At 45.3% G+C, this 144179-nt stretch overlaps 2 protein-coding genes across 8 annotated transcripts; one reads left to right on the plus strand and one right to left on the minus strand.

Annotated features, from left to right (window-relative positions):
* The first annotated feature begins 6669 nt into the window (after nt 1-6669).
* Nucleotides 6670-66520, plus strand: SLC37A2 (solute carrier family 37 member 2). Of its 4 annotated transcripts, XR_008327720.1 has the most exons (20): nt 6672-7080; nt 27525-27606; nt 29932-30019; nt 32018-32096; nt 34013-34148; nt 39145-39221; nt 40556-40722; nt 42303-42340; nt 44524-44691; nt 45822-45912; nt 46694-46756; nt 47896-47981; nt 49530-49578; nt 52270-52343; nt 54479-54557; nt 56826-56923; nt 58109-58173; nt 60120-60173; nt 63886-63932; nt 66128-66520. XR_008327720.1 is itself a non-coding variant. In XM_053366656.1 (19 exons), the coding sequence occupies exons 1-18, from the start codon at nt 7022-7024 to the stop codon at nt 63905-63907; spliced, it is 1521 nt and encodes a 506-aa protein (XP_053222631.1). In that variant the 5' UTR covers nt 6670-7021; the 3' UTR covers nt 63908-63932; nt 66128-66520. The 4 variants fall into 4 exon arrangements, 3 of the variants coding, with proteins under 3 accessions (XP_053222631.1, XP_053222630.1, XP_053222632.1); XM_053366656.1 differs by lacking the exon at nt 60120-60173 and having other exon boundaries at nt 6670-7080; XM_053366655.1 differs by lacking the exon at nt 63886-63932 and having other exon boundaries at nt 6671-7080.
* Nucleotides 66521-101477: 34957 nt separating this feature from the next.
* Nucleotides 101478-118881, minus strand: TMEM218 (transmembrane protein 218). 4 transcript variants are annotated; one of them, XM_053366737.1, is made up of 5 exons: nt 118633-118881; nt 116774-116846; nt 114423-114533; nt 112049-112151; nt 101478-101748 (listed from the first exon to the last, which is right to left on the minus strand). In XM_053366737.1, the coding sequence occupies exons 3-5, from the start codon at nt 114530-114532 to the stop codon at nt 101596-101598; spliced, it is 366 nt and encodes a 121-aa protein (XP_053222712.1). In that variant the 5' UTR covers nt 114533; nt 116774-116846; nt 118633-118881; the 3' UTR covers nt 101478-101595. The 4 variants fall into 4 exon arrangements, with proteins under 4 accessions (XP_053222712.1, XP_053222713.1, XP_053222710.1 ...); XM_053366738.1 differs by lacking the exon at nt 118633-118881 and adding an exon at nt 117932-118035; XM_053366735.1 differs by lacking the exon at nt 118633-118881 and adding an exon at nt 117767-118029.
* Nucleotides 118882-144179: the final 25298 nt, after the last annotated feature.

The following is a 144179-nucleotide window of genomic DNA, read 5'->3' on the forward strand; positions in this document are numbered from 1 at the left end:
TTGAAGAAATCCACCAACATTCCAGAATGATTCTCTCCTAAGAAACACATTTGTAATGCAATTTTGACAAATATATGTATGGTTGCAAGCAATTTCCCCCAACTGAATGCATTCTCGTACATTAGCTTTGCTAGTATATGCACGGCCCAAAACAGGATTTGCAAAGAGAAAAGTGTACCTCCAATTTCCATTAAAAGTTCCATAAAATCAGCATATGTGTGCAAATTTATAAATAATTACCATAATTCAAATATAAATTCAAAACATCTCCCCATAGCAGGGAAGACAGCATGTGAGGGGTTTCCTGCTCAGTCTGCTGAGCAGGTACTGCTAACAACTGATGAGCCACTTGCAAGGTTTTTGCTTTCCCTTTTTGTGGTTCCTTATTCTTAAACCAGACTTGGTCTAGACAGCCCACAAACACAGGACACCTCCCAGCCTGGGACAGACCTCTGCAAAGCAGGACATGTGTGTGTAAGGATCAGCTGTGCTTAAGGTAAACTAGAGACCATTCACAGCCACAGTACTTGAGTTCCTAACTCTGTTGTGCTGCATTACCTTGCATAGCAATCCCAGTCACAACCAGTTTTCTCTCCCACAGTGCAAAGGTGGGAAATCTCTGTACTTCCATACACCTGAGACCAGCCAAGGCAAAGCTGATTTCAGCATCTGATAGAGCAGGGATGTGCCAAGGAAAAAGAAAAAGAAAGCACCATTTTGCATACAATCTGCACATGCTAATACATGTATGGTGGCAAAGTGAGAAATGCTATAATTTAAACTGGCATTCATATCAACATAGGGGTGAAGACCATGAGCAGGTTGTCTCTGTGCCTTCCCTATCTGCTATCTGCCAGTGAGCAACTTCAGGGCCTCTGCTGATCCTTTCAATGGTTCTGTACAGTGGTACCTCGGGTTAAGTATTTAATTCGTTCCGAAGGCAGCTGTTCAACAACAACAACAATTTATTATTTATACCCCACCCATCTGGCTGGGTTTCCCCAGCCACTCTGGGCAGCTCCCAAGAGAATATTAAAAACACGACAAAACATCAAACATTAAAAACTTCCCTAAACAGGGCTGCCTCCAGATGTCTTTTAAAAGTCAGATAGTTGTTTATTTCCTTGACCTCTGATGGGAAGGCGTTCCAGAGGGTGGGCGCCACGACCGAGAAGGTCCTCTGCCTGGTTCCTTGGTTCCCTCGGAGCTGGACCTCAATGTCTGGGCTGTACGATGGGGCTGGAGACGCTCTTTCAGGTATCCTAGGTCAAGGCCATTTAGGGCTTTAAAGGTCAGCACCAACACTTTGAATTGTGCTCAGAAACATACTGGGAGCCACTGCAGGTCTTTCAGGACCAGTGTTACATGGTCCTGGTGGCCACTCCCAGTCACCAGTCAAGCTGCCGCATTCTAGATTAGTTGTAGTTTCTGGGTCACATTCAAAGGTAGCCCACATAGAGTGCATTGCAGTAGTCCAAGCGGGACCATTCTCCAACACTATTTAAACAATGCTATCTATAAAGCCGGGTGCATGGTCACCCTATCGAGTGCTAACAAATATAAGACATACCAAATCTCCTCCATTGTCTTCACCATTTGATACTGATGATCAAAACGGGGTACCACCATTCAAAATACGGATATGGTGTTTGGTGATCTCTGTGCAGCAGCATAAACTTCTTTCAGCTCCAGCTGCAGGTCCTCCAAGGTGGCCACAGAGCAATACTGTCCTTTATTCCCACCTTCCTACAGAACAGGACAAATATTTGCAGATAGCTTATCAAGAACAGAATGGAGAGCACCCGTTTTATCTTTGGATAATGTTATCAAGATTCAAATGGAGTGTCTATTGGTATAACAGAGAAGATGTCAGGACACTGGAAGAAGCATGTGAATTAAGGATATAAATACTGGAAAAGAAATAGACTACCAAAGCAATTCTTTCCAAAAAAAGGGTTCAAGATGGGTGGTGGCAGCATGGCTATCTCCCAAAGCTGCACATAGATTACAGTAGCTCCAGTGACATTCATTTTCAGGGATATAAAGTTGGATGAACTATTATGGATCTCTGAATCTAGAACAAAGAATTCTTAAATTCATGTCTATCATTTGGGGAGGTAAGGCCAGCAAATAATTACAATATTCTGATATGACAGCATTGTGAATCAGGGATTATTTGCATGAGCGCTTTGCATTGCTTATTATAATAATAAATCAGTAAAATAAGTTCTCACTTGGCATTTGCACAATGCATTATATTTGCAAATATATTTTACTTCTGATTTTATAGTGGTCTTCATATGCATGAACATGCATGCATATATACACTATTTCTGTGACTATAATTTTATATTTCTGAAATCCTGGGTTTGAGGGCTGCCTAGTCCATGAAATCAGGAGGCATTTCTATGCAAGGCTGAAAAGTAGGGAAGGGTCAGAGCTCAATAGTAGTGCCTCTATCTGCCTTGCATGCAGAAGGGTCCCAGGTTGAAATCCTGGCATCTTCTTATTTGGCAATCTCAGAGCTGAGTAAGATTGTCTTCTATGAACACGGTTTTAACAGTGAGCCAAAGCTAATTCTGGATCCACATGTCCTTCCATAGTGGGGACATAGGTTTCCGGGCAGTAGTTGATCACAGTGAGGATTTACCAAGCATGCTTTCCTCTTAGCACGTTTCTCCCTTTCGTCTTGAGTTCAAGCATCTTCAAAGCCCATGACACCTTTGGTAGAGGCTGTTCTCCAATTGGAGCACTCGCAGGCCAGTGTTTCCCAGTTGTCTGTGTTTATACTACATTTTTTTAGATCTGCCTTGGGAGTCTTTAAACCTCTTTTGTTGACCACCAGCATTACACTTTCCATTTTTAAGTTCGGAATAGGGTAGTTGCTTTGGATGATAATCAGGCATCCGAACAACATGACCAGTCCAATGACGTTGATGTTGAAGAATCATTGCTTAGACACTGGTGATCTTTGCTTCTTCCAGTACACTGGCATTAGTTCACCTGTCTTCCCAAGCGACGTGTAAAACTTTTCAGAGACACCATTGATGGAATCTTTTGAGGAGTTGGTTGGTGGCGTTTATAAGTGGTCCATGTTTCACAAGCATACAGTAAGGTTGGTAGTACAATAACTTTGTAAACTTGCATTTTGGTTTCCCTGCGAGTGTCCTGGACCTCAAGCACTCTGCACTTCAATTGGGAGAAAGCTGAACTTGCAGAGCTCAGGCGATGCTGGATTTTGGCATCAGATGCCAAATTCCTGGCATATCCAGGTAGGGATGGGAAACTAAATTGGCCAGTGGGTCTGACTTGGAATAAGGCTGTTTGCTATGTTCTTAGGAATACAAAATACATATATCCCAGAGGGTTGGATGTACGGTATTTAGTCATTTGCAGAAGAAACAAGAAAGAGCCTTGTGTTACCTTAAAATGCATTACAGCCTAAGTTTTTATAGACTAATGCTCAGTTCATCTTGCAGGGAGTATGATCCTCATTTGTCAAGTGAATGGTGTAAAGAGGCAAAGAGGAGGAGATTAGAGTTAAATGGGAATGGAATGCAATTCTGTTGTTGTTGCTGCTGCTGCTGCTTCGTTATCTAATGTTTATTGGATGGTTTCCCCCCCTAAATTGATTTTTTAATTCTGAATTTATTGTTATTTATATTTTATACTGTATTTTATGCTGTTTTTTGTTGCATCAATTAAGTGCTAAGCCCGGTTTTCTGAACCAGGAAGGGCAGGGTATAAATATTATTATTATTATTATTATTATTATTATTATTATTATTATTTATCTTATACCTGAAGGTCTCAAGGTGACTTACTTAACGGACAAGTCAGTATTAACCCCACACATCAACAGTTAACTAAAAACGATCACACATTCAAACCTCAAATGTAAACCTCAAACCTCAACCTAAGCTCGCATGAAAGAAGTGATTGCTATATAAAATAGCAGACTGAACCAGCCACAACAGGAGAGAGAAAAGAAGAGGAGTAGCATTCAGATGCAGAGAAAAATCTTGGTCTGGTGTGGAAAAGACATCAGCATTGGCACCAGGCCTTTGGGAGTAGCCATGGGGAGACCTGGAGGTAGTTACTCTGTACTTGTGGGAAATTTTACCTGCTAGCCTTCTGTTTGTGTTTCTGGGTGAAACAATAAGGATGTGCTCACACTAGAACACAGTAAAGTTGCCCCCCCCCATGTGTTTCACAGCTTTTTCCTAGCTGTTTTCATAAACATGTCTTCAAGGACTGCCTCTCTCCATAGGACCCTGAGATCATCATCTTTGTGTGCCTCCTCCATAAGAGGTCCAGAGGGTGGCAACACGAGAATGGGCCTTTTCTGTGGTGGCTCCATTTGTGGGATGCTCTCCCCAGGGAGGTACACCTGGCGCCTTCATTATACACATTGAGGCTCCAGGCAAAAACGTTCCTCTTTAACCAGGCCTTTGGCTGATTGACATCCGATGCTCTCTTAAATGTGTTGTGGATGGAGAGAGGGGTTATTGGTTTGGTTTTTTGTTCATATTTTTAATTATGTAAAGAACTACGGGTATAGGGCGGTATAAAAATTTAATAAATAAATAAATAAAAATAAAATAAACATTTCAGAATCGTTTCTGTTTGTGTGCACACCAGGGGGTGCTGGCAGGCAAGGATGCTTTTAGCTTGTGCAAAGCTCTTCACCTATTGGCTAGAGATGGGTTGCCATGTGTCCTCTTTCTTGTGGGTGCGGAAAATGAGAGTCATCATAGCGAGCCATGGTTAAAAGTAAAAGTCGCAAAACAACAACAAACCTCTGGTTACGTGAAACATATTCAATAAACACACAAGAGGTAACTGGCTGTGCGTTTGAAAAAATAATATATACTATTCATTGTATTGAATTGTAGATTTCAACAGAAGTAGTTCATAAAGTTGAATGAAAAAAGTAGAAGACTCAGTGGATGAGTTCATTCTCTAATCAGTTTATGCAGAGGGTCCATATATGTGAAAGTGTCTATTCCACCTGCCTGTTCATAGAGTCCAACAATCCACACGAAAGGTTGTTGCAGTTCCACAGAATCCTTTCACAGAGTCTAAGACAAGGATTTCTGGAATATTAGCCTTGTTTCGCCGTCCTAGGCTTCATCAGTAGTACAGACTCATATATGATATCACAGGGCAGTGGATCTTATAGCATAGTAGTCTCACATAGTAGTTTCACATATATGGACCTTATGCATAAACTGATAAACTGATTCAATATAATGAATAGTATATATTATTTTTTCAAGCATACAGCCGGTTATGTCTTGTGTGTTTACTAAAAGTAAAAGTCGCAAATGTGTCCTCTTTTCTGCTCTTCAAAAATGTCAACTCTCCTATGGGTGTGGAGATGGTTTGAAAAACAATGCATCAAACAGTAGCGTTACACTGCTTGACACCTCAAATCACCCAGACCCTGTGCTTGTCACCTGAGGCTCTTCTCTAAGTCCCCATTCCTCAGAGGTTCCAAGTTTGACAACATAAGAACAGGCCTTTTCTGTGGTGGCTTCCCATCTGTGGAATGCTCTCCCCAGAGAGGCTCAGAAAGAGCCATTCCCCAGTGGAATGGGCTCCTTCGGGAAGTGGTGGGTTCTCCTTCATTGGCGGTTGGGTGGCTATCTGCAAAGGTGGATCTAGGGGAGCATAACCAATTCAGTCACCCTGGGTGAAGATCTTCTGTGGTGCTGCAGCAAGCACCGCAACTATGAAGTCCAATGGAACGTGAGAAGGAGGCAGGGACATTTGCATCGCCCAGGGCGCCACTGAAATTTGAGATGCTAAACTTTTGAATTATGGTACTGGAAGAGACTCTTGAGAGTCCCATGTGGGACTGGGATGTAAGAATCTTAAACACCAAATTTCTCTTTAGTTATATCTAGGAGTGCTCTGATATAACTAAAGAAGGCTGATCGGCGAAGAATTGATGCTTTTGAATTATGGTGCTGGAGGAGACTCTTAAGAGTCCCATGGACTGCAAGAAGATCAAACCTATCCATTCTTAAGGATATCAGCCCTGGGTGCTCACTGGAAGGACAGATTGTGAAGCTGAGGCTCCAGTACTTCGGCCACCTCATGAGAAGAGAAGACTCCCTGGAAAAGACCCTGATGTTGGGAAAGATGGAGGGCACAAGGAGAAGGGGACGACAGAGGACGAGATGGTTGGACAGTGTTCTTGAAGCTACCAGCATGAGTTTGACCAAACTGCGAGAGGCAATGGAAGACAGGAGTGCCTGGCGTGCTCTGGTCCAGGGGGTCAAGAAGAGCCGGACACGACTAAACGACGAAAAAACAACAAGGTCTGACACTACCATCTGTCAGGGCTTATTAAGCTGCGTTGCCTGCATTGAAGGGGGTTCGACTTCCTTGGGGGCCGCTTCCAACTCTACAATTCTGTGATCCTATGAACAAATTCCTAAGCAAACAAAACGAGAAAAAGCGTGTTGCGCTGCAGGCAAAATTAGATTGCTTAGCAAATGAAGCAAGAAATAAAAGTTGCCAGCGTCGATTTCTGACGCTGAGGACAACACCAAAAAAGGCTCTCGCTTTTCCGAGGCAAGGCGGCTGGTGGTGCTCAAAAGCATCCGAGCAGCGTGAAAACCTGACAGCCATTCCCGGGGGCGCAGTTGCCGCCTCCCCGCCTTGGCTCTGCGCTCGGGCGCGCAGCATGTGATTCCGGGCCGGCCGGAGCCAGGGGAGGGGCTGCCGGGGCGGCCTCTTCCTTCTCCCGCTTAGCCCTGCCCGCGCCGGGGCGGGGAGGCTGCCTGAATCACGGGCATCATGTGCCCGATGCCCGGGCTCCAGCGGGGCATTTAAATGCCAGCGGGCGCCGGGCCCGGAGCAGCGCCAGCTTCCGCCACCATCTCCGCCACCGGCCCGAAGCAGACGCCCGGCCTGATCCATCTCGCCCGGAGAGAGACGACTGCGCGCTCCTCGCCCGGGTCCTGCTTCGCCTCCGTCGCCGCGCTGTGCGCCCTCGCCGAGACCGCTCGCCATGAGAGCCATCCCCGCGCCCGGGATCCGCTTCCTGCGCTCTTTCTCCAGGGACAGCTGGTAAGAAAGGGCGATCCGGGCCTCGTCTCGCCGGGCCGGGCCGGCTACTGCCTGGGGCACCCTCGGGGCCGGCGACGCGGCGCGGCGCGCCTAGGCTGGGCTTGGAGAGGTCCCCTGTCTGCTCCGGCGAGGGCGCTTTCCCGGATCCTCTCTCGCCTCCCTCGATTGGCTCACCGACGGAGGGTGGAGAGAGAGGGGGCTTTATATTGCAGCTGGGGTGACAACCCCCCCCCCAATGGGTTTGGGGATCTGGCTTTAGGCTTGGAATCGAGCCGGCCTGGAGAGGGGGGAAGTGTATTTGCCGCATCCTCCTCCTGATTCAGGGGTTTGGTTTTTGCTTTCTTTCTTTTCTTTTTCCTTTGTGTGTGTGTGGCGGTGGTGGTAGTTTATCTCTAACTGGTGGGAAAAAGAGCACGCTGACTCAGAGAAACAAAGCCCAGCTGTGTGTAGAGAAATGCCGCAGAGAGGCTTCTGGCTGGCTGCAGCTCAGCGGCGCGCAGCACGTGCCCTGCATGCAAAAAGGCTTCAGGGTTCAGCGCCAGCATCTCCAGGTAGCGTTGGAAAGGACAGGCGGTGCAGACAATAGCGAGCGAGATGGGGCCTGGCTGGGTTCATTTGCAGACACACAAGGCCCTTTGAAGCCTCTCTTTTCCCTCAAAAGAATTCTGGGTGCTGCTGCTTACCCCTCACAGAGTGGCAGTGCACAGGCAGATGCTGGCGATATGGTTTACCTATCTATTTTTATTGTATTTTGTTCATTCCAGAATTTGAACAGCTCTGCAATAAATAAGTGTGTGTGTAGAGAGAGATAGAGAACGCAGTGTAAGAAAATAGAAGATAATGTCAAGAACATTATGTTAAGAACATGAAACTAGCAGGAATTAAAAACTGCAGGAATAAAATGGACTAATAACTTGGAGTGGCTTGAGGGGAAAGAAATGTTTTCAACCAACAGCCTAAACATAATGTTGGGGCTTGCATTCTTTCTAGAAAGAGAATTTTGGAGAACTGGTGCCACAGTGCTGAAAGCAAGATTGCAGTGCACTTGGTGGCAAATTTATTTGTTCTGTAAAGGGAGCTGCTAAAGTGGATGAGTTACAGCCACTAAGGCTCACCTGCCTCGCAAGGTTGTTGAGAGAAGGAACACCCTGTATGCTGCCTTGAGCTCCCTGGGCTATAAATATAAATGATTTGTGGAGAGATAGGAAACCTGTGGCCCCCCAGATGTTGCTGGACTATAACTCCCATCATCCCTGACCACTGGTTGTGCAGGGATGGGAGTTGTAGTCTAGCAAATCCCAGGTTCCCCAAAATGTTTGACTGGCTTTTGTAGGAAAGATCTGCTATCAAGATACTAAAATCTGGAAGACCTCTGCTTGAGGGTTTTCCATTTGCAATCCAAATGGGATTTCCATTCTTCTGCAACATTCTTCCAGATATATTTCTCCACGGGAATTTTTCTAAAGTAGATGCAAAACGTAGCAGTGGAACCAGCCCTGAGTTGTGACAGAGTTAATTTTGGAAGCATTTAGATCTACAATCCTAAATTATTCTTAAAACTGAGCCTTAAAACTGAGCAGTATGCTGCTGTTACGCCATCCATTCACACTTCAAAGTTATCATTTTGCAGATTGGTCCTTGTTGTATCAGCTTCTTGCTGGTTTCAGAAGTACTTTGTCAAAGCCTCTCATTGCTAGTTTATATAGAGTACCCAGGGCTTGCATTTTCACTTTTTCGTAATTTATTTTCCGTATTTATAGATGGCCTTTTGAGGTTCCCCCTCTCACGGTAGCTCCCAGCATGTTAAAAACAATCGAAGTAATAAAAACATAACAATAAAAAACACATCAACAAACCTCAAAGCAAATCCTCAAAGCAATATTATAAAAAACAATTATCAGTAGACTCAAATAATACAAGTGTAAAAGCAAACAGAAAAAATTGGGAACAGAAAAATACCAACATAAAAATGAATTTAAAGCAGTTTTTTTAAAAAATCCTAAGCAGGAGTTCCATGGGCATGGGGCAATCACGAAAAAGGCCCTGTCTTCTGTGGCAGCCATTATAATGCTTCTTGATGTCAAATCAACAAACAGGGCCTCAGAGGCTAAGCCTAAGACTCGGGCAGGTTTATACAAATAGTCCTTCAAGTATTTTAAGGCAGGGTTGGAGAACCTGTGGTTGTCCTGATGTTGTTGGACTACAACTCACTTTCATCACCAACCACTGGTAATGCTGACTGGGGCTAATAGAAGTTAAGAGTCCAGCCACATCTGGAGAGCCACAGGTTCTCTGTTCCTGGTTTAGAGCTTTGAACCATCACCACTTTAAGTTGGGCCCAGAACTGAAGGAGCTGATGCAAAGTAAACTTTGCCTGCTGTGCTTGAGTCAGCTACATTTTATCTCTCTCACGCAGGTGTTGAAAGGAAAATAAGTTCAGGCTGATTGCATGGGACTGGAAGAGGCTCTTGTGTTTACCTGGCTTCACTTAATCTTAAGAGGATATCACATCACCTGCAAGAGACTAAATCTCAGTTTAATTACTCCAAGCTGCAGGGGTTATACTGCCTTCCTTGGGAAGCAGTTGCAGACATTTCCTAACAGAAATTACACTTCGATCTTTTGAGGTCCAATTGCTACACCGTGTGACCCACATGATTCAGTTTTCAGTCGTGTGTTTGCAACACTGAATAGTTCCACCCCCACATGTTTCTGTATGCCATTGTTCAGTAATCAGGTCATCTCACTGCAGCACCGTTTTACAAAATGAATAGAATAAGCTTCCAATGAATATACACAAGCAGAACACTTTGGGACTAGCCAAGGCATTTTGCATCCTTTGGGGTTGTTTGTTTGTTTTATGTAAGTACGTAACTTTCTTCTAATTTCTACGTGGATATTCATTTCTTGATGCTTGCAGGGTCAAAGCAGTAACTTGCATTTGTGAACGAATCTCTGCAGGTTAAACACACCTGACTCCATCCATTCCATACCAGACACTGTTTTTCGGGGGGGGGGGGTTTGCACGCTAATCTACAAAAGAGCAAGTTGCGCTTGTGTTGCTTTCGAATGCTAGCACCCCAGTTGGGGTGGCCCTGTGCCTTACCTTACAGAGGATAGTCCTTTACCTTTATCTGAAGGGCTGTTAGAGGGAAGTCCTCTATTTGAATTTTTCATCAGGTCCTCATCTGGTTTAAAGATAACGCACCGCAAGGAGGACGGGCCCTTTAAATTGCCCATCGACAATCAGCAGCTGGACACCAGACTGAGCAGACAAATGGATCACCTAATCCCAGCCATCCCTGCTTTTCGATTCAGATTATTCCGCTCTAAATTTGCATCTAAAAGGGACGTGGGTGGCACTGTGGTCTAAACCACAGAGCATAGGGCTTGCCAATCAGAAGGTCGGTGGTTCAAATCCCTGCGAAGGGGTGAGTTCCCATTGTTCGGTCCCAGCGCCTGCCAACCTAGCAGTTTGAAAGCATACCAGTGCAAGTAGATAAATAGGAACCATTCTGGCGGGAAGGTAAACGGCGTTTCCGTGCGCTGCTCTGGTTTGCCAGAAGCGGCTTAGTCATGCTGGCCACATGACCCGGAAGCTGTACGCTGGCTCCCTCAGCCAATAAAGCGAGATGAGCGCCGCAACCCCAGAGTCGGCCACGACTAGACCTAATGGTCAGGGGTCCCTTTACCTTTAAATTTGCATCTATATGTATACATTAGCATGTGCAGATTTTATGGAAATCAGCACCCTCTTTCCCCTCTTGTTCAGCAATGTAAAAGCAGCTGCCCATGCCCTGAACTATACTTGTGGTTGATTCCAGCAGTCATCATGTTAGTTAAGAATATAAGAGCTTGTTGGGTCAGGCCAGTGACCCATCTAATCTGGCATTCTTCATCACAGTGGCCAACCAGATGTCTGCAGGATTCAAGCACAAGGGCCCTCTCCCATCTTGTGACTCCCAACAACTGGCATTCGGAAGCATTCCTGCCTCTCTCTGACTGTGGAGACAGAGCAGATTCATCCTGGCTAGTGAGGGGATGCAGGTGGCACTGTGGTCTAAACCACTGAGCCTCTTGGGCTTGTTGATCAGAAGGTCAGTGGTTCAAATCCCCCCCGATGGAATTAGCTCCGGTTGCTTTTCCCCCACCAACACTAAATGATTCTTTTTTTAAAAAGGCATTGGTACAAACAATCAAGTTAAGAGGGAGTATCAGTCAAAGACTCCCTTAAGTAAATTATTCTTTGCTGCTTTTGCAAAAGTAAAGCTATTCCAAATCTTTGGTGCTTCCCCCGCCATGGTTCTGGCAGCAGAGAAATCTTTTGCAGGGCCTCCAATGGCGAGTGAAATTGCCAATCAAGCTTATGTGAAGGAAGGCAACTCTTGAGAAGAAAAGGAAAAAAAATGCAATTCAAGCAAAAATTCTAGAGGGAAGTAAGAAAAACAAAATCCTGAAGAAGACAACTAAAACAAAACTTTATAAGCTAGGCCAAAGGCATATTCAAGTAAAAAATGTCAGAAGAGGCATCTTGCATCAGATGAAAAGCCCATTTAGCTCATGATACTGTTTTCTATAGTGGCCAACCAGACATTTATGCAAAGCCTAGGGGCAGGACATCAGAGCAATAGCTCTGCCCTGCTAGTGCTCCCCAGCAGCTGAGGGCAGTAGCCAAGAAAAGGAGTTCGGCTGGTGCAAGGACTTTTGTCTCTGCAGCAAGACTTCCCTTCCCCTTCCCCTGCACCCCTTAAATCTGTTCTGGGGTTACCCCCTACCCCTCTAGAGCAGATTTGGAGATGGTGTGCAGAGAGGAAGGATAGAGAGAGAGAGGAAGTTCCATTCTCCATCATGCCAGTGGGAATCCTTCTGCTAAGGGAAGTACTTGGAAGTATGCGGGTGGCGCTGTGGTCGAAACCTCTGAGCCTCTTGGGCTTGCCGATCGGAACATCGGCTGTTCGAATCCCCATGATAGGGCGAGCTCCCGTTGCTTTGTCCCTGCTCCTGCCAACCTAGCAGTTCGAAAGCATGCCAGTGCAAGTAGATAAATAGGTACCACTGCGGTGGGAAGGTAAATGGTGCTTCTGTGCGCTCTGGTTTCTGTCACAGTGTTCTGTTGTGCCAGAAGCAGTTTAGTCATGCTGGCCACATGACCTGGAAAGCTGTCTGTGGACAAACGCCAGCTCCCTCGGTGTGAAAGCGAGATGAGCGCCACAACCCCATAGCTTTGACTGGATCTAACCATCCAGGGGTCCTTGACCTTGACCTTTTGGGTGGATTCTACTGTGGTTATTCAGAAGCATGGTTCACCCCCCCAGTCCTGGAAAGAGCACATTGCCATCATGCCCAGTAGCCACTGTTTGCTTTATTCTGATGTCTAAAGGCAGACTGGCAGAGAACTGACAAACACAGAATTCCACAAAGTCCAAATGCATTATTAACACATGCACACAAACGCACACATTCCTCCCCTCAGGTAATGGAGATCATCTTGCAGATGTTTTCTGCCATGACCTCTTCCTTGCCAAGCAGTGCTTTCCAAGACTTTATTTCCTTCCAGCATTCTTTGCCTGTACACATGGCGGCCGGCCACTCTCCTCCTTGTCTGCCGCTCCTTCATTTCAGAATCCTTTAAAGTGATTTGTTAGGACATCCTCCGGATGACCAGTTGGTTCATTTTAAAGCGGTGGTGATGGGATTCAGATCCAGGGACCGAGCAGAGCCTTCAGGCCAAAGCCTTCATTGCATCCCCAATGCGTTGGCCTGGCTGGAATGTCTCCTTAACCTCCCATATTGCCTCTTGCTCTGGACGGAGAACAGGGAGAGGTAGGTGTGTGTGTGTAAACTACACTACTGCACAAAGGTAAAAAATACATGCATTGGTCTGCCAATATTTGCCTCCAGCTCCTCCTGACATTGGCATGTAGCCTTTGGACTGAAATAAGGTTTCCCATCTCTGTTTTGAAGTAGCTGGACAAAGGCTTGCATAGGCAATGGTTGCTCAGAGTTGGGTTCACCACCAGAGGATTTCTCCAATTGTACATGAGAAATAAAGAACTTTAATGTGGAGGAATGAAATGGACCAGTAGCTTTGGTGAGCAACTAAAGGTAAAGGGACCCCTGACCATTAGGTCCAGTCGTGACCGACTCTGGGGTTGCGGCGCTCATCTCGCTTTATTGGCCGAGGGAGCCGGCGTACAGCTTCCAGGTCATGTGGCCAGCATGACTAAGCTGCTTCTGGAGAACCAGAAACTCTGTTTACCTTCCCGCCAGAGTAGTACCTATTTATCTACTTGCACTTTGATATGCTTTCGAACTGCTAGGTTGGCAGGAGCAGGGACCAAGCAATGAGAGCTCACGCCGTCGCGGGGATTTGAACCACCAACCTTCTGATCGGCAAGCCCTAGGCTCTGTGGTTTAACTCACAGCGCCACCCGCGTCCCTTGGTGACCGACTAGCCTGGCTCTATTTCTCTTCTGTTTATCATGTATGGCCACCTTTGCTTTCCCCAGTCCAGATCGTCTCAATTATCCTGGGCTTTGGCTCCTTGGAGACCTGACCTGCTTTGCATCTTCCCATTAACCTACTGCCCTAATTAGAGGGAGGGAAGCCTTGAGTGTGACGCAGTTAGCTTGGTTGCTTAAGGGCCCACTCATCTGCCTAATTATGAGTCTAATTATGCCACTACCTATAAGGAAGCAGGCACAATAGAGGACAGGCCTCCTTCCTTTTAGCAGCTGGGTACACAAGAGGTTTCGTTTTGTACAGGAGAGGGTTTGTGGCTTGGTAGGTGCAACCTGTCATCCGGGGATGACTTTAAAAGGCACCTGCTGATAACAGACCTCTTCACTCAAGGTCCTAAGAACATTGTGCCTAAACTAGACGTGATGTTGGGGTCGGTCCATCATTAGATCTGGAGTGGCTTCTCTTTTCTTTAAAAGCAACCTCCAGGACTTTGAAGAGGGGGCATTGGATATAGGGATTTGCTGCTAGGGGAGTGGAGATTAACTCTCTCCGTGATAGTCCTCACTTTGATTTCCTCCTCCTCTGAAGCTCATATTAGCTGTGAAGGACAAAAAGGCAGCTATCCAGAATGTACCTAGGTTCTTGTTTTACAAACCAACCAACCCCATACTGTGGCTCACAGGAGCTTGGGGAAAGTGTTTCTGTTAGGAAAACTTGTTTATTTTGTTTGTTTAAACCAGGGGTGGTGTAGTGGTTAAGAATGGTAGTCTTGTAATCTGGTGAACTCGGTTCGATTCCCTGCTCCTCCACATGCAGCTGCTGGGTGACCTTGGGCTAGTCACACTTTTCTGAAGTCTCCCAGCCTCACTCACCTCACAATTGTGGGGGAGGAAGGGAAAGGAGAATGTTAGCCGCTTTGAGACTAGTTAAAGGTAAAGGGTAAAGGGACCCCTGACTGTTAGGTCCAGTCACGGACGACTCTCGGTTTGCGGCGCTCATCTTGCTTTACTGGCCGAGGGAGCCGGCGTACAGCTTCCAGGTCGTGTGGCCAGCATGACTAAGCCACTTCTGGCGAACCAGAGTAGCACACAGAAACATTGCTTATCTTCCCGCCGGAGCGGTACCTATTTATCTACTTGCACTTTGATGAGCTTTCGAACTGCTAGGTTGGCAGGAGCAGGGACCGAGCAACGGGAGCTCACCCTATCGCGGGGATTTGAACCGCCGACCTTCTGATTGGCAAGCCCTAGGCTCTGTGTTTTAACCCACAGCGCCACCCATGTCCCTTTTTTGAGACTCCTCAGGGTAGTGATAAAGCGGGATATCAAATCCAAATTCCTCCTCCTCCTCCTCCTCCTCCTCCTCCTCCTCCTCCTCCTCCTCCTCTTCTTCTTCTTCTTCTTCTTCTTCTTCTTCTTCTTCTTCTTCTTCTGCCCTCCAGGCTGCAGCTCCCATCATCCCTGACTACTGACCACCTTGTTGGCTGGGGCTGATGCAAGTTCCCTGACATCTGGAGGTCCGCGGGCCATTTAGATAGGTTACCATTAAAATGTGAACTAAATCAGATTTCCCCCCCACCCCTGCCTGTAACTCAGTGTCTGACGAAGCCGTTTCCATAGATGGCGCCTCACTGAATCACAGGCTTCCAAAGAAATAATCATAGCTGGATAAGTTCCCATGTTCTTACTGAAGCTGGGCTCTTGATGAGTCACAATCAAGAAGCATTTGGGGGGGGTGGAATTATGTTATGCATCATGATTTTTGCAAATGATGCTGGAGGAGAAGAGGAATATTTTGTGAGTGCAGAAGTGAGCTGAGGGCAGGGTGGATAAAAATCAAGGATTTTTTTAAAAAATAAAAAATCATATTTTTTATTTAAATCAGATTTTTTTATTTAAATCAGATTTTTTTATTTAAATTGATTTTTTAAAATTTAAATCAATTTTTTAAATTTAAATCACTTTTTTAATTTAAATTGAATTTTTAAAATAAAATGCTTTTGGAGGAAAATATATTTCTAAAGATAGTTTTCTATTTAAGTTACATTATACTCCAAAGGCCATCAGGAAATAAGGATTTGTTTTAAGTTTTACTTGTGTGCTGAAAATCAGTCTAAGGTTTTTTTTGTTTTTGTTTTTTTAAAAAAATGTTTAACCGCATCAGTTAACAAACATGGATACATATGCTATAATGTTATTGTTTTAGTTAAATAAATTGTTAAAATTGTTATTAAGGAAATGATTATTTTTCTCCTTCCAATAAAGTACAGCAGAAAAGTTATCCAAATATAAACAGTTAACTTATTAAACCTCACACCAATTTCATAATTATCTGTCTATGTATTTCTAATAATATAACCAAATCAGTAATTTTTGTTATAACTGTAAAAACTACTCTGAAAATTTATTATTTCAAAAATGAAACCTTTATCTGGTCGTAAATATTAAGATTATACCAGTAGGAATGCCTTTCTGTAAAAAAAAAGAGCTTTCCCCACGTCACTCCCCTTTGACTATCAGCATCTGTGACGCTTCTTGGTTAAACATCCACAGACTTATTGCTCTGCCTTAATCCCCAGAGATTTGTTGGCCGCTGAATGTGCGGGGAGTCCCTTTCCAAGGAAGGCTCTGACACAGGAACAAGGAACCTGTGTTTCTCCAGATGTTGTGCATCTCCCACTCCCATCAGTCCCAGCCATCATTGGCCAAGGAACTGGAGCCCAGCAACATCTGGAGGACCACAAGTTCTCCATCACTGCTCCAAACTCTGTGTGTGTCTGTCTCCTCCTACTTATTGCTCACATCTGGTTCCCTGTAAGGTCAGCAGTCCAACATGCAGTTGGAGAAAAACAAATACGATGGTTAAGTCTTTATAGTTGGGTGGTGATGGGGGAAAGCAGGTAGGGTGACTGACAAGGATGTGCAGGAATGTTCCTTAGAGCGGATCACACTGTACCTTTTTTCTCCCACGCTTTCAACCATTGGATTAAGCATGCTTTCTTCTGCTTATCTTGCTTGTTCTGGTGCTCCCTGTCTATCTCTATGTAGATGCTTGATAAGCACAGGGAAATGTCAAGTCCTGGTCAGCCTCTAGCATGGAAGGAAGGAAGGAAGGAAGGAAGGAGCACATTGCTCAGTGGCAGAGGGCATGGTTTGCAATGTCCAGGGTCCTTTGTTTAGCCATCGCATCTCCAAGGAGGGAAGAGGAAGACCTAAACACCACGAGAACCGCTGCTGGGCAGGGTAATGTGCTGAGCTACACGAACCAGTGGGCAGAAGCATCTTCCTAGGAAAGCAAGGGGTGTGTAAAGCCACAGTGATCCATGCGACGGTCATCTCCAGGCTAGACTACTGTAATTCGCTCTACACGGGGCTGCCCTTGAAGCTGTCCCAGAAACTCCAGCGGGTGCAGAATGCTGCAGCGAGGCTCCTCACGGGGTCTCTGCCACGGGAGCATATTCACCCAGTGCTTTTCCAGCTGCAGGGGCTCCCGGTGAAGTACAGGGTCAGATTTAAGGTGCTGCTTTTGACCTTTAAAGCCCTTCACAGCCTAGGACCCTCGTACCTACGGGACTGCCTCTCCCGGTATGCCCCACGGAGAGCCTCAAGGCCCATAAATAGCAACACCCTAGTGGTACCGGGCCCTATGGAAGTTAGATTAGCTTCAACCAGAGCCAGGGCCTTTTCAACTCTGGCTCCGGCCTGGTGGAACACTCTGCCTCATGAGACCAGGGCCCTGCAGGATCTGATTTCTTTCCACGGGGCCTGTAAGACAGAGTTGTTCCACCTGGCCTTTGGCTTGGAGCCAATTTGATTCCCCCCCCCTCCCTCCCTCCCTCTCTCCCTCTCTTTTTTCTTTTCCTTCTCCTCCTGCGATGAGGCTACATTTTAATATTTTAATGTTTCATTATTTTAATGTTGTATTTTAATTTTGTTTTTAAGTTGTAATCATTCAACTTGTTTTTATTATTGCTTGTAAGCCGCCCTGAGCCCGGCCTTGGCTGGGGAGGGCGGGGTATTAATAATAATAATAATAATAATAATAATAATAATAATAATAAATTCTAAGTAGACCAATCCAGTGCAGCCCTGCATGGGCTGTTTCAATGCTGAGTTATCATTGGGGATTGGGGGTGTGTGTGCTGCTGAGTCCCAGCTGTATTTCCTGTCCAGCTGTCACTGTAACAGCTTAGAAGAGTGCTGTGAACCTAACTGTAGCTGAGCATGATGCTGTAGCATCATATTGATCGTGAAACATCCCTCCTCACCTTGCCAATGTGCAGTCCTGTTGGGGGTGATGCCAAACAGAGGAGGTTGCTCCCTTTCGGTTTATACTTGCTTAGTTATTTTGCATATTTCCTTCTTTTAAAAAAAATAATCTGTATTGGTTTTTCAGTTACATACTCCACACACACATATTGTATTACATTTTACATTTCTACTTGCTCTTGAGAGCTGACTTCCCTCCTTCCTTCTTCTGGCTTTTTTGTATCGCATCGGACATTTTCACATTGTTTTTATCCATTTTGAATATTATTGTTCTTCTTCCATATTTGTCCATAGAGTATTTGTATACAAATAAATCCTTGTATTTACACAATTCTTGTTGTCTATCTATATTCATTTGCAACTACTATTAGTTACATTAGTTATGTTATACATTTTACTTCTTATTATTTTTATTATCTGGTAAATTTCTTTGTATTTCACATTATGAGGCTTATTTCAGTTCTACTGGTTTCATTATTTCACCTTATCTTTCCTATATACAACATAAATTTTTCCCATTCTTTTTGAAATGTTTCATCGCCCTGTTGTCTAATTTTCACTGTTAATTTAGCTAATTAGAAGAAGCAGTATTTTGCATGTTTCTTGTATGATTGCTGTCCAGAAGAGTTGGATTTTGGGACATTGCCACCACATGTGGAGGTATGTGTCTGTGGAGGTGCATCCTCTCCAACATTTTGGTGAGGTTCTTGGGCATATTAGCGCTGGTGATACCCAGATGCTTTGGCTAACTCACCACCAACTACATGCCCTCCGTTGGGGTTTATGAGGGCAGTTAGCTTTGGATGGGCTAGCAGGCTCCTAGGTGAGAGATTGGGGGTGGGGGGGTACTGATGTGAGTAAATGCGGCTTCCCAACAGGAGACTGAATGCTACAAAGCAGTCTCTGTGTTGTGAGAGCAAGAATGTCATTGTGGGTGTTTGCTGTTTGCGCTGCTTTATGTAATTTTGGCTGGTCATGTTTATTGTACAGTACTTTTTTACTACCCTTTGGTGGTGGGGAGGAGGTGCTTACCTGGGCTCCTGGCAGGTCAGTTGCAGCTGCTTACTGGGAGCAGTGCAAATGCACTAGCAGGAAGCCCAGATGGGCTCCTCTAATGTTTCTAGAGACCAGGCAGGTCTCACGGCCAAATCACCTATCCCTCTCCTGGTTAGCAGCCAGGAGGTCAGGTAAGCAGCTCCAACCCCACCCTGACACCTGCTGCTGCTGCATAGTCTAATGGGGGGGGGGGCTTTATATAAACAAACCACATTATAATTTTTTTAAATTTAATTAATTTAATTTAATTAATTTAATTAATTTAATTTAATTTAATTTAATTTAATTTAATTTAATTTAATTCATATACCGCCCTATACCCGTAGGTTTCATGAAAGTTAACAGGATAAAATCAGAAGATAAAAGCAGAGCATAACAATATTCTCCTGCTCTTCGTTGCTTTGCTTTTTCTGTCTCTTTCAGCTCCTTTCTGCCCGTTTGGCTAATTTTAAAGCAGAAGTGAAACTGGCCGTGAAAAGAAAGGAGGAAAAAAAAGAAGTAGTTTCATTACTTCCTGAGGAGGATGAAATAGCAGCATGCAGGGAGTCTAGCTTTGTCAACAATTGCCACACAGTCTATTGTGTCTAGGATAGACAGGACAGGAACAAGGATACAGTAACAGATCCTCCCGCCTCAGCAGTGACTAAATGGATGTACAGTCATACCTCGGGTTACAGCCGCTTCAGGTTGCGGGTTTTTTTGGGTTACGGACCACCGAAACCCGTAAGTACCAGAACAGGTTTCAGCGGTTGCGCATGCGCAGAAGCACTAAATCACGCTTTGTCCATGTGCAGAAGCGGTGAATCGCAACCCGCGTGTGAACAGACGCAGGTTGCAAACGCTGCGGGTTGCGAATGTTCCTCCCGCACGGATCACATTCACAACCTGAGCATCCACTGTAGTTGACACGTGATCTCTGTGATCCACTGATTCAAAAAAACAAAACATATAGATGGGGAAAGAAAAGAAAAATCATTGGAGGGGGCTTGAGATGTCTATTTGCCTATTACTAAGTGAAAATGCTGAGTAGTGGATGGAAACCACCAAATATGTTTCTTCAAACTCCTTTGGCAACGTGCTGTTACCCCAGAGGTGGGGAAGCTGTAGCCCTTCTGAGATAGACTCCAATTCCCATCAGTCCCAGCTAGCATGGACAGTGGTTAGGGATGAGGGGAGTTGGAGTCCAACAAGGTCTAGAGGGCCTCAGGGTCCCCATCCCTGTGCTATTTATTTATTCATTTATTACTTTTATATACGACCTTTATCTTCCAAGGATCTCAAGGTGGTGTGCCTTGGTTCCCCTCCAGGGCCATCTTACCCATAGGTGTGAGGGGTGCAGGGCACCTGGGTGCCAGGCTCTCAGGGATGCCAGGCCGAGAGTCCAGGGCCTGAGAGTTAAGTCTGGCAGGCTCTTCTGCTGCAGGCAGCTCTGCGCCGCGAGTTCAGGGGTGACCGAGCCAGCGGGCGCCCTCCTGCACGCCTGGGACTGGGCAACCGGGGGAGGGGGGGGAGGCGCTGGGCGGATCTTTGCACCTCAGCGCCACATATGCTTAGGACAGCCCTGTTCTCCTCCTCCCCATTTCATCCCCACAAACAACCCTGTGAGGTAGGTTAGGCTAAGCGAAGGCGACTGACTCCAAATGAGCTTCATAGCTGAGTGGGGATTCGAACCTTGCTCTCCCAGGCCCTAGTCCAGGCTTCCTCAAACTCGGCCCTCCAGATGTTTTTGGCCTACAGCTCCCATGATCCCTAGCTAGCAAGTCCAGTGGTCAGGGATGATGGGAATTGTAGTCTCAAAACATCTGGAGGGCCAAGTCTGAGGAAGCCTGCCCTAGTCCAACACCGTAACCACTTACGCCACACTGGCTCCTAGAATGTTTCTGAGCACAATTCAAAGTTGGTGCTGACCTTTAAAGCCCTAAACGGCCTCGGTCCTGTATACCTGAAGGAGCGTCTCCATCCCCATCATCCAGCCCAGACACTGAGGTCCAGCACCGAGGGCCTTCTGGCGGTTCCATCACTGTGAGAAGCCAAGTTACAGGGAACCAGGCAGAGGGCCTTCTCGGTAGTGGCACCTGCCCTGTGGAACACCCTCCCACCAGATGTCAAGGCCATAAACAACTATTTTACTTTTAAAAGACAACTGAAGGCAGCCCTGTTTTGGGAAGTTTTTAATGTCTGATGCTGTATTGTTTTTAATATTCAGTTGGAAGCCACCCAGAGTGGCTGGGGAAACCCAGCCAGATGGGTGGGGTATAAATAATAAATTATTATTATTATTATTAAGCAGATTATGAAGGTACTGCCTTATTTTGACTTCATGAGAACCTAAGAAGACTCCCACTGGATCATAGCAAGGACCTGTCTGGTCTGGCCTTCTGTTCTCACAATGGCTGGCCAGATATCTATTGGAAGGAAGACCACAAGAAAGACTGGTATTCAGAGTCACACCGCTTTTGATGCCGGAGCTATTATATAGACCTGGAGGTGTTGGAAACCTTGCAGTCCATGAATGTAGCCAACCCACTGCCCAAGTTAGTAGTCATCACTATGTGAAGAAGCCCTTCCTTCTGTCTGATCTGGATCTCCAAACATTCAGCTTCAGTGAATGAATGAAAGCTCCTGTCCTTCTTTCCACTTTGAAGGCATTTGTTACAGAATCTGGCGAAGGACATACCACCTTTGTGCTAACCATTCTCAATCCTGTGTAGTTCTTTGCCTAGCTTCCCTGATCAGGCTGCCTCTCTTGAGCTGAGTTGCTGAGATCCCTCTTTCCTTGAAAGGCAAAATGAGTGAGTCTGTGGCTTCTGCTCCTCACCGCAGGCTGAGTAGAGCTGTCCTCACATGGTTGAGTTTCCACCGCTGATCCCATGTGATTATGAAAACATGCTTTTCCCCATCGCTACTCACTTACTTTGGAGAATGGAAATATGCCGATGTTATTTCCATTAACAAAAAAGGAACCAGCAGTAAGCAGCAGGCTGGCTGACTATGTCTAATATTTTCTTACACCTGAGGCTCAAATTCTTCACTTCCCACCGCATTCCTTTAGCAGCATAACTAGGAACAAATCCAATTGAACTCGGCTACATAGGGAGCTGCCATACGGAGTCAGACCATGAGCCCATCAGTATTGCCTACACGGACTGGCAGCAGCTCTCCAGGATTCCAGGCAGCGGCCTCTCCCATTCCTACTTGGAAATGCTGGGAATTAAAAAACCGGACTTTTTGCATGCACAGCGTATACTTTATCACTGAGCTTTGATTCCTTTCCCGAAAGGAAGATTGTAGTCCTCAAGGTTCTATATAATGATCTGTTTAAATGGGAACATAGGGAGCTTCCTGATACTGATTTGGATCATTGGTCCATCTAGGTCAGTATTTTCTACACTGATTGGCAGCTGGTCTCCAGAGTTTTAGGCAGCTAAATCAAAATTTACTTACATATATATATATATATATATATATATATATATATATATATAGTATATATAGTTTGGGGGGCATGACCTGCCACACTCCTTTGCCATGCAAATATAGGTGATGTGTTGCCATGGGAACTAAATAGTGAGGTCTTTGCTTCTCCATGTAGCACCATTTGGGGGAATATTCTGTACAGTGGTACCTCGGGTTACAGATGCTTCAGGTTACAGACGCATCAGGTTACAGACTCTGCTAACCCAGAAATAGTACCTCGGGTTAAGAACTTTGCTTCAGGATGAGAACAGAAATCGTGCTCCGGTGGCGCAGCGGCAGCAGGAGGCCCCATTGGCTAAAGTGGTGCTTCAGGTTAAGAACAGTTTCAGGTTAAGAACAGACCTCCAGAACAAATTAAGTACGTAACCAGAGGTACCACTGTATAGCAAGAGCCATCAGCAAAGGAGGCAAACACTTTGACTAAGGAAGATATAATCCAAAGAGAGAAAAGGCAGAGAGAGCCAAGGTTTTGGATTTATAGCATATTGGGGCCTCTTTCTAGAGATCTGCTTTGAAAACAGTGGCTTTTGGTTGTTCTTGGGAGTGTCTCAGTTGTGCCTCCACCTACATTTGGCCAATATTCTGTAGGCAACGATTACAGAACACCAGTAAGCCTCTGCTTCCCTTGGTATTTTCCATCCTCAGGGGTGACCTCAATTACTGGGACAGTTCCTGAGCAGTTTTCTTAAGTGCTGCATAAAATGCTTGGAAGCAGCAGTCAAGGAAGTGTTTTGATGCAAAACATTGTCCTGCCCTCTCTCAGGAAACCACAAGACAAAGCAGGGAGGTTCTGCTGGCATGGCTGATACTGGACAGCCCCCGATTCCTACATCCTAAAAGCAGAGGAGAATTTCCCCATGCAGGCGGGGTCCCCAAAGGAAAACACATTTGACCCTTGCAGAACGATGTTAGCAAATCTGCAATGGAACTTCCTGGATCTCAGAAGTCTACCTGTAAGGATGACGTGTCTTGATCACTGAAAAAAAAGGCTGCAGATAAGAGGGGAACACCAAGGAAGATGGAGCAAGCTGTTGTCTAAAAAAATGAACAAGACCTTTGGAATATTTGCTGGGGTTGTTTTCAAGCAGGAATGTTTTGAGTGAAAGTATTTTTTTATTTTTATTTTTGTAAAAGGCTGGAATAGGTTCTTACGTGTCCAGGTGTGGTGGCTAATTCACTGGGGTGATGGCCAGAACCAATCACATGGAATAATAATAATAATAATAATAATAATAATAATAATAATAATAATAATTTATTACTTATACCCCGCCCATCTGGCTGGGTTTCCCCAGCCACCCTGGGCCGCTTCCAGCAAAGTATTAAAATACAGTGGTCTGTTAAACATTAAAAGCTTCCCTAAACAGGGCTGCCTTCAGATGTCTTCTAAAACTCTGGTAGTTGTTCTTCTCTTTGACATCTGGTGGGAGGGTGTTCCACAGGGAGGGCGCCACTACCAAAAAGGCCCTCTGCTTGGTTCCCTGTAACTTGGCTTCTCTCAGTGAGGGAACCGCCAGAAGGCCCTCGGCGCTGGACCTCAGTGTTCGGGCAGAATGATGGGGGTGGAGACGCTCCTTCAGGTATACTGGGCCGAGGCCGTTTAGGGCTTTAAAGGTCAACATCAACACTTTGAATTGTGCTCGGAAACGTACTGGGAGCCAATGTAGATCTTTCAAAACCAGTGTTATGTAGTCTCAGCGGCTGCTCCCAGTCACCAGTCTAGCTGCCACATTCTGAATTAGTTGTAGTTTCTGGGTCACCTTCAAAGGTAGCCCCACGTAGAGTGCATTGCAGTAATCCAAGCGAGAGATAACTAGAGCATGCACCACTCTGGCAAGACAGTCTGTGGGCAGGTAGGGTCTCAGCCTGCGTGCCAGATGGAGCTGGTAAACAGCTGCCCTGGACACAGAATTGACCTGTGCCTCCATGGACAGCTGTGAGTCCAGAATGACTCCCAGGCTGTGCTCCTAGTCCTTCAGGGGCACAGTTACCCCAGGGACCAGGAAGTCCTCCACACCCGCCTGCCCCCTGTCGCCCAAGAACAGTACTTCTGTCTTGTCAGGATTCAACCACAATCTGTTAGCCGCCATCTATCCTCCAACCGCCTCCAGACTCTCACACAGGACCTTCACCACCTTCACTGGTTCTGATTTGAAAGAGAGGTAGAGCTGGGTATCATTCACATATTGCGGATTCAATACAGTTTACTTGGAAATGTCTTAGGAAACTGCTTTGTCCCAGGCCAGCCTCTTTATCCATTTAGCCCTAGTGCTAGGATAGAATCACAGAATTGTAGAGTTGGAAGGAACCCCAAGGGCCATCTAGTCTAACCCCCTGCAATCCAGGAAACTTTTGCCCAGTGCAGAGCTCGAACCTACGACCCTGAAATTAAGAGTCTCATGTTCTACTGACTGAGCCGCTCTAAACATATCTAATACAGGGCTGGTACTGAGCTACAGTGCCATCCCTTAAACCAGGGGTCAGCAAACTTTTTCAGCAGGGGGCCAGTCCACTGTCTCTCAGACTTTGTGGGGGGCCAGACTATATGAACAAATTCCTATGCCCCACAAATAACCCAGAGATGCATTTTGACATTCTACTCATGTAAAAATGCGCAGATTCCCGGGCCGTCTACGGGCCGGATTTAGAAGGCAATTGGGCTGGATCCGGCCCCCAGGCCTTCATTTGCCTATCCATGCCTTACCAGTGGTGTTCAAACTTTTTTCAAAGAGGGCCAGATTTGATGAAGTGAAGGGCTATGAGGCCAACCAAAGTTGTTGACCTTTTTTTTTAGGATTGAAGTTTTTGAGCTTTTTATGATTTATGATTTTACTCCAAAGTTGTTGAGTTTTTTTTAGGATTGATGTTGTTGAGGTATTTTTTGGATTTTACCCCCTGGAAATAAACTACCACAGGGGCTAGATTAAACCAACCAGCGGGCCTGGTTAGGCCCCCAAAATGGATTTTGGACATGTCTTCCTTATACTGAATAGGAACCATTGGTTTACCAGCTCCAGCATTGTCTCTTCTGGGGATGGGGAAGAAACTCCTGTCCTGATGTCAGCCAGAGGTGAAGGTACGGGTACGAACTGGCCTTGGCTTTACACAACAGAAGAGTGAACTGCAACCTGCAATGATAAAAAGGATGCAATGATTTATGCCGCCAGCTCTTCGAGGATGACATAAAAAGGATGAGTCAGGTGACCTTTCTGGCTCTTGCTCAATTTATTCCAGCCTCTGTTTCACCTCTTGAAGGTGAAGAAGATCAGAGGCTGGAGGGACTTTGTGGCATGCAAAGAGCCAGTGTGGTGTAGTGGTTAAGAGCGGTAGACTTGTAATCTGGGGAACCGGGTTCGCGTCTCCGCTCCTCCACATGCAGCTGCTGGGTGACCTTGGGCCAGTCACACTTCTCTGAAGTCTCTCAGCCCCACTCACTTCACAGAGTGTTTGTTGTGGGGGAGGAAGGGAAAGGAGAATGTTAGCCACTTTGAGACTCCTTCAGGTAGTGATAAAGCGGGATATCAAATCCAAACTCCTCCTCCTCCTCCTCCTCCTCCTCTTCTTCTTCTTCTTCTTCTTCTTCTTCTTCTTCTTCTTCTTCTTCTTCTTCCATGGTAACAGATGATGTAAATTCTCTGCACACTTTCTGGCTGGCTTTCACAAACTATGCCTTCCTCGGCATTTACTCAGAAGTAAATTTTGCTGAGTTCGACAGGGCCTATTCCTATGCAAGTGTGTAGGGTTGCAACCCAAGTGGATGATAAACATGCATATAGTCTATATATCAAAAGGAAAAAAAACAATCCCCTGGTTTTTATAAAATGCATTTAGTACTGCTGGTTTAATTGTAAAGGATTAATACTAGTTGCCTGTTTTTGGAAATCTGATTGAACTGCTTGGGAAGAAGGAAACTTACATTTTAACGGAAACCCTTCATATTTTAAAGTTGTCTTCTGGGTAGAAATTGAGCTGTTTCCCCCCTCTGTAGTGCTGGAATTCTGTTACTAATGATATAATAAAATTGTAAGGATGTTGTCACGCTGCAGTTTGGTAAGTTGTAAAGGGGTGAGGAAGGGGATTTGCTAAGGTGTAAAGGGAAGGTGGTAGCTGGGGTTGGCGAGCAAACCAAGCAGAAAAGGTGGCCCTTATTTTTGCAGTAGTAGTAGATCATGTGATCTTTTCCATGTGGTCATGTGATCTTTTTCACGTAGCCTTTGGCTTATATGCCATTAAGCTCTTTGAGTCAAGAGCCTGCCCTATCATACTTAGTAGTGCACCATTCAGTGATGGTTGTAACAACAAAACAACAGGCTTTTTAGGCTTGTAGCATCTGTCCTTTCGAATGCCTTCCCCAGAGTTAGGCACCAGACTTTTCAGTACCTGCTTGAATAACTTTTTCACACAGCCTTTCATTAAGTTGAAATTGTTCTCAGTCTGCATCTGCACTGGAATTGTTTTAAATATGTTTGTATTATTAAAGGTAAAGGGACCCCTGACTATTAGGTCTAGTCATGGCCGACTCTGGGGTTGCTGCGTTCATCTCGCTTTATTGGCTGAGGAAGCCGGCGTACAGCTTCTGGGTCATGTGGCCAGCATGACTAAGCCACTTCTGGCGAACCAGAGCAGCGCACGGAAATGCCGTTTACCTTCCTGCCGGAGCGGTACCTATTTATCTATTGCACTTTGACATGCTTTTGAACTGCTAGGTTGGCAGGAGCAGGGACCAAGCAACAGGAGCTCACCCCGTCGTGGGGATTCGAACTGCCGACCTTCTGATCGGCAAGTCCTAGGCTCTGTGGTTTAACCCACAGCGCCACCCGCGTCCCTGTTTGTATTATCACCACATGCCATTTGCTGCCCTGGGCTCTTTTGGGAAGAAAGGCAGAATATAAATTTAATAATAATGAAATAAGCGGTAGGGTTTTCTTTTGATACATGGTGCCCTTGAATGTAGAGTTAAAGCATACCAGTTTCTGTAGCTTAAACGGGGAGTAAAATGACCTCCCAGCTTTGGTTCTCTTCCACCCAGAGGATGTGGTTGACATTTATTTTTCTGCAGACTGCTCAAGCAAGCTGGTGAGACTTCAGCCGTCAGCCTTCAGAGATAACAGTTAAAGCTTATCACTGTTTTCAATCTTTCTCGCTGTTTGCTCTATCTTTCATGTGCGTCTTCTTTTCTAGGTACCGGGGATTAATTCTTGTGTTGACGTTCCTGTGTTATACCACTTTCCATCTCTCACGGAAGCCCATCAGTATAGTAAAGGTACGTAGCATCGGTCCCCAGGGGTGAGGGGCTATCTTTGGGCACAAGGGGGGGGGCATGCAATCCTATACATGTGTCTGTGGGAAGAAGCCCCATTGAATTTTAGTGAGATCCGCTTCCAAATAAACATTAACTGGCTTCAGCTGTAAGAAGGCATATTTGAACTCTTCCCCTTCCTCCACTTCTCTCCTGTTCCTCTGGTGTATCCCTGTAATGTTTTCTAGATTGTAAGCCCCTCGGGGCAGGGACCTGTTGTCTTGTGCCCTTTAAAATTGCATCCATGCTGATGGTGCTATATGAAACCAGCATGCCTGAGAACCTGGTGTATGGCCTGTCCCTTTTTATATACTTGTTTTTATTAGTTTTCCAAATTTTAACAAGTCAATCCAAACTATTTAAATGTAATACAATTTTTTTAAAAAATAATAATTTGGTTTCCCGCTCCTGTTACAAGCATATGTCCATTGCTTCCTGATGTTGCCACTTCATTCTTCTTCTTCAATTGCCTTCTCATCCTTCTATTAATTTTAATCCGTTTTCATAGCTGGCCTTTCTTGTTTCCTTGCAATCAGCACCTTTGTTGTTTGCCAGGTGTATAAAAATACATTTTCACATGTGTATCCCTTCCGGCACTCTGTGTGTAAAGATAATTTATTGGGTGTGTGACCTGTCCCAAGGGTGCCAAGTTGAATAAAATATTGAGGGGAGGGGAAGCTAAGCCCACCCCACATAATCACAAGATGCGCACATGCTGTTTGAATGGCAATGCCCCCTCAAATATTTTATTGGGGGTCCAAAGGGACCACAGCCCCTAGGAGTTGACTCCCATCTCCTGTCATGAGAGGGGTTTCATTCCCTTTGAAGGAACAGGTTGAGAGTACATTTCCGAGCACAATTCAAAGCATTGGTGCTGACCTTTAAAGCCCCAAATGGTCTCGGCCCTGTATACCTGAAGGAGCGTCTTCACCCCAATCATCCAGCCCAGACACTGAGGTCCAGCACCGAGGGCCTTCTGGCGGTTCCATCACTGCGAGAAGCCAAGTTACAGGGAACCAGGCAGAGGGCCTTCTCGGTAGTGGCACCTGCCCTGTGGAACACCCTCCCACCAGATGTCAAGGCAATAAACAACTGCAAGAAGTGAGGTTACAGGGAACCTTCTTGGTAGTGGCACCCGCCCTGTGGAACGCCCTTCCTTCACATGTGAAGGAAATAAGCAGCTATCCTATCTTTAAAAGACATCTGAAGGCAGCCCTGTTTAGGGAAGTTTTTAATATTTAATGCTGTATTGTTTTTAATACTCGATTGGGAGCTGCCCAGAGTGGCTGGGGAAATTCAGCCAGATGGGTGGGGTATAAATAATAAATAAATTTAAAAGAGAGTCTCTGTGACCTCCTGGATTCCAACTTGCCACTAGAATCTCGAGTAGGTAGGCTTTTGTAGGTAGGAGTACTTAAGCCCAGTTTAGGCTGCTTAGCTAGGGCCATTCCTGGCCTCAATTGTCCGGTGACCTCCCATCTGACTACTGCAATGGGCAGGGCTGCCCTTGAAGACATTCTGGAGGCTACAGCTAGTGCAGCATGGCTTTATGGTGATTTTCAATTGTTCCATTTCCTGCCGATTGTTTCTATGTACGCCTCTTAGAAATGTGAATCGTTAGGCGGTATAGAAATGTCTTAAGTAGGTATGTGACTGCTGGGCTGGTTAGCGGGGCAGCCTGATGGGACCATGTGTCGCTGATCCCAAAACCTCTGCCCTGGCTGTCAGTGAGCTACCAGACCAAATTCAAGGCATTGGTGCTAATCTTTAAAGCCCTTAATGGCCTGGGACCAAGGACCTAAAAGTGTGCCATCCCCACTATTCGCAACCCCTATGTTTGCAAGTGAAACCTTGTTGGCAGTGCCACCACCGGAGGCTGCCCAGTTGGCATTGACCCACGACAGGGCCTTTTCAGTGGTGGCTCCCCATTTCTGGAATGTTCCCCTCGGTGAGGTGCATCTGTCTCCCTCATTATTGACTTCCAGGAGATATTTTAAAACATCCCTATATACCCAGGCATTTGGTGGCTGAAGCATGCCGCTCCTGGCAGCCCCAAAATCACCCGTGGAGAAAATGCTTTGAAACTGTGTTTGTGGTTGTTTAAAATTCATAGAATTGTAGAGTTGGAAGGGACCACAAGTATTGTCAGGTCCAACCCCCCTGCAATGCAGAAATATTTTGCCCAATGTTTTTCTCACCCTGGGCTCTTTGGGGAGGATGTAAATTTAATGAATGAATAAAGAATCTCTGACTCATGCGCCTGTTCTCTGTGTGTGTTTCCCCCCCCAGAGTGAACTGCACTATAACTGTTCTTCACGGGGACCCAATCCGCACAATGAATCAAACAGCACTACGTGGTGTGACTGGAAGCCTTTTGGTAAGGCTGCATTGGTTTTCTGCTGTATCTTTCCCCAGAAGAGCAAACATACACCCTCTCTTGGCCTTCATAAAGTGATGGAGGACAGGGCAAAATTGTGTAGCGCTGTAAGGTAGGGAAGGACCATAGGTCCATGGCAGAGCAATTGCTTTGCAGGTAAAGGGTTGCGGGGTCAGTTTCTGACACCTCCAGGTAGGACTGGCAAAGCTTCGAGAGTCAGTGTAGTACAGACAGTATTCAGCTCAATGGACCAATGGTCTGAGCTTGGTAGAAAACAACTTTCTGTGTTGGTGGATATGGAAAAGCTATTTGTGACTTCCGCAACTTGGACATGTGGCTTTCAGAATTGTCGTCTGGAAAACAGCAGGAGTGTTGTTCCTTCTTTGGCCCTCCTGCTTTCCACAGACGCTTGAGTTGTGGGCTGTATCCAGAGTCCTTTTCCTGGAAACCTCAGGTGACAAGGCAGCCTTTATGGCCAACTTAGGCTCTCTGATCCCAACTGATTCATATGCAATAACCGGAACGGGATGCCTCGAGGGCCAACAGTTTATTCTGATGTGATTAGCAACCTTGGCGTATCTTATCTGCGTTTGTTTGCAATGTCGTTGTGGAGCCTCATTAGCAGATTGGTTGCAGGTTGGTTCCCACTGTGCAGTTAGGCTTTACACAGATATATTTCTACAGTGCAATTTCAGGGTAAACTGTACTTTTACAGAGCTGCTTAGGCAAAAAGACACAGGTCCCCGTCTGCAAGGAGCTTACAGCTTGGAATAGGCAATAGGTGAAACAGCAGTGGGAGGGAGGGAGGGTTGGGAAACTGCCTTAAGCTGTCTTTCACCCTGTGCCCATTTGACCCAGTTCTGTCCATTATTATTATTTCTTAAATTTATATACTGCCCGGCTGACAGTGGGTCTCAGGCCAAGGTCTTTCGCAGCACCGGGAGATTTTCTGGATGCAAAGCATGCGCTCGTAAGTGCAGGCAAATGCAGTCAAGCATGTGTCCAGGTTATACTGAGAATGGGGAATTAAAAAGGCAAACAAACAGCCACATGGACAAGGTGCATTTTGAAGGAGGGAAGAAAGGTGCTGCCGTCCATATGCTTGGAAGAGAAGTTCCATTTAGAGGATGCAGCAAGGAGAATGGGCTGCAAGGGAGGCTCATCTGTACAACAGCCCTCCGAGCGAGGCTCTCCGTGTTCCCATTATGCAGCCGCAACCTTGATGCATGCATGGCTGCATTTGCCTGCACTTAAGAGCACACCCTTTGCATCCAGAAAAGAAATGGAGAGGTGGAACGCACATGTGTTGACGTTTTAAAAAAGCCTGTGCTATAGCCCTGCTGGGGACGCGGGTGGCGCTGTGGGTTAAACCACAGAGCCTAGGACTTGCCGATCAGAAGGTCGGCGGTTCGAATCCCTGCGACGGGGTGAGCTCCCGTTCCTCGGTCCCTGCTCCTGCCAACCTAGCAGTTTGAAAGCACGTCAAAGTGCAAGTAGATAAATAGGTACCATTCCGGCGGGAAGGTAAACGGCGTTTCCGTGCGCTGCTCTGGTTCGCCAGAAGCGGCTTAGTCATGCTGGCCACATGACCTGGAAGCTGTACGCCGGCTCCCTCGGCCAATAAAGCGAGGTGAGCGCTGCAACCCCAGAGTCGGCCACGACTGGACCTAATGGTCAGGGGTCCCTTTACCTTATAGCCCTGCTGGGACTGTACCGCTTCAGAGTGCAGCTAAGAGAACAGTGCACAGGAGTTGACCTGGAAACCTTGAAGGTAGGAAATTCGTAAGACCAAAACAGACAAAAGTGTGATATTCTGCTCCAAAACTTTGTGTGGCTGATCAGCAGCCAGGAACTGCTCTTCCCTCCCCACTGCAAAATGGGGGGGGGAGTGGGGGGAGCCAGCTGCCTCAATACAGGAACCTGCGTGAGCCTGATATTTCTTTTGCCCAGTGGGGTACGGCTGCCCCTAAACGTAACCCATACTGCTGCTTCTTCCAGATCAGGACAACTACAAAGAACTCTTTGGAGCCCTGGACAATGCGTTCCTGGTTGCCTACGCTATAGGAATGTACATCAGGTATGTACTCAGAGTGCAAGAAGGAAAGAAATGACACATTTACTTGTTTATTTCATTTATATACCACCCTGATCTTCCAAGGAGCTCAAGGGGGTGTACATGGGTCTCCTTCTCCCCATTCCATCTTCACAACAACCCTTTGAGGTAGGTAAGGCCAAGAAATGGTGACGGGCCCAAGGTTGCCCAGTGAGATTCATGGCTGAGTGGGGAATTGAACCCTGATCTCCCAACACTCTAACAACCATTACTCCGCCCTTGTATAGATCTACAGTTAAAGTCACAAGCATGCCTGCTTGAAAGGCTCTGTTGGTTCCATGGGACGCATTCCTTAATGCTGCAATCCTGTGCACATTTAATAGGAAGCAACGTATTTTTCGCTCCATAAGACGCACCTAGTTTTTGGAGGAGGAAAACAAGAAAAAAAATATTTTGATTCTCAGAAGCCAGAACAGCAAGAGGGATCGCTGCGCAGCGAAAGCAGCGATCCGTCTTGCTGTTCTGGCTTCTGGGATAGCTGCGCAGCCTGCATTCACTCCATAAGATGCACACACATTTCCCCTTACTTTTTAGGAGGGAAAAAGTGAGTCTTATAGAGCAAAAAATACGGTAATACCCACGGAACACAGTGGGATTCAGGCCCCATCTGCACTCTGAATTTAAAGCAGTATCATGCCGCTGTAAAGAACCATGGATTCCCCCAAAGAATCCTGGGAACTGTAGTTTGTTAAGGGCAATGGGAATTGTTAGGAGACATATGTCCTACCCCCTGGGGGGGGAATAGGAGTCAGATCTAGCAAGGCAATCCTTGTGATCTTCATTTCACCAGCTCCTTCAGTGGCATTTGCAATTTAGATTTGGTCTTGGTTTACCTACACTACAGGTGGGGGACCTTTTTCCTTAGCCCAAGGGGCCACATTCTAGTGGCGGGCAGTGCCAAAGACAAAAGCGTGCTGAGCAATGAACGTTGACCTTTGCTACAGTAGGTTAGTTTTTACAAACATGCAGAGTTCTCTCTCCTCTCTCCTGGCAAGCTGGAAGCATGGTCAGAGTTCAAGGACATAGTCCAGCCAGGCAAAAAAAAAAATAACCACTCAAGGAGAATGCAAAGCAGGGCTAGTGGTTTGGGAGGGGGCGTGGTCTGATGAGATCCCCAAGGGCCAGGCAGAGAGGCCTGAAGGGCCGGATATGGCCCCAGCCTTTTTCTCATCCACAGGCCCTGTGTGTGATCAACCAGTGGCTTATGGACTTCAGTATCCTGGCTGTTGTTAAAAGGTCTCAAACGACCCAAGAGGTGCTCTTAGGACAAATCCATAAGATTTGATTACTTTGGCATGGCATGGCAGGTGCCAGCCGCACCGACAGCAATCAGCTCACCTCTTAAACCACGTAGGAAACCGATCAGAGATATAGAATTCCCATAAACATGGTCATAACTGCAGGCAGATAAGAAATCTGCTAATGGAGGTCTCGAGACGTCAACAGGACTCTTGTCCACATGATGGATCCTGTTTGCTCTCTTGTCTCCTAAGTAGTTATTAAACAGTTCCATGGGGTTATTTCCGGGGCTGTGTATACGCCATTTTTATCACCACGGGCCAGCTTAATTGACCAGGCCAGGGCATTGCAAAATTTGTGTCCTTCCTCAAAGACAAAGGGCACCACAACCACAATGCAGCCACGACGGCTTCGCTTCTGATGCTGCTCCGTCAGTGTGGGAAATGCGACATGGGAAATAGCTGTGTTGTTGACGATGGTTTCCCAGAAGATTGTGGGAAGAAGCAACACCAGCTTCCGTTACCACCGCAGTTACTCCTTTAAGCGGTCTTAAGCTGTTTCCACATTCATTTCTGGTTGGGCACTGATCCTTGAGAAGTGGCTGTTGTGTTTCATGCGCTCTTCCTTCCTGTCTCCCACAGCGGGGTCTTCGGTGAGCGCCTCCCATTGCGCTACTATCTGTCTGGAGGAATGTTGCTGAGCGGGTTGTTCACTGCCTTATTTGGACTGGGCTACTACTGGAACATCCATGAACTGTGGTATTTTGTTCTTGTACAGGTACAGAGATTCATCACGCTTGCCAACTAAGTTCTCTAGAGCTGTTTCCTTTTCCTACTATGGGGTCTCTGAGCAGGTCTTGTATCATCTGTTGTGCTCCAGAGCTGGGTCTCCCAAGGAGCTAGGGTCCAAGGCCCAGCCAGGAGGCCTGCTCTTATTTGCTTCTATCATGGGTTCTTCTAGACCAGCTGTTTTTGAACTACAACTCCCATCAGCCCTAGCTAGCAGGACCAGTGGTCAGGGATGATGGGAACTGTAGTCCCAAAACAGCTGGAGACCCAAGTTTGGGAAACCCTAGGCTAGATGTGATTCTGTGGGTCTTTGCAGTTCACACAGATAGTGAGGAGGGTTTTTGGGGAAATCATCTTTCAGATAATGAGAGGAACATATCCGTAGGGCCAACATAGCTTTCTCTTGAAGCAGGTGGGAGGCAGATGGACCAGGCTGTCAGCCTGATGGATAGCCCATCTCGCAAGGTGGAACAACTCACGACATGAGGATCCATCTTGGTTCTGGGTTCCACATGAGTGGGAAGAGTGTCAGGAGTTCAGCCTACACTCGAGTAGGACCCTGACAGAGACACATGCCCGACTGGCATGTTCCCTCCCTCTTGGTCGATAGTTCGGGAGCTTCATAAGCTTTCTTCAGCCCGAACATCACAGCGACCAATGCCAACCGACACCTGCACACTTAGGGATCCGCAGAGTGTTCGCAGTTTGCGTAACAGACCTCAGCAACTCAGCATTTTGGCTAATCTACTTTATTCACATATAAATACACACGGAGCACTGCAACATGGCTCCCTCTCTCTCTAGCATCAGACAGCAAAGAGAAAAAGAACAAAGGACAATAGTCCCACTTCACGGAACACAGTAACACAAACATCCTGTCTCCGTCACTTCCCACTCTGTGGAGGCAAAACATATACCGTCATGTGATCGACAACAATCCCATGACTGCAATCATGGAGCAGGAATTCTAACAAAGAGAAGCCGGCCACTGCCCCTCTGGCAGCTGTCCCAGATTTCCTGATACACTGGAATGTGTGCACCTTTCTGTATGGGTCCTAGTCTCCAGTTAAAGGACAGTAGGACAGGGACTTGAGTCTTCCTGGGCCACTTCAGAACTCGCTTTGAAACCAATTGCAAAAAAAGAAGAAAGGATTTTTTCTATGGATTTGGAAGCATTGCTAGCCTGATTTAATATAAAGTGGCTTATTGCACACCCTCATTTGGGAAAGGGCCGTAGCTCAAGGACAGAGCTTCTGCTTTGCATCAGAAGGTCGCAGGTTCAATCCCCTGGAAAAGACCCCTGCCTGCAACCCTGGAGAGCAGCTGCCAGTCAGTGCAGGCGATACTAAATACACCAGTGGTTTGATTTCATGTAAGGTGGCTTCTAGGGCTCCTCTCATTAACCTTCTAAGTTAGATTGTGATTATCTTTTGCCTAGGTCAGCTTTCTCTTTTCCTCCTCCTCTTGTCAGCCCTGTTGGCAAAAATAAATTGCAGTCTCCTTGGGGCAGGCACCTCTCTCCACCATAACCATGTGCACTGATGGAGCAGTATAAAGAATCAAGTATCTGTAGCCTTTATGTAGGACCTGGGTACCAGGTTCCCCCCCTCTGACCTTCCTTGCTCAATGAACTTTAGAGTGGGCGGTTTGCCCCTCCTCTGCTCCATTTGCTTCCTCGTGGAAAAACGGTTTCTGATGCTCAGCTTTGTGGATCTCATAGTCACATGCACTGCAGTCTGGGCAAACAGAAACCTGATATATTTAGCCATCGGAATAACTTAGAGAAAGATGCAGTATATTTTCCCATCCCAGCTGAGCCTGTCTGTCTGAATGACACACACGGCAGTCAAATGAGAGGTTATTGTGTTTGATGACGCAGGAACTCCTGGATATGGTGCTTCTGTTTTTGTCTGAACTTCTCAGCCCCACTCTTATGCATATTTCAAAATTGATGATTCAGTAAGTTTCCACCCAACCAGTATTACTTTTGTGGCGGTCCTCACCGACACTTTTTTCAATATCTGAGTACTGGCACTTTATTACCGTACCTTAAAAGCGCTGCACTTAAGTACCCTGGCATTTTTGAGAGATACAGTCATACCTTGGGTTACAGACCCTTCAGGTTGCATTTTTTCTGGTTACCGACCGCCAAAACCAGGAAGTAACAGAACAGGTTACTTCTGGGTTTCGGCGGTCGCGCATGTGCAGAAATGGTGCGGGTTGCGGACGCTGCAGGTTGCGAACGTGCATCCCGCATGGATCACGTTCTCAACCCGAGCGTCCACTTAACTTTGCTTTCTCAGGCAGAGAAACTCATCTGCCTGAGTTTCCCCAGCCACTCTGGGCGGCTCCCAACAGAATATTAAAAACACAATAAAACATCAGACATTAAAAACTTCCCTGTCAATGTATATTTCCCAGAGCAGTGTACTTACAATTAAAAACAACCCACATGCAATATGGGAAACACCAGTAGCACACTTGGAAATTAAAAATAAGAAAGAAACAGGCTGGAATCTGACAAACAGCTGAGCTGAAACAGTTTGTACTGAAGACACAACAGCAAAGAAAGAAATACCTTAACTTACTTCAAAAAGAAAACAGGAATTTTCATTGCTTCTGCTCATTGATCAGACGGTTGTTTGGAAATTATGTGGCAAATTTTCTTGTGAGAAAATACATATAGTGAATTGTCATGGGATGGCTATGCCAAAGAAAGCAGATCAGGTAATTAATAAACAAACAAACAAACAAACAAACAAATAAATAAATTTCTATGGGCCTCTGATGGGAGAGAATTTCAGAGCTTTGGGTACAACAGAGCACTTTCCGTGTGGATGTCACTGCAATTGCCGTGTGAGATAGAATTTTAAGACCAATCATCCCTGGAATATCTTAAATGTCAGGGGATTTACATCTGAAGAGCGTGAGTGCTTTTCAACTGATTGATTGCATACCAAGCATTTTCTTTAAGTTGTTGACCAAAGCATGATATAACATAGAATTTAATAAACGGATCCACACTGTGGTAATCATTTGTATATAAGACCCCCAAACTTCTTCAAACAGTAGCTTTAAAAGTTAAGCTTGCGACTGTCCCCTTCAGTTTTGATCTCTGTCACTAAACTTTGTCCCCACAGCTCAATTAACTAAAGCTGTTGGTTTGACTCGAGCGATTCATTGATTAATTAACTTATGGAAAAATCCAATACAAGCATTAGTAAGCAATTTCTCAGAGTGATACCTGCGTCCTTATATAACTCCAGTGAATCATTCCATAATGAGCTCGTTTACACTGTTTCCTGGGTGTGGTCCTTTCTTTGCTGGCTATTAACATAAAAAGCACAGCTGAAACCTGATCAGGAAATCCATAGTCCATAGCCTGATGTTATTCCTTAAGCATTCCAAAGATTGTTTATGTTTTCAAGGACATCACATGTCTACCTGCTCTCAAATATTTGATTGCCACTTAAAAAAACAAGTTAATTTATACTTTAAAAGCTTGTCTTGAGCAGGCTGTGCCATTGATACCAGGGCCAACAAATCAATGCTGAGCAGCCTTGAGAAGGTTTTGCCATGAAGACTCAGGCCAACCAATCATCTCTGAGCTCTGGTGGTTTTGTGACAGGTCACAGGGGCTGGCCAATCAACATCGTGCACCTGAAAACCAGGATGGGTATCCCCTAAGCTTGAGCCAAGGGAAGAAAGTAGTTTCTTTGAGGGAAGAAAACTTCACTCCTTAGCATCTCCACATAGTGCTCGGGGAGAACTTTTCCTGAAACCCTAGAGAGCCGGTTGGGCAAGGCGTCCCATTGTTCTTCCTTCCCAATTGAAACTGGCTCTGGGACAAGTCATGTTAATCTTCTCCTCCCACTCCTTCATGGATTGAACTTCACAACTGGTTTGGGTGGTAGCCCAGCCAGGTTTTGCTCACCGGGAAGTCTAGAATGAAGAGAGGCGAGATGCATCCCGGAAACACCCCCAAATTCGAGTTGACTCAGAAAATCAGGGTCCCTGGCTTGCTTACTTGGGAATGAGCAGTGAGGAAGACTTTGTTCCTACAGCTCTTTTGGGGATGTGTACAATCAGTTGCCAGGGGACTGAGTTTAGCTATCCTGATGGTCTTGGTGTAGAGCTAAACTAGATGAGGCACTGTAACACAATAATTGTGTGCATGGCTTTTTAAAATACATCACAGGTGGAAGAGGGGGATAGTTTGGAATTGGACCATGGCTTAAGGGTACAGTGGTACCTTGGTTCTCAAACTTAATCCGTTCCAGAAGTCCAATCCAAAGCAGCTCTGTGAGGGGAACAGGAGAACTCTCCTCACATTTCCCAGAATTTTTTGGGAGGAAGCCATTATTATTTAAAGCGGTATGATGCTGCTTTATATGCATAGTGCAGATGGGGCCTAGCATTAGATACAACCCATTAGTTACAACCTGTCAGGGAACTGCCATCGGAGCCAAGAGTGGAGGTAAGGCTCCCCAAAGATGCAGGAGAAGGGACCAGCAGGGAGAGAGAGAACACTTCCTTTGGGGAAGGAAATCGGCGTGACACCAGGAAGAAAGGGGAGCAGGGAAGGACTTCGGAGAGATGGCTCCAAGACTCTTCCACAGAGACCAGCGAGGAGAGCCCAGGACCTCCGCTGGCCACACCCACTCTGCGCAGAAGACTTCCGCGCAGGAAGGCTAGGCGGAGACTTGGCGTCAAAGAGCTTTTATGTTGGAAGAAGTTCAGGAAACGCCCACTGACAGATTCTGCCAGTGACTGACACAGCCACGGAGAAAGGGCTGTCCAGCCAGGGAAAGGTTTAGCCAGACAACGTTGCCTAGAGCAGCAGCCCCCTTACGCACGAGCAACCCCCAATTCCCTTTACACAACCCATTGTTTTTCTTATAATGATAAGGCATTGTGCATAATGCTAACTTTGGCTTAACTAGCTGTGTTTTTCCCCTCTCCTGCTCCTTCCACCCACCCACTAGGTCCTCAATGGCTTGGCGCAAACAACGGGATGGCCGTCCGTAGTGACATGTGTTGGCAACTGGTTTGGAAAGGGGAAGTGAGTCTCGTTTCCTAATACTGTATCTGTCGAACTGTGTCTTGTGGGTGGTTGTTTTGCTTTCAAGTGCCAATTGCTTAATCCTCATCCCAGGAGGAAGTACCAGATTTATTCCCTTGCCAAAATGGAAAATATCACCCTGCGCTGGAAAATGAGGGAGTGACCTGATTATGGCACCATCATGGGGCTTAAAAAAATAATAATCGCACATGCATTCCTGCCTTTTTGTGAAAGGCATTATGTTTGATGGTGTGTGTGTGTGTGTTTTTCAAAATAGCTTTTTGATGTACAGTGGACGCTTGGGTTGCGAATGTGATCCGTGCGGGATGCACGTTCGCAACCCGCAGCATCTGCAACCTGCAGTGGTGTGTCTGCGCACACGTGGGTTGCAGTTTGGCGCTTCTGCACATGAGTGACTGCCGAAACCCGGAAGTAACCCGTTCCAGTATTCTTGGTTTCGGCGGTCTGTAACCCGAAAAAACGCAACCTGAAGCATCTGTAACCAGAGGTATGACTGTACTCCATCCAGAGTAATGGGGCAGCGTGAAAGTACAGTTAATAAACCAGTAATATAAAATCAATGGCTCGGAGTATCTTCACAACAACCTTGTGAGGTAGGCTAGGCTGAGCGATAATGACTTGCATGAAGCCAGCCAGTGAGCTTCATGGCTGGGCAGAGATTTGAACCGGGATTGCCTGAATCCCCAATTTGGCAACCCTCTGCTCATTAAACGATTCTGGTATCAGACCTGAGCTGTGGACACCAGACAGAGGTGAGCCCAGGACCTGAGAAGTGGGAGCTATGGGTCACCCCAGTAGTCAGTACCAAAGGGCAAACGAGCAGGGTTGAGGGAGGAGCAACCATGAATCATGGTTTGCAATCAGTGGTCAAACCAGAATGAGAAACCATGGTTGAAGGTGGGTTTGCAGATCATGATTTGTGAATTCAGACATAATACCAAACCATAGTTTAAGTTTTGGTAAGCATGGTTTGGACAGCATTTCTGAATGGAGCCTGAGGGTTTACAATTAGCGATAACAGTCTGAACAAGAAAGTGTGGTTTAATAGGGGTTGGCAAGCCATGCTTTGTGCTAGCTATGGTTGGGAATGATGTCTTAATGGACAAACCATAGCTAAAGGCACTGTTTCTCAAAAGGTTGCTGTGCCATGGAAGCAAGAGTGAACTTCTGAAGCTAAAAGCTGATAGGAGGGAAACTGTGGTTTGCCAGCTGCAAGCTCAGAAACTCAAGCTGTGGTTTTGGTTCTAAACTATGATCGGTGTAGACTTTGGACTTGCTGTCTGAACTGAACCATGTCTTTTCTATCTTACCAGACGAGGCTTCATCATGGGCATCTGGAATTCACACACATCTGTCGGAAACATTTTAGGATCCCTGATTGCTGGTGCCTGGGTTTCAAATGCCTGGGGCCTGTCATTCATCGTTCCTGGGATCATCATAGCCAGCATGGGCGTCATCTGCTTCTTGTTCCTCATTGAATGTGAGTGTACGCTGAGCCAAAATGTCTCCCTGCACACAAACACACTTGGCAAAATTGGAGGCACGTGGGTACAGGAACTCAAACAGGAATGAAGTCTGGCAGCAGCAGAAAAAAATCACTCCCTTAAAATCCAAGAGAGTTTAGGAAGTGTTGCCCTCTCTCTGATTTGACTTTATGACAATGGCATTATGTGATTATATGTTGTTGTTGTTAAGCCAACTCAGAGTGAGGGCAAATGCTTTCTGCCCTCACTCTGGAGCCTGGTAGGTGAAACAACTGGTGCCTAGCAAGAGCCAGGACTCCCATGGGTGTGATCCCCTGTCACCAGTCTCATAGAAGAGGAGGTGGAGACAGTAGCAGAAAAAGGAGGGGCCAGCTTTGTGAAATCTTTTGTCTCCCCAGCCCCCATCCTGAGCACTCCGTTTTGATGCAAAAAAAGTTCTGAAAATAATTTTTGGCTCGGCCCTATATGCACACCTGCCTACTCTTGCTTTGAGAGTGTTTGGGTGCAAACCCAAGAAAGTAATTTCTGTTCTTATAAAATCCATGATATTTACTTCTGACTAAAGTGGTGGCGCTGCGGGTTAAACCACAGAGCCTAGGACTTGCCGATCAGAAGGTTGGCGGTTCGAATCCTCGCGACGGGGTGAGCTCCTGTTGCTCGGTCCCTGCTCCTGCCAACCTAGCAGTTCGAAATCACGTCAGTGTGCAAGTAGATAAATAGGTACCCCTCTGGTGGGAAGGTAAACGGTGTTTCTGTGTGCTGCTCTGGTTCGCCAGAAGCAGCTTAGTCATGCTGGCCACATGACTGTACGCCGGCTCCCTCGGCCAATAAAGTGAGATGAGCACCGCAACCCCAGAGTCAGCCACGACTGGACCTAATGCTCAGAGGTCCCTTTACCTTTTAAACTCCTTTAGGACCAGGGTGTTAGCCAGAGAGGGGATGCAGTTTATAAGCAATGCGTGCTTAATAAGAGCATATCTGGATAATATAGTTGTGGTAGGAAATAGCAATTCACCAAAGTGAGGGGGGGTGAGAAGCAAAGAGAGGACCTGAATCCAAACAACAGAATTGTCTCAAATAGACACTTAAAAGCCAAAAACAATCAAATGGAATATGCATGTGGCTTATTGGACCATGCAATGTTTAAAAGGCACAATAGAAACCCAGAGAGACTCACTGAGGCGGCAGTGAACTAGTCTGTGTCAAATTGGGGATCATTGCTTTTGACCCACATAGGACTTGAGAAGGAACATCTCTGAGCATCCCTGAATTTCATTTCATCAGCGGTAGACGAGCAGATGTTGCCACCTAGTGGTAGAAAGCACTTATAACTGCTTTCTTCTCTGCCCTGGCAGGGATGTGCTTTTCTTAAGGTGACCTCCTGCAAGAGAGGCTTTCTGTGCCTTCACAGAATAGGATGCTAGATTAGATGGACCACAGGTCTCATCCAGCCAGGCACTAATTACCTGATTTCCAAACTGGAATATATTTGATAAAACACGCACCCCCGTTGCTGATGTCATCTTGCTCCGAATGAAAGGTGTGCTTTTGTAATACAGTCTCCTCTCCACTTCAGATCCCGAAGACGTCGACTGCAGCCCTCCTCTCCATCATGTAAGTTTTGCACATTCCCCCCCCCCCACGTACATTTCAATCCTATGCACATTTACTGGGGAGCAAGCACCATTCAATTTAATGAGACTTAAACTTTCCTCCACTAACAGCAAACAGCTGTTTCTTCTTCCTTTCAGTATATAGAAGAGAGGGAGGGAGAAGGAAGTTGAGAGAGTCGATATCCTTTCTTCACGGCTTACTCACAGTGGACTAGCATCATGCGCAGCTTTTATAATTTCAGATTTCAGCTTCTTGTTCAGTGCTTCGGGGCCCTTTGCTGAAAACTGTAGTAATCTGTGTAATGTTACGGTCCCCTTCTCTGCTTTCGGGTCAAACTCTGTGTTCTTTTTTGCCAAGAAAAAGTTTTTCCTCTCGTCTCTCCCTTTCCCCCCACTTTCGCTTATGGGGGTTGTCAATTACGTTGATTTTTTTCCAGTTTTTAATTTTTTAAGGAGCAGACATCTTGCTTTTAACGGTCTCCTTTTATAGAAGAGTTCAGTGCTGCCTCGTCGGGGTTTGGGGGCATTTGCACCGGAGAGTGGATTAGCCCTTTTGCTCAGAGATCCTCCCTGCGTCTTTTTTTAAAAACATTTTATCTTTGGTTTTTAGTTTTTGGGAGGCCTCTTTTTTGCGCTGCCTTAGGCTCAGCCCTCAGGATCCCCCCCCCCCGAGGTCAGGGTGACTTACGCCTTGCCCCCCGTTTCTCTCTCTGGCGTTGGGTCTGTCTTGAGTTAGCAGGAGCGCAGATCCCCACCCGATCCTTTGGCTCGCTGCTCCGGAAGCCCCTCACTTGGTTTCCAACCCTCAGTATTTTTGCACAGCCCTGCAGTCTCCCCTCCTTACCTCTCTGATCGTTGCTGACGGAGTCTGATGGAGCTGAGGCGCTTCCATCTTCCTTATGAGCAGCTTCCATGCTGCTAGAAGGAAAACCAAAATAAGCCAACTCTCACAGTCCCTTCCAACTCTACAGTGATTCTGTTCATTCATTCATTCCGTTTATACCCCTCCTTTCCTCCCAAAGGGCTCAACTGGACATACCTTCCTCACATAGTTGGCAACTCTCTCCATGATACAGTTGGGTCATTGACGCGTTCTCCCATCCACATGGGAGCTGCTCCTGCGCATCTGAGACGAGACCTAACCGGCTCTCTTCTCCCCAGCTAATGGCTGCACATCGAGCTGCTGTTAAAGGGCTGGGGACTGAGCATGCTCAGTAGCCACTGAATGCTGACTGAGAAGGAATGGCACATCCTGCAAAAGGGCATGGCTGGCTAGAATGCTGGACAGGAGCACCCAACACAGCAACACTCCCCCCCCCCATAAATTTATTTATTTGGTTGTTCAGATTAAAGTTTTACGATCACATATCCAACATACAACATGAAAACAAGATTCCAAAGAATCTCCTGGACTTCCCTCCTCCCCTTTGTGGGTCCTATTGTTAATCATTTCCTCCCGCATCTTTTATGACAATCCAAATCTTTTACATCTCCATTATGTCCAAAATTCACCCATAGACTACAAGTGATATTCCAATCCTACTAACGATTTTAACTGCTTACAGTGGTCTTTAAGATAAGTTAGAAATTTCCCCCATTCCTTGTTAAATTTTTGGTCTTCCTGATTTCTGATACTTCTGGTCAATTTAGCCATTTCAGTATCGTCCATTAACTTCATCTGCCATTCTTCTCTGGCAGGGACTTCATCTTCTACCCACCTCTGGGCCAATAACATCCACACAGCTGTGGTTGCATACATAAATAGGATTTTCTGCTCCCTTGGGATTTCGGCACCTAGAATTCCTAAAAGGAAGGCTTTGGGGTGTTTTTTTAAGAAAAAAAGTTATTTTAAACAAGCTCCCACTTGTGTCAGCCCAATTCCTTGTCATAGCTGGGAAAGGAGAGGCCTGGCTTGGAAGGAACTACCATATCTCAGGGCAGAACATCTGCTATGCACACAGAAGACCACAGGTTCAGTCCTTGTCATCTCTGGGGCAGTAGGGGCTGAGAGAGACCCCCATCTGAAGCCCTGGGGGCCAGCCACTCTAGAGGAAACAGAGCTGCATAGACCAGTGGTCCGACTCAATAAAGAGCAGCTGCTTCTGAGGGAAAGTTCGACAAATAGAAGGGTCATATCTCGATCCAAACTCCTGAGGTGTTTTTATTTGTTTGTGTCTCTCTCAGACCGCCGGTTTGGAAGAGAAAGGTCTTGAGGCGGGCCACTCCATCAGCGACGGGAGCCTAAATATCTCCAGCAACAGCCGAGAAAACATTGTGGACATGTCGGAAGGTAGCAAAGAATCGACAGAAAACCGGGAAGCCATTAGTTTCATTGATGCCCTACGGATACCTGTGAGTACGACCCCACAGGGGAGGGAGGGTGGGGTGAGTTGTAAGAGGCTAGTTGCAGTGGTAGAACTCCCTTTGTTCAGTTTACAGTGGTACCTCGGGTTAAGAACTTAAGTTAAGTCCGTTCTTAACCTGAAACTGTTCTTAACCTGAGGTACCACTTTAGCTAATGGGGCCTCGCGCTGCCCCTGCGCCCCACTGCATGATTTCTGTTCTCATCCTGAAGCAAAGTTCTTAACCTGAGGTAATATTTATGGGTTAGTGGAGTCTGTAACCTGAAGCGTATGTAACCTGAAGTGCATGTAACCCGAGGTACCACTGTACTATATTTATATCCCAGGGTGGGGAGAGAAGACTGGAAAGACGAGAAATTGAAATTGACAGGTGCGCTGTTGTATGGATCAGACTGGCAGCTGCACACCTGTCAGCTACTGTTTAGTAAGAATATATTCATTCATTCATTCATTCATACCCCGCCCATCTGGCTGGGTTTCCCCAGCCACTCTGGGCAGCTCCCAACAGAATATTGAAAACCCAATAGAACACCAAACATTAAAAACTTCCCTAAACATCATTCAGATGTCTTTAAAAAGTCAGATAGTTGTTTATTTCCTTGATATCTGATGGGAGGGCGTTCCACAGGGCGGGCGCCACCACCGAGAAGGCCCTCTCCCTGGTTCCCTGTAGCTTCACTTCTCGCAGTGAGGGAACCGCCAGAAGGCCCTCAGAGCTGGACCTCAGTGTCCGGGCTGGACGATGGGGTGGAGATGCTCCTTCAGGTATACTAGGCTGAGGCTGACAAAAGGAGAAAAGGAGATCAGATCATGAATTGATGCATGGGCGTCCATCGGCATTTATCTAGGGGAGGGTAAAGGCAAGCCCTGAATGGAGCCTGGTTTCTCACAAATATATATTTAAAACAAAACAGGAAGATGAATGCCTGCACATTCCCCCTTGTACCTCAAGTTCTGTGGGAATTGGTGGCTTGTGATTCAGGGGGGCAACATCCCCCTTCCCACCCCCACGGACACCCGTACCTCTGTGTCCTGTCTGTTTGGGGCCTTTGTCTTTGCAAAAACTGCCTTTCATTAGCTGCTAATGGTTTTTTCCCCCTTTCTCTCTCTTCTCTGCAGGGAGTTGTGGAGTTCTCCTTTTGCCTGCTGTTTGCAAAACTAGTCAGCTACACGTTCCTTTACTGGCTTCCCCTCTACATTGTGAATGTGGGTGAGTTGCAAGGAGCTTGTTATGGAGACTCCCAATTTGTGATCTGAGAACCTGCTTCAGGAAGTTTTGCTGGTGGGATTTTCCAACAACTCTGAGCCTCCCAAAGGATGGCTTAGGTCCATGTCCCACATCACACCCAAAGATGGGCCCGTTTTTAAGAAGAAGAAAAACTTTTTTATTTGTTTATAAAGAATTCAGTGGGACCTCGTTTTATTTTATTCTACTTTACTGATTGAGGAAAAAAAATGATTTTATGCTCCCGTTTCAGCCCTAACAAGCGCTTCCAAGAAAAGAAAACAGGACAGAATTAAAACAAAAGAATTAAATAGCAGAGTTAAAACAAAAGCCTAGAAGAGCAGAGCTAAAGGCTTCGTTCTCAAAGTACTGACCCTATTTGGCACAATAATGGCTGCACTGACTGGAAGTGTCTCTTTAGGGTTTCAGATGTAGGAGATGCCAGGGACTTTTGCATGCAAAACTTATCCTCTTCCATTGAGCTACGTCTCCTGCCAACAAGCAGAGAACTGCTTCCAGCCAAGTCAGACCATTGATCTTATCTAACCCAGTTCTGTCGACTCTGACTGGCAGAAGCTGTGCAGAGTCAAATACACAACTGTATTTGAGATCTTCCGCAACTGACATCTCTTCAACTGGAGTTGTTGGTGATGGTGGAATGGAATGTGGATCCCTTTGCATGCAAACCCTGCAGCCCCCATTTAATTCCATCACATTTTGATCTTCTCTGCTCACCCAGCCATTTCTCCTGTTTTTCTTTTTGCAGCTCATTTCACCGCGAAAAAGGCAGGGGATATGTCCACCCTCTTTGACGTCGGCGGCATAGTTGGTTTGTTTCATCAATTTTCTTTTTCTTTTTTAAAAAATAATATTAGTAGTGTAATTATATTTGTGTGCATAGATACCAAAACAAAACAAAACAAGATGAAGTCCGATTATCCAAAGCCAAAGGAAAATAAATATACAGAACTAATAACAGACAAAGCAAATTTAACAAACTTCGCCAAAGACAGATACGGCAACTGAAAATCATTGGGTTTCAAGCACGGCAAATGGGTTTACATTATCCTGGAGCTCATTACTGCAGTAAATTATAAAAAGACTCATTTTTGTCTGCAAATTTATTTGGCTTAACTCTGGAAAAGTGCTTTGACGTTCACAGCGTGTTATTCTTTGAAGGAGAACTACTTGAAAATGATTGACAGGTGGTATTTAACTCCGAGTAGTCTCGCTAAGATGTGTAAGACTGAATCAGATAAGTGCTGGAGATGCAAAGAGGTTGAGGGAATGTTCTTTCATATGTGGTGGTCTTCTAAAAGGGTAAAAGAGTATTGGGAAATGATACATCATGAATTGGGAAAAAAGTTCAAAAGTACTTTCCCCCACAAACCAGAGTCTTTTCTGTTGGGGATAATTCAGACTGAAATTCCCAGGTGTCAAAAAAGGTTATTTATGTATGCCACTACTGCAGCACGTGTTGTTAGCTGAAAAATGGAAAACGAGTGAAGTCCCAACCAAAGAAGAGTAGCAACTTAAGCTTATGGAATATGTGCAGCTTGCACACTTAACATATAGAATAAGAGAACAAGAAGAATATACATTTAGAGAAGATTGGAAAACGTTTATTGAATATATGGGAAATAACTCTACAGCTGAAAACGCTGTCAGCATTAAGATAAATTCAACAGCGTAAATAAATTTTGATGGATTTAATAATGGAATACTGAATGGTATAGTTTTTGTAAAATATGCAGGGGTTTATGATATGCAAAATGAACCATGGGAGGAGAAGAAGGGAAGTCATTGATATTTTAAGGATGTAAAAATGAGTACTTTAAATTGTAAAATAGAAAATCTGATATTTTTTGGCTTGCTAAAGGCCTTTGAGTGAGTTCATGGCTCTCAGACCTGACATTCTCCACCCTTTGCCAACTTCCAAAAGTGAACTGTGACTTTTTCCCCCTGCAGGAGGCATCCTGGCAGGTCTCATCTCTGACTACACAGGTGGCAGGGGCACGACATGCTGTACGATGCTCATTTTGGCTGTTCCCATGGTGAGTTTCCCTATTGCGCACTTCCAGCTTCAGAGGCAGCAAGGTGATAAACACCAGTTTGCATGTCCAGGCACTTTTAGGCAGTCACTATTTTGGGGTCACATACCCGCAGCTTCAGGTTGTGCAATCATAGGCGGCTGGGAGGTCTTGCGCAACAAACCCACTTCCCCAAATGAAAGGACCTTTTTTCAAGAGGTGAAGGAGAAATGCACTGAAAAGGATGGGATAACACTTGCTTTGGCGCGACATCCTCTAACATCCCCGCAAACGAATGCTCATGAAAGAGCCAATGTCATCTAAGTTCCCTGTGAGCAAATTGAGATGAATGTTCAATAAACAAGTCATCTGGGCGTGCCCTTTGCTTACTTTAGTCGCCGTTTTTCTACACCACCTTGTGGTGGCCAGGGCTTAGGGGAGTTGTAGTCCAAAACATCTGAAGGGCACCAGGTTGGCAAAGGCTGAACTGAAAAGTAGAGAGTGCAAGGCCAAATCCCAGTGGATTATAGTTTGATAGCCTCTCATCCTTCCTATGCATGACTTGACCATGCCCAAACGTAATAATGATAATTTATTATTATTTATAATCCGCCCATTTGGCTGGGTGGCTCCCAACAGCCACTCTGGGTGGCTCCCAACAGAGTAATAATAACAATAAAGCGACAAAACATTAAACATTAAAAACTTCCCTAAACAGGGCTGCCTTCAGTTGTCTTTTAAAAGTAAAATAGTTGTTTATTGCCTTGACATCTGATGGGAGGGCGTTCCACAGGGCAGGGACCACTACCAAGAAGGCCCTCTGTCTGGTTCCCTGTAACTTGGCTTCTTGCAAGGAAGGAACCACCAGAAGGCCCTCGGAGCTGGACCTCAATGTCAGGGCTGGACGATGGGGGTGGAGCAGCAGTGTCCCGGAGGCCTCTCTCAGGCCTCTTAAGCTGTGGTGGTGAGTGCAGGCCCCGCCCCCTAGGCCAGATGGAGTTGGCAGGAGAGGGAGCGGTCCTCCCAGATCTCACAAGAGCAGCAGCAGCAACGTCCCAGAGGCCCTGATGGAGGCCCCCAACTTGGCTTCTCGCAGCGAGGGAACTGCCAGAAGGCCCTCGACACTGAACCTCAGTGTCCGGGCAGAATGATGGGGGTGGAGACGCTCCTTCAGGTATACTGGACCGAGGCCATTTAGGGCTTCAAAGGTCAGCACCAACACTCTGAATTGTGCTCGGAAATGTACTGGGAGCCAATGTAGGACCGGTGTTATATGGTCTTGGCAGCCACTCCCAGTCACCAGTCTAGCTGCCGCATTCTGGATTGGTTGTAGTTTCTGGGTCACCTTCAAAGGTAGCCCCACATAGAGCGCATTGCAGTACACCATACATTTAAAGCACCCCTTAAACACTCATGGCTTCCTCAAAAGATTCTGGGAGCTTTTGTTGAGTTCGCTCAGAGCTGTTAGAAGACTCCTATTCCCCTCACAGAGCTGCAATTCCTAGAGTTCCCTGGGAGGGCTTGTTGAACTGCTCTGGAAATGCTCATTCACTGCCTTGCTTTCTCTTCTAGCTCTTTGCCTACAACCATGTTGGCCAGAATGGACTAGCAACGTCAATAGGTAAAGTTGCACTAATTTCTGGAGATTTTCACCACTGGCATACACTGGCTTCCACCAAGAAACCTCTGAGCTAGTTCTCACATTACCACTGGACCCTGATGGTGCCTTTGTTGCTGTTCTTCCGTCAGTTTTGTGCAGGGAAAGAAATGTTCTCTGAATATATCACCAGGCTATCTGGATCTGGCAGTACGATAGTGATTTGAGTGTCACCTTCTACTTTACACGTGAAGGTGTTCCAGCTAGCAAATTGCTTCACAGACTTGGAGAAGGCATATAATCCCCCTCAAGCACCCATCTGCTGCATGAGGGGGCCTAATCCTGCTAGCCCTGCCCAGCTGCACTTGCTACCCATGCCCACTTCCAACACAAGAACCTGCCTTCTGTGGGAATGTTGAGGGAAGTAGGAGAGGATATATTGCTTAGATATTATCCTGCCTCACTCACACTAGTGAGCTAGTAGCAAAGCACATTCCATTGCAAATTGGTAGAAGCAAGTTGGTGGGTTCGCTAGAATTGTTTAAGTTGAGAAGTCTGGCTTCTCCGGAATGGATTGCTCCTGGTAAATTTCCCTTTTCCCCCTCTTAAAAATAATAACAACATGACAGTCTTCTTTAAAAGTAATGGTAAAGTTTACTTGCATTCAGTTTACAGTAGTATCATGAAGGCAGGCTTCAATCCTGTGGTTACATTTGCAGAGAAAAGAAGTCTTTTAAAAAATATATTTTTATTAACGGCTTCAACATAACAAATTATCAAACCATATAATTGCTTACATTAATTTCCCCCCTTCCCCCCTCTCTTCCATCCTCCCCCCCCCCCCGGACTTCCCTCAGCTCCTCTCTCTGATTTCTCAGCACATAGTATTCTCTGCATGTTATAAAATTTTACATATCCTTACATTATTTATCACGTTATCAACCAATAAATTTGTGTATGTTTGTTCAAACCTGCCAAGGAGTCCAGTTCATTTTGTTGTCTTTCTCTATCATTTGTAAAAAGCTCCCATTCTTTCTTACAGTCACAGTTTGTCCTCGTCCCACTATTTATATGTCAATTTAGCCAAATCTGCATACTTCATCAGTTTTTCTTGCCACTGTTCTTTTGTTGGGATGTCCTCATTCTTCCATCCATGTGCTATCAAGACTCTTGCTGCTGTTGTGGCATACATAAATAAATTCTTTGTTTTTCTTGGCAGGTCTTGTCCTACAATCCCTAACACATTTGTAGAGAAAAGAAGTCTGAGATAGGCCCCAGATTTTTTACCTTGTGGCTTCCATCCTCTGTAAGGATGGATGGCTAAGAGCCAGCAAAAGATGGTAAAAGAGCAGCAAATAGCCAAAGAAGAGTCCAAGAAGAAGATGGCTGCATGACCAGCCCTTTTATAGGGTCTGCTAGGGTCATGCCCAGGGATGTGGGTGGCGCTGTGGGTTAAACCACAGAGCCTAGGACTTGCTGATCAGAAGGTCGGGGGTTCAAATCCCCGCGACGGGGTGAGCTCCTGTTGCTTGGTCCCTGCTCCTGCCAACCTACCAGTTCAAAAGCACGAAGTGCAAATAGATAAGTAGGTACCACTCTGGCAGGAAAGTAAACAGCATTTCCGTGCACTGCTCTGGTTCGCCAGAAGCGGCTTAGTCATGCTGGCCACATGACCTGGAAGCTGTACGCCGGCTCCATCAGCCAATAAAGCGAGGTGAGCGCTGCAACCCCAGAGTCGGTCACGATTGGACCTAATGGTCAGGGGTCCCGTTACCTTTACCTTAGGGTCATGCCCATCTACCTGGTCACATACGGGGAGGATGCTCCAGACCAGGTGTGACAGGAAGTCCTCCTGGCTGGAGCAACATTCCCCTGTGTGTCCGCTCTAGGCAGCAGGAAATGTTGTAATTGACTGCTTCAGTGATTACACATCCCACACCTTCTACTGAGTCCAAACATTTGCCCATCTAGCTCAGTACTGTCTACACACTGGCTGGCAGCAGCTCTCCACCTGGAGATGCTGGGGATTGAACCTGGGACCTTGTGCCTGCAGAGCAGGTGCTCCCCCAGGGAGCTACAGCCATTGTTTCCACTGCACTTTTTTCATTGACTTAAAATTGCTTTGGGATTTGTTGTTGTTGTTGTTTAGTCATTTAGTCGTGTCTGACTCTTCGTGACCCCATGGACCAGAGCACGCCAGGCACTTCTGTCTTCCACTGCCTTCCGCAGTTTGGTCAGACTCATGTTCGTAGCTTCGAGAACACTGTCCAACCATCTCGCCCTCTGTTGTCCCCTTCTCCTTGTGCCCTCCATCTTTCCCAACATCAGGGTCTTTTCCAGGGAGTCTTCTCTTCTCATGAGGTGGCCAAAGTATTGGAGCCTCAGCTTCATTATGTGTCCTTCCAGTGAGCACTCAGGGCTGATTTCCTTAAGAATGGATATGTTTGATCTTCTTGCAGTCCATGGGACTCTCAAGAGTCTCCTCCAGCACCATAATTCAAAAGCATCAATTCTTCGGCGATCAGCCTTCTTTATGGTCCAGCTTTCACTTCCATACATCACTACTGGGAAAGCCATAGATTTTACTATACGGACCTTTGTTGGCAAAGTGATGTCTTTGGGATAGTTTGTAGCAAAGTGATTTGTAAATGGAAGCAAATAAATTGAGACGGCAAGGTTACGTGGCTGATGTGTGTTTTTTCTTTCTCTCTGCAGTGATGTTAATTATCTGCGGCGCCCTCGTCAACGGGCCGTACGCTCTCATCACAACTGCGGTGTCAGCGGACTTGGTAAGAATTGTCCCCAGAAGTTCTTGTTATTCACTGGGAAACAAAAATGTTCACTCCAGAGCATAGCTGTCAACTTATAGATTTGAAAATAAGGGACCAGCAGCCGTGAAAATAAGGGACCAGCAGCCAAAATAAGGGATTTTAGTCAACCAGCTGAAATACGAAGTTAAAAGGGACCAGATAATTTTGGAGAGCAGTGCCGGTTTTTAGCCCTTCGTTTCCAGAGGTTGCTGCTCAAGACACCAACCGATGAAACACTGCAATTAAATAACTACAAGCAGCAACCACTTTTCGCGCAAAACGAAGGGAGAGGAGCTGCTTCCTTTGAAACCCGGGAAATTTAAGGGACATCCATCAATAAGGGACAGCAGTGGGACATGGCGCTGGGATAAGGGACTGTCCCTCCAATTAAGGGACGCTTGACAGCTATGCTCCAGAGGCCTTTTGAGCTAACAACCCGGGTTGGCTCCTAGACAATTCAGCGGCCCCACATTTGGACACTAGTCAGGATCCGTGCTTAAACCGAGAAGCCTCCAATTGCCTGTTTCATCCAAACTGGGAAACTATGATTACCAGCTTCCGAATCAGCCAGGATATTAAATTATAGCTGACGAGTACCTTGCTGAGCTATAACCCAGATCCGATTGTCTGAAGCAGTTGATTTTCTTCTCTGAGGCTTGTCCCTTGCAACCATTTCTTATTCATCAATTAAGGGCATTCATGTGACTTGAGCTTTTCTGGCCTTGAATTCATTCCTAGAACAGGATTCAACACGCAGACGCACAGCACAGCAGTTTTCTCCTTTGGGCACTAGAATAGGAAATTCTTTCCACGGAGTGTAAACATGACACCTTGGCTGAGAGAGCCTCCGGAGCAGGAGGAGGAGGAAAGCTCTTGGCTTCCAGCACACAGCCTTCAAAACTTGGAAGAGATCTGAATTAATCTGGCACAGATCAGTTACACATTCTCCAGGTACTCTGGAAAAAAAATATTTTTTTTAATTGGCTGTAAAATTGTCCCTTCGGCAAATCCCTCCTCTCATGGCAGCTGTTAGTGTACAAGAAAGAAAGAAAAAAGATGTAGTCAGGATGGTTTTAGAACAAAGTGGAAAATAGTACAGGCTCAGAGCACTCTTGTTGCAGGGAGTGTTGGCTTGTCTAGGGAAAGCGTTTTCAATGCAATCCCCCCCCCCCAAAAAAGTTCATTGCAATTATATATATTCAACATGTTTCCTTCAATGTGTACAATCTTAAAATGTTTTGAATTGGTTTTAAAAATACTTTTAAAAGCCGTACAATTTAACAAAACTAACTCATTTTGGAATAATCAATTAAAACCTAGATCTCTGGCCCGGCTCACACACATCTTGCTAAAGCAAACCATGACTTAGTGCAAGCGTGCACTAAGTTTAGGGAAGTTTTTAATGTTTGATGTTTTATTGCATTATTAATTATTATTATTATTATTATCATTATCATCATCATCATTATTATATTTTTAAAATAATTTTTATTAAATTTTCCATTTTAAGAACCCAATCAAATCACATTAAATATTCCAAATTATACAAATACATATCATATAGTCCAAATATTCTGCCAAATTATAAATTTTTATTGGGACTTCCCATGCTTCAAGTTCGGGGGGGCTCTGATCATCTTATATCAAAATTCAAAATTCACACAGAAGCACATCATTGCTTACTTCAACTCGCCTGTGGAAACAACTCAGAGGCCATGAAAGAAGGAAGGTTAACAACAGGAAGGAATTATTTAAAGGAATTATTATTATTATTATTATTATTATTATTATTATTATTATTATTCTGTTGGGAGCTGCCCAGAGTGGCTGGGGAAACCCAGCCAGATGGGCGGGGTATGAATTATTATTATTATTATTATTATTATTCTCCAGTCATTTTGCTGCTCTGCTGAACTAAGCTATGGTTTCACTTACCACACCATCTAAACCTCCTAATAGCTAACTAAAATCCACTTTCCTGAATTTTCCGTCCACTAACTGGTTCCAGTCCAGCCCTCCAGAGCAACAAGAACCTTGCAATGTTCATTTGTGACATTTTCCTTTAACCTTGTATTCTTTCTTTGCTCCCCCCACCCCTTTCTTTTCCACCCCAGGGCACTCACGAATGTCTCCAAGGAAACGCAAAGGCCCTTGCCACCGTTACAGCCATCATTGATGGAACGGGATCTGTCGGTCAGTAGCTAAGAAGCTTAGGCCAAGTGTGGAAGCTTTGGCCCTCCAGGTGTTGCTGAACTACAACTCCCATCAGCCCCAGCCAGCATGGCCAATGGCCAGGGATGATGGGAGTTGCAGTCCAACAACACCTGGAGGGCCATAGTTTCTCCACACCTGGCCTAAGTGTTAATTTGAGTCTAACCCATGTTTTGTTATACGAAGCCTCAGAGGGCCAGATGTTTTTCCTCTTCCCCAAAGGATACCATTATCCAGGGAGATGTGGTGATAACTGGCTACTTACTAGTTCCACACCTTGGGCCCACTTCTGTCTCAAACCCAGCCAATATCAGCTCTGAATCTGCCCTGAGAAGGGATGGGGCTAATTGCCGCATTGCTCACCCATATGACGCAAATCTGCAATTAAGTGCGTCTGCCCTAAATAGGTTTTTGTGGTTCGTCAAGGCTTCCCAAAATACATTTATGATGATGATGATGATGATGATGATGATGTCATTGCTCCTCTGATGGCAAAATACTTTATTTTCACTTCATTAAAAAAGTAAATACTGATTGCTTCCTTTTCTTTTCTATTTGATAATATTTTTTATTAGTTTTCAATTACAATCCAATAATAGCCTCATTATAACAATGCCAAATTATAACACAATTACTAATACCAATCATTCAGATACCAAATTACACAATTTATGTGGCCCCCCATGTGCTAGAGTTGTTGGTTTGAAGTTTTACTTTATTTAGGCGTTCAAAAATCTTAATAACTTCAATTACACTCTGGTCAAAATAACAATGCCTTATACAACAACTGCAGTATTAACAACTTCCATTTGTATTGACACATTAAATGATTTATAAAACTGCAAGTGAGGCAATCAAACTATATCCTTGTTCTTCCTGTGTGTCCATTACTCTGTCCATGATGTTTCTTCCTGTCCTTATAAAATGTTATGTCTATCTTTTCCCGGTTCTTGCTGTTCTCCATCATGCCTTGGGCGGAGCTATACTGATTGTTTCCTTAGGTCACCCATTGTAATACTGTAATACCAAAAGACTTTTTGTGGCTCCCCAAATCTGCGATTTTTAAAGTAGTATCATCATCATCATCAAAATACCTTCTTAAGCTGACTGCTCCCATAGTTACCCCACTGTGATTCTGCAATGCCAAAGGGTTTGGGTTACCTCCCCCCAAGTAAACTTTTTCTTTTTTAAAAGATGGCCACACCAACTTTGACATGTGCCCCCACCCTGAGAGTTGGGGAAGGGTAGCCCCCTGCTCTTGTGGACCCCACTGAGATGGATGGCCCAATGGCTGGTTCAGCAGAAGTCCGTTTCCTGTGCTCCTATATGTCTTAGACAAATCTGTAGGGCTCTCCAACATCCCTGGTGACACCCCTGCTTCTGTACCCCCTGTAAATTCAGGGGTCAGCAAACTTTTTCAACAGGGGCTGGTCCACTGTCCCTCAGACCTTGTGTGGGGCCGGACTATATTTTGAAGGGGGGGAAATGAACAAATTCCTATGCCCCACAAATAACCCAGAGATGCATTTTAAATAAAACCACACATTCTACTCATGTAAAAACACCAGGCAGGCCCCACAAATAACCCAGAGGTGCCTTTTAAATAAAAGGACACATTCTACTTAGGTAAAAACACGCTGATTCCCGGGCTGTACGTGGGCCGGATTTAGAAGGCAGTTGGGTCGGATCCGGCCCCCGGGCCTTAGTTTGCCTACCCATGCTGTAAATCAGCTTTTCTCAACCTGTGGGTCCCCAGATGTTGTTGAACTACAACTCCCATCACCCCTAGCTAGCAAGGCCAGAGCTCAGGGATGATGGGAGTTGTAGTCCAACAACACCTGGGGACCCACAGGTTGAGAACCACTGCTGTAAATGGTCAATCTGTCAACAGCAGTCAGCCATGTTAGCTACAAACAGAACCCCCACATTCAGAGATCACCAAATGCTTTTGCCACCATGTGCTTCTTGTGAGCTCAGGGTATATGGCTGCCGCCTTCTTAGATGCATAGTTCTGGCTAGAAGAACCTTCGCTGTGATCCAGCACAGCAGGCCTTTTGTTGTTATCCGTGAGTACATGTTGGTCATCTCTAACTTCCTGAGTCTTCCTCCATCACCACCATGTAGGATTTGCAGACATAGGTTTTATGCGCCATCTGTGCTAGAAGGAGCCTGCCTTCCATATTGCCACGAGCTGGACTTCGCTCTTGGCTGCTTGCTAATCCTTTGCATCATTCTTTTTTCATTTTGCAGGTGCTGCCCTTGGACCCCTGCTGGCAGGTTTGATCTCTCGCACTGGCTGGGACAATGTCTTCTACATGTTGATGGCCGCCGATCTCCTGGCTTGCCTAGTGAGTTTCCTTTTGCAGTGCATTCCACATCAATTCCTCTTTTAACCCAACCATTCTGTGAGACTTCCATGTTGCCTTATTGCCCCTGTCTGCACAGACTTTTGCTATGGTGAACTAAGGGATCAGGAACTGGTGGCCCTCCAGATGATGATTGACTGTGGGTTATATCCTGTGCCAATCCTACTCAAGAGTTGTCCTGTGCCACAACTAACTTAGGTCCATTAATTTCAAGGGGTGTCACCTGAGTAGGACTTTTTGGGGACCTGTAACTCCCCTCATCCCTGATGGTTGGCCATTCAAGCTGGTGTTGATGAGAATGGAGATGAACAATGTCCGGAGGTCTCCATCCCTGCTGTTAGCTAAGGGGTAAATCCTACCAAATTAAACCTCAGTTGGGTAAACCCTTGAGAACAGCTGATATTGCTGCACTAATCCTGACCTAAGTTGGGAACCACCTGCAGCTCAGTGGTAGAGCAGACAATTTGCTTGCAGGAGGTCCCAGGTTGCATTCCCCATCATCTCCAGTCAAAAGGATCTCAGTACAGCGACTTGAGAAAGAACCACAAATGAGATTCTGGAAAGCTGCTGACTGTCAAGAGCTGACAGTACTGGTCTAGGTAGACCAATGGAGAAATAGCAGCTCTATATGAAAATCATGGGGTCTTTCCTTTCCAACTGCATTTGTTTGTGTATAATTTTGAAGAAGGATCGTAGCTCAGTGGTAGAGCTTTGCAGAAGGTACGAGGCTCAATCCTTGTCATCTCCAGTTGGGGCTTGGAAAGACACCCATCTGAAACTGGAGAGCTGCTGCCAGTCTGTGTAGACCAGGCATCCCCAAACTCGGCCCTCCAGATGTTTTGGGACTACAACTCCCATCATCCCTAGCTAACAGGACCAGTGGTCAGGGATGATGGGAATTGTAGTCCCAAAACATCTGACTCAGTATAATACAATGGGTATGGACAGCAACTGTGGCTTGGTGGGGCAAGTGGGAGCAGTCCCCTCACGCAGCAGATGAAAGCTTGAGTGGGATTGACCAATGGGTCTGAATAGGTATAAGGCAGCTTCTGGTGCCTTTAGCACAGCAACATCATTGCAGCGTCTTGGACAAACGCTGGGTGGGCTATCTGCATGCACCAAACAGCCACTGCCATCATTAACTCTGAGTATATCTTCCCCTTCCAGTTCCTTTCACGTGTGGTGTTCAAAGAAATACGAGGGTGGTGCGGCTCCTGCGGAAGAAAACGAGGGTAGGTGTTTGCAGAGGCTGAATATTTTGGAATGTATGACTCCAGGGACCTGTGGTTCACTGGTGCTTTAAAAATTTCCACCCCCAGATTCCCTTGAATTTTAAGTTTTACCAGCCTGTCAGTGAAGCCCTGTTGAATTCCCCTGCCAATACATGCTGCCATCTTGGGCCAGTTGAGTGTGCACAAAGCAAAACAAGATGGCGGTGTTCTGTTCTGAAATGTTCTACTGAGACCTGCTACGCTGGAATTGGATGACGTGCGGTCAGATTTACCTGCATATGTGGAGTAAACACTACGGAGCATGCTTGGAAAATCCAGGATAGCGATGCTCCATTCTTGGTGGGGCTTTTATCAGACATGTTTGACAGGGCGTTTTTGACATGCGCCAGCAGCTCATGGGGCAGTCATGCACAGACTGAAAGCATTCTCAAAATTCTCCTTCTCAAAAGAGCGCTTAACCATCTTACACATGTTTTACTTCAGGAATGGCTAACCCCTAGTTTGCGGCCCTGATCTGGCCTCACACACACAAAAATTCTGGTGGCGGCAAAAAGAAAATAAATTTAAGGTAGATACAGAGCTGTGGTTGTGGATCCAGCACTGTAACAGATCTGTAACAGCACTGCAGATCACCCCGTTATCAGATTGATTACTTCCCATCTTCAGTTGATCTGAATGTGTCCGGTACATGGAAAAGTCCTGCTATGCTCAATGGGGTTTATTCCCAGGTAAGCATGCAAAGGACTATAGCTTGAAACACACTGATTTCTCAGAACTTTTCCCAGTTAGTCACCCCCAGCAAATGTTCCACAACCCAAGTGCTCTTGGAACTAAACACTGGAATTAAGCAGTGGAGTTTCTGCTAGGAAGACTACATGTGAAGCCCTTAGGATGCATGCAGGAGCCAGGGATCCTCTGGACTGCAGATGTTCTGACCATGCTCAGACCATGGTATCTCCTCTTTAAAAGCCAAAAAGCTTTCGCCTGCACATGCAAACAACCCAATTGCTCTTCTCTTTGAAAGAGCAAACAAAAGAGAAAGCCACCCATTTAACTGTAGTTTTCTGGATCATCCAAACCAAGCTGTGGTTAGCTGCTTTGGAAAAAAAACAACAACCCAGGACAGCGGTGTCCAAACTTTTTTCAAAGAGGGCCAGATTTGGTGAAGTGAAGGGCCGTGAGGGCTGACCAAAGGGTCAACCAAAGTTGTTATCCTTTTTTTAGGATTGAAGTTGTTGAGGTTTTTTAAGGATTTTACCCAAGGAAATAAACTGCCACAGGGGCCAGATGAAACCGACCTGTGGGCCGGATTAGGCCCCCAAAACAGACTTTGGACATGCCTGCCCCAGGATGTTAAACCATGATTTGAGGTTAGCTTAATATCCTGGCTTGTTTGGAAGGCGTTCGCCATAGTTCCCCAGTTCAGACGAGATGGGAAACTTTAGGTAACAAAAGACTTTGTGGTTTGTTTTCTGCTATCACTTTGCCTGACCGAAAGGCTGGTTTAATATCTTGACTTATCCTGCCAAGATACGAGCATCAAACTCCACCATGAAAGTCATACCTAAAGTCATTGACCTCCGGTCATACCATACTTATGAACCAGGGTCCCAAAGAACCAGGAGCTGTGCTGCCACACACTTGACCTCCCTGCAGTGATGTTGCTGGAGCAGCAGGAAAATTGGCACTGTTTGGGCACATGGGCAGAGCCCATCCAGCACTCCCACTGATGCCCCTTTCCCTCCTGGGAAGCACCAGCGATGTCACTGCCCGGAGACCTCAGTGCGTGGCGTTGCCCCTTCTCACTGGCTGCTCCTGCAAAGAGTCGAGTGGAGCTCTGGTCATGATAGAATGAACCCCAATTTCACTACCACCACCACTCCCAACATGCCCACCAATCCTTAACCAATACTAACAACAACCTTCTCCCTCATGTGCCTTCCTAGCTCTTGTGTGGCATTAACAGAACCAGTAGTGTTGGATATGAAATAGTTTGCAGTGTGAGTATGCCCATTGGTTCTCGCTTCCCATCTAGTGGAGCAGGGTGCGTGTGCAAATTTCAGGGTATGATTTTTCTCTTGATTTCCCTCTTTCCTCAACGGGGCATCTGTGAGGCAAAAACGCAGTAGCAAAACACACAGTTTCTTTGAGATTTAAGTTCACCTAAATAGAGCAAAGGTGTGATGCGTCTAGGATGGCCAATTCACCTGCATTGTCCTAGCTTTCTGGATCAGAAACCCAGTTATAACTTGGGTTGAACATGATTATCTCAACTGGACCAAGTGGGATTCGAACACGTAGATCAGGGTGGGAAACGAAGAAGATGAACAAGTTGCGTGACCTAGAACCATCCCAACGAGGCTGTGTAGAGATCCTGGCCCGATCAAAGAAAGTACTTTTTCGCACAGCTCATAAACTGGAAAGTTCACTACCACAATGATGGTGGCCATCAACATGGATGGCGTTAAAGGGAGATTCGATGAATTCATGGATATGAAGGCTGTCCTAGTTGTGGTGGCCATAGGCTGCCTTCATCATTGAAGACTGCATGCATCTGAATACAGTCAAACCTCAAATCCTGAACGCCTCCATTTTGGAATGTTTCGGCTACCAAACACTGAAAACCCAGAAGTAAATGCTTCAGTTTTTGAACCTTTTTCGGAAGCCGAATGTCCAACACGGCTTTCGCTGGAGGGCAGGAAGCTCCTGCAACCAACTGGAAGCTGTGCCTCAGTTGTCGAACATTTTGGAAGCCAAATGGACTTCCAGAACGGATGGCGTTCGACAACCGAGGTTTGACTGTACCAGTTGTGGGGAACCTAACAGTAGCAGAATGCCACCGCCCTCATGCCCTGCTTGTAGGTTTCCCAGAAATATCTAGTTGGAAGCAGGATGCTAAGCTAGATAGAATTTTGCTATGATCCAGCATGGATCATCTTAGTTTGCTTATGGTCTAGAAAGGGACAGTGTTCTAACAGAGTCCCAAACAGCACCAAAATAACATGGAGATATCAGCCATGATGGCTATGCTTTGCCTTCATGGTCAGAGGCAGTGTGCTTCTGAAGACCATTTTCTGGAAAACTTCCAGATGGGAGAGTGTTGTTGCACTCAGGTCCTGCTTATAGGTTTCCCATAGGCATCTGGTCAGCCACTATGAGATCATCCAGTTCTTATGTTTATATTGTTGGTGAGATGAGCATTTCCCTCCAATAATTTGGCCATTTCCATATGTGCTATTTTTAAAACGAATATTCAAATTTAAGACTGCAGTGCCCTAGCCAAAATTGAACTGAAACATTTGGTGCCTGTTTCTGCAAGCCATTGTCGTGTCATGGGACCCACAGATGCCCCCTCTTGACTTCTTGACTAATGCCCCTGAATGCTATAATCAAAATGAATTTCAAGTTGGGAAAAAATTTAAATCATATCTTGGCTATCATGTCCAGGAAATCATTGGTGCAGCCACGTAATTGCCTTGGTCTTCACAGTTTGTCAATACTCCCATAACCTGTTGTACCTTGTTAACAAATCACAGAGAGTTTTGATTTGGGGGTGTGCGTGATTGAGAAAGAAGAACGGCCGTATTTTAAAGCAGTGGTTCTCAAAGATGAGTTCCCCAAAATGAGGCACAGACAGCCGTCGTGGGAGACATAGGCCACATTCACAGCATACATTTAAAACACTGTGAAACCACTTTAAATGAATTATGTGAGCTGTAGTTTGTCAAGAGTGTTGAGTGAGGTTAGGAGACCCCGGGCACAATTCAAAGTGTTGGTGCTGACCTTTAATTTTATTTTATTTTTTGCAAAAAATTTATTAGTTTTTACAATATCAATGACAAACAAAAACACAAAACAAACAAAACATAACAAACATAAATCATAACCTTATTGAAAATAACAGTTATTTGCTTTGTAAAACGACTTCCTCGTTTCCCCTTAGTTAAATTTCATTGCATATCCTTATAACGGTTTTCCAAATCCCAATTTTGATACCCTTTAAATTAAACATTAACATCTTTAAATCTTCTCCTTCTTGTATTAAACATATTATTTTATCAGTTAACATAAATACAATCCTAAGCCCTTTAAGTATCTGGAAGCTATTTCCAGTTAGTTTAGCTTAACAAATTTAGCTAAATAATCATTAAATTTCTTCCATTCTTCGTGGTGTTCCTCCTCCTTCTGGTCGCGGACTCTTCCGGTTAGATCGGCTAGCTCTATCTAGCCGACCTTTAAAGCCCTAAATGGCCTTGGCCCAGTATGCCTGAAGGAGCATCTCCACCCCCATCGTTCAGCCTGGACACTGAGGGCCTTCTGGCAGTTCCCTCACTGCGAGAAGTGAGGTTACAGGGAACCAGGCAGAGGGCCTTCTTGGTAGTGGCACCTGCCCTGTGGAACGCCCTCCCGTCAGATGTCAAGGAAATAAAGAACTAACTGACTTTCAAAAGACATCTGAAGGCAGCCCTGTTTAGGGAAGTCTTTAGTGCTTAATGAATTATTGCATTTTAATATTTTGCTGGCAGCCGCCCAGAGTGGCTGGGGAAACCCAGCCAGATGGGCGGGAGTATAAATAATAAATTATTAGTTGTATTAGTATTATTCCCCACAACTCCCAAAGTTCCTTGTGAAGAGGGATGGATTATTAAAGAGCTCTGGGAATTATCATTCTGGCAGGGGAAGAAGGATCTCCATCAGCCCCCTTAAAAAGCCTTAGTTCTCAGAGTTCTCTGGAGAAAGCCAGCTCTGTTAAAAAGTGGCATGATACTGCTTTGAATATATGGTGTGAACGTGGCCATAAGTATCCTGAGCCACCTCTCTTCGTTTTGGTAAGTTTACTCTGAGCAGGACTAACATTGGACTCCCCCTCTAGGGAGTGACCAGCCTGATGCCAAAACATTTCCAAACAATTCCTACCCTGCAGTTCCAACATTTGAAGGGGACTTGTGTTTGAATGTTAAAACCAAACCAGGATAAAATCTAAAAAATAGATTTTGAAACAAACAAAAAGCATACCTTATGAGCAAAAGAAAACAAAAGGAGCACAATTAGGCAACCATTAAAAAGAAAGCAATTCCCATATTACAGGTTTAAGCCAGTGCCTGAAGATAGAGCAATACAGTGGTACCTCGGGTTACAAACACTTTGGGTTACACACTCCGCTAACCCAGAAGTAGCACCTCGGGTTAAGAACTTTACCTCAGGATGAGAACAGAAATTGTGCGCCGGTGGCGCAGCAGCAGGAGGAGGCCCCATTAGCTAAAGTGGTACCTCAGGTTAAGAACGGTTTCTGGTTAAGAACGGACCTCCGGAACGAATTAAGTTCGTAACCAGAGGTACCATAGTAAGCACCAGGTGAAAGCATCTGGGGAGAGTGCTCTGTAAATGGGGTGCCACCACAGCAAAGGCCCACTTTCTGGCTTAAAGGTATTCCATAATCAGGAGCCACTACAACAAAGGCCCTATTTCTGGTGGCCATGCGACTAACAGAGGCAGGGGCACCCAGATCAGGGCTTCAGTTGGTAAGCTCATGTGCCACATGGCTGGGGAGATCCCCAGGGGAGATGCTAAATGTCCCTTGGAACATCTAGCTAGGCCCTGATGACCACTGTTTTAAAGTATCAAGCCATGTTACGTAATGAAACCTGCTCTTCCTCTCCCACCTACTCTCTCAAGAACCCCAGTACCACTATATATTGATTGTGTTCACAGGTCAGACATCACTCTTGAGTAGGCATGTTCTGGGGCCATAAGTCATGGTAAGTCTACGTCTCAAGCCCCTGGTGTTACTTAGTAGGTCATCTCCTGCTTTCTGCTGTCGTTGGGACCTCATGGTCAAAGGTTTCATCACTCCTTCCTTGGCCTTCTGCCACCTCTGTTGGAATAAGCGAGGCTGTTGTACTCTGGTGGTGGAGCTGGTGTTCCCGGGAACTTAGAAGGAGCCAAGAGAGCCCTAAGCAATCCACTGAGTTTCCACGGGTTTTCACACTTCTTTCTTGTGAGTCTGCATTTCTGTGGTCACCTCTGAAGATCCTCTGTTCCCAACTTCTTGACTGATTTTCCTCCTGCTTCCTCTTGAATTCTAAACCTGAAACGAAGGAATGGGCTTAGAGGAAGGGGTGCAGTTGGGGACGTCAGGAATGGGCTACCTGGGGGGCAACACTCCTTCTTTGACCTGCAGTTGGTTGCAGCACTTATGTTTACCAGGTTTTTTTTGGGGGGGGATCAAGGCAGCAGCAAAGTCATTGCAGTGCAAATGCACCACTGAAGATTATCTGCTGATGCATTTGCACCTAGCAGCCATTCTCGCCCCTCCAGCAGCAATACGACTGTCTGGAGGCTAGGTGAACATCCATCTGCCGCTGGGTGACATCCAGCTTTGGTCAGAAAGAACAGAAATAGGTTCATATTGCAAGATGAACTTGGTGGATGGGCATTTAAATCCAGTTTTCATCCAAAGGGTGCTTCCAGAATGCAAATTCAGATCTCGCACACAGGACACTGGCAACAGGTGTTTCTTATTTTTTTTATTTAAAAAAACTTAGCATGGAAAATGTAAATCCTGATTAAATGGTGGGGAAATACAGACTGGCATATGGCATCAAACGGCATAAGTGCACAATAGATGCCTGTCCAGAAGCACCTTAAGGGTAACTTTCTCTCTAGGTCAGTGGCTCCCAGTTAGGGGTCTGGGAACCCCTGCGTGTCTGCAGTCCCATCCCCTGCCTCCCCCAACTAAATTTTTGTCATTATTTTGCAGGCTAATATCACAAATTTTATGGTCTGTTTTTAGTATACCTAAAATCATTTGCTTATTAGGAGCTACCCCACATTTTGTTCAGAAAAAATACTTTGTAGAGTTAACTGCCACAGAGTAATCAAAATTGTCAAAAGTAGGGGGTCTGGGTTTGGCTTTTGAAAAATAGGGGGTCCTCAGTAATTAGCTAATTGGGAACCACTGGTCTAGGTCATCATAATAGTAGTAGTAGTAGTAGTATTGCTACTATTAGGAGCTGCAACAAATTGTTGCAGTGTGAGACACACCTGTTCTTCTGCCAGCCATGCCCTTCCCCATTTCACCAGTAGCCTCCAGATTTGTATTATACACACACACACACACCAGATATTTAGCATCCTGCACCCAATGAGGATGCTCAATTCCTATTGGGCCATTTTTTGGTGCCTCACCCTACCCCCTTCTTCAAGTGGGGTTGGTTACATTTATTTTACTACTTGAAATGCTGCAGTTCCCCCAAGTCTTCCAACACTTCCTCTTTTTTTTTGCATTCTGTGACATTTGGGCTATGTAAGGATCACAACTTGCAGAAGCTCACTATTGATGTAAGTGATCTATAATGATAATTTTATAAATTATTTCTCAAAAAAAGCATTTCTAATCCACCCAAAGGCACCAGGGTGGAAATATATGCAGCCTACAACCAAAATGAAACAATAAGATTAAAACAAAGTACAGTGGTACCTCGGAAGTCCATTCGACTTCCAAAGCATTCGGAAACCAAGGCGCAGCTTCCGACTGGCTGCAGGAAGCTCCTGCAGCCAATCGGAAGCCACGTCAAACGTTTGGGTTTCAAAGAACATTCGCAAACCGGAACACTCACTTCCGGGTTTGCGGCGTTTGGGAGCCAAAACGTTCGACTCGCAAGGCGTTCGGGATCCAAGGTACAACTGTGAAGCAAAAACCGCAGACTCCAATTGCCAAATAAATCTAGCAGCTGTAAAAGAAATCCAAATGTCCAATATATCTCACCCAAGGACTGTGCCCAAGCCACAGAGGATGCAACAGGAACTGCTTTAACTTGGAAGCCTTCTGAAAAATCTGTCTCTATTGCTCTCCCTTTGAATCTGTCTGCCCTTGAAAAGGCATCCCCACCCCCCGCCTGCATTGGGGTGTCCACCAGATTGACACTTCTAATGGCTCTCTTTGCCCTTGCAGCTTTAAAGAATTTTGACGGAGACCCACGTGACCGGAGGAAACCATCGAGGCAACAGGGAGAGCCTTGCCGGAGGCGGTTGGTTTTGTTGCCCGCTCCCCTTGTTCACAGCGGGAGGAATAAATGAAGCTGCAACGGGATGTGCTCCAGAAACAAAAGAGAACTCTCTTGCTGAACGCCAGTCAAGCTGATCACCAAGCTTCACACTTTTTTAAAAAAGAAAATAAAATAAGAATAATAACTGACGGAAGGGAACAGGGGAACATGATGCCGTGGAACCAAAGGAGAAAAAGAAAAGCTGGCATATTTGAGATCCGTGCCATATCCAAAGCCTCTGTTTTGTATCGATTGCCCTTTTGTTACTGCGATTTTTTGTTATTAAAAATGGCACGGGACCTGTCGGTGGTCTTTTTCTGTCTCCTGGAATGAAGGGAACATAAGAAGGACCTGCTGGGTCAGGCCAAGGGCCCATCTAGTCCATCGTCCTGTTCTCTCAGTGGCCAGCCAGAGGCCTCTGAGAAGTCTGCAATCAGGACCTGAACTCAACAGCTCTCTTCCAACAGTAGGGATATGGCTAGTAGACTCTGGTAGCTTCATCCTCCGTGAATTTGTCTGATCCACCATCTTGCTTGGTAGCAATCGCTGCCTCTTACAGAAGGTTTTGGTCCTGGGTATTCCAACGTTCAGCTTCATTGGACGTCCCCAAATTCTAGTATCATGAGAGAAGCAGAAAACCTTTTCTGTCTGCTTCCTCTACATCTTAACACACCTCTTACCATGTCGACTAGGTAAAGGTAAAGGGACCCCTGACCATTAGGTCCAGTCGTGACCAACTCTGGGGTTGCGGTGCTCATCTCGCTTTACTGGCCAAGGGAGCCGGCGTACAGCTTCCAGGTCATATGGCCAGTATGACTAAGCCGCTTCTGGCGAACCAGAGCAGCGCATGGGAACGCCGTTTACCTTCCCGCCAGAGCGGTACCTATTTATCTACTTGCACTATGGCGTGCTTTTGAACTGCTAGGTTGGCAGGAGCAGGGACCGAGCAATGGGAGTTCACCCCGTCACGGTGATTCGAACCGCCGACCTTCTGATCGGCAAGTCCTAGGCTTTGTGGTTTAACCCACAGCACCACCTGCGTTCCTACCATGTCAACTAGGTAAAGGTAAAGGTACCCCTGCCCGTAAGGGCCACTCTTGCCAGACTCTAGGGTTGTGCGCTCATCTCACTCTATAGGCCCTGAGCCAGCGCTGTCCGGAGACACTTCCGGGTCACGTGGCCAGCGTGACAAAGCTGCATCTGGTGAGCTAGCGCAGCACACGGAACGCCGTTTACCTTCCCACTGGTAAGCGGTCCCTATTTATCTACTTGCACCCGAAGGTGCTTTCGAACTGCTAGGTTGGCAGGCACTGGGACCGAACGATGGGAGCGCACCCCGCCGCGGGGATTTGAACCGCCGACCATGCGATCGGCAAATCCTAGGCGCTGAGGTTTTACCCACAGCGCCACCCGCGTCCATGTCAACTAGAAAGCCCCATATCTTGTAACCATTCCCCATATGGGAGTTGATGTATCACCCTGTTTGTGGCCCAGTGGGAGCAGCTGTACCCTTCTAACTGTTGTCATTGGGAGTGAGAGTACACCTTACATGTAGTTCTGTAACCCTTCAAAATGGCTACAAATCAACCCACCAGGGCAGTTTTCTGGGTGCTGGACAATGCTCCTGCTAGAAATCAACTGCAATCCTATGCACGCTTACCGGGCAGAAAGTGCTACTGAAAACTCTGGGTTCTGAGTTAAAAGGCATCAGCCTTTTCAGACCCAGGACCCACTTTTAACCCACCAAGAATTTGGAGCCCTATTTCTTAATCTTACATTTGCAGACTGGTCGTGCTCCTGTTGCAACCCACCTTAGATCAGGCCATAACCCACTAGCAGGTCCCGACATACCAGGCAAAGAGCAGTGATCTGTACAACTGCAATCTCGTACAGCTGTGATCTTGTGCATGCTGACTTGGAAATGAGTTGAGCACAGTGTGATTGACATCCCAGTGAGCGTATATATTATACAGTCATACCTCGGGTTACAGATGCTTCAGGTTGCGTTTTTTCGCGTTATGGACGTGCCAAAACCTGGAAGTACCGGAATGGGTTACTTCCAGGTTTCGGTGCTCGCACATGCACATAAACACTAAATCGCGCTTTGCACATGCTTAGAAGCGCCGAATTGCAACCCACACATGTGCAGATGCGGCACTGCGGGTTGCAACTGTGCCTCCCACATGGATCATGTTCGCAACCCAAGTGTCCGCTGTACTATAAGGCTTCAGATTATATTTTAAAGCAGGGGCAAGGAAACTTTTTCAGCATTCCCTTCTAGGCAACCACCGGGGGGAGGGGTTCCACATGCTAGTGTGGGCTGAGCCAGAGACAAAAGTGGGTGGGGCAGCAAATGTAAATCTTGCCTTTAGAAAGTAAGTTAGTTCACACACACAAAAACACATATTCAGACCAAACAAGAGGCAATGTTGGAGTTCGAAGACAAAGTCCAGCCAGGCTTGATGCGAGGCAGGGTGCAAAGCAGAGCTGGCAGGGAGCATGGCCAGAGAGATGTGGAAGGTCACATTTGGCTCCTGGGCCAGAGAGCTACCACCGCAAGTGATGTAGACAATACTCCGGCTGACATACCATTGGTCCAACTTGGGGTAAGGCAGCTTCCTGTTGGAGGAGAGCATTAAGTGGTAGATTAGGCATCAACACATCTTGGCCTTTTGCATCAGTCGAAGGAAACTTCCTGTGACCTGGTGAATTAGCCTTGTGTGGCTGGGCTCCAGCTGGAAGGTGCATTCAACCCCACGGAGTCCTGTAAGGGGACAACACCAGCTTTTCCGGGTCTGGGAGGCTAATGAAAAGACATGAAAGCTCTACGGTCACCTGCTTGCAATTACGGCCCTAGCGATGGGGCTGTCCGTAGCAGAGGTCTAATTCAGGCATGCCACCCACCTTCAAAGAATCAGTGCGCACACACACCTCCTGCAGGCCTGTGCATTGCATCTCTTTACTTCACAGCTCGCAAAACACGGAGCGGAGCAGCTGCTCTCGAAACATGCAGCAGGCCCAACTCATATATTTCACGTTGTGCCCTGCTCACGCCCTCAGTCACCTGGGTGCAAGCAGCTTGTGTGGTGTGGCTTGGATGGGAGGTGGACTCAGGTTCGAGTCTTGAGAGAGGCGCTTGAGCCTGTCCTTGGGGGGCGTTCTGCAGTCACATCCAGCGAAGCTGAATTCTGGAAGATTCCAGACAAAGTACAGTGGTACGTCGGGTTACAGACGCTTCAGGTTACAGACTCCGCTAACCCAGAAATAGTACCTTGGGTTAAGAACTTTGCTTCAGGATGAGAACAGAAATCGTGTGGCGGCAGCGGGAGGCCCCATTAGCTAAAGTGGTACCTCAGGTCAAGAACAGTTTCAGGTTAAGAACGGACCTCCAGAACGAATTAAGTTCTTAACCCAAGGTACCACTGTACTACTTCACATGGCACATCATTAAACTGTGCAATTATGCCCCCCAAGAGGCAGCAAGGGCCACCAACTTGGAAGGTTTCTAAAGAGAACCGGACAAATTCATAGAGGCTATCAATGGCGACTACTAGCCGCAATGGCTATTTTCTGCTTGCGAGGTCGGAGGCACTGTGTTTCTGAATAACGGCTGCTGGAAACTGCAGGCGGGGAGAGTGGTGCTGCTGTGCTCAAGTCCTGCATGTGGGCTTCTAGGAATCTGGTTTGTGACACTGAAAACAAGACAACCAACTTAGGCTGGGTCACCAGCCTGATTCAGCAGGCTATTCTTACGTGCACATCCCAGTGGGTTTCGAGGGGGAAGACTTCAGTCCCTTAGCCATGAATTTATTTATTATAAAAGGTATTTATGTAAACCACCCATTCATAAAATATCAAGGTGGTGTGTGCAATGATAGTCAAACACTTAGAAAAAAAGGCAATATAAAAGCGATGCAGGACAGTCATTAAAATGGCTGCCTACTCAACAAAATTTTGAACAACTACATCAGCCTCCTGGCGTGAAAGAGTCATGTAGCAATACCTGGGAGTGAAAAGCGAGAATGTCTGTTAAATCTCTGCTGGAATAATGTTCTACAGCATGGAGTGGTGCACCCACAAAGCTAAGGGTAGGGTTTATACCTATCAAAGTAACAGAAAACACATTTAAATATCAGTTAAAACAACAGCCAGTGATTGCAATACTACGACGGGAAAGCTGTGTGTTGTTCAATCATACAGCAAAGATCTGGGCAAAAAAGTGTCTAGGGGTTGGGGGTGGAAGTTTTTTCAGTTCACATTAAAAAGACCTGTAATTCCCATTTTCTGAAGCAGTAAACAAACTGAAACACCATAGCTGTCAACCTTCCCCTTTTTTTGTGGGAATTTCCCTTACTCCAGCGCCATTTCCTGCTGCTATCCTGGATTGTTAGATATTCTGTAGACTATCCCCGGGACAGGTAAGGCTGCTGATCCCTTATTTTCGAGGTTGCTGATCCCTTATTTTCAAATCTGAAAGTTGACAGCTATGTGAAACACAGCCGTCCTTTGAAATTTGCACTTCTCTGAATTTTGCAGTTCAGTTCTCCAGGCAAGAAAACTAATGTGAGGGAAAAGTGGAAAAACAAAAGGAAATTGAGAAACAAAAGTTGATCGATTTGTCCGCCCCTAGTCTTAAGCAATTGCACAAAAGCTAAAGCATAGAAGTGCCCTGTGGTGGTGGTGGTGGGGTATTTCATAGCCTTGGAGCTACACCAGATAAGGCCCTGCTGCTTTCTTTGTTTATTAAATTTCTTTAGCGCCCTTCGTCCGAGGATCACAGAGCAGTTTACAATATAAAAACACACAAATATACACCAAAGTAACAAACAATCACCCCTCCCCCAGTTTAAAATGCCCTAGATTATTCAATTAGCCAGAAGCCTGCATACCATAATTCTGCAGACCTCAATGGGTAGTGGCAGTATCAGCAAGGCGTCTCTAGCTGACTTCAACACCAGAGCTTGCCTGCAAGGAAGGAGGTGCCCCATCAGTATTTTGGACCCAAGTTTTCTAGGCCTCTGTATGCCAATGTAATCCTGAATGAGACTCTGAAGCAAATTAGGAACCAGTGCAAACTTTGTAGAACTGGAGTGCTCTGAATCCTAACCTGATCCCAATCCCACCCACTTTTCTATTGGTAATGGTGCTGAAGGTCCTCATGCAAAATGCACTCTGTAAAATTACCCATAGCTGGGAGCCTTAGTGTAGCCAGAGTGTGCAATGGGGACCTTTTCATACTTTTTTTTAAAAAATAAATGTTTATTGGGATTTTACAAAACATAGAAATCAAACAATCACATAAATCAAAACAGAAAACAGAAAATACACACTTGATAAAGAAAAGAAAAAGAAAAAAAATCCACTTTTAAGTTTCAAGGTTCTATATCCCTCTTTCCTGACCTCCTCACATCTCCCTTTTTTTTGTATTCCTCTTTATTCCGTCAAATTCAGCAAATTCTAACCCTCTTTCAAACCTCATTTATAAATATATATTCCCACTTATTATGTCTCTAATTTCCCTTATCTTGGTCCTTTACTCCACCTTATATACTTTGACATAATATTATTCTAGTCATACCCCCCTTCTCTTTTTTAAGATTCTTTTTTCATAGCTCTTTTAACCATATCCCAAATGCCATGTTACCTTCACATCCCACATCATTTTAACATTCAAACTTTTTACAATATTTCTGTAGATAATCCTTGAACTTTTTCCAATCCTCTTCCATCAACTCTTCTCCCAGGTCTCGGATTCTGCCGGTCATTTCTGCCATCTCCATATAGTCAATCACTTGCATCTGCTTTTTCATACTAAGGCTCTTTGACATGCACAGGAGGTGAGTTCTAATCATGAACAGGGCAGGAAGAGATAAGCAAATTCATGCACAAGTACAGCGCCATTTCATGCCTTTCTGTTGTGAAGTAAGCCCCACTGAATTCACCAGAACTTACTCCCAGATAAAGAATCAATTCATTATTCATTTAGCTGGATGAAACCTCAAGCAATTAAAACCAGCTAGGATTTATTTCATCAGGATTGCCCTGGCATAGTTCTAGTGAGTCAAGCTGTATAGTCCCAAAGCATCAAAACCTTCATCATTATGAAGCACATGCATTCAGGCAGAAAGCCCCAAGATAGCTTTGCTGATGAGTGAATAGTGGGATGGGGTGATGGGGGGGGGGGTCAAACAATGTGATTGAAGCAATGGGGCAGGAGGCCAGAGCTGAACTGCCTACACCTCCATTTGCCCCATTGCTTTCTCCTGGGAAAACCCGTGGTTTAGCGCTGAAGGGGGGTGGACAGAAATGGTGTTTTCCATTTGCTCCAATTTAGCTCTAAAGAATGTGTTTTCGGGGGGGGGGGAGCAAAGGCATAACTGCTCAGTCCCAAATCTAGAAAGCACAGGCCAAACGGGAAAACCGCTCGGACCCATGCTTTCTAGAAGAAGAAGAAGAGTTTGGATTTGATATCCCGCTTTATTACTACCCTAAGGAGTCTGGTGCTGCGGGTTAAACCACAGAGCCTAGGACTTGTCGATCAGAAGGTCGGCAGTTCAAATCCCCACGACGGGGTGAGCTCCCATTGCTTGGTCCCTGCTCCTGTCAACCTAGCAGTTCGAAAGCACATCAAAGTGCAAGTAGATAAATAGGTACCGCTCCGGCGGGAAGGTAAACGGCATTTCAGTGTGCTGCTCTGGTTTGCCAGAAGCGGCTTAAGTCATGCTGGCCACATGACCCGGAAGCTGTATGCCGGCTCCCTCGGCCAATAAAGCAAGATGAGCGCCGCAACCCCAGAGTCGGCCACGACTGGGCCTAATGGTCAGGGGTCCCTTTACCTTTAAGGAGTCTCAAAGCAACTCCTTTTCCCTTCCTCCCCCACAACAGTCTGTGAGGTGAGTGGGGCTGAGAGACTTCAGAGAAGTGCGACTAGCCCAAGGTCACCCAGCAGCTGCATGTGGAGGAGCGGGGAATCGAACCCGGTTCAGCAGATTACGAGTCCACCACTCTTAACCACTACCCCACAATGGCTCTAGACACTGGACAAGTGGAAGTGTGGACAAGCCCTCTGTTGGCTCTGCACCCCTGTTCCCAGGAGGTGAAAGCGTTCACCAGGACTCGCCCAAAACGTTTTGCTGCTTGTGGAGAAGAACAAAATGGCACTTGCCCCCCACCCCCACCCCATACAAAAGGCGATGGAACTGACATTCTCCTTCGACACTGACAACAAGACAGAACCCTTCACTGAACCTGAGGGCAGCAAGTTACCATAGGAGGGCCAAGGCAGATTTTGTGGCGCACAGGCCTCCAGCACCGCAGCCTGTCTTCCCAGCATCTGCCAGATTAATAATAATAATAATAATAATAATAATAATAATAATAATAATTTGGATTTATATACCGCCATATACCTGGAAGTCTCAAGGCGGTTCACAAAAAAGATCACAATATATAAAATTAAAATAAAACAATAACCCAATAACCCCCCCCCAAAGAGCCACATTTTGAAAGGCTATAGGATGTCAGGTCAATCAAAGGCCTGCTTAAAAAGGAATGTTTTTGCCCGGCGCTTAATGGTGTATAATGAAGGCACCAGGTGAACTTCCCTGGGGAGAACATTCCACAGACAGGGAGCCACTGCAGAGAAGGCCCGTTCTCGTGATGACGCCCTCCTGACCTCTCAAGGAGGAGGCACATGAAGGGGGGCCTCAGAAGATGATCTCAGGGTCCGGGTGGGTTCATATGAAAAGAGGCATGATGTGGCAACCTGGCTGGCAAAGCTACCCAGCTCCCAGCTTTCTTTCCTGCTGTGCCCTGGGGGAATGGCACACGACAGGGGTCAAGAATTTCCTTGACTCATTTTACAGTGACATGTTTTGTGGCCCCAGAGCACCGTCCTGCTGCTGCAGCTAAAGTGCCTTCCACTTGCCACAGAATGGTTTCCAAAAAGAGACTCTGCTGGGTACTTAAAGAACTTGGGGCACAGGCCCAGGACCCAAATTTGCATCAAATTTGCCTATGCTGATTTCCAAGCATAGGTGCCTCTGAGAAATTAAGACAGTAGATGAACTTACAGTGTACTCAGACAGCACATAAGCATTCTATTTTATTTATTTTTTTAAGTGGGGAAGTGTGCAGGAGGTCTGGGACCACAGGAGCCAACTCCTAGGGGCAGAGGTCCCTTTGCCCCCCCCCCATAAAATATTTGAGGAATCCGGGCCCCGCAAAATTGATGGGCATTGCCATTCAAAAGGTACACATGTACCACACACAGTCGTACCTTGGATTCTGAACACCTTGCGAGTCAAACGTTTTGGCTCCTGAATGCTGCAAACCCAGAAGTGATTATTCCGGTTTGTGAACGTTCTTTTGGAATCTGAACATCCAACGCGGCTTCTGCAACTTCCGCTTGGCTGCAGGGGCTTCCTGCAGCCAATCGGAAGCTGCACCTTGGTTTCTGAACGTTTTGGAAGTCGAACAGACATCTGGAATGGATTCTGTTCGACTTCCGAGGTACCACTGTATTGTGATTGATTATGCAGGGGGGAGATTACTCTCCCCCAAATATTTTATTCTATTTGGCACCCTTGTCTGGGACCCACTGTAAAAAACAAACAAACAGGGACTCCATTGCCCCTTGCTAACAACACCCCTATTTCCACCACTAAGCAGCGTGAGTAGGATATATAAATACGACGCCCCATTTGCAGTACTGTTAGTACTGAAGAACCTCTACTGGATCCAGCCTCTGGGCCACCTGGCTGTGGGTAGAGCCTCTTGATCCATCCAAATAGCAGAATAGCCTGAGATATTTGGCTCTCAGCAAGCCGAGAGCCACCACGACTGTTCATTAAGAGGTACATTGTAACCAGATGTGTAATAACCGACCTGTTCTCCAGATGTGAAGTGCAGTTTTGTGCCTGAGTCCTTTTTTTTTTTTAGGCAATATATGCTGGAAATAAATTAATCTTTTAAAGGGTCCTTTTTGCCGAAGACAGCCTGATCTTTTCTCCGCCGGGGAAAATATGTGCCAAGGTGGCAGTCAGACTAATTACCCAACAGATCTTTCCACTGGTATTATTAAACACACTGGTGCCAAGTGCAGTGTTTATTTACAGTATAAACCTGAAGTCTAATTGACTTCACCTCCTTGGAACTTAACACACTGAGCAACATCTGTGCCTGATGTTATTTTATTAAGTGCTGATTCCTCCAGTAAAGGCGGGGAGGGCGAGAAAAATGCATGCAAAGCAATCCGTAAGGGCAGTTAACTGGGTGCTGCACCAGGTTCTTACAAGGAATCAACGGCAATCCTATACACGCTTACTTGGATGTAAGCCCCATTGGAAACGGTGGGTCTTGCTTCAGAATTAACTTCTGCAAGGCTGCAATTTTCAAAACAAATACAATACCTTGTTATGCAGATGCATTAGTTACAACATATAGAGCGCAACAGGCTGAATGGTAATGCTTGCGTGGACAGGCAGAGTCCCCCCAACCTATGGTTAACAGATGTCCCCATTTCCTGGGGACAGTCCCTGGATTTACAAATCTGTCCCCAGACAAAATCCATCCCCAGATTTCATTTAATGTCCCCGGATATATATTTTAAGTGTTGTAGATTTATTAGTAGGGAATGAATGTTGTGTGATTGGTTCAAAGGCGCAAGACACATCATATGGGGACATCAAGGCAAAATGGCGGGCGCCACAGCAGCGAGCAGCTTCTGAAGCCAGCCAGAGCCAACTGTGCTACTAGGCTGGCTCTGGGCTGCTGAGGCTGCCGCTGCCACTGCCGAGGGAGAGCCGGGGACACCTGGTGTGTCAACTGGGGGAACCGATGACCCCCCCCCCGCGACCCAAATTGAGCCGGGAGAGAGAACGCCCAGCCACCCGGCCAACTGCCCAGTGGCGCTCCGAGGCCAATAAAACCCCGGAGCTGATGCAGGGAGAAGGAGGAGAGGAGAAGGAGAAGGAATAGAGAGAAAGAGAAAAGAGAAAAAAGAGGGGAGCCCTGACCTTGCCATGCTACTGCTGCTGAGGAGGAGAGGTAGGAGAGCACTGGGAGGGCAAGGGCATGTGGCCAAGCCCTGGCCCAACCCAAGCCTACTCCACGGTGGCTAGCGCTCCAAGAGAGCAGGCCCAGAGGAAGGCTGTGAGACAGAGGAGACCACAAAAGAGAAGATACTTCTTAATTTTTAAAAATATTGTTCCCCCCCTTTTTTTAAAGTGTCCCAGGATTCTTTGGAAAAAATCTGGTATCCTTACCCAAACCCCAGGCGACCCCCGAGCAGAATAATGACTCAAGACAACGTGCTATGGGATTAAAATTGGCCACAACTTTATTAAGTTTCAGGTGTATGGAGACCTTGGCTCAGGCATTGGGCGTTTATCCTTCCCAGTCCCCAGCCGGGGATCTGAGAGACATCAGGGTTATCCAGAATGTGTGGGGATTGGGCTGGCTCTGGAGAACATATGTTCAAGCAGAGAGCCCGCCCCCCGTTTCACCGCCGTCGCAGGGGAGAGCAATGACAACCTCTCGGCGTATGGCCAGTGCCTCCCCTCAAGACCCCTTTAACGGGGAACCCTGGGATCACCGCCGCAAGGGGGGAGTGGGTCACCGCTTCACGCACCCCCCCCCCCCATTTAGGAAGACAGACTAAAAGATTCCGCCCAAGGCCTGAAACCGCCAAAGTTGTGACATTTCGCTACGGGGAAGGCAAAACCTTCCAATGCAGGAAAATTCCTTTCGGGCCCTTCAACAGCAACCATGACGTAGCAGCGCCCGCGTACCTGTGGAGAAGAGGTTAACTTGCAAAAGAAAGCTTAACTGAGGGAGGGCAGGGTGGGAGAAGCTCTGGAGCCAAATGACGCTTCGCAGGTAAGATTCACCTTCCGTTGTGTGGGCAGGGCAGTCACTCCCCCTACCCTGGTAACACCTCCCCAGGCGGGAGTGGGCGATTGGCTGAGGTAGGCAGAGACCACCAGGTATCCTGCCTGGGGAGGGCGAAGCCAGCCCGTACTACCGGGAGCCACAGTGGGATCCGGGGGTCTGCATGCAATCACACAAAAGGTGCCCCCCATTTGATGTGGGGAGCAGTCATTGTAATAAATTTATTTACTGGTTACTTTCTAACATATGAATCAAGTCCAGGATGTACACCATATACAATCCTTAAGCAAGCTATATTTAATTAAATCCAATTAATTAATTAAATAGGTTTTAATTAAGGAGTCGGGAATTAGGAGTAAGTCCCATTGACATTCATTGGGGATATGCAATAGGTATTATGAGAGTTCAAGAACAACTCCACCGTGCAGCTGACCATGGGCCGTGTGGCATGGATGGAAGTTGGGGCCCAACAACATCTGCTCGGTCCTTCCCTAATTTCTAGGGTATGTGAGTGGGGGGGGTGCACTGTATTAGTAACTAAGGAAAGTAGCTTAAATATAAGGAAGGTGGGGGGGGGGACCAAGGATAGAGATCCTGCAACTTTAATAGCCACAAAGAAGACTGCTGATGTGAGTTGTAATTCACCAACATCTGGAGAGCCACAGAGCCCCCATCCCTGTTTTTGTGTGTGTAGTTACTGGTAACTTAAGGGAAGTAGCTCAAACATAAAGGTGCAAAAAGAAAGGTCTGACACCTTTAATAGCTATTTAGAAGAGGGAATTTCAGCAGCCCTGACGTCTTTTTCATCTGGTCACCTTACTCAAAATACTTTGCAAAGCAGCTGAAATGAAAGCCTCTCAAACATGCTCCAAAAGGAGGAACACAAAAAGACATTTCATCCTGCTTTATTTATGATGTTTGTGTGTTTAAAGGGGAAGGCAAGGGGATATTTATTTATTTATTTTATGCACAGGGCAAGATAAACACATGCTGTTTGAGGACTCTGTTGGTGCACGTGCTTTGAATTGCAAAACCAGCTCCAGTGTTGTCTCTGGAGAAGGATCACTTGCTGACTTTTAAGAATCTCAAGCATGAAAGAAGATGTGCCAAGGTGGAGGGGCTGGTCCATTTTCTTCTCAGCAAGCATTCGACATCCCTTGCACTTTGTTGGTTGAGCCACTCGTAACAGAAGCTTGCTTTAAAAGGAAGGTTCTCAAATCTTGGCATGAGACAAACCAACATTCAGCACCCAAGTCGCAAAAAGAGGTATCTAAGGCCATATTCACACCATAAGCTTAAAGGTAAAGGTAAAGGGACCCCTGACCATTAGGTCCAGTCGTGACCGACTCTGGGGTTGCGGCGCTCATCTCGCTCCATGGGCCAAGGGAGCTGGTGTTTGTCTGCAGACAGCTTCCGGGTCATGTGGCCAGCATGACTAAGCTGCTTCTGGCGAACCAGAGCAGCACACGGAAACGGCGTTTACCTTCCCGCCGGAGCGGTTCCTATTTATCTACTTGCACTGGCGTGCTTTCGAACTGCTAGGTTGGCAGGAGCAGGGACAGAGCAACGGGAGCTCACCCCGTCGCGGGGATTCGAACCGCCGACCTTCTGATCAGCAAGTCCTAGGCTCAGTGGTTTAACCCACAGCGCCACCCGTGTCCCTTATAAGCTTAAAGCACTACAATAACCATAAGCTTAAAGCACTACAATACCACTTTAAACAGTGATAGCTTGACGCAGGGACTTCTGGGGCCTGTAGTTTGTAAAGGGTGCTGAGAGTTGTTCAGTTGAGAGCCTGCTATTCATGGAACTACAGTTCCCAGAATTCCTTGTGAAGAGGGATTGATTGTCAAACCACTCTGGGAGAGGAATAGGGGTCTCCTAAGCACCTTTGACAAACTACAGCTCCCATAATTCTCTGGGAGAAGCCATGACTGTTTAAAGTGGCAGGATGGTGCTTTGATTCAGCTATTTGCATTTACACCAAACATTTCTTCCCACTTGATGACTCTCAGCTGAATGTGTGAACAGTCAATTGTTAACTGTATTGTGTTTGAGGCGATATTTATTTACCGCTCTTCAAATCTGAGTTATTACTTTGTAATGTGAAAAGAACTGGAAAGGGCCATCTATTCCTCTAGATCTGAGCTTTCCAATTTTTCATGCGGGTGACACACTTTTTAGACATGCATCGTTTCATGACACAGTAATTCGGTTTTACTAGCAAACTGGAGGATAAACTAACCCCTTTCCAGGCCCGGGAAGAGTGCCAGGAGCGTTCGTGGGACACATCTACACACTGCAGCCGACACGCTTAACATATATGTGATACACAGATTGGAAAGCTCTGTCCTAGATGTTTGGGGTTTTTTTAAAGTATTTCTAAATCAGCTCACTAGATGGTGCTACTACTATGTGAAACATCTTGTGATGTTCAAAGATGGTCAAGTGTATAACAGTGTTTTCAAATACAGTGCTACCTCGGGTTACATACGCTTCAGGTTACATACGCTTCAGGTTACACACTCCACTAAGCCAGAAATAGTGCTTCAGGTTAAGAACTTTGCTTCAGGATGAGAACAGAAATCGTGCTCTGGCGGCGCAGCAGCATCAGGAGGCCCCATTAGCTAAAGTGGTGCTTCAGGTTAAGAACAGTTTCAGGTTAAGAACAGACCTCCAGAATGAATTAAGTACTTAACACGAGGTACCACTGTATCTGTTTTTCTTGAATCTGGAGAATCAAAGAGATTGGGTGACCCTCTCCAAGTCCTGATAAGAAAAGAAAGGCGGGGGGGGACCTTATTTCTCTTTCCAGTTACTCCATACCCTGAACCAGGTTATAAAACTTTATTATGTGCCCTCTTGCTTTTTCTTCTAAACTAAAAGAACCAGAACACTTTAGCTTTTCCTTACACCAAAAGTGTGCCAACCTCCAGTTCATTTTGCTTGCCCTTCTCTGAACTTTCCCAAGTGTATGATATCTTCTCTGCGATCCTTTTACAACACAAGCCTGTATGCCGGAAGCAGGCCCCACAAGGTCCAGTGGGACTTGTTCCTGCACAATGGTGTAATAGGATAAACCTAATTATGTTTACTCAAAAGTAAATCCAGTTGAGATCCATGTGGCCTACGCCCTAGTAAGCGAGTTTAGGACTTGATGGGTTACAAGGCCTTGAACTCAATTAGGACTTAGTTTTGAGTAAATGTGCACAGGATTTTGCTCTTAGTGAGCTATCTTGAAAACTACGGACTCAGCTACATTGGCAAAGAAAAACCACTTTATATGCATTGTTTATGCATTCTAACATTGTAACACCAGATGACGCTGTGGAGTTCGGATTTTGCTTACCCAATTTCCCATACAAAGTCTGCAACGCGTTTAACTGAAACATTTCTTTGATGTGTCTAGATCAGGGGTCAGCAAATTTTTTCAGCGGGGGGCCAGTCCACTGTCCCTCAGACCTTGTGGGGGGGGACTATATTTTGAAGGGGGGGAAATGAACTAATTTCTATGCCCCACAAATAACCCAGAAATGCATTTTAAATAAAAGCACACATTCTACTCATGTAAAAACATGCTGATTCCCGGACAGTCTGTGAGCCAAATTTAGAAGGCGATTGGGCCAAATCCGGCCCCTGGGCCTTAGTTTGCCTACCCATGGTCTAGATCCAGCCTATGTACCATATTTATGTGAATCTAATGCGCCATCGCATCTAAAGCACACCTCAACTTTCAAAACCTTGAAACCAAAAAAACTAATGTGCACCCTAATTTTTGTGACGTAATTTGGCAAAAAAAGGTATATAGTGGATAATTGGAATAAAGATGCATTGTGTGTGTGTGTGTGTGTGTGTGTGAATGCAACTTTCATGTTACCTCCACACTGACAGATTTGACTACCCCTAATATATATGCAGGCGGGTAGGCAGATGATAGATCCTCTAGTTGGATTATTTGCACTTGTTTTTTTACATGTATTGCTAGCTGCTGAAAACATGTTTTGCTCATGGGGAAAGGATTTCACAGCTGGACAGGGGGAGATTGGTGAAATTTGTGGTTACTTATCCCGCCCCGCCCCCCGCCACCCCCGCTGCCACCACAGCTCAACCCTGGGTTATAGGTGTGTAATCAAAACCCGTTGCATCATTACAGGGTTGCAGAGTGATAACTGACAAAGAAAAAACAAAAACAAAAGCCTGATGTAGAATTAACGCCATTGCAGGATGGGGGCCTCACATGTTTGCATGCAAAAAATGCTGATGGGATAGAGGAGTGATTAGATTTTATCTGGGTTTTTGTTTTTTTAAATTCCCACTTTATACTTCCAGAGTATGTTGCTCAAGGCAGCTCACTAAAGAAGAAGTTGTGATGTATTTCTTCCTCCACGCCATTCCCAGTGACATGAGAGAGAGAGAGAAGGAGGAAGAGGGAGGGGAGGAGGAAGAGGAGGAACAGGGACAGGAACAGGTGGAGCTGGGATTCTGGCAAGAAAGGGTATTTTCCCTGACTACCTGTTAGTCTCAACCCTGCCCTCTGCTGACTGGAGGCATGCAAGTTTGCTGAAACCCACCACTGTATTTCTATTGAAATTTTAGTTAACTATTTGTGTGTCTTGGGACGCGGGTGGCGCTGTGGGTTAAACCACAGAGCCTAGGGCTTGCCGATCAGAAGGTCGGCGGTTTGAATCCCCACGACGGGGTGAGCACCTGTTGCTTGGTCCCTGCTCCTGCCAACCTAGCAGTTCAAAAGCACATCAAAGTGCAAGTAGATCAATAGGTACCGCTCCAGCGGGAAGGTAAATGGCGTTTCCATGTGCTGTTCTGGTTCGCCAGAAGTGGCTTAGTCATGCTGGCCACATGACCCAGAAGCTGTACACCGGCTCCCTTGGCCAGTAGAGTGAGATGAGCACCGCAACTCCAGAGTCGGCCACGACTGGACCTAATGGTCAGGGGTCCCTTTACCTTTATTTGTCTACACATATAAATTAGCATATGCACATTTGATGCAAATCTTTGTTTTGTTTTTTGTCTCTCTCCCCCCCCCCCTTTTCTTTTCTTTTTGGATGATGCATTTCCTTTCTTCTGGTCATGCATTAAGTGGCCCATTCTCAGCTCTGGTGTGCCTCTGCCTGGTCCTCGGCTCCAGTGCCCTGTCTTGGCTCTCGGTTCACTTCCAACAGCTGCCTGCAGGGCAGCACAAGATAAAACGGATGGCTGGGCGGTGTGGCCTGCATGTGCGTGTTCACCTAGGCGCATCAGCATGGCCTCCTTCAGCAGATGAGAGAGGGACTCTGCCAGACCTCCCACATTCTCGCCTCCCCCCGTCGACCCGTTGCTTTTCGCCAACCGCTATGTCTCCGTAGCTGTGTCTCTTAATTGAATCTGTACTTTTAATTCAGCACCTATAAACGTTAATGGAGTTCTTTAGGGCTCCCTCGCTGGAGATCTCATTGTGCGTGGTAACCAGGGCAATCACGTTTTATTGGTTTGGCCCTTCTGGAAGTACCCATGAAATTTCCAGCGAAAGAGTGGCGCTCTGAGGATTGGCATTAGTGATCGGGGGGCGCTGGCTGAATGAAAGTCGTCGGAGATTCAGCTCTGTTACAAATGCCTGTGTAACTTGAGCTAAGTGGGAACAATTTAATTTAGAGCATGAACACACCCATGCAGGGCAATATCATTTTTGGAAGCAGAACTCCCCTTTGTGACCCCCACAGGGTCATCCTCATGGACACATAGGACTCTACCTTATACCAAGTCAGAACATGCATTGTCTCTGAATTGTCTACACCGATCTTCTTCTTTAGCGATCACTCCTAGCCGAGTAAGATTGTCTTCCATAAACACAGTTTTAACAATGAGTCTGTAAGTGACTGTGGAGGCCAATTCTGGATCCACACGTCCTTCCACAGTGGGGACATTGGTTTCCAGGCAGGAGTTGATCACAGTGTGGATTTGCCAAGCATGCCTTCCTCTTAGCACGTTTCTCCTTTGCATTCTGAGTTCGAGTGTCTTCAAAGCCCATGACACCTTTGGTAAAGGCTGTTCTCCAATTGGAGCGCTCATAGGCAAGTGTTTCCCAGTCGTTGGTGTTTATACTACATTTTTTAAAGATTTGCATTGAGAGAGTCTTTAAACCTCTTTTGTTGACCACCAGCATTACGCTTTCCATTTTTAAGTTCGGAATAGAGTAGTTGCTTTGGAAGACGATCATCAGGCATCCGCACAACATGACCAGTCCAACGAAGTTGATGTTGAAGAATCATTGCTTCAACACTGGTGATCTTTGCTTCTTCCAGTACACTGATATAAGTTCGCCTGTCTTCCCAAGTGATGTGTAAATTTTTTTGGAGACACCATTGATGGAATCTTTCGAGGAGTTGGAGATAGCGAGTAAGACCTGGTAGATCTACACAGATGCTTATTACAAAATAAGGCTTGCTACCTCGTGACCATTCAAAACAGCAGTAACTGATGATAGACCCTCTACCCCACAAGACTCACCAACATTGCCAGCTCTTAGGTGTCAGGCAAAGATATTCTTGCTCTCCCAAACATTTGGGGCTTGATATGGTTCACTTTTCTGGCCATTAAGTTCTTGGTGCCCCTCTTTTGGATAGGTGGGGAAGCATATTTTCCTTGTTAGTTGCTTGTTTTGACTGAGCACTTTCAGTATTAATCATGGCAATGCTTGTTCTTTTCTCTTTTACTGTACTTTAAAATAAGTTGCTTTGTGACTCATCTGTTGTAAAAGAGTCAAATTAATTAATTAAAGCAGTAATCAGTGTGACCTTCCTCGCATCACAGTGCTGAATTTAACACTTACAATGGCAGAAACAGAATGTTGGTTTGTATCTGATGCTAGTTCTACTCAAGAGTAGGTCCATTCAAGATAATGAGTGCCAACTTAGGCTCATTAATTTCAGTGGGACTACACTGAGTATAACTTTGTTGTATTCAAGCCCCAGTCTCCACCGAGCCTTAAAACAGCTAGATTCAGACTTGCTGGTGAAATTCTAGTCCAGCAAATTGGTATCCTCCCTTGGACGGATCGCATCTATTGGGCATCTGCGAAGCTGCCAGAACTCTCAAAGCACCCTTCTGTAGATTCATAGGCTGTTAAATCATTTTAGTGAGTTGCTTTGATTTACAGGGTTTCCTGGCGAGTCTTTACACTCTGAAGCAACTGAAATGGGCGCGTTCATACCCAAGGGAGCTGGATAGTACTCCATGTGTGTTTGTTTTTCCCTAGCAAGAATGTAGTCATCTGCAAAAGGCATCAAGGCCTCTTCTGCCTGCTGTCCTCTCTGGCCGCTTTATGTCAGCTTCTGCACAATCCATTACATTGTTAGCTGCCTCCCGATACCCATTTGCACCTCAGCTTTCTGGTTGGCTGGGTTCTTCCTCTGAGCTGTTTGTTCTGCTCATCTTACTTCAGAAGTGCTTCCTTTGGCTTCCCCAAAGTAGATTTTCAGCTACCTGCATCCCTCCTGTTCAAGGCAGTGATGGGCAAGGAAGGAACTCCCACATCGGCCGCTTCTGTTGCAGAGACTTGCTGGGGGGGGGGAGGAAAGTTGTACCATGATCTCACAGAGATGACTGGGAATAGATCCCCAGAAGCAGCTAAATCTTAACCATAACAACCAGCAGCAAATCTGAAAGGATGTAGGATGCCACTGTTTAAGCTGGAATAATGATGACTCCACTAAGGCCCAATTCTTGTGGTGATTTTAAAATTGAATACGGTTAGTGTTGGAATGTTCAGGGTGGCAGGAGAGGATATATTGTTTATTAATATCCTTCCTAACTTGCGCTAGCAAGTTCCTTTACTTAGCAGAGTTACATTCCCCTTTTTACATGCACAGTTGATGGCTGGTTGCAGGCTCGTGTGAGCTTCCCACTATTATACAATTAAGTCCGTCTCAGATTGAATTGTACGTTCCTGGTAAGTTCACTTGAATCCCTCTTAAAAGAATAAAGACGCCATGATCTTATTCAAAGTCAATAAAAGAAGTTTACTTACATCAGTTCACAGCTGGATTCCTGAAGGCAGACTTAGTTACAAATATGTACATGTGGATCTATCCCATATGGGGGAATAATCTCAGCTAGCAGAAGGAAGTCAAAAAGAGAGAAGGGTGCTGCGTGACTCGTCCTTTTGTTACCTGGACAGGTTAGGTCACACCCACCTTCTATCACATGCAAAGGGAAGGATACTCTAGGCCAGGAGGAACAGGAAGTTTCAACTGGCTGGACCAAACATTCCCTCGCATGTCTTCTCTAGCATTACAAGGAATGTTGTATTTGACTGCCTCTCATGGATCACACCCCACAGTTAGGTGGCATGTCCTCTTGCTCCAGGCTCATCCACACCTCTTTTTGCCCCTGGGAAAATCCAATCTCTAGCGCTAAATTGGAACAAATCGCAATCGTGTTTTTGCAGATTGCCGTTTGCTCCAATTTAGTACTAAGGAGATGGGTTTCTTTTTCCAGGGGAATGTTGCATGGCAAAGGCAAAACTGCTCACACCTGTGTCTAGAAAGTTTTGCTAGGTGTGTCTTTCTTCTGGATGAAGTAGATTAGAAGTAGATTTGGGGTAGTAGTAGATTAGAAGTAGTAGATTAGAAGTAGATTTGGGGTCGCGACTGGCCCCAAAGGACACATGGCCATGTTAGCTGGGAATGACTCCATTTCAAATCTTGAAGGGCTGCAGCACCTGTAAGCCAATGTAGACATTACTGAGCTAGGAGAGCCAATGATCTGAGTTGGCACAAGGTGCCTTCCTCTGTTCCTCTGTTCCTATCATTCTACCCATTTTAAAGATGGGGAAAGAAAGAGTGGCCAGCCTGAGGCTACCAAGGAATCCAAAACCAGGGCATGTCTGTGGCCTCTGATCCAAAGCCACTGGATGCTGCAAATGTGTGAACCACCCCTAAGATCTTCTGATCAATTATTATTTTATTAATTTATTTTATTATTATTTTATTATTTTATTATTTTATTAATGAATTTATATACCGCTCTATCACCAGAGGTCTCAGGTCTGAAAGGTGGTGTATAAATTTAATAAATAAACTCCCCCCCCATAGAATCCTGAGAACTGCAGTTTATCTACCACAGAGCTACAATTCCCAGCGCCCTGAGCAAACTACCGTTCCCCAGATCCTAAGGGAGAAGCCACGTGCTTTAAAGGGATGGTGCAGATTTCCTCTTGCCCGGAAGAACATTCGTTTCTCCTTTGAAAGTTCCCCGCCCTCGATATCCTTTCTGTTATTTTGCTTTATTGCTTCAAATTTTAGCTCCGTTGCTTCATTAAAAAATTTTTTAAAAGAAAGAAAAACTTTCAAATCCTTCCCCGCTTTTTAAAAGACATGAAAAAGAAAAGTGCCTTCCCCCTCCAAATCTGGTTCCCAGCAGCGGGGTTTAAAAATACCCTCAAATATCACGAGAGTTGTGATAGAAATCGTAAGCGTTGCCTGCGCAGGCAGAGACGGAGGCCCCTGCAGGCTTCCTCCTCGCTGGAGTTCTGTATCCTTCTTCAAAGCAAGAGGAAGGGAACCCTCCACACTGTCATTTGCATAAAACCAATTTCTTAAAATCTTTAATTAAAATCTTTGCAGATTAGGTTTGCCAGGTAAATGGGAAGCGCGTCGTTCTCTGCTGCCTGCCAGCTGCTTAGGTCCTTCAGAGTCTAGCTGTTTATATCCTCCTGTCTCCTGACCTTCCCCTTCTCACGCCTTTCCTGACCAGTTGGCATTTCTCTCTCTCATATATATATGTGTGTGTGCATTCTTTGTGTTCTTATCAGCTCCTGCATCCATAGCTTATCTGATGGAATTTCCTGGATGAACAGGAACCTGGGGGGCAACAGCACAGCTCTGAAACACCAACTGTGCATGACTGCCAGCAAATCCTTTCCGGTCCCAGTTTCTGAAAGATACACCACAGTCCCTCTTTTACTTTTATTTATTTAAAATACATGTTTACCACCACTAACAACAAAATATTCCTTCCAGGAGGTTTGCAAAATGTTAACAAGAATCACACAAGATCCAAAACACTGTTTTAAAAAATAAAACGAAAAGCCCTTTAACTAAAACAAACTTTTTTTAAAAAAAAAATTATTGGTTTTCCAACATAAATTAAACACATTACAATTCACAATACATAGACAAACAAACATATAAACACGTATAATTTCATAACCTCTTTTTCATAAACCTTAATTCACTGACTTCCCCATGCCTCCCTTTTCTGCATCCCTATTTTAAAATTTTCTTCAGCAACCCCTCACTTCAGTTAACTTATAACTCACTTTCTTTAATCCTTCTTCTCTTACCCAGTCATTTTCAGCTGTAATTCTGTTTTTTTTTTTACATTACCCTTGACATTTTAGCACTCATTAATTTTATAACAGTTCTTAAGGTAAACTTTGTATTTCTTCCAATCTTCTTCCACCGTCTCTTTTCCTTGGTCACGGATTCTGCCAGTCATCTCAGCCAGTCCCATGTAGTCTATCACCTTCGTCTGCCATTCTTCCAGCGTGGGTAGTTCTTGTGTCTTCCAATACTTTGCTAAAAGAACTCTTGCTGCTGTTGTAGCATACATAAAGAACATCCTATCTTTCCTTGACACCAATTGGCCCACCATGCCCAGGAGAAAGGCTTCTGGTTTCTTATGAAAGGTGCACTTAAGAACCTTCTTAATTTCATTATAGATCATTTCCCAGAAGACCTTAATCCTTGGGCACGTCCACCAAAGGTGGTAGAAAGTACCTTCAGTTTCATTGCATTTCCAGCATTTATTATTGGGCAAATGATAGATTTTTGCAAGCTTGACTGGGGTCATGTACCACCTATAAATCATTTTCATAATATTCTCTCTTAAGGCATTACATGCCATAAACTTTATACCGGTGGTCCATAACTGTTCCCAGTCAGCAAACATAATGTCATGACCAATGTCTTGTGCCCATTTAATCATAGCTGATTTAACCGTTTCATCTTGTGTATTCCATTTCAACAGCAAGTTGTACATTCTTGACAAATTCTTCGTATTGGGTTCTAACAATTCTGTTTTTAATTTTGATCTCTCCACCTGAAAGCCAATTTTCCTAACTAAAACAAACTAGGCCCCAACAAAACTGACCAATTATCAGAAGCTGGGGAGAAGGGAGATATTTTAATTTAGCAGTCAAAGCACAAGAAGGGTGGTGCCTAAGTGTGGGCAGATCTGTCAATTTCAGTTTCTCTGAGTTCAAATTGGAAGTTGGGTTCTCCACATTTCCACGTTGGTTTGCAATTTAAAAATAAAACTACTCGTGCAAATTCACCAGAATTTCAGTGTGAATTTCTCCTTCTCCACACGTTTTTGTATGCAGTTTTTCTTAATATACACATTTCTGAAAAGCAAATTCACACACAAACACACACATTTCTACACACACTTCAGTATATGCATTTTTATATGCACTACTTTGTTGGTGAACTGCATCGCAAAAATGGGAAAAATGCAAATTTCTAAAGGTACCTTCAGTCTGCCTTTAAATGAGAAGTGAATCAAATCCCCTCCCCCATCACTGCTTCTGCCTCATGTCAAGCTGAATATCACTCAAGGCCGATCAAGATGTTTTGGCACCAGAGGATCAAAATCCTACAAGCCTGTTTTCTCATCCCTCGCTACAATACTAAAGTGAATAATCAATAATCTGCAGCCCTTTCATGACACCCAAAATCAGCTACTGTAAGAAAATTTGCCTAATGGTAGGGCCAGCACTGCTTTCCTGTACAGAGTTTAATAGGAGGAACCTGGTGCAGATTGACAGACAAGGACAGCTAGCTCCAGATGGCTGGAATGGTAAACAGGAAACTGATGTTATTGGTTTGTACCGTGGGAACCAGGGACGGTCTATTCAATGCACTGAGCACCGGATGTTAGCTCAGAGTGGCACATGACCCTGTACTGGAAGTACATGGGAGGAGTTATTTTCTCTCTCTGCAGCTGGGAATCAGAGGGTACAGACGTGTTTTCTCTGTACTGGTGAAAGACAGAAATAAAGACATGTAAATATATTTCTGTCTGTCTCATTCCCCCCCCCCTTGAGATGGGAGGGGGAGGAGTGGTGTGTTCTTTTCACGTTTGAAAAGGATCGCCGAAGAGACCTCCCTTGATCTTGCCGGCAGACGCTGGCAGGGGAGGTCAACAAGGATTCAAGACGGGCACCTGGAGGGTGGCCAAATTCCTAAGAGCTGGGACTGGCTCTGCTGGCTTGAAATCCGACATCTGGTAGCAGATCGATGGTCATCTGGTAGCAGAGCCGATGGATTTAAGATCTATGAGAATCTGCATGAGAGGTGAGAGGTCGATGAATCGTTGCCATCCTCTGCACCTAAGGAGATAAAGAAAGCGTCTGCCTGCAGCCAAAAGCTGAACAGACAGCTGGACACCGAGAGGAGTGTGTTTCAAGGCAACGGAGCCCCAAAAAGGTATGCTGAATTTCGGGCTAGAGAGAATGAACGCAGAAAGATTTATTTTCTGGTTCACAAGAGCTGCGTTTGAAAAACAAGCTCTGAAAGAAAGGCTTGCATACCAGGAATTCCTGTGGTGAGATAAGGATTCCCGTCCCGGGGAAGGTTGCTGGGCAACGACCATCAGGGCTTAGAAAGTTACTGACAAATGGGATTGGCTCAGAAAGAGAGTGAGACGTCAAAGAATGTTTTGACTACCTTTTGCAGCTGTGGAAAACAGCGTGCAGATTGCCTGCCTGAGAAAGCAGAAAAACAGCTCAGGAGTTTGCCTGCCTGTAAAAAGCAGTAAACAGCCCAGAAGAGAACTTTTGGAGTTTACTGGCTTGAGAGTGTAAAGCTGACCCTTGGATTCAGCATGGATGCCAGGAAGGGGGGAGCGTTACCTTGTCCACCTCCCCTGAGTGCCGTGGTTCTAGAAGAACACAGCCGGCATGCTGCACTGGGAGTAAAGCACAGGGGGAGGGAGGAACGGAGTTCTAATTCCCCCACCGATGAGGCTACTGGAAAGGAAGCTGTAGCTTTGAACGTTGTCCAGTGTTACAGTTGTGGACAGGCTGGGCATCTTCAGCGGAACTGTAAGAAGCCACGTCAGCCAAAAGGAGCGAAGGGCCGCTCAGCAAAACCTGAGGCGTCAGGCAAAGGTCATACCAAGACTTCGGTGAAACCTGGAAAGGCTTTGATGGCGAAAGGAACCACGCCAGATGTTGGGAACGCGTTTGTAATTGACACTGGATGTACTTTTCATATGTCCCCACACAGAGAACTCTTTTCAACGTTTAAGAAGCAAAGCTTCACTGTGACACAGGCCAACGGTCAGGAGCTGGAAGCGACCGGCAAAGGGACTGTCTATCTTAAGAGTCTGAACTTGACAATAAACAATGTTTACTTGGTTCCTGAACTGAAGTTCAATCTGCTAAGTGTTTCGCAGATTGCAAAGAGAGGACTGAGATTGTCCTACGATGCTGAGAGCTGCAAGATCTACAAAGATGGAGAGTTATTTCTTTCGGCCAGAGAGAAGGATGGACTATATTTGTTGACTTTTGCACAAAGTGATTACATGGAATGTAATTCATCTGTGTCTAACCTAGTTTCTCTTGCAGGTGTGAGCAAGAAGGTGACCGGGGTCAACAGAGCATTTCAGCGGGTGTATGCTGATGTGAATGGTCCTCTAGAACCATCTAGAGGCAATGCAAGATATTATCTTGTGTGTGTGGATCATTTCACTAACTATGTCTGGGTTTATGTGTTGAGAAAGCCACAGGAAGCCTTAGAGAGGTTTCAGGAGTTTTGTGACAAAGTTAAGAGTATGCATGATGCTAACATTGATTGTCTATTCACAGATGAGAAGCAGATTTTTCTTTTACAGGATTTCCAGCGGTTCCTGCAGAAGAAGGGGATCAGACACAAGATTGCTGTTTCAGAGGAAGCGTGGAACAGGGGTGTCTGTGTACGGGTGAACAGAGAATTGCGAAAGGGGATGGAAGCGCAATTGCTTAGTTCACATCTGCCACATGAGTACTGGGCCGAGTCTCTGATGTCGTTTTGTTATACGAAAGTGAGAAAGGTTTCAAAAGAGTTGGGAAGTTCTCCTTTTGAGAAACTGTTCCACAGAAAACCTTCTGTTGCCCATCAAGGTTTTTGGGTCTCATGTGAGAACAGAAGCTCCAGGTGGAGTAAAGAATGCCAGAGGCATTTTTGTGGGGTATGAAAAGGGTCTCTACAGAGTAATTTTGTCTGAATCTGGTCAGGTGATTCTCACAAAATTTCTAGAGAGTGCTCCTGAACAGGAGAGAGTGATAGTACACACATTTCCCACTGAGGACGATTCAGATGATGATGATTTTACTGATTACAGCTGTACTGAAAGTGATGACACTGATAGCTCGGAGAGCTCAGTTGTCACGGTCATTGAGAGGAAGTCTCACACAATGGATAGGCCTTCACAACTGAAGGATGAACCACTGTTTACCATTGGAACTGGTTCTCCAAAGAGTCCTGAGACTGGACCAGTGAGCAGAGAGGATCAGCACCTCATACGTAGGTCTGAGAGAGTTACAAAGGGTCAACCACCCAAGAGGTACTCAAAAGAGTTTGCTAACTTAGCTGTTGCATGTGTTGCTGTTGTAAACAACCGAGGACAGGTTGGAGCTGTGTCTAAGTCAGAGACAAAGACACAACAGAGAGTTGCTAGCCAAGGTAATGCAGATGCACTCATTCCTTGGAAACCAGACAACCAGAGAGGTACACTGGGGAAACCAGTGGCGGGGAGTTCCAAGGGTGGAACTGAAACAACAGGGGAGTGTTATGTGTATAACAACTGTTTGTTTTCTTCTCTGGATCAAGCTTTGCTTGCTGCAACACGCATTGATTCTTTTGGGGGAGGATGTTACGAAAAAGGAGCAATGCAGAAGCTAGCTCCAGATGGCTGGAATGGTAAACAGGAAACTGATGTTATTGGTTTGTACCGTGGGAACCAGGGACGGTCTATTCAATGCACTGAGCACCGGATGTTAGCTCAGAGTGGCACATGACCCTGTACTGGAAGTACATGGGAGGAGTTATTTTCTCTCTCTGCAGCTGGGAATCAGAGGGTACAGACGTGTTTTCTCTGTACTGGTGAAAGACAGAAATAAAGACATGTAAATATATTTCTGTCTGTCTCATTCCCCCCCCCCTTGAGATGGGAGGGGGAGGAGTGGTGTGTTCTTTTCACGTTTGAAAAGGATCGCCGAAGAGACCTCCCTTGATCTTGCCGGCAGACGCTGGCAGGGGAGGTCAACAAGGATTCAAGCCGGGCACCTGGAGGGTGGCCAAATTCCTAAGAGCTGGGACTGGCTCTGCTGGCTTGAAACCCCTGCAAAGCAGGAATATGCAGCTGTCCCATACAGGGATTAAACCTACAACCTTGATGTTATCAGCACCACATTCTAACCAACTGAGCTATCCAGGCACAAATGGTGATGAAAAGCAAAATCTAGCTTGCCCACTCAGACCATCTCCCTACATCTTTATGCAGAGACAGTGTTAGAATTCCTGCTCCATGATTGCAGTCATGGGATTGTTGTCTGTCACATGACGGTGTATGTTTTGACTCCACAGAGTGGGAAGTGATGGAGACAGGATGTTTGTGTTACTGTGTTCCGTGAAGTGGGACTATTGTTCTTTGTTCTTTTTCTCTTTGCTGTCTGATGCTAGAGATAGAGGGAGCCATGTTGCAGTGCTCCGTGTGTGTTTATATGTAAATAAAGTAGATTAGCCAAAATACTGAGTTGCTGAGGTTCTGTTACACATGATACGCAAACTCTGCAGATCCCTAAGTGTGCCGGTGTCGGTTGGCATCGGTCGCTGTGATGTTCGGGCTGAAGAAAGCTTTTGAAGCTCTCGAACGATCGACCAGGAGGGAGAGAACATGCCAGTTGGGCATGTGTCTCTGCCAGGGTCCTACTTGAGTGTAGGCCGAGCTCCTGACAGACAAACCCTTTTGCAGACAGGCATCTTTGGATCAACTCTGCTGATTGTTAACACCTGTGAACTGGGTAATTAAGGGGCAATTCACACCCATGCTCTGTAGTGCTGACACGGGGCAATTCATATGTCCTGCCATGTTCTGTGGTGGTGATAGCAAAGCAACTTATTTGATGTGGGAGTTCAGGTTCAGCATGCATGGTGAGATGAGGAATCTCCACCTCCGGCTGCATTTTAGCTGTTGTTCTTTTTCCTTTCCTGGCAGGTTGCCATGTCAACATTTGTCAGAGAAATAGCCTTTATGCCAAAAAGAGAGAGAGCATACTGCTGGACCAAGAGACACTGAGCAGAACATTGATCCCTGATTTGTTCTGGGGACGGGAACTTGAACACTACTAATATCCCCATCCAGTGAAATACTGGAACAATAAGCGCAGGAAACAGATGCTTGCTTTGTGATATTTGCGAGTGCAGAAAGTGCAAGATCAGCTCTTGCCGGACTCTGGCCCGATTGATCTCAATAACTGCTCTGGAGAAAAGGAGGACAGTGTGAGGAGTCATGCGTGCCAGAATGAAGGAGTGTTATTGCCCAGCTGTTGTTTCCCCACATCTTATAAGAAGGAGCCACAAAGCTGCTTTTAAGGTTAGGTCAGCATCTCCAGTTTTCCTGCCGCTGCATTGATTGGATGGCTCTGCCTTCGCATTCCCCTGGCATCATCGCTGGTGCTATAAGCGGGCACGGTTCCTTGCAGAGGCCGTGGCGAGAAGTTCCTGCCTATATGGTTTAGCCCCCCAGCGCAGCCGTCTTTAATGGAAGGCAAGGTTCCCGAGCAGATTAACACCTTGTCGGGCATTACGGAGTCTGTGGCAGACTTTCGCACTAATGACTGCAGCCGCTTTGTGCTGGTGATGCTAATCCTCAGCTGGCTGGCCTGCTACTTTTCAGCCAGGGTTTCCTGCACATGTTAATCCCTCCCTTTGCTCATGAAGCAAGAGGTTTAGGCTGAAAAGAGAAGGGCCCATTCTTTGATGCAAATCGGGGCATGGCGATGGCTGCCAGCGAAAAGTCTGGCTCTGCAGGTGCGTCTGTTCCAGCGGTGGAAAGGGAAGCAGCAGAATCGGTTCTCTGGTTCTCTTAAGGATGAGAAAAGGCAAATGTATTCTGTAGGGTTGCTGTCTCCCCATCCCGATGTGACTCCTGTGCATTTGGCAGCTGCAGCGCAGACAGGAATGCAACAGGTAAAGCTTTTCGAAGCATGGGGGTAAGTTGATGGTGGAAAGGTGTTAAACTCTGGCTTTCCGCCTGTCACACAGCTGGTAAAGGCAGAGGAGTCCCACTTGAAAAGGTGGCAACCTGATTTTGAAAGCCTCAGGGCTGGGCCACCCATAGCCACAGATTAGAAACCAGTGAATACTGTTATTACCAAGGCAAAGTTCTAGCCTGATCTAGAAGCTGCCACAATTCTTCCAGCTCAGAGAAGTCAAATGTCTGGCCAGGCGCAATTCAACAATTGTAGTCTCTGCACTTAATTGCCTTACATTGCAATGTAGTGAGCTAGCCCTACTGTGTTTAGAGACCCTCCTCATTCTGTTAAATAGGATCCTGGACGTTTGTCCCAAAGACATGTCCCAAGCATCGATAGCTCAGTTGGTTAGAACGTGGTGCTGATAACACCAAGGTTGCAGGTTTGATCCCTGTATGGGACAGCTGCATATTCCTGCACTGCAGGGGGTTGGACTAGATGATCCTCAGAGTCCCTTCCAATTCTGTGATGCCAGAACCCGCAGGAAAAGGAGGCAAAGATGGCGGCAAGAGTGCTGCACTGCAAGCAGCTTAAAGTGAGAAACTTGCTCAACAAATATTGGGAGCAGAATGAGGTTGTTTCAACCTCCCGAGGGACACCTCAGTCGGTAGAACACGAGACTCTTAATCTCAGGGCTATGAAACATGCGTTGCCATATTTCAAAAAGTAGAATCCAAATTGTTGAGCTTCCTTGGGGAAACCTGACATATGGCAAGCCTATTCAAGCCCCACATTGGGCAAAAGATTCCTGCATTACAGGAGAATGGATTCAATCCTCAAGGTCCCTTCCAACTCTATGATTCTATGACAGTAAGGTAAAGGGAACCCTGACAATTAAGTCCAGTTGCAAACGACTCTGGGGTTGGGGTGCTCATCTCGCTTTACAGGCTGAGGGAGGCAGCGTTTGTCCACGTCCGCAGTCAGTTTTTCCAGGTCATGTAACCAGCATGACTAAGCCACTTCTGGCGAACCAGAGCAGCGCACGGAAACACCGTTTACCTTCCCGCCGGAGTGGTACCTATTTATCTACTTGAACTGCGTGCTTTCAAACTGCTAGGTTGGCAGGAGCTGGGACTGAGCAACGGGAGCTCACCCCATCGTGGGGATTCTTAAAAAAACCCCACATACTTTCTGCAGTTAGGAAAGTGATGGGGAAATGCACTGAAAAGTATGGGATGAACCAACTGGTTAAAGGGAAGACATGTAAACGCTGTGCAGGCAAATTGGGACAAATGCTCACTGTCATATAATGTCCCTGCGCATAAATCAGAACAGCTGCTCAATAAAGAACACACATGGCTAACCTCCTAAGCTTTATGTGAGCAAATCAGGAAGACTGCTGAGAAAACTGGTGATCTGGAGGAGCCCTGTATATATCATTCTGCATTTCCCTTTGGATTTGTCACTAGATGGAGCCAGAGTAGGGAAAAACAGAGGACTGGGTCCCTGCTCTACAGTTCTGTTTTCCTTCCCTGCAGGCCTCCCAGCTGCCTGGATTTCTTCCGCCGCCACCCTCATAAAAAAACCCACAGCGTGAACCTTTGGCTTCTTTATGAAAAGCCTGGCAAAATAACCCACTTCAGGAAACCACACTATTTTCTTTTAACCCAGATACAGTGGTACCTCGGGTTACAGACGCTTCAGGTTACAGACTCCGCTAACCCAGAAATATTAGCTCGGGTTAAGAACTTTGCTTCAGGATGAGAACAGAAATCGTGCTCCAGCGGCAGGCCCCATTAGCTAAAGTGGTGCTTCAGGTTAAGAACAGTTTCAGGTTAAGAACGGACCTCCAGAACGAATTAAGTTCTTAACCCAAGGTACCGCTGTATAAGAGGTTGGGAAATGGCAGTCTCTGAGTTGAAACCAGCCCACAGAGGAATGCCACTGGATTAGGCAAGCTTCAGAACGTAAGTAGGGCCTTGTTGGATCATGTCAAAAGCACCTCAAGTCTGGCACTCTGTTCTTACAGTGGCCAAAAAGATACCCACCAGCAGAACCTGTTTGCCTCCCCACCTGCGATTCCCAGGTAAGCACCCAACCCTCAGTTCATTCCTCTCATCCAAGCACCTTCAAACAACCCAGAGCTACAATCCTCAGAGCCATTTAACAGATAATCCTTCTTCCCAGGGAACTATGGAGATGGAAAGAGGTTGAGGGAATGTTCTTTCATATGTGGCGGACTTGTAAAGGGGTAAGAGTATTGGGAAATAATCCACATTGAATTGAAAAAAAAGTTTTAAAGTACTTTCCCGAAAAACCAGAGTCCTTTCTGTTGGGGATAATTCACAAAGAAATTCCCAGGTGTCAAAAAAGGTTATTGATGTATGCAACAACTGCAGCCCGTGTTTCGTTAGCCCCAAAATGGAAAACGAGCGAGGTCCCAACCAAAGAAGAGTGGCAACTTAAGTTGACAGAATATGCGCAGCTTGCAGACTTAACATATATAACAAGAAGAACATACATTTAGAGAAGATTGGAAAATGTATATTGAATATATGGGAAATAACTCTGTACAGCTGAAAAAGCTGGCAGCATCAAGATAAATTCAACAGTGTAAATAAGTTATGATGGATGTAATAATGGAATACTGAATGGTATAGTTTTTGTAAAATATGCAGGGATTTATGATATGTAAAATGAAACATGGAAAGAAGAAGGGAAGTCATTGATATTTTAAGTATGCAAAAATGAGTATTTAAAATAGTAAAACAGAAAATTTAATAAAAATTATATACAAAAAAAGAGAGAATTGTAGCTCGATGAGAATAGGGATTTCTTAACAACTCTCAGCACCCTTAACAAATCAAAGTTCCCAAGATTCTTTGGGGAAAACCACGGCTGTTAAAGTGGTATAATACGGCTTTAAATGTAAGGTGCAGATATGGCCTGTTGTTGGACTCCAACTCCCATCAGCCCCAGGTGGCCTGGCCAGTGGTCAGGGATGATAGGAGCTGGAGTGCAGCAACTTCTGAAGACCCCCAGGTTCCTCATCCCTGAGCTGTGTGATAAGGTAAAGGTAAAGGGACCCCTGACCATTAGGCCCAGTTGTGACCGACTCTGGGGTTGCAGCACTCATCTCGCTTTATTGGCCGAGGGAGCCGCCATACAGCATGTGGCCAGCATGACTAAGACGCTTCTGGCGAACCAGAGCAGCGCACGAAAACGCCGTATACATTCCCGCCGGAGTGGTACCTATTTATCTACTTGCACTTTGATGTGCTTTTGAACTGCTAGGCTGGCAGGAGCAGGGACCGAGCAACGGGAGCTCACCCCGTCGCTGGGATTCGAACCGCCGACCTTCTGATCGGCAAGTCCTAGGCTCTGTGGTTTAACCCACAGTGTCACCCGCGTCCCGAGATGTGTGGTATGAAGCACTAATTCCTATGTATAACTGAGAACACTGTGTACTTTACATTGGTCAAGGAGGCTGGTCCCTCTGTAAGAAAATAAAGACAAACAGATCAGACATTTCAGACAGAAACATGGAGAACTGAAGCAATGGAGCATTTCCGTCTCCCTGGACACTCCATCTCTGACCTTAGGGTTGTGAGACTTAAAACAGACCTACTTGACAAATTACAGCAGGAGGCTGCAGAATTAACACATTTAATTAAGTCTCCCAGGGCCTGGACGAGAACTATATGCGATTCTCTCCGACGGGAAGGAAGCAAGGGGAGTTGACTCTTGGGCTTGGCTGCCATGCAAATAGGCTGCAACTTTTATTAAACTTAGGAAGAACTGGGCCACTTTCAAAAGCAGGGGGCCTGAGGAATGGTAGACCCTTGACCCTTTTCCCTTTTGACATCCTGTGGGCAGAACAGAAGGGATAGTTTCCTCTCGGGAACTAGCCTTGTCTGGCAGCAGTTAGGTTGGCCTGGCACTCTTATGTTTCCCACAATGCCCTCCATGTGCTGCTCTGGGGCATTGTGGGAAATTTAAAATGGTGGCTTGCTTGCGCAGTTGCAACACGTGGGGGGGGGGCTGAATCAATATTCAAAAGCAGGTTAGGTTAGGAGATAGTGCAGGGGTCAGCAAACTTACCACGCCTCGGGCCGGTGTCTCCAGCGCCGATCGCGTGGCAGGCTGGAGGGCGTGTGCCCATACGCGTGTGCACACGCTATTTCCGGCGCACTTCCGGGCCGGAGGAGCACTGGAAATAGCTTGTGTGCATGTGCACGGGCCTCCTCCGCCGCGGAAATAACGCTTGCGCATGCGTGCAAGCTATTTCCGGTGCTCCTCCGATCCGGAAGTGGGCAGCTGCGCAGTGCCAGTAAGAGCGGGCAGCGGCAGCGGGTGTCGCTGCAGGCTGGATATAGTTTGGGGACCCCTGAGATAGTGGCTGCCCAAGTCACCCGGTGAGTTTCCTGAGTACAGATGTGAGCCTGGATCTTACCTAGCCTAGTCCAATGCTCCATGGATTACAAATGTTGTGCCCTCTGGATGCTGTTGGACTATAACTCCCATCATTCCTGAGCCCTGGCCACATTGGTGGGGTGCTGATGGGCACTGGAGTCCAACATTCAGAGGGTACCATATTAGCTTCTCCTGAAATGTCCACAATATGGGCCAACCTATTGCCTATTGATTTACGTACCCCATTTTGAAACCATCTAAGCTAGTAGTTGTCAATGACACCCTGCAATAGTAAATTCTGTACGTTACTTGATCGCCTGCCCAATTAGGCATGTTTAAATATATTGGGTGGTATCCAGTTAGTCATATTCAGAGTGGGTTCACTGAAATCAATGGGCATTGCTTGCTTTGGTTCATTGATTTCAATGGGTGAACTCTGAGCAGAGCTTAGTTGGATACAAACCATGGATTTAAATTAACTTAAATTGCACTTGCCTTGGTACTGAATTAATACTAATGTTCTTTTATTAATATGGGTTATTTGCTGCTTTTCCCCCATTTAGGAGCCAAGCTCTTACTTTTCAGCCTCTTCTCTGCAGAAGTGAAATCACAGCCTTATTACTTTATCATCTTGAGGACTGTGATTTATGCCTATAAGATTCCCCTGCTTCCTGCAAAAGATGAAATCAAGAGAACTGGCAACTTTGTATTTTGCAATTTCTTGCCACCTCCCCAGCTTTTTACGGGTTTCCAAATGGGCTGTTGCCAATTAATATGTGATATGGAAACACTGGCAATCTATTTCAGGAAGCTCTCCCTGCTATTTGCTGGGTTTTAAAGTATTCCTTAGCTGGCCAATTACTTTTCTACTTATTTCTCTTGTTAAAAATGAGGTTCAGCTATTTTAGAATTATTCTAAGGTGTATTAAAAAAATAAAAATCCACTCCCGGGGCAAGCACCTTTAATGAAGTTAGAAAATGTATCTACACTCTTGTTAGAAAGAGCCCTTTGCCATCTCACATAGCTCTTTCGTTAGGAGAAAAAGGGGGCTGTTCTCCCATTTCAAGTTTAATTTTTTAGGCCAAATGAAAATTATTCTGCAGCTAGTGCCAGAAAAAATGGGAAAATTAGAATGGCCTGAGGAAGGTGGTGGAGCAAGAACTAAGACGATAAGTTGAAGCAATGAGTCTGTTTAATATCCAGAAGTTATAGAACTATATAACTACTAGCCTCAAATGTGTGTGTGTGTGTGTGTGTGTGTGTAAAGGATGAGGACCCTACTATGGTTCGCCAGTTCCAAATCTGGGTTACGTGCATTCCACAACATACTTCTGCAATTGCACAAGGCAAATATAAAATATGATACTAGGTGCAGAATTATGGTCCTGGAAGCCTGGTTTCCATTTTGTTTCTTTCCCATCAACTGCTGTCTGAATTTCTATCTGTACTGAAGATGCCAGAGTTTGAACACAGCACCATCTGCCATCTGATTAATTTCATTCACAAAGCTTGATTGTAAAAATCTTCAAAGCAGTTTATACAAAGAATAAACTAATAAAACTATTGATACAAACCTTTTTTTTAAAAAAACCTATTTAAAACATTTAAAAAAATCGATAAGACTAAAAACAGATTAAAACACATGTCAGTATTCTACATATCTGGGCAGGCTTGCCTGAACAAAAATGCATTAAGCGGGCACCAAAAAGAGTACAGTGACAGTACTTGCCTGATGTCAATAGGCAGGGAGTTCCACAGGGGCTGGCACACTAAAAGATCAATTTCATACAAATGCAAACCAAATATTATGTGGTACCTCTAACACAGCCAGTTCCACAGAGCGAAGTTGTCATGAGGGTATATGTTAATATCAGAACCAGAGCTTTTTTCTGGGGGGACACATACCCCTAAACATTTTTGTGAATCTTTGTACTTTTGTCAATTTACTGTATTTATTTTTCCCAATTTGAACTATAAAGTGAGTCAAAATGAGAGTACCCCTACACATTTTTTTAGGGGGAAAAAGCACTGGTCAGAACCAACCATCTATTTGGCAAAGGAGATCTTTGCAAACCGCATGGCATCCAAGGATATCTAGATCAGAGAACCACCACTTAAGAACAGAGAGAATTTATACACAAAATATGATTTGGCACCCTAAGCAGTCCTGGGCATGGATTCTAATTGTAATCCCCATCATGTGTGGGATTTTTAAAAGATGCAAGTAATAAAGAGTAATATAATTATGTGACCCATGAAATCAATTTGAAACTCTGGACTTTGTGTGAGCATAAACAAGATCTCCAACTCATCCATTCAGACATTACGTTTTCCCCTTTCTGTGTGTGCAGGCAGATGTGAAATGACTCCCAGCTCAGGTTGTGTTTTTTTTAAATGCACCATGAGGTTCAGACCCAAGAGAGGCATTAAATCATATATGGGCTTCTCTGTACTTTTTTTTTTAAGGGGTGGACAACAATAATTTGGTGACTAAGAAAAATGATCTGTTTCCTTTTTGTTCTCCTGGAACAACTCAGCCCAGCCACTTCTCAGAGGGACTCATTAGCATCTCTCACCTGTGTCAGGAAGGAGGGGGCAGACAATAAATAAGCCCTTGGGGATCCATTAAATTAAAACCACTAAATACAGAAGTTACCACAAAGAAATACACAGGCATAGTTTCTTTGACTACAGCATAGAGGGAAACAGAAACTGGTTAAAAGTCAAATCGGAATTTTATTGTGAAAAAATGTCTCTTTATTTAATAAGTTGTCCTAGCTAAAGAGCAGCTACTAATACTATAGTTGACATGGACCAGAATCAATACAGCCAACCTATACTCCTTTGCAAACAGAAGGGGTTCTCAAGGGCTTGGCATACACTGGTTGCAGTACATAGTGAACCAAAACCATGAAGAGGCACCCAATGAAGACCACGCAGAGAAGGGACAGCAGGACGAAGCGGCCGATAAAGAAGGTGTCGACAATCTGAGAAGAAAATGCACAAGTGACAGCTGAGCATATCAATGGCAGCAGACTTTCTTGTTTTTCTTCTCCTTTGAATAATAATAATAATAATAATAATAATAATAATAATTTATTTATACCCCACCCATCTAGCTGGGTTTCCCACTCTGAGCAGCTCCCAACAGAATATTAAAAATAGAATCAAATATTAAAAACTTCCCTAAACAGGGCTGTCTTCAGATGTCTTCTAAAAGTCAGACAGTTGTTTATTTCCAACTCTATAATTCTAAGATAATATGGCTGGCTGGAGATCAGATCAAGGCCAGACAGGCTGAAGTTGTTGGTGTATGAAGGCAGTGAAGGATTGCATTAAAGGCACACAAGGCCCAATTTGAAAAATGCTGCATAGATGTGCAATTAGATGGTTCTATTTCATCATCATCATCATCATCATCATCATCATCATCATTTATTTATTTATACCCCACCCATCTGGCTGGGTTTCCCCAGCCACTCTAGACAGCTCCCAACAGAATATTAAAAACAAGATAAAACATCAAGCATTAAAAACTTCCCTAAACAGGGCTGCCTTCAGATGTCTTCTAAAACTCAGATAGTTGTTTATTTTCTTGACATCTGATGGGAGGGTGTTCCACAGGGCGGGCGCCACTACCGAGAAGGCCCTCTTAAATAAATAAAAGGTGTGCTCACAGATTAATAAAAGCAAGACGAATCTCCTGCGCTCAGGGTTACCATGTAAAAAGACACGACACAAAAGGAAAGTGTATTTGGAGCAGGGAAAGCAAACTCGGGAAATAATTATTTGTTACAAAGCTTTTACACTAAGCAACTGGAATGGAAAACAGTTCAACGAGAGGAGCCAAGCATTGAGCGTCTCTCAGCAGCGCCAATGAAGTGTCCCTGCACACTTCTTTCCCTGCCTGCCACACAGCCACTGCCAGATGGAATGGCTGCTGCATCTCATCTCTCACTCCCTCTGCCTGGGTGAGCAAACACCACGGAAAGACTTGAACATCAAACTTTTTGTGCGCCAAGCTCACTGACAGAGTCTCTCCACTAGGAGGCCTTATTGTGAGAGGCGAGGCAGGAAACCGAGGAAAGGGTTTCTTCATTGGTGATGGAGTGTTTCTGCTCATGGAACTCTCTCCCTAAGAAGGCTTGCTTGGCTCCTAATCTGGTATCTTTTCAGGCCCATGCAAAGACCCATCTTTTAAAGTCCTACACTAGTGGACAAAATTGTGGAAACCTTTCGGGGAAAGTGTATTTCTGAGGTTTGATGACTGGCTCTATAATACTCATGCTCATTGGCTACATTCAAATGAAGGAAAATATCAACCTAAGCAAGCTGTGCTTCCTTTTTCTGGTAATTTGGCTATAACTTTTGATAGAATATAGATAATTGAACAAACTTTGTTGTATTACATTCTTCATTAAATTATCTTTCCAGTGATATATAATTTTATGGTATTACTCCAAAACAAACTGGTGTTATAAGCCATCAAACCTCAGAAACACACTTTTCCCAAAAGGTTTCCACAATTTTGGCCATCATTGTATGTATATTTTAAGTACTGCTCAGTTGTTGGCTGTTTTACAGTCAATTTGAATTTTCCTGTCTTGCATTGATTTCATTGTTGATTGTATTTCATTATGAGCTATCCTGAGAGCCATATGCTAAAACTGCAACAACCAAAAGCCAAATATTGCAATGTCTCGCCAACTTCAAGAAGGAGACGATAGGTGAAATTCAACGTCTCAGGATAAAAAAATCAAGAAAGAGTTAAAGAGAGACTACAGCAACAAAAAGAATCAACAGCATATACTGTAGCTTTGGCCTCCGGTCAGAGGACTTATCCCACCAAATTCAACAAATTGTATTTCGTATCAAATATATTCTCACGCAAGAGTGACTTCAATTCTTGTTTACAGTAAAAAAAAAAGCTGCTGGAATGAATAAATGCACAAATTAAAAGTCTCTGAGTTTTCCTTCCATGCTCATTAAGGCTTGAATTATTTGCAAGAAGCCATGGGTCCGGCTGGCTTGTGCTCTGCCTGCCCCACGGTTGCCCCCCTGCCCTTGCAGTGGAAACTGAACTCCGGTAAGTTAAAGCGGACAGTTTGCCCTACAAACATAAGTGGAGATGCATGCTAGGACAAGAGAGGAGGAGTGAGGTTAAAGCTGCCATACAAGGACCCCTGAACAGCCTGGGAAAAAAATATAATAGAAAGAAGAGTTTGGTAGTGAGGCACCCCACCCCATCGGTAAGAGACGGGTTCCCACACCCTCTTCCCAGCTCCTGGGACTGCTCTACACTCTGCTTACAGCAAAGGTGAGTTTCATGAAACAGCATTAACACAAGTTTGACCTCGGCTCCGCTACAGAACAAGTCTCCTGTGGGTGACATGTTTGCTCGCTCAACACACTGCACTTTTTAATTAGCCAATTAGCAGGCTTTGGGTGCCGAAAGCTCAGGGCATGTATTATTGATACCATATTGTGCTGGGCTGCTGCCGAGGTGAGTCCTAGAGATCCTCGGAATGGACTCTTTTGCGGTGCAGGAGTGTCTCTCAGAGAGAGACTGCACTGCTAAGTCCAGCTTCCACAGTTTCTCCTGATCCTGCTGTGATTCTATAGAGGAAAAGAACAATATGGAGGGTAGAGAGTGGTAGCTGAAATATGGCCAGGACTGAAAATTCAGATATACAGGGACAGATTTGCTTTGACACCAGGCTTAACCTAGTAATGGGTTCCAAAACAGAAGGAATACCGTACTGGCCTGAATACAAGCCACACATTTTTTTCCAAACTCTGACCATGAAAAGTTGAAGTGTGGCTTAAATTTGCAACCTTACAAAAATGGGCTTTTACGATATCGCTGCTGAAACAGACATACGGTAAAATGGAACGGGTGTGAGTGCCTGCGGAATTTTAAGGGAGCAGCTTATATTCAGGTGCGGCTTATATTCAGGCCAATACGGTACTACTTTGCAAGACTCTACACTCAGAGCAGCCGACTGGCCCTTGCTGACACCTGCTAGGTATAAATATTTCCATGAAACAGGGCATTAGCTGCTCTGCTTCTTAGGCCATGCAGCCTTCTTTGCTGGATCCACTGCTCTTTCTTCATTGCTTCTCCTTGCCTTTTTGCACCACCTCCATCACCAAGGCCAGAACATACTTGTGATATCACTTGTTGCCAGCTCCATATGTACAGCAGACTCCTGTTCATTTCCAACATAGACTTGTAACTCTACTGCTGCAGCCCCCATTGGCTCCTAGAGGTCTCAAACCCATAGCACCTTTCCCAGCTCTTAAGAAGCTAGGATGTCTCATATTGAACCAGCCTCCAACAGGCACTTCTTGGTGCCTTACTCAGCTCCTATGCCACCAGCAGTCTGGTCCTTCAGGTCACAAGGCAGATCTGCCTTTGTGGATCAAGGGTGCCCTGAGCATCTTGTAGCCACACAAGAACTTGGTGCAGTTTTGCCATTATTATTACTGCAAGAAGCAAAGTTACAGGGAACCAGGCAGAGGGCCTTCTCAGCAGTGGCGCCCTCCCTTGAGATGTCAAGGAGATAAAGAACTACACAACTTTTAGAAGACATCTGAAGGCAGCCCTGTATTGGGAGGTTTTTAACGTTTGGTGTTTTTATTATGTTTTTAGATATGCTGTGAGCCGCCCAGAGTGGCTGGGGGAACCCAGCCAGATGGGCGAGGTATAAAATCATCATCATCATCATCAGTGTTAAGCAAAAGTGCATGTACAGGACTGCAAACTAGCATAGGTAGTGGCTTGCTGGTTCAGACCAAGAGACACCGAGGTCAGCATTCTTTGCAAGAATTCCAAGCAACCAAGTGGACCTACTAGGCATTGTTCAGTGGTCCAAAAAGTGGGCACTGGTCTACCTTCTGCCTACCCTTGAGTGAGAAAATAGCAATTCTACTATCCCTAGTTGCTCTCTGGAATGGAGTGGGGTGGAGGGAAAACTTTGCTGTGTGTATATGAGGAAGCTGGGCAACACTCATTCTGTCTTCCTTTCTTTTGCAAATATCACGCGGCATGCATCCAAGGGCACATCAGGGGGTGGGGGAGCACAATCAAGGCAAAGTCTGGATTTGTCACATTTAGTACCTAGCATAAATCTCCTTGCAGCTAAGGAGATGGGAGAAGTTGTATTCTGTCCTTGTCCTAGAAGCACAGACACTACTTAACAGGTGTCCATGACACTCTTGCTGTGGCAGAGTGGCACATTACATTACATGCTCTGCATGCAGAAAGCCCCAAGTTGAATCTCAGGCATCTCCAGGTAGGACCATCTGGAACCCTGGGGAGCCACTGCCAGTCCATGTTGACAGTAACTCGCTTGAAGGACCAGTGGTCTGACTCAGTACAGGGCAAATCCCTATTTTCCCATGTAATCACATTCTGGGCAGCACTCCAAATTGCAGTGACCCAGTTGGCAAGGGAAGATGCAATTCCACCCCCAACAGATGCTTTGGGGTCCGAGAAATGATGCTTTAATTCTCTGTAACGAGGGCGCATGTGCTATAAACTGAAACTGCAGACAATAAAGTTCTTCAGAAGAAGAAAGATACAGCTGTCCTAAGTAAGTCTAGGTGATTTCCCCTGCTGTTGGAGTGTGGCGGCAGCAGGGCCTTGTAGAGGAATGCAGTCAGGAAGGAGCCTTTGCGCCAGAGAGCTCAAAACATTCCCAGTGTCTCTAGGAGATGAAGACAGGAGAAGGACTATGTAATGAATGTGGAGTTTAAATAATTAGGACCAGGAAACCTTTGGGAAGAGGGAGAATTTCCTCCGAAGCTGATCCATGAGGGAGCCAAACTGCTGGTAATGGAAATTCAGACTGGGGGTGGGGGGAGGTTGTTAATCTTGCAGCAGGGGAAAGCCTTGAGAAGGAACATTTGATTATCGGTGAAATCTGCTGGAGGCAGCAGCTGTGCTAGTCAAAGTGGGGGTTTGGGGGGAAAGCGGGTAGGATTACAGTTGCCTCTGGAGAAAGGGCACCCGGAGGTGGGATAAGCACTCTAATAGCAGCCAAGTGTCAGCACCAAGATAATTAAAAAAGAGCTTCCAGGATCAAAGATGATGTGATCATCACAATTAAAACCCGCATCTTCATTGCCAGCCATTTATACAGCGGTCTTCTTAACAGACTGTCAGTCTGTTAAATCAAAAGATTTAACTCTGAAGCAACAAAAAACTCCACCGTGAATAACTGTTCTCTTTCTCTTTTTAAATTTAGGGCAATGTAGAGAAATGGGTTGAGGGTTCAAGGCTTCTGAAAAAGAGGACATGGAGAAGAATCTAGTAACTCTTTGGATCAAATAGTTTGGCCTTCTGCTTGTAGCATGTAGCAGCACAGATTTATGCATCTCACTGCAGCATTTATCGTTCCACCTTCCAGGCTACAAATCCTTGCAAAGTGACTTACAAGTAACAAAGATTTATACCCTGCTTTTCCCTTTCAATAGAGGTGCTTGAAGGGCTTTCCAAAAATGCAAACACAGGGACAAATTTAACAACAATCCATCATTAAAACACAATTGCCAGGCTGAAATTAACATCAAAGACCTAGCAGACAAAGAGCCAGAACTAACCATCAATACATTAAAATTAAGCAACAACAGAAATCAAAAGTGTCTTGTTGTTACAGGTGGAACAAAAATAGAAGGGGAAAGTAACTTCTTGGGCAGGGGATCACCCCAAGTAAGCTCCACTGGATGCTGGAGACTGTTGGAGGCAAACAGGTAGGACCCAGTAATATCAGAGCACGATAATCAGGCAGAAGAGGTAGGAATACAAGGAATGTGGCATTGGTGACCATGGGGTCACAGTGGAAAGCTTTCAACCTATGCAGGTTTCTTAGTCAGAACATAGGTATTAAGCCAATTTCAGTTAAGAGCAAAGGCAACCATTAATGGAAGCTTGCATAAGCTTTGGTAGGTAGAGAAGAAGCAGCACTAATCCACACATACATGCCCCTAGCTATGTTGATGCAGGATGCCTCTGAATATCAGCTGCTGGGAATCACAAGCTGGGAGCGTACTGTTGTGTTTGTGTCTTCCTTGTGGGCTACCCAAAGGCACCTGGCTGGGTGCTGGGCTAGGTGGGTCTTTGGCCTGACCCAGCTGGGCTCTTTTTATCTTGTGGCAAGGACAACTGGCTTAAATGGCTTTTAAGAGAGGATGAAACAAATCTACATAGGACACATCCATTGATTTAGCCACAATGACTAAATGAAACCCCTGTGTTCAGAGGCCATGTGCCACTGATTACCATTTGGGGTGGGGGGAAACAGTTTGGAGGGCTATTGTCTTTATGCTCTGCTTGTGGGCTTTCCAGAGCCACTGTGGGGAACAGGACACTGGATTAGATGGACCTTTGCTCTAATCTTAGGACTTTTCTCTGCAATGAGATGTGGTGGAGCAGGAGTTAAAACAGTTATGCGAGGAGCTGTCAGGAAAACAAGTTGAACACATAGAGGGAAAGCTGGACCGTGTATAAATGATCAAACCCTTGTTTAATAAGCTGGGATATGCATGAACTCCTTGCAGTCGCATGCAGTCCCTTCCGACAAGCAGGGAAACACACCAGGAAGCCATGGTTAACCATAGTTTCCTGTTACATGCAAACCACGAAAATATGGTCACTGGCTTTCAAAGAAGCCAAGCTACAGAGCCATGGTTTAAAGCTGGCCTCTGTACAAACTGGGATTCGTAAGCCAAGGTATAGTTTAACTGTGGCTTCTGGGCTTGTTTCCTGCTACGTGCAAAGTGACGGGCTGAATATTCAGCCCAAGAACTCTCAGACAGATCCCTTCCATTTCTCTCCCATGTGTGCACATACTTGATTTCCTAATTTAGGAACTAAAAACAGCTTTTTTTGTTTTCTCTATTGTTGACTTCCACTAGGAGTTGGAAGTCCTTACTGATCTGCTGCAAGTTACTCAGAGATCTACCAGTTGATCCTGATGCACCTTCTTCCAACTACTGTTGGATATCAGAAAAATGAAAAAGGAGCAGAAAGAGGTACCAGATAGCTTCCACAATATTTTAACAAGCAGTCACAACCAGAGTTTCCTGCTAATATGCAATAAACCTGGTTACAGGCAAGTATGCCCATGTGCTGATGAACGCAAAGCCAGGCATATTCTATGCATCTTCTAGTGAAGCAACCTATTTCTCTTGCAAATGACCCAGAGTGGAAACAGATTCACTTTGCAAACAGACCTCAGTGTAAAAGCATTTCCCCTCAGGCTGCTATAATGCACCTAATAGGGTGACTTGGGTAAATAATGCAAACATTCCATTCAAGGGTCATCTTCCTAGCTCAAACACTTAAAAAAAAAAGATTTTCTCCACTCCAATGTCTGAAGACAAAATTAGCTTCAGTCAGATCCCTCTCGCCCCCAACCAAGATTCAATTGTGGACTGTCTAGACAAAAAACTCACTCCCTACTTTGGAATTAAGAGTCCTCCGACATCAAGTGGATTGCAGAAACTTAAGGTGCTGCCTTACACCAGATCAGACTATTTGCTCTCCTCTGACTGGTACTCTTCAGGATCTTGGGCAGGGTCCGTCTCATCACCTGCTCATCATCTGCACTGTTTTTACCTAGAGATGCCATGGATTGAACCTAGGTCTGGTCCATGAAACCTCCCCCACCAACTGCTCTCTTCCTTTTGTGCTTCACAGCAAGGAAGGAACTCCTTTTCTCCATGGGCAGATGGCAGCATTCCTATGCTGCATGAAGAGAAAGAAATCGCTCTCTTTCCTTGCAAGCAGACTGCTTTGCTTCTATGCTACACACTGAGAAATGGAGTCCCTTTCTTAATGCATAGCAAAGAAATGCACTCCTGGCTCTCTCCCTCATTCCAGCACCTAGGCCTTGCTTTTTGTGGTTCTGCGTGCACTAAAGGTGTGGGATTGTACAAACTCTTGACTCTTGCCCTGTCCAGTTCTGGAAAGAGTCACTGACAGCTTCCCACTGGAGTAATGTAGTTCTTGGCTTGAATAAGGATCCAAAACCCATTTCTGCATGTGCTTTACTACTAAGTTACCATTCCTTCTCTACACTGGAGATGCCAGCAATTGAACCAGGGACCTTCTGCATGCAAAGGACATGCCCTGCACCTGAACTAGAATCCCTCCCACTATCTAGAGATCTTACTCTTTCAACTGGGTAAAAGGAAGCAGAGTGCAGACAGACAAAAGAAAATGTAAGTAACAGTGGCAATGTGGAGGCGAAATGATCTGATGAGTATTGTAAATTAAGCCATTGATTAATCTCAGGCAACAAACCGCAATGCTTTTTATACAGATTGATTTTTCCGTCTGTGTATCACTATATCACACATAAGACCATTGTCTTTTAGAGGTACATTATGAAGCGCACCCACACTGCAATGTTTTCTATGAAACATTAGTTGAATGCATTTTGATTGTCCTTCATTTATCTCCATTACAACTAATGGTAATTATGGCTCTTATATTGGCACTGCAACCTCCCTCAATCTCCAGCTAATGGGAGATTGCAATGGGAAGCCATCTTTCTTGTTTGGGATATGCAAACCCTGAAGAGGCCCGGTTCACATGTCTCTGGCATGTAGGGGCTTAACATAGTGAACTGCTGAATCAAGGGCACTCCTGCACCCATCTCTAAGGAGGCATCCAAGGCCATGACCGCGTGATCCATACGCACCTGACGTACCTTCCTTGTGCCAGCATGTACCAGGGGCACACACAAATTTCCATGTATGGACAAAGCCTGCAAATAAGCCTGGCTGCATGATGGGGGGGCTGGGGGCTGCATGAACCAACATCTGAAATCGTTTTGTTCTTTCCCCTTCCTACCTACCTAATACCATCAATCAAGAGATCAAGGGGCTCTCCAGAAGTCCTCTTCATTGTGCATTCATGATGATTTGTATTAATGTATCAGTATGGTTATATGTCATTTTGTTTCCAATACAGTATTCTCCTGGCCTGGGGAGTCAGGTAACGCCCAGGCGATACAAAGGCCTTCAAAAAGGCCTGTATTTGAAAGCATGGCACTCAAATTGAAACCTTCCTTGTCTTGAAGAGGAAGGCCCCATTTCAGCTAGTGAGAATACTCAAGTTACACACACACACACAGCCACTTTTCAAATGAAAGGGGTTTTGTTTGTTTGTTGGCTTTGGGAATGGGAAGGGTCAAAGGGACAGAGAACCTGCTGCTAAATCAGGCTGTTTGAGAGATGTAATTAAACACTAACCACCACCACCCCACCCTCAATACTTTCTTTTGTTTTTAATGGTTGACAAGAAAACTGTTTTCACAGGCCCCATCTGTATTGTCTTCTATTTCAGTATTTCACTTTTTTTTACAGTGGGTTTATTGTTTGTCGGGTGGAGTTTGTTTATACTAGACTGTAAGCTGCTCTGGGAAGAAAGTTCCTCAAAAAGCAGGGCTATAAATTGAATGAGTGAATGAACGAATCCTGCTGACTTTGCTCAGTCTGGACAATTAGCTACTAGGGCATGCCAGCTGGTTCTCTTCACTTTCAAACTTACTGGCTCCCACCTGACCTCTAAGCTTGTCTTCAGTCCACTGGCGTTCAAGGTACCTAAAGACACATCATCTGAGGCCCTCGGGTCCCTTTTCTGAGGGATGATTCAGAGCGTGATGAGAAGGGAGAGTCTTTTCAGTCGTGGCTCCTCATCTGTGGAATGCTCTCCCCACTGAGTTCCATCTAGCACCTTCCCTTACATCCTTTCAGTACTAGCGAAAGGCTTCCCCTTCCCTGCCCTCCTATGGCTTGTGGGGTGGTGGGGCTGTTTTTGATTATTGGATGAAAACATTTAATGTTTTATATTATCCCTCCCTTGCTATGGTATAATGCATTTATGTTTATGTATTTAAATGTAAGCTGACTGGAGACCTTCTAGGTAGCATGAGATTAATAAGTCAAATAACTAAACAGGTGCCTGCTCTCAGCCTGAACACCTGACTCCCAACTACCAATCGTAGCCTTAGTCATCTTGCAGCCCTTTCGTGGCAGCATGCTGACTTCTCTTCTCCCTTTCCCAACGATGACTCACTCGACCTGGCGGCATTTGCTTTCCCTTGGGAAATGTTCAATTAGCCAACCCCTTGTACTGATGCAAATTCACTGGGACTATACTTGGTGCTAGAACTTGGCCCTCTTGAAATCTGTGTTGGCTTATAAACAGCACGTATTTGAAACCGTTAGTATGAAATGCTAGAGATTTGTGGAGGGCGAGCTTCTCAATAACTTTACCTTAATTTCTGCAGCCGGTGCAGGCAACTCGCTGGCACGAGGGAAAAGCAACAGAACTAATGTGATGATCACAGCAGCTAAGAAAACCACAATGACAGAGAACCTGGAGAGAGAGGAGAAACCACAGGAATCACTGCTAATCCTAGCCACACTTTCTTAGAAGAAGATTTAAATAAACCTGCATAGAGTTGCTCCATGTCACACCCAGGCACACACTCCTTTAAATGCCCCAATAGGGAAGAGCAGAAAGCAACCAGGGTAGGTCCCACCCTTTACCTTCCTGGTCATAGAATCTGCTCATTCCCTTGTCTGCTACCAGCAAGCAAGAACCCAGGAATCTAGATGGTGAAAGTGGTGAGAACAGGTAGAAGGGAGCCATGGCTGCCTTTTCTCCCACTGACTCAGGAAATATAACAGACTATGCCAGGCATCCAGGTGTGAAGACCTGCACAGAATTTGGCTTCCAGTATGCTAGCATCTTCTGCTGTTTGCAAGCACCTCAGCTCCTCCTTGCATCACAGTGGACAATAGAACCTCCCAGAGCAGCCCCAAATGGATGAATCTGTAGCAAAGAGTGGCATTCAATGCACTCATTTCATTAGTGCAAGGATTTATTGTTTGCACAACAGAACTCCACCCCCCTTCCCTCTCCAAATCTGTCTAGAGGATTGAGGGAACCCCAATAACAGATTTTGGGTTGGGGCGGGCGGGAAGTCCCATTCTGCACAAGTGTAAATCTTTGCTAATGGAATGATGCTACATTGGATACAGCCCAAAGTGTTTAATGCCTGTAACTTTAGGGTGCAATTTTCAAGAATCAATGCAATGATGCCAGTGAAAAGTGCACTATGAATTTACCAGGACTGGATTCTACCTCACTACACTACAGGAAGGATCCTCGGAAGGATATGGCCAGTTCTGGAAAAAGTGTATTCTGCAACCCACATCCTTTTGATGCCAGCTTCCTTTCCTTTTTTATTTAATAGATAGAAAAAGGCTGTGCAATAACTGCCAATATACACCATGTCTTCAGAAGCTAAAAGATGCACTTATTAGATTAAGTAGAGGATATGTGGCTGCCAATTTTCCTTTGACATTGTTTATTACTTATAGACTTTGCCAAATAAGAGCAATACCAAAAAAATTGACAATAATGTCCACTGCAAAGATAAAATCATAAAATGTTGTCTACATTTTTTTAAAAGGGGGGTGGCAGAGACATAAGGTGACAATCATATGGCTTCTGTGAGGGGGGCCATAGGATACAAGATGGTTCTCTCCCTGATATTGGGTCTTCCCAGCTGCTGAAGAAATAGACACCCTAGCCATACCAAAATTTGGGTACCTAGCCAATAGGTGGAGATGAATTAGACAAGCAAAGACTCACTAATTTATCAAATTGTAAGTAAGAAAAGAAAGCAAAATACACAAGCAAAATGATCAGGTAACCCTTCCTCATTAAAAATGCTATGAATATTTGATTTTACAAATGAAACTTTATGCAGTAATAAGGAAGATATTAAATATCCCAAGTCTTCCCTGAGAATAATTGGATAGAACACGGAGAAGTCTTTCATTTTGTTTTGGTGGTGGCAGGGGATTTAATGAGTCTATTATACTTTTCAAATAATTTTACAATCCACATTTTGAATACTTAGGGTTTTGTTTTTTAAAGGCTGCTCTCCAATTAAATAAATCTTGGCTGGTTAATTATACAAGTTTCAGCGGATTAATTGATTAAATAAAACTTGCAACTTCAGAAAAACAAGAGTTCTGAAGGAAAAAAGGATGCTCCTGTTTTACATGATATCATAGCAGGCATCACCCTAGAAAAGGCATTCACTCCTCTGCCAGAAAGATAAGGAAAGTTTCTTCTAAGCTGGTACTTGCTATCTGCAGTTTCCATTAGCACCTGTATTTTTAAAAGATTAGTGGTGACGAATTGGTGCACCTTTTCAGTTGATCAATTTTTATTTTTAAAAACATTGCCTAAACATTGCTGCCCCGGGTTTTTTTATTTATAAAACCCCATTAATCCGCAGTATTCTCCTCCCCTCTAAACATAGTTGCTTCACTTTAAAAAAAACACATGGAGAAAAATAATAATTCAGAATAGATCAGTAGCAGGCTGGTTAGCACCGCTGATATCTTTTCTGTCCCCTCCAAAAATCAATCAAGGGTCTCTTGTGACAAAGCACTAAAAATCACCACACCTTGAGCTCCCTGGAGTGAAAGGTGGGGAAGTAACATGTAATTAATTAAATGATGGAACCCAACCTTCTTCTGAGGAGGAATGGCTGAAATATTTGCCTGAAATCCATGTGGTTAGCAGTTTCCTCTCCAATTACTTTCCCAGCAGGAGACGGCACCTTACCTAGCGAGTCCAGAAGCTCTGGATAACAACACGCAGAGCAGCAAGGTCAGTACCCAGAGCAGCGCTAAGATAAATACTCCTGGCCCAACTCCAAGAATTGTGCCAGGCATCCTGCAAAGAAAGAAGCACTGCTGAACTTTTTGTTAGCATAGCACCACCTTTCCCATTCATTCCTGGGGGTTTGGTATCTGTGGAAGCTGTGCATTTCAGCACCTCTTACAGGGTGGATTTCATTTAAAGCAAATCGATTTAAATCACTAGTCAGACTTGATTTAAATCACTAGTCAGTAAGACTTGATTTAAATCTTTTTTTTTTTACAGAAAGACTCGTTCTTGCTGGTATTATCTTAATATTTACAGCCATATGAAGGTTTCATTTTTGGAATAATAAATTTTCAGAGTAGTTGTTACAGTTATATAAAAAATTATTGATTTGGTTATACTATTAGAAATACATAGATAATTATGAAATTATTGCTTATATTTGGAAAACTTTTCTGCTGTACTTTATTGGAAGGAGAAAAATAATCATTTACTTAATAACAATTTACTTAACTAAAACAATAACATTATAGCATATGTATCCATGTTTGCTAACTGATGTGGTTAAATGATTTTAAAAAACAACAACAGATTAAGTTTTAGCACACATAAAAAACTTAAAACAAATCCTTATTTCCTGATGAATAGCCTTAGGACTATAATGTAACTTAAATAGAAAACTATCTTTAGAAAGATTTTTCCTCCAAAAGCATTTTATTTTAAAAATCCGATTTAAATTAAAAAAAACCATTTTTTTAATTATTTTTTTAAATCATTGATTTTTATCCACCCTGACCTCTTAAGATATTGCAACCCAATATTGCTTGATGGCTCTTGAGATCAGGGGGTAAATATTCATATAAATTTTCATACCATTGAGTGGCTTTTTGAATCAAGATGGCAGAGAGAACCTCTAAGAACTGATTCTTTGGTTTCTTAGAATTCTTGAACAACACCGAGTACAAGGTTGCTAATTTACAATATTTAGAAGCCATCTTTTAAGGGGGAATAACATTGCAAGGCAGTTCCCAAAATAGATTTTAAATACACGTTATGAATCGAAATAAAAAAAGTACAAAAATTATCTTAAGAACAATCAGTGTCCCCTGAAAAAAAATGTAAGGATGGTGTATCATTACAATTACCGTATTTTTCGCCCTATAGGACGCACTTTTTCCCCTCCAAAAATGAAGGGGAAATGTGTGTGCGTCCTATGGGGTGAATGCAGGCTTCAGGAAGCTATCCGCAAGCCTTGGGAGCCCGCGGGAGTTCCCACCGGGCTCCCTAGGCTTGCGGATAGCAGCCTGCATCCCGAAACCCGGGGCGCGCAGCGTCAGTCTCCCACGGCTTGCGGAGAGCTGCCTGCATCCCGAAAATGTTTTTTTCTTTATTCCCACCCCCCAAAAAAAACTAGGTGCGCCCTATGGGCCGAAAAATACGGTACATGCAACAAGATAATACTACCAATGTATCAATGCAGTGTGTCCAAGTGCTGTACATTTTGAATTTCTTTGAATTGTATGATTTTTGAATATATTATATGTAAAATTCTCTTTTAAAAACAACATGAACCATAAGTAACCATAAAAACAGTATCACCCAGCATAATGTAATTTAAAACCAATTAAGGAAAGCCATGAACATGCCATTCAGATACCAGTACGGCCATTCAATTACAGTGGTACCTCGGGTTAAGTACTTAATTCGTTCCGGAGGTCCGTTCTTAACCTGAAACTGTTCTTAACCTGAAGCACCACTTTAGCTAATGGGGCCTTTCACTGCCACCACGCGATTTCTGTTCTCATCCTGAAGCAAAGGTCTTAACACGAGGTACTATTTCTGGGTTAGCGGAGTCTGTAACCTGAAGCGTCTGTAACCTGAAGCGTCTGTAACCCGAGGTACCACTGTACTGGTAAAAAGATCAACAGGAACCCAGGGCTTGTTTAGGAAAAAAAGCAAACTGAAAGAAACAAGTCTTTACTGCCCATCTGGAAGCTTGTAAAAATGTCTAGCAGAAGGGACAAAATTTTAAAAGGAGGAACATATGGCAACCCTAGGCATGGGTTTAAAAAATGATCAAAAATAATGGATATTGAACCAAAAATGTAGGTCACTGGCCACAGTCAAACATGATTGCTGCTCCCTAAAATGTGAAACTCCCTTAAGAGAACTCATGGATGAAAACATCGCATTGTCTTTATGCCCAACTTGTGGTTGGCCCCCGTATGAAACAGGATCCTGGATGAGATGAAGGCCTGATCTTAGGTTCTCAGTTCCCAACTTGCAAAATAGAAATATTACAGACTTACTTCACAGTAAGTGAACGCTGCTTTTTTCTCCTTCTGGTGGGGCCTCTTGCGCCTTTCAAAGCAGCATCACAAACTAGGAGCAGAAATGCAACAGATTAAGCTTTCTCCCTTTTGCTGCGTTATGTTTCCATCCCACCTGATCACTAGAAGAACTTGTAACCAAGAGCATGAACTTTCCCTTTTCCTTTTATATCACATCTGTGATGGCCTAGGATTCGGACTCGGAGGCTGAACTTGAGGAATCCCAGCCTGCACAGGAGTCCCCGCCTCCAGAACCAGCTGAGCCGGGGCTGGGGCTTGAGCCTGAAGGGTCCTCACCTGTGCTGGACCCTCAGGTGCAGGCATCAGCTGAGTCTGCTCTGGCTCCTGAGATGATGGAGGACCCATTGCCTGCAGGTGCTCCACTCTCAGCCCTGTCAGAGGAAGCTGAGGTTGCCTCTGGATCCGGTAACCCTCCAGCCTCTCCTGAGCTACAGAGGCTCAGGACAGAGAGGCGGAGGGAACTAAGTTCCCGCAGGAGGAAGGAGTGCTCAACTCCAGGCCAGGAGAGGCGAGTCACCTGTGGACCGGGGCCGCCCTATGCCTCGGGGCAGATAAAAACCAGCCAGCCCCAGTCCCAGGAGCAACATTGTTCGTAGCCTGTTCCTGCCTGCACCCTGTCCTGCTCTTCTGTTGGAGCTCCTGACCTCACCTGACTCCCTGCCTTGGACCCAGCTTCAGCTTTGACAGACAGCCTCCATACCACACCCTCAACCTTGGACTGGACTCGGACCTCGCCGCACGGTTAACCCTCGGGACCAGCACAACATCTGAGCCTGAGGGCAGGGACTGTCTTGATCCATAAGCTATTCTGGGGGCTTCCAGGGAAGTGGAAGTACAGGGTAAAAGATAAATAAAGTACCCCCCCCCCCAAAGGATCTCCAAGCTCAGGGCAGAACACAATAGTTCACATACCCTCATTTGAGTTATATTTTTATTTATTCCATTCATTACCGCCTTTTATCAGAAGATCCCAGGTCGGTGTACAACATTAAGAACACGCTTTGGCTTATGAACGTCATCCATTCCAGAAGACTGTCCAATTTCCGAAACGTTCGAAAACTGAAAACGCAATACGGAAGCCTCAAAATGGAAAAATTAATACGAAAAACTCAATACGGAAGCCGCCTCGGGAGTTTGACTTCTGAGGTGCGTTCGAAAACGGAAGCAGTTACTTCCGGGTTTTCGGTGTTCCGAGTTCCGAAACGTTCATCAACAGAGATTCCACTGTAATAATAATAAAAAAGCATAAAAATACGATGGAACAGTTATGAATAAAATAATCATTTTAGCAGATAATAAAATAATAAATGATAAAATAAACAATAATAAAATAATCAGTTAGCAGTTAATAAAATAAATGATAAAATAAATAACAATTAATAAAACAATCATTTTAGCAGTTAATAAATAATGATAAAATAAATAATTATAAAATAACAATTAATAAAACAATCATTTTAGCAGTTAAATAAATGATGAAATAACTAATAATAAAACAATAATCACTTTAGCAGTTAATAAAATAATAACAAAAAATAATCATTTTAGCAGTTAATAAAATAAATAATACTGAAAATAAATAATAAAAAATAACAGTTAATAAAATAATCATATTACCATCCCCCCCCAGCTTTAACAGGCCTCACAACAACCCTGCAAAGTAGGTCAGGCCAAGAATTGATGGGGTGGGAGGAGAGAGAGGGAGGAGAGAGTAAAATAAATGCCTATTAAGCGCTTCTATGCTTTTAACAGTTGTGTGAAAGAGGAAAGTTGGGGGGGGGGCGTGTTAGATGCAGGGAGAGGCCATAAAGCTTCACCTGTTGAATTTCTGCCTGGCACAACAAGGTGAGCCCAACCTCGCAGGGCTGTTGTGTGAGAGGAAGTGCGAGATTGAAGACCTTTGGAAACCAAAGCTTTGCCGCTGTAACAGACCCAGGGGTCTCCCCCTCACAGAGCGGAGCCCAAAGCGGCGGCTGCCCCGCGCCCTACCTGCGGGCAAGTCCCGCACAGGCGGTGAAGGCCCCTCCGTGGAAGTTTTCAGTCCTCGCCTCAACCACCTTAACCAATCCCAGAGAAGATTGTAGTCCACCCCGCGCGGCGGGAGCCAATGACCACTTTCGTTTCATCCCTCTTTCCAGGCCGGGTTGGAGGTTACCATGGGCAACCCGAAGCCTTCTGCCAGAGGGCGCCGCGGCTTTTCGGGAACGCGCCGGCTGATTGGCTCAGGGGACGACAGGGAGCGCGCTCTGCACCAATCGGCTTCTCGCCTTCTGCCCGCAGGCCTCACCCATCGGAACGAGAGCCGTCGCTCCTGCCGGGAGTCGCGCAGAATCAGGCTGCCGCTCCGATTAGCGGGGCTGCTCGCTCTGTCCAAGGAACAATGCAATGCATGTTAATTGCATTTAAATAGATGCCGGGTTTTTTTCAAAACTGTCAAATTAGCTAGCGCTGCGGATGAGCTGAAAATAAGGATAACGAGAAGCCCTTCCGCAAGAAAGTGGCAAAGTTATTCCGAATTTGTGACCCATTTTTACTGTATAAACTCAATGAGGGTTTAACTCTGGCTTTCCCCATGGTGCCCAAGATCACTGACAATAAAATGTGTATCTGAAGAAGTGTGCATGCACACGAAAGCTCATACCAAGAACTAACTTAGTTGGTCTTTAAGGTGCTACTGGAAGGAAAAATTTTTGTTTTTAATAAAATGTGTGAGAGCTTGTCTACTTTTAAAATTTTCACTTTTGATCTTTTTCTCCTACTTCTTTATTTTCTCTTTGTTCTTTTTTCTTATATCTTCTCTTCCATTATCTTTCATTTCTCCTCTTTATTGTGAATAGTATTTTATAGAGATAAATAACTGTAAATATGAAAAGAGACAAAATATTTTCTAATTATTTTCTTGGTTATATGTATTTTCTCTTTCTTGTGTGTTTTCTTTTTTTGTATATTTGTTTTCCCCCCCTAATTTGTACTTAATGAAATAAAATAAAATAAATGTGACACTGAAATAGGGGGTTATCATTCTTATTATTTTTTCTATTTTAATGTTCCTATTGTACCAAAGGGCACAGCACAGATCCACAAATATGAAAAGTGAAAAGCATTGAAGCAACTTTGGGTGCCCCCCTCCCAATCTATTAATTCATTTTTTGGGGCAAAGGTGGTGAGTGGTACAGAGATGAAGTAGTGGTGTGTTTCTGCATTTTCTACCTCTGCTAAAACCTTTTTTTTTTACAGAGGAAAACATTCCTATGCTTGTCATGCTTGTGGTATTTTGAACATTAAGAGAAGATCCAAAATAGAAACACTTGTAATATCAACTTGCGACTAATTTACCATCTGTCCTTTTCCTCCCCCCCCCCTTTTTTCCCCTTTTCCCAGATTTGCTAAGGGACTGCAGTATCTGGATTTCTGTTTTGTTTAAAAGTCCAGCAGCGTCAGTAAGAAACGAAGATACTGTCTGTGTGAGCTCAGTCTTGCTTTTGCCTCATGTTGACATATCCCCCAGCAGACAGCTTTAAAAGGGCATTAGACACATTCGTAATGTAGGGCTGGAGGGTGGGGGCGCAAGAGGGCCATTGGGCCCAGCGTGGGTGGGTGTGCAGAATTTTAGACAATTGCTGATTTGTTGGCATTTAATAAGTTTCTCAGCTTATTTATAGGCACAGGAGACCCAAATGTGACATGAGCTCTCAGCTTCGTGCTGCAAATTTAAGCAAATAAAGAGGATACGATTTGGTAAAAGTCATAGCTTTTTTTTTTGTTAGCTGATACAGATTTGGTCATATTAAACCAGGGGTAAGCAACCTAAAGCCCATGGGCTGGATGCGGCCCAAACGCCTTCTCAATCTGGCCCACGGACGGTCTGGGAATCAGCATGTTTTTACAGGAGTAGAATGTGTCCTTTTATTTAAAATGCATCTCTGGATTATTTGTGGGGCATAGGAATTCGTTCATTTTTTTCTTCAAAATATAGTCCGGCCCACCACACGGTCTGAGGGACGGTGGACCGGCCCACGGCTGAAAAAGGTTGCTGACCCCTGTATTAAAGGGTTTTCAAAATGTTTATGATATACAGTCATAGCTCATGTTACGTTCTTTCAGATTACGTCCTGTGGCGACCCAGAAGTACTGGAAAGGGTTACTTCCGGGTTTCGCCGCTCGCACATGCGCAGAAGCGCTAAATTGTGCTTCGCACATGCTCACGAGCGCCAAATCGTGCCGTGCACCTGCGCAGATACGGCACTTCAGGTTGCGCTCTTTTCATGTTGCGAACCTGACTCCGGAACTTATCCCGTTCGCAACCAGAGGTACCACTGTACAGTCATACCTTGGGTTACAGACGCTTTGGGTTGCGTGATTTCGGGTTGCATACCGTGCTGAACCCGGAAGTACCGGAATGGGTTAGTTCCGGGTTTTGGTGCTTGCACATGAACAGAAGCGCTAAATTGTGCTATGCGCAGAAGCACTGAATCGCGACTCGCGCATGTGCAGACGTGGCGCTGCAGGTTGCGAACACTGCAGGTTGTGAACGTGCTTCCTGCACGGATCATGTTCGCAACCCGAGCGTCCACTGTATACAAATATATCAACCCTGATGGCAGAAGATTAGACACAAAATTTAGTGTGTCATCTTTTTAAAAAAATGTTATTATAGCTAGGGGTCTCATAAGCTGGAAGGGGCCCTGGGTCTCTATGAACTACTAAGAGGGCCTGCATTCATATAAGATAAGACTAATAATAATAATAATAATAATAATAATAATAATAATTACTATTACAGTTTGTATACAACAGCAAGAAGGCTATTTATCCTCATGCTTTACTTGTGGACTTCCTGAAGGCATCTGGCTGGTCACTGTGGAAGCTGGAAGGGATATCTATGCTCAACAGAAATCCATGGATATGAAGAGATTCAATAGATGCCCTCAGTGCAAAGAGGTTTTAAAGATTGTCTAGGTTTCCATTATTTTCCAGGAGTGGCTTGTCAGAATTTCTGGACACCCTACCCTCACCCCAAACCATGATCTAGAACCCAGTGTCTCTCCCCGCCACATTCATATTCATACATTTCCACTGTTCTCCATAACACAGGATTTCAGAACACAGGGAATTAAGCTTTTCCAGATTCGAAACAGAGTTGGGAGGTGAAGAGGTGGGTGAGAGGGGGGAAAAGTTGATGGAACTGAACTGGAAAAAGAAGTTAGGGCAAATTACAGCTGCCTGACCTTTCTGAAACACCACTAACTTGGAGGAGAACATGCAGATGGGAAAGGTCATCGCAACCCAGAGACAGAGGGCAGGGAATGTGAATAACACAATCCTTGCTTCTCTTTCCATAAATCAGCATTTGCAGTCCAGATCCAGGTGTGCCACAGCAAGACAGGAATGCAGATTCCATCCCATAGTAAGAAAGGGAATGTAGGAGGGAAAAAATAATACAGTCAGGCTTAGGAACCATGCCTTAGGATGACCTCCCATTAACCCAAATGGTGTGGTTTTTTAAAGCACCTTTGAAAATATTTGACCTTTTAACCAAATGGCAATAAAGGAGGGCACAGGAGAGAAAAGCATCTTAGAAATTTGCGAGGGCGTCTCAGCCATGAACCGTAAATAATCACTAGCTCAAGGTAAGTATGACTTTCCTGACCGATCATTGAGGAGTGGAAATATTCCGTGGAGGAGCTCACCCCAAAATGGACCTTCTCTAATGTATCGCCTGTGTTTCTTTGATCAACATTATTGACATCTCTGTGGATCACGGACTGAGTGACCCTACCCTGGATTTCCAACCCCCCAAAATGTTCCAGGTAGTAGATGAGAGGAAAGACTTCAGGAGAGTGCACCAGTCAGTGTAGCCATTGTGGGGATATATTAATAAATAGCCTGACTTGGTTTTAGGCTGCTTAGATTCCTGGTTGTTGGTGTGGTTTCTTTGTCCTACTCTGAAGAAACCCTCAATTTCAGGGGTGGGGCACCTGATCTGGCTGGCGAACCAGATCATAATCTCTCCTACCCCTCGGGGGACCAAATTTGACAGGTGGGCATGGCTGGACACCTGTCAATCGGCTCACCTCACAATGAAATCACATGATGCTGGGACTTCAAAGCATCGTGCAGGGTCTTGCACGATGCCCTGGATCGCTGCTGAGCAGCAGACTTGAAATCACTGAATGGGTGGTGACTGGTATATATTTATGCAGACATTTGTATTGATGCATTTATTTTGTATGTTTTAGCTTGCTGTGCACATATATGTTTTAGCTTGCTGTGCATATATATATACGACCAGAGTACGCCAGGCATGTCTTCCACTGCCTCCTGCAGTTTGGTCAAACTCATGCTGGTAGCTTCGAGAACACTGTCCAACCATCTCGTCCTCTGTCGTCCCCTTCTCCTTGTGCCCTCCATCTTTCCCAACATCAGGGTCTTTTCCAGGGAGTCTTCTCTTCTCAGGAGGTGGCCAAAGCATTGGAGCCTCAGCTTCACAATCTGTCCTTCCAGTGAGCACTCAAGGCTGATTTCCTTAAGAATGGATGCGTTTGATCTTCTTGCAGTCCATGGGACTCTCAAGAGTCTCCTCCAACCCAGAATTCAAAAGCATCAATTCTTCAGCAATCAGCCTTCTTTATGGTCCAGCTCTCACTTCCATACTTCACTACTGGGAAAACCATAGCTTTAACTATACGGACCTTTTTTGGCAAGGAGATGTCTCTGCTTTTTAAGATGCTGTCTGTATATATGGAAATGGTCTAAGTTAACAAAATAAGAAATATTATTACTTTCATTATGCACCAGGTTTCTGGGTGCTGACCAAACCCACCTTAGGCCTTACCAGGGTTGCTCCATCACATCAAGGATTCTGCACCATTCACTGGCATTGGAGCAGGCTCCTTCCAGCTCTGTGAAATTCATTTCATCTAAAGCTGCTGCCAAACATCCATTAAGCAGGAAACAATTTATAGCCCCTACTGAGTGGATCTGCCAGAACTTCATAAGACGTACCCTTAGGTGCCTTGTTCCCAGTAAATGCTAATATTACGACAGCTTCCAGAATAAGGCTTTACTTTGTGAAAGTGAAAGATTGTTTTGACCTTTTGCAAGTTTACACAGGCAGTGAATTTCTCTGCCGGACATCCAGTTCTTCTTGCAGTTTCTTTCTCTCCCCCCCCCTTTTTTTGTTCTAAGACCTGTTCCAAAATGGAGCATCTCTGATTTCCTAGGCTATGTGCACATTGACATTTACTCTGGCTCCAGTGCGCTTCCACCACTGCTGTTTAAAGCTGCGAACACATGATGCTAGCCACAATCCACCTCTATCCATTCGTTCCTTGAGTAATACTGTTTACTGATGTGTTTTCCTTCAACTTCCATCTGATTTGAAAACTTAAGCTATGGTTAAGCTGTGGTGTACATTTTAGACATATGCTGCACATGTGCAGATGATGTCTTCACTGAGGGTGCCTTCAGTTGTGGGGAACGTGACATTATTTTTCATGATTATAATGCTAGTGCTTTTGTCCCATGCTCTAATGTTCCTTTCATACTCCAGTACCTGTTGAGTTATGGAACTGTGGCTACTTGACGGATATACCAACAGGTTTCACTAAATTTCACTCACACCTCTGGGTGTGACACAACAATGAATGTCGCTGGGCAACACCACTACTCCCCCCAAATTCTGCACATGTGTGCTTCCATTACCACATGATTCTTCCGTGAAAACAGCAGGAAAGAACTATGTGCTGGTGAGATTTCTGAACATGTACCATTTTATTCTATCTTGTGGCCACGACCAAGCGATGGAATCATGAAATACCTGCAGAGCAAAGTAATTACTAAGAAGAATCAACACAGCCATGCATCTTTTCTTGAAATAACAGCAGCTGATGTTGCAACTAAACAGAAGCACTGTGGTGACAGAAAATAGAAAATGATGTTGCCATTTCTAACAAAGCAGAATAAATACAACATTAACACAACTTGTACACATTTGCGTTTTAAAATGGCATTTCACAGCTGTTGCTTGATGCTTTTGCACATGGAAACCTTTCTATCTGATTTATCCCCAGTGTTGAATTCATAATATTCAAGCCCACAGCTCAGCTCTCTTTGTCTTGAACTATGAATCAGTCAGTACAGCACTGATCAATTTTATTTAACAGTTTTAATTTTATTCTTTTCCAGTCTATGCCAAAATCAGGGAGAGTACCCTTATCTGTGGATGGGTGGATCCCATGGAATGTACCGATTACTGTGCAATATGTAAGCTACACTAAGAAGAGATTTGAACCCAGCTTGAGAGCTTAACACCGTCTACTACGCTACACAGACTCTAATATAAACATGAACCCATTTTCAACCCTCAAACAAATCCCAACCAAGGAACCTTGAGAACTATCGCTCTATGAAAAGAAACCTGTGACAACTTAATCTGATTCATAGTGGTCTAAGTTTGCATTATAGATGAGACGCAAAATCACTTTCTTTGCATTTTGTAGGATGAGTGATGTGAATGCAAAATTCAAACCAGCTAGAGGTTTTGCTTTTAATCTCTGTAGCTCTCCCAATCCCAGCCCACCCTACTAGTTTTGTACTCTGCATCAGAAACATCCATTCTTGCAGATAAGAGGGCATCAAAGGTGACTCTGGTGTCATGTGTGAAAACACCCATGGTTTAGTGTGTCCGCCAACTTCAACTTTATGTTCAAGCCAAGAGTACTGAGAGCTGATCCCTGGCTGAGCTCATCAGGTCACAACACTTGGAGATTTTGCATGTCTTCTTTTAACAGCAGGGAAAGATTATGCAGCACATCAAGGATGGCCTTACCACCCAGCAAAGACAGGCTGCAAGGTGCATCAGTGAGCTGTTAGTGGACAGAGCACAGCCTGCCTTACACCCACCAAAATAGCCTGCAACTTCCAGGAGCACTGTCCCCTTCCAACCTGTTTCAATTGCCCATCTGCGGCAATTCTGGTCCAGTCTGCTGGATTCTATCACACAGGGCTCATCCAGGCTTCTTTTTGCATCGCACTTTCCAGACACAGGTCTGTGCTTTAAAGCTCTGTGTCTGAGTGGTTCTTTTTTTGTCCTGATGCTTTCCCCGGGAAAACCAGCGTTTTATCATTGAATCAGAGCAAACGGCAATCTCTGGGAAACCCAGAACTCAGCTACATTAGGAAAGAAACAACGATTTGAATGCACTATAAACACGCAACACCAGATGGCGCCAGAGAGCAGGAAATTTTTAAACACTATTTTCAATACGGATTTTCTTTTCCTTTTGTTATAACGATCTAACTTCTGACTTATTTATAGCATTTCCCCCCTGTGTGTAGATCTACCCTTGATTGCTGTTTGCTCTGATTTAGTGGTAAAATGTGGATTTCCCCAGGAGGAGACGGGGAGACACACTTGGACACAGAGGTTTAAAGCCCAGACCTATGCCACCCAGACACAGCATCTGGCTGAGCCTGTAGATAGGCGCATTCTGGTTGTGCAATGAAACCTGATTTGGAGCTATTGTGCAAGAAACCTGCTTCCCCACAAAGATCAGGCTTTTGCTGAAAGGAAAGTAATGGGGAAATGCACTGGAAGGTGTGGTATAATGCAACGTCATCTAATCCCATCCAGAAACAAATCAAGGTGAGCAGTCACAAAATAGCCAACGTCATCTAGCCTCCCTGCAAACAAATCGGGATGAATCCTCAAATAAGTCATCTGGAAGCAACCGCAGTCATGTTCTGTATGTGGAATTGGGGTCGACTTCATAATAGCAGTTTTACTTGTTTTAGCAGGTGGGAGTGTAAAATGGGGAAGATCCAGGTGGAGACTACATTATCTTTCACCTCTGTGGAGATGTACAATATCCGACTTGCAACCTGGTAAACTACTGTTAGAGGTAGAGAGAGCTAGCTAGGGGGATATTACATTGCTTACCTGAACAAGGTGGCCTTGTGTCTGATTATGTGGAGGACAGCCCTCTATTTGAAAAGCTGTCGGGTGAAAATCCTCTGCTCAAAGCCCTGTCTGGTCCAAGTCTGGTTTAAAAGAAAACGAACCCTAAAAGGAGTGACCAGGAGGAGCCTTGAAGCTGCCTGCTAACAGTTAGTACCTGGGCAGCAGACTGAGAAAGCACCCAGCTGTAGATCTACACACAGGGGGGGAAATGCAATAAGTAAGTCAGAAATTAGATGGTTATAACAAAAGAAAAAAAACCTTATGGAAAATCGTGTTAAAAAAAATTCCTGCTCTCTGGCGCCACCTGGTATTGCATGTTTATATTGCATTCAAATTGTTGTTTCTTTGCTAATGTAGCTGAGTCCCAAATCTCCTGGTCACAGTCTTCTCTGGCAAGGTGCATTCTACATCTGAATTGCTTGGCATGAGCGTAGCCACGATTTATGTTGGGGGGTGGGCAGGCTTTATGTAAGGGGGAGCAAAACCTCAGTTTCTTAAGTATTTTTTAAAAATTGATGTACTTGATTGGGGGGAGGGTGCAGCTGCCCCCCTGCACCCCCGGCTATGCCCATGGCACTCAAGTAGAGAATCTCGACAGCCCGCCCACCTCCTCCATTTTGTTTCTGCTCCCACGCTGCCGAGGCGTTCCAAACACGGACTCTCAATCAGCGCAAGGTGATCAGAAAGCCGCTTGAATACTGTGCGAAGGATGCTTTAATTAACAGGAATTGTATGGGAAGAAAGTGGGCTGGACAAAAATAGCAAATTGCATTGTTATTGCCTAAGCGGCTTCCATTCATTCAGGGGAACTGCTTTTGATGCCCAACAGGAAGATGAGGGTGGGGGAGAGAGAGAAGGGGGGGGGAGAATCCATTGTGCAATGCTAGAAAGCTCTGTTCTGGTTACTTTTTCGTTTTAATAAACCTTTTCCCATAGTCTTGAGTTTTTCCCCGTGATGTGGAGCTGACAAAATGAGGCTGGAGGGCCGGAAATCAAACCAGCGAAGCTTCTCCCGGCTCTCATTGTGTCTGATGAAAGCAATCTTAATATTGGGATGGGGAGGGGCTCCCGGCGAGAGCTCAAAGTCAAGCAAAAGTTCTCTGCTCTTGCTCCGAGCCTTGATTTCTTTGTTCTTGCCAGCTATCTGAAGATCATGAAGAATGAGAAGGCATTAAGCATTTTATTATGGAGGGAGGGAATATTGTGGGGCATCGCATGGCTTCTTTGGCAAGGCTAGGCAGGAGAAAACAGCAGGCCAGGCCAGAATAACAGGCCACATTCCCCCAACCCGGTGCCCTCAAGATATTTTGGACTGCAACTCTCATGTTCCCCAGCTGGGGAGGAAGAGTGCTTTCAGGGAAGGCGAGGCAGCCAGAACCACCATATGGCTGTTTTAATGCAGTTGTTTTAATTTAATGTAGTTTTGTTTTAATTACTGGTAGCTGTATTGTCTGCACTAATGATGGGTAGTTGTCTATTTACAATTGAATTTATCCTTATTATTTTGCTGTTTTATTTGTGAACTGTCTTGGTCTTTCTTCTTAAAATGAAGAGTAGAACAACAACAACAACCACCACCTTGAAGAACTGACTCCATCCAAGTTCCATAATGCTTCCCCCTGCAAAAAAAAGACTCTGATGCAACAGGGACATAGCTGTCAACGTTTCCCCTTTTTTAAGGGAAATTCCCTTATTCCAAATAGGATTCCTCACAAGAAAAGGGAAAAGCTGACAGCTATGTCTGAAGGACCCTCTTGCCCTGAGGGGTGAGGGATGGAGAAGAAGCAGTAAGTTTATTACTAAATGCACAAGTTGTCGTTTCCATTCTTTTGTAACTTTTTTTTTAAAAAAGTGATGCTTCTTAGAATGATCTTATGTAAATTGCTTTGAGAGGTCTGCCTGAAAAGAGGCGTATAAATACTGTAAATAAATAATAGGCATTGGCAGTGCTATTTTTCTAGGAGAAAGAGAGGTATGGAACACCTGCCTCGTTCTCTTAGAATGGCAAGGACGCCCACCTGAGAGTCCTGGATGGAAAAAAAGCCCTAGGCGTTGGTGAGGGAGGACTATAACGCCATCAAGCCATCAGTAAAGGGTAAAGGTAAAGGGATCCCTGACCATTAGGTCCAGTCGTGGCTGACTCTGGGGTTGCGGCGCTCATCTCGCTTTACTGGCCGAGGGAGCCGGCGTACAGCTTCCGGGTCATGTGGCCAGCATGACTAAGCCGCTTCTGGTGAACCAGAGCAGCACTGTTTACCTTCCCACTGGAGCGGTACCTATTTATCTACTTGCACTTTGATGTGCTTTCGAACTGCTAGGTTTGCAGGAGCAGGGACCGAGTAACGGGAGCTCACCCCATCATGGGGATTTGAACCGTCGACCTTCTGATCGGCAAGTCCTAGGCTCTGTGGTTTAACCCACAGCGCCACCCGCGTCCCTACGCTATCAGTACTCAGGCAGAATTACAGGATCTGACTTGTCCTTCTGGCCTGGACACTGTCACCCCCTCTGCTCCTAGATCTGATGGGGGCAGGGGTGGGCAGGCAAGAGCATTTCAGAAGCTCATTTTCAAGGGCAAGACCAGGGGTCAGCAAACTTTTTCAGCATGGGGTCAGTCCACTGTCCCTCAGACCTTGTGGGGGGCCAGACTATATTTTGAAGGGGGGGGAAATGACCAAATTCCTATGCCCCACAAATAACCCAGAGATGCATTTTAAATAAAAGGACACATTCTACTCATGTAAAAACATACTGATTCCCAGACCATCTGCGAGCCAGATTTAGAAGGTGATTGGGCCGGATCTGGCCCCCGGGCCTTAGTTTGCCTTAGTCCATCAGAACTGGCATTGCCATGACTGCAGCTTTAAGGACTGTAACTTTCAAGAACCTTTGCCTGAGCTTCCTTTCGCCTTCTCCCTCCTGTTCCTCTTTTCCTTGTGTGCCATGTATTTTTACATAGTGAGCCTGGGGACAAAGGCTGTATCAGAAATTATTTTTGTAAGCTGCCCTGGGATACTTCTAACTAAAAAGCAGGGTATAAATTGTGGCAATAAATAACAAAATAGGGACAGGGAGGCTGCAATCACTTAAACACTATGGGACTTACTGCACACACACACACACACACACACACACACACACACACACACTGCACCATATATATAACTTGCAAATATTTATAAATAAACACACACACACTCATTCTGCTGTGATTTACCAGCAGCCAGTATCCAAAAATAGGAACTGTTCTCTGGTAAATAGGACCTGGTTTCTGGATTTCAGCTACCGTGAGGGGGAAGAAGTGTCTGGCCCCCGTGGGGATTAATTCTGAACTTTTTTTGCACAGGAATATAACTTGGGAGGTTTTTTTGTGTTTTTTTTACAGTTTTAGCAGAGCTATTCTGGCTTGATCATCAAATATTAGAACTAGAAGAAACAAGCACTGATGCAAATAAAGAAATATTCTGCTGCTGATTTAAAGACTAGTGAATTGCTAAATATTTTTATTAGCTGCTTGCTGGAACTAATTTCACGCCCTGTAGATATAGTGCTTAAGTGGGAAGTAGCGTTAAATTATTCTCCTTTGCAAAGGCAGGGCGATCTCCGTCGCCACAAGACACCACTAGGTGGCAGGCACATGTCTGAAAGGCAGAGCCAGGAACTTTTTGCTTGTGAAGGGATGGACTCTGGTTCGGGGAGAGAGAATATGCTAGATAAGGGGTTGGCAAGGTTTACCTCGGCTGGGCCGGTTCACTCCAGCAGAAATCCCTCCATGGACTGGATCGCGCCCGCGATTTCCGGCGTCTGTGTCTGTGTAGACACGATTTCCGGCGCCACGGAAGCGTGTACTGGTTTAGCGCGGGGACTCGCTGAGCGGTCGGCTCGGGGGCCGGTTAAACGACCCCCGTGGGCCGCTTGTGGCCCATGGGCCTTAGGTTGCCGCCCCCTGTGCTAGATTCATTCTCCCTTCCTGCAAAGGAAGCTTTTAGTCTGACCTGGATCTGAATTCAAATGCAAAAATGCTCAGGAAGGCTATGAAGCATGGCTAGTGTAGGGTGAAGCCCGGAGAAAGAAGATATGACTGGGGAGGAATGTGCATTCTGGGGAGAGTCCTAAGAGCCAGATAAGGAGGTCCAGAGGGCCACTTTTGGCCACCAGGCTCCCCTTTCCTGCTCAAGAGAGCTCAGGATGGAACGCACCAGGTGTTCCTAGTCTACCTTCACAAGAATCCTTTGAGGTAGGACATGGGACTCACCCCATGTCACCCCAGTGACTTTAATGGGCTAGCAGAGATTTGAATCCAGTTCAAGTGTCCCAAGGAAATGTTCATATCAACCTCCTCACACCAGCTATATATTTTGTAAAGTTTTTTGTCTGCTTCGTATACGTTTGGACAGCTCTTGAGAGATCGTAACCAGTTTTTGCATGATGGCTCCTGAGGTGATGAAGCAGTTTTTTCATCATTGCTTGGATTCAGTTGGACGCCATTTTGAATCAAGATGGCAGATTGAAACTTTCAAAACGGCACTGATTTCCAACCTCTGCTTATCATTCCAGGACAACGCTGAATGCCGCACTCTTAGTACGTAATAAATTTGTGGCGGACTAGCGCAAGTGTAGAGAAATTGTAGCTCCCCCCCCCCGGTCTTGCCATACTACAACGTAGCAAGGAAGGCTACATTTTGATGATGATGATAATAATAATAATAATAATAATAATAATAATAATAATAATATAATAATAATAATAATAATAATAATAATAATAATAATAATAATATATTTTTAATTTATACCCCGCCCTCCCCAGGCAAGAGCGGGTTCAGGGAGGCTTACACCGGATATAAAACAATTGATTGAAATACAACTTAAAAAACAGCATTAAAATACAACATTAAAATGCAGCCTAATTTCAGTTTTGGTTCGCATACTGCTTCAGAAAGTGTGAATTAGCTGGATTTGCTTTTAAATGCAAACCTCTTCTTCTTCCCCACTTCCCATCTTGTGCTGTTCTGCTCACTCTTTTCTACAACGGGCTAAATCCCTTCGCTCCACGTTCCTTCCAGCCTAACTCTTAAAGGGGTCTTTACTTTCACACATGTCACCCCAATTTGGGGTCTGTATCGTCACTTGGCATTATTGGGCAGCTACTGGGTCTCCAGCAATATGGAGGCCTGACACCTGCCCTTGTTGTTGTTGTTTAGTCGTGTCCGACTCTTCGTGACCCCATGGACCAGAGCACCCCAGGCAGTCCTGTCTTCCACTGCCTCCCACAGTTTGGTCAAACTCATGCTGGTAGCTTTGAGAACACTGTCCAACCATCTTGTCCTCTGTCGTCCCCTTCTCCTTGTGCCCTCAATCTTTCCCAACATCAGGGGTGGCCAAGTCCATCCACCATTTTAGTTTCCCACAAGGCCTTCAGTGTACTACCATTCTGGGGCATTCTCAGAAATTTAAGTGGCGGTTAGACTCTGCCACAGGGTCCACTGAAGAGGGTACATTGTCTAGTGCCTCCTCAACCCTAAAGCACCAGTCCATTCTTGGGATTGCTATCTATTTTAAATTGTTTTTAAGCTGGTATTTTAAATTGTCGTGGCCCACCCTGGGTGAAGGGCAGCTAATAAATCAAATTATTTTTTATTATCACTGCTACTACTGCCCTGACTTTGTTCCACAGACAGCAAAGAACCAATGGCATAGATATCTATAATGTTCCTTGTGTGGTTTTACAAATAATGCTATCACCTATGACCATCTTACATGTGATACGAAACCAAATATAAAGCTGATTTTTCCATTATTCATTATGATGGACCAAGATATCTCTCTCTCTCTCTCTCTCTCTCTCTCTCTCTCTCTCTCTCTCTCTCTCTCTGTGTGTGTGTGTGTGTGTGTATTCATATTCTGCCATGGAAACAGTGAAGGCCAAGTGCTTCTTGCCAGTTTTCTTGAAATACAAGTTTGTTCTATAATCAGCCAAGGGATAACTTGGCCTTTTCTGGGAAGAACAACGAGAAAAAAGAAAGTTCAAATAATATAAGGGGTTGTAATGGCTCCTGTGGGGATAAAGTGTGTGTGGTGTTTTTTTTTAACCTCTCCTCACAGGAACCCATTTTGTATTATCTTTCTCTTGCTGATGGCGGAAATCAATTTTAATAGAACTGACAGGAAACGAGGATGTAAAACTTCAAATAGAACAAATCCTGCAAGGTTCAGAAATAATAAAATAAGTTATGAAGTCATTTTTAAAGTTTAGAAAAATCTGATATTTTTTTCATGTGAGCAGCCTTTTCGAAAGATACAAACACCACAGCCCTGTCTGGCAAAAGTCTCTCAAATGGCATAGCCAGAAATGTACAGTTAAAACAGTGTACATCTAAAAACATAAATCAAGTTGAATAATATAAATATAAATTGGAGGCATATTTATGTTCCACAGACAATACCGTTGTGGGAAAATATATAAGAAGGAATATCACTCAATCCATTATTCTGCTTTTGAGCCATATTGTCAGTTATAACAAGAGAAATTTACAAGTTCATATTCTTCACCTTAGGCTTGATGCTCGCCCCAAATTGCAACTTGGATTGAATATTGTGGTTCTGTCACTTCCAACCACTACTCCAAAAAAATTAAAAATCTGGCAGATATTCCAAAATCTGTCATGTTTTTGATCAATCTTCTTACAATGAACTATACTTAAGTGAATGCTTGTTATGCATTCCTCAGTGTTCACAGAGATGGTGGGGAAGGGGTACCGTATTTTTTCGCTCCATAAAACACACTTTTTTCTTCCTAAAAAGTAAGGGGAAATATCTGTGCGTCTTATGGAGCAAATGCGTGGTCCCTGGAGCTGAATTGTCCAGGGGTAAAAAGCAGATCATGCGTCTTCTTCTTCTTCTTTTTAAAGAGGGAAGTGGGTGTTGAAACAAAGGCGCTGATTGTTTGCCAGTCGGGGAGAGAGATAAGGGACACTAGAGATAAAGGAGGCTGCCTGGGAGGGAGGAGGTAAAGACAGCAAAGTTGCAAAGGGTGGAAACAGGAAGACTAAAGCAATAAGGAGAGAAATTAGAAGAAAAGGAGGAGCAAGAAACTGCTCCAGCTAAGGAAAAGACACTAAGGCAAACAAGAGGGAAGGGAGTGTTGAAAGGAAGCAGCTGACTGGCATGCGATTGGGAGGGAGATAAGGGATGCAATAAAGGAGGCTGCCTGGGAGGGGGGAGGTAAAAGTCCATAGATCCTCAGGATTTTTGCATTGGGTCACCCCAAATTCACCATCAGATCACATAGCATGTCCATGGCTACAGCCTGCACCAAAAAAATCACACATCCACTGTTGCCTGGGGCCGCAATGGCGCAAAAACATGGTTACAAAGCACGGATCCACATGGATTCTCAGGATTTCTGCATTGGGCTACCCCAAACTCACCGTCAAATCACATGTCTGTGGCCACAGCATGAACCACAAAAATCATACATCCACTGTTTCGTTCAGAATATTTTTTTTCTTGTTTTCCTCCTCTAAAAACTAGGTGAGCCTTATGGTCAGGTGCGTCTTATGGAGCGAAAAATACGGTAAAGGGAAGATTTTGTTTTTTAGCTGGGCCAGTTCAGTTCTAGCCAATGAAAAGAGTGGGACAGCTTTAGAACCACCTGAAAAGGATAAGGATGCTCTTCACACCCCACCCCAATTTGAGCTGTGATCCTTTTCCCATCTCATGTCTGATGTGTTACCAGTTTGGATTCACTTCAAAAGCATATTCGGTTGGGCCATCTACGGTTTGAACATTACCAAGAGACAACCTTTACCACTGGTGCAAGATTCACAGTAACACAGGGGGAAGGAATTCAGTTCAGTTTGCGTCAAAAGGGCAATCTATCTAATCTGCACTTTCTGGAACAAGATGTGGAGTGAAAGACAGCTATCTATTGAAATTTGCACTTCTCTGAATGTAATGTTATATTGGGGGAAGTTGTGGATTAGGCAGAATTGCATACAGAATGTGTGTGTGCATGTGTATATATCCCACCGAAATGCTGATTGATTTTCATCATGAGACCTTTAATTTTTTTAAAAAAGGATATGAAAATCTGAATAACAGAATCCTGTAAAAGTACTGGTAAGATACTTGTCAGGGAACTGCCATCGGAAAGGCAGGAGGTGAAAGGGCTCACAGAGGCTGAGAGAGACTTATCAGCTGAGGAGAGAACCAGCAGGGGGAGAGGAGGAGCTCCAAGGGAAAGTGAGTCGGAGGGATGTCTCAGAGACACTTCTAGCGAAAACAGTGGGGAGGTTTCAGGACCTCCTATAGGGACACCCACTCCTCGCCGGAAACTGTCGCGCCGAGAGTCCAGAAGACGCGTTTCCGTTAAGGAACTTTTATGCTGGAAGAAGTTCCGTAAACGCCCACTGTCCGATTCTACAAGCGACTGACGGAGCCATGCTTAAGGAGCTCTGTCACAGACAGAGGTTTGTGGACTTAGCCAAACTCTGAGGGACTAGGAATTTCACGCACAAGCAGCTCATCATCCCATCACAATACTGAAATAAACTGATTCTAGATTCAGGTAGATAGCCGTGTTGATCTGACGCAGTCGAAATAAATTAAAGGGTGGGGTGGGGTCCTACCATCCTTCTGAGAACCCCCCCTCCCACTATATACAAAGGCCTGGTGACTTCCGTTTCCGTGTATCTGAAGAAGTGTGCATGCACACAAAAGCTTATACCCAGAACAAACTTAGTTTGTCTCTAAGGTGCTACTGGGGGAAAAAAATTAATTTTTGAAATAAACTGAGAATGACATATTTGCCCATACCTGTTTTGCAAAACAACAACAACAAACCTATGGTTACGTGAAACATAGTCAATAAACACACAAGACGTAACTGGCTGTACTTTTGAATAAATAAGGTATACTATTCATTGTATCAAATTGTAGATTTCAACGGAAGTCGCATAAAGTTCAACGGAAAAAGCAGAAGACCCAGTGGATCAGTTCATTCTCTAGTCAGTTCATGCATAAGGTCCATACATGTATAAGTATCTATTCCACCTGTCTGTTCAAAGAGTCCAATAATCCACATGCAGGGTTGTTACAGTTACACAGAATCCTTTCACAGAGTCTAAGACAAGGATTTCCGGAATATCAGCCTTGTTTCGCCATCCTAGGCTTCATCAGTAGAACAGGCTCTAGATAATGCAAATAAATACAATTTCATAATATCACACATTTTTACAGCAAAATTAATATAAAAAACCACAAACAATTGTACATACCATATGTAATATTACAGGATAGTGGATCTTATAGCATAGTAGTGGTTGCAGTAAGCAGCGACTGTTACAAAGCAGGACAAGGACTTGGATGGATGCAAAATCAAACTACCAGAAAGAAATCAGTGTACTTTAAGAGTGTTTATTGTAGTTCTTACCTCTCATAATATCAGAGATGCTTGCTCCTGAAGAATGATCACATTAGAATCCCAAAAACTTCTGTATGGAGGTGTGAAAAAAACCTACTGTCCTGTAGCTTTTGGCTCTAGTTTGGGGTCCTTGTTATTAATCCGGGTCTTGGACAGCCAATGTGGGGGCCCCGTGAGATGCCTCCAGGTCCCATGCAGCCACCAGGCAGGGTGAGACCACGGCTTCAGGGGGCAGAACCTCCTGAGGTGGTCCCCGTGGCCGCTCTGCCCACCCCTGCTGCTATCGGGGCCGATTTGGGGCGAGATATTGCTGAAATAAGTGTAAGATCTTGCAGAGCGCACGAGATCTTGCCCCAAATAGGAGGCATCACCCCAAATTGTCACTGATTGGCAAATAGGTGGCAAGGTGGGGAGCGCAGGTGGCAGCAGACTCAAGCGGCAAAACAGAATGTGCTGCCTCTGGGTGCCCCACAATACATACCACCTGTCAAGGTCCGGTTCACAGGTGATTGAAGTCCCAGCTGGGGATGTCGGGACCGGGGGCAAGATGGCGGGGTGGGAGCAGGAAAGGGAGTCCAGAAGACAGGAGTCAGGAAGCCAAGAGTCCGAGGGTCAGAGAACTGGGAGTCAAGAAGCCAAGAGTCCGAGGGTCAGGAAGCAAGGAGTCACAAAGTCAAGGGTCCAAGGATCAAGAAGCAAGGAGTCAAGGAGCCAAACTCAGTAAGGCACGGAATGTGTTGCTTTGGCAAAATGCTGAAGGGAAATGCTGACCTTATACCCCTTCCCGGCTCTTGCCACCAGGTTCTGTGAATTACCAATTGGCCTTACCTGTGCGGCTGCGCCTTGCCTCTTCAGAACAAACTTTGGAAGGCCCCAATCCTGCAAAGTCCTACTGGTCACAGGGCCTGGCTCCTGCACGCACTCCTGACACCAGCACAAGATATGCTTTCGATGTGTCATTTATGTGCCAACGATGCTTAACCATCTGCATATGATTTATCCTCATAGGTAAAAGGTTAAAGGACCCCTGGACAGTTAAGTCCCATCAAAGGTGAATACAGGGTTGCAGTGCTCATCTCGCTTTCAGGCTGAGGGAGCCGGTGTTTGTCCACAGACATTTTTCCAGGTCCTGTGGCCAGCAGTACTAAACTGCTGGCACAACAGAACACCGTGATGGAAACTAGAGCGCACAGAAACACCATTTACCTTCCCACCACAGCGGTACCTATTTATCTACTTGCACTGGCGTGCTTTCAAACTGCTAGGTTGGCAAACGATGGGACAGAGCAATGGGAGCTCACCCCGTCATGGAGATTTGAACCGCTGACCTTCTGATCGGCAAGCCCAAGAGGCTCCATGGTTAATAATAATAATAATAATAATAATAATAATAATAATAATAATAAATTTATTAGGTGTGATGGCCTGGGAATCCAATTCAGAGGCTGAACCAGAGGAATCCCAGCCTGCACAGGAGTCCCCGCCTCCAGGGCCAGCTGAACTGGGGCAGGACCTTGATTCGGAAGTGCCTGCACCTGTGCCGGATCCTCAGGAGCAGGCACCAGGTGAATCCACTCTGGCTCCAGAGGTGGTTGAGGACTCAGTGCCTACAGGTGAGTCTCCTCCTGGGCCCAGTAACCCTTCAGCCTCTCCTGAACTGCAGAGGCTCAGGGAAGAGAGGCGAAGGGAACTGGTTTCTCCCAGGAGGAGTGCTCGCCTTAAGGCCAGGAGAGGCACGTCTCCTGGGGGCCGGGACCGCCCCTGGCCTCAGAGAAGATAAAGGCCAGTCAGCCCGGTCCCAGGTTGCGGGAGCAACGTCGTTGTTGAGTACCTGTTCCTGCCCGGACCCAGACCTGACCCTCCAGTGTTCCTGTCTTCGCCCGGCTTCCTGCTTCGGACCTCGCCCCGCTCCTTGTGAACTGTTTCCAGGCTAGTGACCCAGAACCGGACTTGGACTACGTCAACAGTAACCTTCCCCCCGGGACCAGCACATTATGTGTACCCCACCCATCTGGCTGAGTTTCCCCAGCCACTCTGGGCGGCTTGCAACACAGATTAAAAATACATTCAAATACATTCAAATGTCACACATTAAAAACTTCCCTGAACAGAGCTGCCTTCAGATGTCTTCTAAATGTCAGGTAGTTGTTTATCGCTTTGACAACTGATGGGAGGGCGTTCCACAGGGCGGGCACCACTACCGAGAAGGCCCTCTGCCTGGTTCCCTGTAGCTTTGCTTCTTGCTGTGAGGGAACCGCCAGAAGGCCCTCGGCACTGGACCTCAGTGTCTGGGCTGAACGATGGGGGTGGAGATGCTCCTTCAGATATACTGGACCGAGGCCGTTTAGGGCTTTAAAAGGTCAACAGCAACACTTAGAATTGTACTCGAAAATGTACTGGGAGCCAATGTAGGTCTTTCAAGACTGGTGTAATGTGGTCTCAGCGGCATTACCTTGTGAGACAGTGGAGGCTGGTCCAACAGGTCTGATGGGTCACTGCCCCAGCAGTCTCCGTCTTCCCACAGTAAGCCCCCACCTGCCTGCCTTCTTTAATTACAACTGGTCCAGGAGGTAGCGCTGGCTGTCAGCTTCGTCCTATGTAGTCTTGCCTTTGTAGGACCCGTCAGGAAAGAGTGTGGGGGATGGGATACACTGGCTCTCCCTGTCATTGGCTTTGCCTCCACTTCCTGTCAGAACGTGTGCCATGTTTTGAAGAGAACAATTTGCCCCAGAGATTCCCTACCATGGCCAAAAGGAAAACGAGGGAAGGCTGAAAGGCACAAATTGCATGTTAGTTACCGGGTGCAGATAACGACGACGATACACAATCTGCAGACATTCTGCTCATTTGTAGCTTTGTCTCTCTGAGTCCGAGAAATCACTGCAGGCACTTAGCCAGAAATATGGTGGTAAGGGAGCATGATAACCCTAGAGGGGGCATTGAATCATTGCATGAGAGCCAGAACACGAATGCAGGAAGCCTAATAATGTTTTAAGTTATTTGATTGCGTTTCTTCTTAGTGAGCAATTTGGCAGAATGCTGCCTGTGCAATTTCTCAGGGGGCTTAGCTGCTCCTCTAACGCCCTACAGCCCTGGATCAGAAGCACTAGTTAGCATCAACAGAGGAAGATGATTTGCACAGCATCATCCTGGAGTCCATCTATTCCAGCTCAGCATTGCCTAGTAGCAGCCCTGCAGGGTCTCAGGCAGAGGGCTCCTCCCACATCACATGCTACCCGATCCTTTTGACTGGAGACGTCAGGGATTGAACCTGGGCCAGTGTGCGTGTGTGTGTGTGTGTGCATGTGTGTAATGGTAGAGTCTAGAATTGTAGGAACTGCTTGGGTATTGTGACCTTAGGGCAAGTCCTCAAACTGCCGACTTCTGAATACTAAGGGACAATTTCTAAATTACAAATCGTCCCTTAGTATTCAGAAGTTGGCAATTTGAGGACTTGCCCTAAGGTCACAATATCCAAGCAGTTCCAAAGATTTTAGCTTTCTCAAGCCCTTCCTCATTTCTCTAATTTTTTTGTGGACTCTGAATCATTACTTGGTATATGGCCCCCAGGAGGTTGACTATGAGGGAATGTGGCCCTTAGGCTGAAAAAGCTTCCCCAGCTCTGTTCTAATCCATAGTCAGCAATGCTATCCATTGCACACATTGCACCCCTTCTTTTGCCCCCCACCCCTGTATTTCCGGACACACATTACATCCCAGGAGCAGATCAGGCCAACTATGCCTCTGCACAACGAGTAGCTTTTGTTTAGAATTAATGGCCTCTGTAGTTGCCTCCGTATTAGGCATTTCTCGGAACAGGGCTTCCACATTCCAGTGTTGTGGTGTTGTTGTTGTTTTGAAAAAGCTTTAATGTCCACGCTCTTGCCTGATAGAGCTAGTCAGCTTCAATTCAACACAGCTGGGTTGCACTGCTCTCTCTCTCTCTCTCTCTCTCTCTCTCTCTCTCTCTCTCTCCCATAGAATGTGATAAAGAAGATCTATATCCCAAGCCTCGGAGCAAATTCCATGCCCCGAACACATGGCAAATGTTGTCAGATGGCAGCATCCAGACTGAGTTCCAAGAGAAGCCATCCAGTCATTGATAATGAAACTGAAATGCTTAACTGTAAAGTGGGTAATCATCATTAGTTCCTTTGGTATTCCTCATAATGACATTAATCATGGCGTACTCATTAGATTTTAATAGGCCTGTAATATGTTAATCCATAGTAATTCTATTGCAGTTCAGCATTAGCTAATGCCCACTTCTTGGAAAGTGTTCTGTAAGTCCGTTTTATAATACAGCTTACGAATTCGATCTGGATAAAGAGAGAAAAACGAGGTTTCTCCAAAGCTCAGGACCGAGGCAATGGGTAAGCAATAGCCCAGTGTGATTGTCCCAGCAAAGGGGTTCATACGGTCATGTACCTGTACAAGGGGTGTTGAGTGGATATGGTCACAAAAATGCAATATAGCATCCTCATTTCAAGGCAATTTATATTCTTGTTGTGAGCCAGCAGCATAGACCAGTGATCTTCGACCAGTCCAGACCCAAGACCCACCTCTGACTCCCAAGCTGCAACATGGGACTCGTGTTCACTTGTGATTTATTCTTAATAGTGCTAACAATGTATGTTATTAATCCTAAAGTGGCAATTCCCCTAGTGATATGCATTGTGTTACCTCGGCATTGCCGCTAAAGGAAAACTAGTCCTGCTATGGGGCAGGAGAAAGTGACGAACATGCAGCTAGCCAGAAATATGTATCTTATTTTTTTAAAAAATGGCTCGCACCTTTCTTCTGCCACATTGCAACTCTTGTGGAAATGGATAAAATTAGCATCTCATCCCGGTCACACGCAGCGCTCCTTTGGTCTTATCAGCCCAAGCTGGAATCCAACATGGCAGCAACATCTTTGCTGTGGGTCCCAACCCACTGGTTGAAGACCTATGGCACTGACCACTGCTGGTACTGTCAAATGGGGTAGAGCATCAGTGTGCAAAATAATTTTTGGATAATAGGGGATGTAGTGGGGGGGGGATGATGGCCTGCTTTAACCTTCTGGCTACCATTGCCCCAGTGTGCAAAAATTGTCCACCTGCATTTTGCACATATTGACTGCTCCCTGGACAGTGGAGTTAGGAGCACTGTGTGGGCATGCTTATTCTGTACATGCATCCATGAGTACATGCTCACATGAGTACATGAGGCCTTCTTGGAGAAACTGTCGCCCCAGTCTGCTGATCACCTGGCTATTGGAACAACAGGAGAGTAATGACTCAGCCAAGACAGTTTTATGTCTCCATGTGGTATGGTATTTGAAATATACTCGGAGTCGAGTGTGGATTTCATTCTCTTTATTCAGCTCATAGTAGTGAGGAATGGAAGTTCCCCCAAAATGTCTGCTTTATATACACAATGGGCCCCATGTGATTGGCTAATTCTGGGATTCTCCTGTAGGCCAATCAGGTTGTGGATTCACTTCCACCTGGAGTTGGATTGGGTGGCTCCTGCGGACCAATCAGACTGCTGCATTCTGGATCCTATTGTTTTAGGACCAATCAGACTGCTGCATTCTGAATCCTATTGTTCTAGGACCAATCAGACTGCTGCATTTTGGATCCTATTCAACTCAGTACATAACAGTATTGTACTAGGATCTGGGAGACTTGGCTTCAAATCCTTACTCAGCTGCACTGAAAACATGTGTAATTGCTGGTGTAATTGTGTGATATGTGGTATGTATACAGCATCAGAGGCAGTGTTGAGTTGTCTGCAGCTACAACTCTCTCCTTCAAACAGGGATGTTCTTGCTTGGGAATGGTTCGTCCCTGATGCCGTGTTGATGTCTGACGCACAGTGTCTGGTGCAGATATTGAACCCCAGCAATCCTGTGCACAGATAGTGGGGGTGGGAATGAGGAACAGACAGTCAAATGAATCCTTGCAGATAATCAAATGAATTCCTGCAGATCCTAAGTCACACCAGAGGCCACGTATTTTTAAAGCCAGAATTCAATCAATATAAACTTGCATAGATATAATTTAAGCAGGGATAAAAAAAACCCCCACACTAACCTAGTAACTAAAGCTACTAAAAATGCAAAGTTTATAGTCCATCTGTCTCTTTGCTTCAGGGAGCCTGTATTAAATTCATTGCTAAATAAAACAAATAAGCCCAGCAAAAGTCGGCACTGAAATCTGCATACTCATAAGAGAATTAACAGAACTCTCTTGTTATGATGGCTGATTCTCAATTTGCATCTTTAAAGAGTTGTGACCATGTCTAGGTTTCTGCCTTCCTAGTTATATTGGAGGCAGGATGGTCTTATGGCTTTGGGGTCCTGCATGATTACTTTTTGAACAGGTGCTGGATGTGAGCAGGATTCTGCAACAGGGCCCGAGGGGGCTGGTAGGAAAGCAAGAATCAATAGGGATAAAATATTGTCTCAGCCAAAATTGAATGTCATTTATCTTTGGGGAAACAATCAAAGGTGTATTACTACACATTTAAATACAGGATGTACCAAACTATTGGCTTTTTGGTTCTTCAACCAGCACTTAAAATCTTACTTTTACTACCCCATTGTCCCCAAATTCTGGAGTTGGCAGCAGGTGAAATCTTTACTACCTCCTTCTGGATAACTTCAGGATTCTTAAAAGCCTCTGGCCTGAAGATGGTCACTCTGTTCCATAGCCTTGTGCCTGATGCACCCATTGTGCCACTGAAATTGTGAAGTACTGAGTGAGGCCTTTGGTTTCTTAGGTTTAGCTGTCCATGATTGTTAAGTTGTGGGTGAACATATCAGACGACACAGCGATTCTTCAGACAGCTCTTGTTTATTCACTGGCCAGAACAGAACTAAACAGAAGGGTTCAGCCAACCTGCTTATATAGAGCTCAACTACAAAGCAACAGTAACAACTTTCTGTAACTATCCAATCACTGAACGTCACTTTCAATTCCTTATTTGCATATGCGGACCTGAGTGAAAGCTGAGTGAGAACTTGAGTACATAACAGGGAGGGTAGTTTGTTAAGGGTGTTGCGGCAAGTTGCTGGGAGACCCTTATTCCCCTCACAGATATACAATTCCCAGAGTTCCTCGGGAAGAGGGATTGCCTGTTAAATCACTCAGAGAATTGTGGCTTTGTGATGAGAATGGGGTCTCCTACCAACTCTCAACACCATTAAACTACATTTCCCAGGGTACTTTGGGGGAAGATGTGGCATTCAAAGTGGCATAATAGTGCTTTAAATGTATAGTGCAGATGGGACCTCAGAGTCACAGATTGCAGATTCTTCAGGTAGGGTGCCGGATCAGATTCAGGACTCTGAGCATCAAACAGACAGACAGGAACCCACAAAACAACCATATCGCCAGGGCTTACAGGACAGAGCCCAGACCATCATTGTTATGTAGTGAAGTTCTCACCCTGGACTAGCAGGGGGATACTGTAGATAGTTTTCATTCAGGTCCACATATGCAAATAAGGGATCGAAAGTGACGTTCAGTGATTGGATAGTTACAGAAAATGGTTACTGTTGCGTTCTAGTGGAGCTCTATATAAGCAGGCTGGCTGAACCCTTCAGTTCAGTTCTGTTCTGGCCTGTGAATAAACAAGAGCTGTTTGAAGAATCGCTGTGTTGTCTCATATGTTCACCCACAACTTAACACTCCCCAGAATTCTGTGGGGGGAGCCATGACTATTTAAAATGGTATGATACTGCTTTATAGTGCAGATAGGGCTTGACAGCTCCTGGACTCTGACATCATGGAATAACCTACTTCACAGATTTATTGTGAAAATAAAAGATGGGGTGAATCCATGCACCACCCTGAGCTTCTGGGAAGGACAGGATAAAAATGTAGTAAATAAAAGAATCCCAAATTGATGTGTGGTATTTCTGCATACAGGAACTTGGGGTCTTGTCACATGGCTATATCTGACAGGCTGAAGAAGTCCTCATCAACTGGCTT

Source organism: Podarcis raffonei, chromosome 15 (genome assembly GCF_027172205.1).
Source record: "Podarcis raffonei isolate rPodRaf1 chromosome 15, rPodRaf1.pri, whole genome shotgun sequence".
Lineage (NCBI taxonomy): Eukaryota > Metazoa > Chordata > Lepidosauria > Squamata > Lacertidae > Podarcis > Podarcis raffonei.

Coding starts and splice junctions, on each gene's coding strand:
- SLC37A2 (XM_053366655.1), top strand. CDS start 7,022: ATGAGAGCCATCCCCGCGCCCGGGATCCGCTTCCTGCGCTCTTTCTCC. Junction 30,020..32,017: donor GTGTGACTGGAAGCCTTTTG/GTAAGGCTGCAT, acceptor TGCTTCTTCCAG/ATCAGGACAACTACAAAGAA. Junction 52,344..54,478: donor CTGCGGTGTCAGCGGACTTG/GTAAGAATTGTC, acceptor TTTCCACCCCAG/GGCACTCACGAATGTCTCCA.
- TMEM218 (XM_053366737.1), bottom strand. CDS start 114,532: ATGCCTGGCACAATTCTTGGAGTTGGGCCAGGAGTATTTATCTTAGCG. Junction 112,152..114,422: donor AGAGCTTCTGGACTCGCTAG/GTAAGGTGCCGT, acceptor CTCTCTCTCCAG/GTTCTCTGTCATTGTGGTTT. Junction 101,749..112,048: donor CACCGGCTGCAGAAATTAAG/GTAAAGTTATTG, acceptor TTTTCTTCTCAG/ATTGTCGACACCTTCTTTAT.